Here is a 114,617-nt window from a genome sequence, read left to right as displayed (position 1 = left end):
ACCTGCATTACAAAGACCCCGCAGCTGAAGGTGTCCTGCTGCATGGTGTGAGTTATTTCCCCTCATTTCCACTTTATGTCCGCCCAGTCGTCTTTTCCATGGCAGGATCTTCTCATTTTGAAGTGTTCTCTTTTTTATGTAAACATAATGGAATTCTGATTAGTTATAGGCAAATGAATACACAAGCCAAATGTGTATTCTGTTTTCCTTATCACTATAATTTAGTAGTAATTTATTAGTAGAGGTTATTTCCTTTATGCCCCATTCTACACAAACAGCCTAAATTATAGACACTGAACCATTTACAGGACAATAATAAAAGTAGCATATAGGATCCAACCCTATCACAGAGTGAATAAATGTAGAGCGTTTGTCGACTTTAAGAAAAAAATAAGTGACAGTATCATCAGTACGTGCTTAAAGAAAGTCATATCACAGATGACAGTGTCCACCAAATCTATGACAATAGAGAATGAATTGTAAGCACCAAAGTGTGTTTGTCAAAATAATATCTGAAAATGTTAGTTGTTGAACATAATACTTCTATTTACAATAGCAATTTATGATATATGCAGTTGAGGAATATTCCATGTACCAACACTACATGTAGGACGGACATAAGACATTCCCACATACAGTATTTATTTATTTCTTTTATTTCACCTTTATTCAACCAGGTAAGCCAGTTGAGAACAAGTTCTCATTTACAACTGCGACCTGGCCAAGATAAACCAAAGCAGTGTGACACAAAGAACAACACAGAGTTACACATGGAATAAACAAACGTACAGCCAATAACAATAGAAAAGTCTATATACAGTGTGTGCAAATTAAGTAAGATTAGGGAGGTAAGGCAATAAATAGGCCGTAGTGGTGAAATAATTACAATTTCGCAAATAAACACTGGAGTGATAGATGTGCAGAAGATGAATGACTGGGGTGCAAAGGAGCAAACATTTGTAGAAAATAAATAATATGGGGATGAGGTAGTTGGATGGGCTATTTACAGATGGGCTATGTACAGGTGCAATGATCTGTAAGCTGCTCTGATAGCTGATGCTTAAAGATAGTGAGGGAGATATGAGTCTTCAGCTTCAGCGATTTTTGCAATTCGTTCCAGTCATTGGCAGCAAGGAACTGGAAGGAAAGGCGGCCAAAGGAGGAATTGGCTTTGGGGGTGACCAGTGAAATATACCTGCTGGAGCGCGTGCTACAGGTGGGTGCTGCTATGGTGACCAGTGAGCTGAGATAAGGTGGGGCTTTACTTAGCAAAGACTTATAGATGACCTGGAGCCAGTGGGTTTGGTGACGAATATGAAGCGAGAGCCAGCCAACGAGAGCATACAGGTCACAGTGGTGGGTAGTATATGGGGCTTTGGTGACAAAACGGATGGCACTGTGATAGACTGCATCCAATTTGCTGAGTAGAGTGTTGGAGGCTATTTTGTAAATGACATCGCCGAAGTCAAGGATCGGTAGGATAGTCCGTTTTACGAGGGTATGTTTGGCAGCATGAGTGAAGGAGACTTTGTTGTGAAATAGGAAGCCGATTCTATATTTAATTTTGGATTGGAGATGCTTAATATGAGTCTGGAAGGAGAGTTTACAGTCTAACCAGACACCTAGGTATTTGTAGTTGTCCACATATTCTAAGTCAGAACCGTCCAGAGTAGTGATGCTAGGCGGGCGGGCAGGGGCGGGCAGCGATCAGTTGAAGAGCATGCATTTAGTTTTACTTGCATTTAAGAGCAGTTGGAGGCCACGGAAGGAGAGTTGTATGGTTAGTTAACACAGTGTCCAAAGAAGGGGCAGAAGTATACAGAATGGTGTCGTCTGCATAGAAGTGGATCAGAGAATCACCAGCCACAAGAGTGACATCATCGATGTATACAGAGAAAAGAGTCAACCCAAGAATTTAACCCTGTGGCACCCCCATAGACTACCAGAGGTCCAAACCACAGGCCCTCCGATTTGACACACTGAACTCTATCTGAGAAATAGTTGGTTAACCAGGCGAGGCAGTCATTTGAGAAACCAAGGCTGTTGAGTCTGCCAATAACTTCCCTGAAAAGTTGCATATCGCGGGGGCTATTCGATGCTAATGCAGTACGCCACAGGATGTTTTTGTGCTGGTCAAGGGCAGTCAGGTCTGGAGTGTGTGAGTGAAAAATTATGTATTCACCTTATTTGTTGGATATGTAACAATTATTTACTTAATGAACAGTAAGATATTTCTGTCCCGCTAATGCTGTGTTTTATGGTCTCCACTCTAGCACCCTGCAGCTAGTCTGGGTGTTGAGGTCATGGGTTCTACTAGAGATAGCTTGAAGCTGACAATTGACTTGTGTTGGTGATAAAAAGCTAAAAGCTGGCATTCTATAGACAAGATGTGGTGTGTGTGACTCCAGATAGAGAGCTCCTGGAAGAGTTAAGAACAATGCCTCACTGTCTCATCTTCCTTGCATCTGGGAAACTAAGTAAAAGACCATCCTATGTAGATAACCATGGTGGCTTATGGGAAGGTTAGAAGTGACTGACTAAGCAATCTTGGTTTCAGCTATATAAAAACTGTGCATCGTCTGTAAAGGCTAGACTCTCAGCCTAACAGTCAGTCAAGACTGGTGGGCTGACGGTCTCATTATTGCAATAATTAATCGATATTAAATAAAGATGATTGTTTGAAGAAATGACCAAGACCAAGTCTCAGTACTGAATTTCCACGACAAGTGAACCAACTGCTATATCTGTTCCTGGTTCTACATTTTTTGAACAGGGCATGCTTATTTAAGATGGTGAGGAAAGCACTTTTAAAGAATAACCAGGCATCCTCTACTGACGAAATGAGGTCAATATCCTTCCAGGATACCAGGGTCCGGTCGATTAGAAAGGCCTGCTCGCTGAAGTGTTTTAGGGAGCGTTTGACTATGATGAGGGGTGGTCGTTTGACCGCAGACTCATTACGGATGCAGGCAATGAGGCAGTGATCGCTGAGATCCTGGTTGAAGACAGCAGAGGCGTATTTAGAGGGCAGGTTGGTCAGGATGATATCTATGAGGCTGCCCGAGTTTACGGATTTGGGGTTGTACCTGGTAGGTTCCATGATAATTTGTGTGAGATTGAGGGCATCTAGCTTAGATTGTAGGACAGCCGGGGTGTTAAGCATATCCCAGTTTAGGTCACCTAACAGTACAAACTGAAGATAAATGGGGGCAATTAATTCACATATGGTGTCCAGGGCGCAGCTGGGGGCTGAGGGGGGTCTGTAACAAGCGGCAACAGTGAGAGACTTATTTCTGGAAAGGTGGATTTTTAAAAGTAGAAGCTCTGTTTGGACAGACCTGGATAGCATGACAGAACTCTGCAGTAGATTGCAACTCCACCCTCTTTGGCAGTTCTGTCTTGGGGGAAAATGTATACACACACAGAGTAATTTTTCAGCTATGATTTTACCACTCAGAATCCAGAATGGATATGACAATGTGGCCAGCACAGGATGTAATACACCCTTACAACAATCTACTTTTTGATCTTCTTGACTTCTTATCTGGTAAACTGCTACTATGTGTCAAGAAAAGAGCCCCAATTAGGGGTTAGTGTACTCCAGTAAAAAAGGGCTGTTTTAGATTAAAAACTATTGCCCTGTGTCCCCGTTCATAGGGGCATGAGAGACTCTTCACTGGTAGAATTGAGTTGGCACTTTATTGGCCCAAACACCCACAGACCCACAAGGTTGAGGTTACTCATGGACAGTAATTAGTATATATATTTTTTTGCATTGATGCATTGTGTCTTCTAACTGTCCAAGAATAGGATCCAAAGTGTTAGGAAATATTTGTTCCCATAAATACAAAGGAGGATGTCTCTCCTCATACCTCTGGCACTTTAGTCAGACTGCCGGACTCTTGCTGGTGCACAGAGCCAATCAGGAGAGAATACATACAGGTCAACGGTGCCAATTGAAAGTCAAGGGGTGTGTCTGTGCCTTTTGGATTACTCTCTCTTTACAGAGAACCCCTGTGGTTCAAGTCAAAAGCTACCCTTCCTCTTTCAGTCTGCTCTGCACATGTCTGAAAGTGGCAGAGCCAGCAGCCAAGAGTTTTTCACAGTATGTCATAAAAAATTATTACACTTATGAATGTATGTAAAATGCTAATATGTATTAGATCCAGTACAATGGAATAACTAAGACCTGAATTTGGATGCAGCGTTTTCCAATTTCTCCTATTCTTTCTGTCCAGCAGGATCAACCGATTTTACTCACAAAAGACGTAGGAATTTATTTTCCCAGTTAGAAATAGTAGGCCATGCATCAAATAATTATTTTCATCAGAAAAACCAACCCTCAAATGCACTATTGCAGTTTGTAAGTTGTCTGCAGGTGGCTTGTTGTGAATGCACTCAAATATCAAGTCATTATCAGGTTATGTAAACTGCGTTCTAATACTCAACGTAGAAGGATTTGTCTTAATGTACAGTACATGAAAGTGATGCTATGAAAATGACTCACCTTATCAAGCTCACTCTGACTGACAAATCACTGCCTATTACTGTGATTAAAAAGAGCATATGAAACATTGTTTTTCATGAGGCCTACCTGTGCGCCTTCCTTTAGGCACCTCTGTTTGAACACCTCTCCTGTCCTTGATCCATACCACATACAGCCATTTGCAGATCTTTTCAGTGTCCATGTAAAATATAGTTATTGCGAGGCTGGAACATTTGTTAACTTAAAAAAATAAATAAGTTAACACCCATGTGAAATGAAGGCCTGCAAAGCTTACAGATTTAAGCCTAATAGCATGATATGAAAGTAGACAAACATCAGAGTGAGCGATATGAAGGTATAGTCAGTGGACATTCTGAACCTTGTTTGAGGTCAGTAGGTCACATGACCAAGGAGTTATTGAAATTTTACATTTTGATAAAATCATGTAAAATCATGTGAGATGAAAATGGACAAACTAAAGGGTGTGCAATGTGTAGGCCCACAGAGTGGACATTCTGAACCCTGTTTGAAGTCACTAGGTCACATGACCAAGGAGCTATTGAAATTCTACATTTTGAAAAATTCATGTAAAATCTTATGAGATGAAAATGGACAAACTAAAGGGTGTGCAATATAGAAAGGTAGTCAGTGGACATTCTGGACCTTGTTTGAGTCAAGTAGGTCACATGACCAATGAGCTACTGGAATTCGAATGTAAAAAAAGTTTGTACTTTGTTTACACTCCCTAACTAATTCAACTAGGAATACAGAATGCTGCTCACATTTCCAACATGTTTATTAGCTTTGGAAAGCGAATTAATGTCCAAAATGTGAAAATAAGCTCAATTTTTCCAACATAATGATACTTATTTGGAGTCTGTGGCTCAAGTGGTTTGAAAGCTATTGAGGTTTGAAAGCGCGAATATCCAACTTGAAACTGTCTTTACCTCGGTGACCAATACAAGTCTTTGTGGCGCTGGCTCAAAGCGTTGAACCTAAAGAAACCACCAAAACGTCAATTTGTGTGCTCCTACCACTTCTTTGACAAGAAGCCTACAGCGAAGCGTCCTCACCCAGAAAAATGGCTTGGCTACGAAGCTCCACTCGTGAAGTAGCGTCGGGCGTTGGTCAGGTAGTCGTCAGTGACAGGTTAGCCAAACGCTTGAGCTGTTTGCCTGCTGTCCTCGTGTCTCCCTCTTGCTCTTATCTATCCACAGTCTCATAATCGCACAATTTATTTCCTCTACAGCTCAATAAAAAAATCCCATTTTATATATACTTATTATTAGGAGCATTCATGCAGTATGGTGTTTTATTGTATGGTTTTGTCAATTGACTTGACAAGCCATACTGATTTCTTAACAGGTGACACAACAGGCTCAAGTGTTTAGCAAATTGAAAATGTGGATTGGCCAACACAGAAGGAATGGATATGCCTTCAGAGAAGGATGCCCAAACCCAATGGGAAGACCCATCTCTAAGTGATCACAACTACAGCTCAGGTGATCATGTAAAGCCTGTGAGGCAGGGACACAGTACCCAGCAGCACCTCTCTACAAAACCCTGCTGAGGAACGAAGCACTCTGTTGACTGCATACAGGCTTGTTTCTTGCTGCCAAAGGAAGCTTTCAGTTAGACCTGACAGACCAACTCCTGATGACACTGATGAAGCTGAAGCTCAGCTTGCTGCAGCAGTACCTAGCAGAAAGGTTTGGTGTTTCCCAGAGTATTGTCAGTCAAGTGATTAGTTATTGGATTGACATGATGGAAGAGAATCGGAGGTAGTACATTCCATGGTTGCCAAGGGAGACCCCATCCATGCTACTATGTGACAATGTTTTAAGGACCACTGCCCAGGAACAACCTGCATTATTGACTGCTCAGAAACTGCTTTACAGAAGTGCAAGAACCTGGATTCAAGAGGGGAGTCATTCAGCCATTACTATGCCCAGAACACTATCAAGTACCTGATGGCCATTGCACCTTGTGGTCTAGTGGTGTTCATCTCCTCAGCATATGGAGGTAGATTTAGTGACAAATATATAACATCGGATTCTGGGTTCCTGGAGTACCTTTGTCCAGGTGATAAGGTCGTGGCTGACCGGAGCTTCACAATCTGATCTGCTACACGAGAGGAAGGTCGAATTTACAATTCCAGCCTTCACAAAAAGAGGCACACAGCTGTCAGAGGACACCATATGTACAAGACGGATAGCTAATGTGAGGGTTCATGTGGAACGCGTACTTCAAAGGCTCAAGTCGTTTAGAATCATCTCACAAACAGTGCCAATCAACCTCTCATCTGAAATTGACAAACTACTTTGAATCTGTGCTGACCTGTGTAACCTGTGCTGACCTGTGTGGTGATATCATTCATAAAGATGCTGAATGAACTGATCAGTCAAATGCCATTCACAGGGTTGATTTCCAAATATGAATTAAAGTTGTCAAAAGTTACGTTAAATACATTTCAATTCATTCTATAACAACTTTACTTAATTATTTGTTTTACATACTCATTAATATTAATAAAAAACAAAGCCATAAAAACAATTTTCACAATACTGTGACTGTTGATGCATTAAGTCAGGCTTTTTAATTGAAAAACAATGTGTTAATAGTAACTGCAAACAGGAGAGACATCTAACTACATACGTGTACAGAGCTGCATATATTTGTCACTCAGTGACAAGCTGCCTGCCTGATGCTTCTTAACAATAAATGACAGCATGTGTTGAGTAGAATGCCTTCAACCTCAGGACAGCCTCTGCACAGACCTGTGCATCATAGGGAACGGGGATGACAACTTGCCGGGACAGAGTCCAAATGAGCACCTTACTTTGTCTCAGTCTTGTGCAAAACATACCAATTTGCAGCTGCATGTAGTAGCCACGTGGCCCATGTGGTTGCAGTTAGGGTGTGCCCCCCACCACCTTCACATCACAGGCTTTCCCATTGAAGACATCATCCAGAGAATCACAGCCCTTCCTAGGGCCCTATGAAATCCGTTTTATTTTTTCAAAATTCCATTATATTTTTTCTCAAATTCAATTTTTCTGTGAAAATGTTTCTGAATTCTATGTTTTACGATTTATGCTAATTTTATCATCAGAAAGCGTGTCTAGTAATATGAATGAATAAAACATCAAATAAGATAACAGTACCTTTGTAATGATGCAACACAACATTGCACTATTTAAAAAAAAAATAAAGGCAAGTGCTTCAGTACAGAGTTCTAAGTGTTTCATTAAAGAAAAGGTAATGCAAGAATCTAGGCAACAATGCAGCAATAAGAAAAACCTATGGAACTACCTTATGAGCTCCTATGTCTGTCCATTGTAAGTTTTCCATCTATCACTGACATCTCCATTGAAGTACATGATTGTCAGCCTCTGTTTTGAGCTCAGTGAGTGCTTCTCGCTTGTCTGTAAGTAGTCTTGTATTTGCTGAAACTCCTCTCACAGTCAACTGAGCTGAGTGGGAAGTAGATGTAGGCCACTGCCACTTCTGCAACTCTTGGGAATCTCACACTCAGGCCCCTCCAGTAATCAGCAAGCTCCAAAGCAGGTGAGGGCTCCCTGGACACATTTTTCACTGAGCTCTGATGATGGGCTTGCCATGGGTTTCAGTTGTGTGTAGCCTTCAATCTGCTTTTCCATGGCTGGAGCCTGCCTAGGATCGAACACCCTAGCCAGCCTGTAGACCTCCCTCGCTGGATGTGTGTCCCAGTGTTTTGACAACTTTGAAGGCCAAGTGGAATGCATCAGAGACGGTCAAGCACCTCCCTCCAATCCCCATCTTTCTCAATAGCTCATCTGTCTTGGCACCATACCCACATGTTTTTGCTGTTCCATTCACTAGGTAAGAGCCCAGATCCTCCATGTCATTGTATGCAGACACTGCTGTGGGATGGTGGGTTCTTTCCAGGAGTGACAGAGCTGTCATCACCCATCTTCTCTTTCTGCCAGGCTTCTTGAAGAAGACAGATCTCATCCATGTCACAAGTGATGCAACTACAGAGAAGTATTTGTAGTGCTGCCAGGTCTCACCCACCAGATTGATGACATGACAGAGACCGGTTACATGGACACTATTTTCCTAGGCATAATCGTCTATAATTATGAAATAATTTACGTTACTACAATAATTAGGCCTACTTTAGATTTTTTTTTAAATCAATTTCAGCCAAATTCTGCAAAATTCCACATTCTACAGTTGATTCCATTTTTATTACCAAATTCTGCGATTCTGTTCGTTTTCCACATCGCGGAAATCATAGGGCCCTAGAAGCCTTCCCCATGACAGGACACTTGATCTCCAACAGCTCCTTGGAGTTCAGCACTCTGTCAGGGCTTGATGATAGCCATGGCTCTTCAACACTGACAACAGTGCCTCTGTGGTCCACAGAGTATCCACAGTCTTCCAGCCACTGGGAGGCCATCAGCTCATTATCTTCAAATACATTAAAATGGTACAGCCACAAATAAATATTCCTTTCAGTCCAAATTTTAGCTGGGATGCTACTGGCTGTGATGTTATTGTTGGTTCAGCATTAACCCACTTATAGAGCAGACTCCCCACAGGCAGATTCAGGTGTCTCAGGCTCCTATTCAATTCCTCCTGTGAGTGGAATACAGGAGTGGGAGGCAGGGGACGCTTTTCTGCATATTGGTCACTGGCCTTATAGTGTGTGAAGTCAATGCTGTTTAACCGCTTTGGCTCAAGGTTCCTCCGAGTCCCTGCATTCCATTGTCGCTGCTCATCTGTGCAGGCTATGCCAGTTAGCCCACTGGACACTGCACCTGTGATAGAATGTTTGTTACAAAAAAAGTAAATCAGAGAAAATTCCATTATTAACAATTGGGTGACAGGACTGTGAGGACTATGTGATCAACGTAATCAAAACACATGCAAGTTTCATCAAACTTACCTTGCTATTGTTCCCAAAGAGATGAGACCACTTATACTTACCATACTTTAGGCATTAACCCCCAACCACCCTGATATTTTACAAACCTTTTTCACGCAGAAAAACAATAACGCTAAAGACACTAAAAAAATACATGACGCTGACATGTTTAAATACATTTCATACCCTACTAACCTGGACTCCATAAACCTACCTTGCTTCACCAACATGCGATTTGACAGAATACTAACAGATTCCCCACATTAATACAGCAGTTCTGTTGATCCACAAATACATGTTATTAACAACCAATAAATTATTCTCAATTCAGCTTTCATCCAACAAAACATTTGGTCTAACTGCTATGTTGTTTTTTGGGGGGGTGGGCTCCCGAGTGGCGCAGCGGTCTAAGGCACTGCATCTCAGTCCAAGAGGCGTTACTACAGTCCCTGGTTTGATTCCCGGCCGTATCACATCAGGCCGTGATTGGGAGTCCCATAGAGCGGCGCACAATTGGCCCAGCGTCGTCCGGGTTTGTCCGTCATTGTAAATAAGAATTTGTTCTTAACTGACTTGCCTAGTTAAATAAAGGTTAAATAAAAATGTTACGCCTGACTATTTTATCATTCTGTGTCTAGATATGGCAGTATTGCGAACTTTCATCTATAAAAGGAACGACGAAAATAGGCTAAGTGACCAAGTAATGCGAAGATTGATCATATCATCTAAGAACTCTATCATCAAGTTAGCCTATGGATTATAGTACCCGTCACCACAACACATGTAGGCGGCTTGTATGCTGTAATCGCTTATGTTAAGTAATGTTAGACATATAAATGCAAGTGACTTTGCTTATTAGCCTACCTTTCACAACAACATTGAGGCTGCTTGACTTTCCAACGCCAGCGACGAAAATCATCCAGCCAGCTCTACTTCTTCTAGGGTGGGGTTTATCGGCGGTTGGCATCCAACGTTATGGTGCATTACCGCCACCTACTGTACTAGAGTGTGGGCCAGAGACAGGGAGAAACTAAATCCTACCTGCTAGCCCCGTTGCTCTTAAAAAAATAACAAAATATTTGAGACTATATCTAATGACGTTCTACTCAATATACTATTTAAACTAATTCCTGTATCCCCTTCCCTCTTTCCCTCCAATGTCCACACTGTATCAATACATGTTCCACTGTCTGTTTCCTGGCAATACTCACATTGTCCTGTTGGATGCTTTCCTATCACATGTAAGGTCTTATTCAACTAGCTGTGTCCCACCATTAATCGTGTAAATAAAGCCTCCTCTCTTCTGTCCCTTCCTGCCGTTCTCCCCAACTTTCCTCTGTACTTGAAAATAAATGCCTGGCCTAAGTATCTCTATTCCACTGCTCTTGCCATTTCTCCACCATCGCTTTTTGCCTCTGCCTTGCTCATTGAAACTTCCACATCAACATCCCCACTACTTAGTGCTTGTTTAGCCAGTACATCAACTGCCTCGTTCCCCTGCACTCCCACATAAGCTGGGACCCATGTAAATATTAGCTGTATATCCATTTGTTTACTCCTGCCATGGGTTTGTAGCACCTCACAAAGCAGGACTTGTCTTGATATAAAAGGACTGGAGAATCAGAGCAAATAACTACTCTTTCTGGCTCAACTTCCTCCACCCACTGCAAGGACAACAGTATGGCCACCATCTCATCTGTATATACAACCAGATGATCTGACTTTCACCCCAGATTCCTGCACTACAAATGCTGACCCAGTATGTCCTGTCCTTGGATCTTTTGAACCATCTGTGTATATGGCCACAACATCCTGATACACAGTATCAAGACTTCCCTTAAACAAATCAGATGGATCAAGACCCTCCTTATCTTTCTGTAGTCTCTCCAATACTTCTAGATCTACTACTGGAGGTGGGAGTAGCCATGGTGGATTTACAGGAATAGCTACCGTTGGGCTAAACTCCCTTCCATACATTCCCATCTCCTTCACCTGGGTATTACCCACCCAAAGCTCATATTCCCAGCATGCCTGTAAAATCCCTCAGCCGTCTCTACTGATCCGTTGTAGGATACAAGTACCCAAGTAGAGTGGTAAGAGCTGCTTGATTGGCTGGGCTGAACATCCACCTTCAAAAATACCTGTAATGACCTGACTAGATCATGAAGGAACAATTGTCCAGACAGAGGATGGAGTTAACGAATGGACGGTTTAACTTAACTTAACACAGGCTACTGTTTGGCCGTAGCCCACGCCAAATAAATGAAAGGTACACTACAAACCAACCATGACCTTCTCTTGTGAAGCCCAGACGTAAGAGAGAGAACAATGGCTAAACCCGTTCTTAACTTCCAATGCTCCATCCCCCTGCCCAACCACCACGCCAACCACCAGGCTGCCCGGTATCAGAACATTCCAGGCATTCCCGTGATTGGCAGATAGCAGGTTGATTGGCATGACCCCGCGAACACTGGTAAGTACGACACAACCCACTAATAGCCTAACACATAACCCACAACTGTCTGTGCGGGTCGCTACATACCAATCCATTTCCCTCCTCCTGGTGATCCATGTTTCGTTTTTGTTTATTTGTTATGATGTGTTAGCCACCGCTCTGAGGTAATTCGCTAGCGTTGACGGAAGTTGTCAAACGGAAACAAACACGATCGCGTTCGAATGGAACTGTGTCTAGTGGGCGGGGCTACACAAGGCGATAGCGATGCTAACCAGAAACAGTATTTTTTTATTTTTTTTTTTAATTACCATCATTGTTTATTTTGTCCAGCTGTTCAAATGGAAATGGAAGATCAAAGATGACGAAAAATAGGCCTAGACATGTTATACACCACAGTAGGCATACTGTAAATAAAACCAAACTTACCCGATCCATCTTGGAAGCTATTTGTTCTTCAACATTTCTTCAAATAAAAAAAAAGTGACAGTAAATCTGTAGCTAGCCAAGACTACAGTTACTTTCTTTGTTACAGCGTTCAGATAAAGAACAGCTAGACCAGAGCAATCACACGTCCTACACAATATCAAAACTTAAGTGGTGATGAAGTATTGGTGAATTCAATTTTCATAACAGCATGCTAAGTCGGATGGTTTGGTTAGCTAAAAATATAGCATGTATGTTTGTTTGGTTACCACGACAACTACTGTAGCGATCTAGTAAACGTGTTATTCTTCCAGCAAATGAACACATTTCTAGTGGCAAATGTGTTCAGTTGTAGCCTTGGTATAAAAAGGATAATCAAGTAGGGGCTCTGTGTTCTCTGGAAAATAATGCAACTCTGTGGAAGATCAGATCAACTCCTCTAGCGCGGTGTGGAACACACCTTCCACACAATTCAATATTTTCCATATAATTATTTAACGCATAGCCCTTCTTTGATTATTCCTTACTTGTCAAACGGCAGCCAAGCCTCGATCAACCAGAATAAGACCCTCGATATTTATTGGAAAAGAACATCATGCTCATCACCTTGCACTTTCACCACCCTGTGAAGTTCATCATAGCTTAATCTCTAGCCTAATAAACTGCATGCTTTCCAGACAAGTCGTAGTAGTGCGAGGATAACGTCATCGCTTATATAAATATTTGTGAATTAAAGCGTTTCCACCGTAATTTCCCCCATAATTGACTTTACCAATAACAAAAAGATCACACCTTGTCTAGCAAAACTTGTTTTATTAACAAATGTGCTGTTTCCATTAGGCCTGTAATTACATTTTTTATCCAACATGTACTTTACTCGCATAAAAAGGTTGGATGGAAACCCGGTTAGTAACCATTATGATTAACTTTACAGGCTGGTGAAAGTACAAGTTGATGAGCAAACACACTGTAAGCAGCGTCTCTAGTTGCCAACTAGAGCCGACTGCTTGCTGGTTTCACGTCTCAAGCCCTCCGCCTGTGTGGCGAGAGGGCTGAGTTAGCAATTTGAGAGTGAACAAGCCACGGTTCATAATTACACTCGTACGCGAAGAGGCAGGCGCGATTAGAACTCAGTCAGATCAATAATATAAACGTTCTGAGCTTTGATCAATGCTGGGAGCAATATTTAGATATTGACCCGTAATTGATTGTCTTTATTGTGTACTACATATACTTTTCTATATATAGTGTATGTGGACACCCCTTCAAATGAGTGGATTCGGCTATTTCAGCCACATCCTTTTGCTGATAGGTCTATAAAATCGAGCAAACAGCCATGCTATCTCCATAGACAAACATTGGCAGTAGAATGGCCTTACTGGAGTGCTCAGTGACTTTCAACGTGGCATCTTGATAGGATGCCATATTTCCAACAAGTCAGTTAGTCAAATTTCTACCCTGCTAGAGCTTCATGGTCAACTGTAAGCGCTGTTATTGTGAAGTGGGAACATTTAGGAGAAACAACAGCTCAGCTGTGAAGTGGTAGGCCACACAAGCTCACAGAACAGGACTGCCTAGTGATGAAGCACACAGCATGTAAAAGTTGTCTGTCCTCAGTTGCAACACTCACAACCAAGTTCCAAACGGCCTCTGGAAGCAACGTCAGTACAAGAACTGTTTGTCGGGAACTCCATGAAATGGGTTTCCATGGCCGAGCAGCTGCACACAAGCCTAAGATCACCATGCACAATGCCAAGTGTCGGCTGGAGTGGTGTAAAACACCCCATCATTGGGCTCTGGAGCAGTGGAAACACATTCTCTGGAGTGATGAATCACGCTTCACCATCTGTCAGTCCGACGGACGAATCTGGGCTTGGCAGATGCCAGGAGAACTTTACCTCCCTCAATGCATAGTGCCAACTGTAAAGTCTGGTGGAGGAGTAATAATGGTCTGGGGCTGTTTTTCCATGGCTCAGGCTAGACCCCTTAGTTCCATTGAAGGGAAATATTAACGCTACAGTATACAATGACATTCTAGACGATTCTGTGCTTCCAACTTTGTGGCAACTATACTACATGACCAAAAGTATGTGGACACCTGCTTGTCGAATATCTCATTCCAAAATCATCATCAACATTAATATGGAGTTTGTCCCCCATTTGCTGCTATAACAGCATCCACTCTTCTGGCAAGGCTGTCCATTGGAACATTGCTGCGGGGACTTGCTTCTATTCAGCCACAAAGACATTAGTGATGTTGGGTGATTAGGCCTGGCTCGCAGTCGGTGTTCCAATTCATCCCAAAGGTGTTCGATGGGGTTGAGGCTCTGCAGGCCAGTCAAGTTCTTCCACACCGATCTCGACAAACCATTTCTGTATGGACCTCGCTTTGTGCACAGGGGCATTGTCATGCTGAAACAGGAAAGGGCCTTCCCAAACTGTTGCCACAAAGTTGAAAGCACAGAATCGTGTAGAATGTCATTGTATGCAATAGCATTAAGAACCATGAAAAACAGCCCAAGACCATTATACCTCCTTCATCAAACTTTACAGTTGGCACTATGCATTCGGGCAGGTAGCGTTCTCCTGGCATCCGCCAAACCCAGATTTGTCCATTGGACTGCCAGATTGTGAAGCGTGAATTGTCACTCCAGAGAACCAATTTCCACTGCTCCAGAGTCCAATGGTGACGAGCTTCCCACCACTCCAACCAAAGTTTGGCATTGCGCATGGTGATCTTAGACTTGTGTGCAGCTGCTCGGCCATGGAAACCCATTTCATTAAGCTCCCGACGAACAGTTCTTGTGCTGACGTTGCTTCCAGAGGCAGTTTGGAACTCGGTAGTGAGTGTTGCAACTGAGGACAGACGTTTTTTACACGCTATGCGCTTCAGCACTCGGCTGTCCCATTCTGTGAGCTTGTGTGGCTGAGCTATTGTTGATCCTTGAAGTTTCCACTTCACAATAACAGCACTTACAGTTGACTGGGTCAGCTCTAGCAGGGCAGAAATGATCGAACTGACTTGTTGGAATGGTGGCATCCTATGATGGTGCTACGTTGAAGGTCACTGAGCTCTTCAGTAAGGCCATTCTACTGCCAATGTTTGTTTATGGAGATTGCATTGCTGTGTTCGATCTTATACACCTGTCAGCAACGGATGTGGCTGAAATAGCCGAATCAACTAATTTGAAGGGGTGTCCACATACTTTCGTATATATAGTGTATATATATATTTTTTTCTTCACCAAATTATAAAAAATTACAGGTGTCCTCATATGTAGTTATGGCCATGACTACTCCCTGTATATAGCCATGTTATTTTAACTTTTATTGTTATTTGTTTTTTCACTGTGTATTTATTTATTCCTCGTGTCAGTATTTCTATCTTTTTTATTTTTTTAATCTTTAAAACTGCATTGTTGAAAAAGGACCCGTAAATAAGCATTTCACTGTCAGTCTCCATCTGTTGTTTACGAAGCATGTGACAAATAAAATGTGATTTAATATAAACAAGTTCAAACCACGCAACAGTCAGTAGCTGAAAGCACTTTGAACCATTAACGGTTAAATTACTAATTTCCTTTAGAGACATTCATGGATTACTATAAACTGATATCACATGACAGTCGCATAAGCAAAACTGCAATGACTGATGGAATAGTAGATGGGTTGACCAGAAAATAGGTTGTTCACAGTTCATTATCTTTTCAAAGTAAAGCAGGGATGGACTCTGTGCACTCATAGCTATTGGCCCAGAACAGCAGAATAACCAGGCTCAGGTAGGTTATATTTGGCATACCTCAAGCATTACTCTGAATAAAGTAATTGTGGAGATAAGCAGTCATTTATTGATACATATTAGTGCACAGGGCACTAAGGACAGATATATTCATGATATTTTTATTTTTACAATAAATGGGGACAAAAACGTCCACAAGTAAAACAACTCAGGTATACTAAAGTTTTCACTTATAGCTAAATTACATGGCAATTGTTGTTCTCTGAAAGTGTCTGTTCACAAGAAACCAAGTAAAACATGCTATGGCGTGTGCAAGGAACGTGTCATGTCAATCGATTAAATAGGTAATAGATGGCCGCTGCCTTGTTTCGTAATCACAACGCTGTAGTGGAAACCAAGACTGTTCTCAGGGCGGGTCTGCCGGTTTTGACTCGCAGAAGTTACTTTTCGTGGCAGGATATGATAATTCGATGAAGTTTAGGAAAATGGTTACGGTTAGATAAAATGCAAAAACACACAACATACTGTATCTAGCTACAACCAGGTCTGCCCTGAGAACACTCTTGGTTTCCACTAATGCGATCACAACAGTTGATCGAACTGTTGCGATCACGACTTGTCCTGTCTTGCTCAGGACCGCTTGAAATACATATCTCAAGATAGGGCGGCTACTCGACTTCACAGGAATTTACCTAATGTAATTTATTCACACAGGGATGTCCAAGGAGACCAACACACAGGTAATTTGTGTTATTTAGTGGAAATTCGATTATATGAGCGTTCACTTCACTCTTCCTTCATTTAGCTAACAACAGTGGGCCTGCTAACGTTAACTGCTAGCTAACGTTAGCTCACTGTCTCGCCGGGCACAGTAACGGACACAGAGTCTGCCACTGTAGTTAGTATTTGACAGCTATTCAGATCAATGATTTTTATCTGCATGATACTGCTTTGCAGTGGTTAGTTGGGTTAATTTATGTTTGTATTCTTGCACGGCTTGGCGGTGATAGCAAGCTAGCTGTGTTACCAAATATTTGTTATAATTAACCCTATATGTGTTGCTACTGCTGCTTTGATGCAAGGTAACATTAGTCAGTTTAGTATTATACACCAACAGTATGGCTATGTAGTTTACACACATTCACCTAGTTGCCTCTTTAGCTGAAGGTGAGGCCGTGGGCATTCAAGGCTGTTGATGCTGGTTAACTCAGCTGCCATCGTCAGGCCTATGGTCACATGACGGGGTGGAAATGATTGCTGGTGAGGTTGTCATTTTCCTCTGGTCCATCCCTCCACCGGTGGTAACTACTGCTGTCAAGAGCAACATTTTATCTTCGTTTGAAGAAAAACAGCAAGACTCAGTCCCATTTTGTTTTGATCAAACAGTGGCTTAAGTTTTATCTTGTTTACATTTTATAAACTTAGGCCATCATTAAACGTTCCTTAGTACAGTGACAGTGTATTCTCTCTAATTCTCTCTCTCTCTCTTGCTTTCTAATTCTCCATCTTTTTTTTCTCTCTCTGTAGTTGGTGGAAAACAAGATTGGCTACATTCTTTAAAAGGGACAGGATTTTCTTTCTTTTTGTTATTTTTTTCTGATATGTGTTTCGTGGTGACAGTTCTTTACACCTCTGAGTTCCTCTTTGCTCTATTATAAAATACGCTGACAGTGAGATTTATTTTGGTGTTGGTTCTCAAGAAATTACTAAATGGCTATTGTGGAAAGGTGAGTCGCTGAAATGAGCAGTAGAAGAACTCAGGCCAGAAGCTAAAATGTCTCACTTGCAGCTCAGTTAGACAGACTACTGAGGAATCATTGAAATTACTTATTTCAGACTAGAGGAACAAATCACAGGTCAACTGTTCCAAAGTAATAGTTTGAATGGCAATGAAAGTGGAACTTGTTTACCATGATCATTGAAATGATAAGGAGGCAATGCCTCTGTTTAGGGCTGCCTGTTTACACACGGTTAAGCAGAGGATCACCTTGTCACCACAATGTTCCGGTCTCATGTGATCATTTGTCTTTCCAACAGGAGCAGTGACATGGCTGCTGACGACAAGTCCTCCTCCTCGTCCTCTACGCTGGATTGGAGTGTGGCGCCTCCTATTTCCCCTGGCAGCCCATCTCACCTGACACACTTCAAACCCCTGACTCCAGAGCAGGACGAGCCCCCGCTCCGATCAGCATACAGCTCCTTTGTCAACCTGTTCCGCTTTAACAAAGGTCATTACTAAGATAACACACGTGATACGCATGGTGAAAGCAGACAAGATTTCAGGGATTGCAGACAGTCACACAAACTTACTTAAATTACACTCTATGTAATTGTTTTGTGATGGTTGACAGTCATCTAGTAGGCCTGTGCATTAAGATGAGGAGACAAGACAAAGCTGAATAATTGAGTCGTTGTTTTGTCACACTGTTATTTCTTATTCTGTGGAGTGCCCTATAGCAGTCTATACTATGCAGTACTGTACAGTCTAGACTACTGTACTGTACCCTAGGTTGCAGGGAAAGGTACTGTAGCCTTGACCACCAGCAGGGTTTACAGTCAGTTAGTTTAATGGTCTGGGGCTGTTTTTCATGGTTCGGGCTAGGCCCCTTAGTTCCATTGAAGGGAAATATTAACGCTACAGTATACAATGACATTCTAGACGATTCTGTGCTTCCAACTTTGTGGCAACTATACTACATGACCAAAAGTATGTGGAGAACTGCTTGTCGAATATCTCATTCCAAAATCATCATCAACATTAATATGGAGTTTGTCCCCCATTTGCTGCTATAACAGCCTCTAATCTTCTGGCAAGGCTGTCCATTGGAACATTGCTGCGGGGACTTGCTTCCATTCCATACACAAGAGCATTAGTGATGTTGGGCGATTAGGCCTGGCTCGCAGTCGGTGTTCCAATTCATCCCAAAGGTGTTCGATGGGGTTGAGGCTCTGTGCAGGCCAGTGAAGTTCTTCCACATCGATCTCAACAAACCATTTTTGTATGCACCTCGCTTTGTGCACAGGGGCATTGTCATGCTGAAACAGGAAAGGGCCTTCCCAAACTGTTGCCACAAAGCACAGAATCGTCTAGAATGTCATTGTATTCAATAGCATTAAGAACCATAAAAACTGCCCCAGACCATTATACCTCCTCCACTAAACTTTACAGTTGGCACTATGCATTCAGGCAGGTAGCGTTCTCCTGGCATCCACCAAACCAGATTTGTCTATTGCCCTATATCAGTCTATACTATGCAGTACTGTACAGTCTAGGCTACTGTACTGTACCCTAGGATGCAGGGAAAGGTACTGTAGCCTTGACCACCAGCTGGGTTTACAGTCAGTTTAAGATTAACAGGAAGCAGAATGGAACAGAATGCAACTCAGAGCAGAGCCCATGTCCCGTGAGGTCATGTGATGTGACACTGCCTGTTGGCTAGGTGCAAGGAAGGGGCCGGGCCAACCACATGGTCCATCACGTCTCCCTCTCTCAAGGCCCAGTCCTTACTGGCAGACCCCTCACCAAGGCAACAGGGCTCTGCTCATATACTGTAGCATGGAGCGTTAACATTCTATTTCACTTTTTTTTTAATTACTTTTTGATGGAATTATTAGAGGGATGGTGAATCACTTTACGCTGATAAGATTAGATCTAGAGAGAGCAAGGGAACATTTATGGACACCAGCAATGCATACACTCATAAGTACAATAATGTACACACGCTTAAAGCTGCAATATGTAACCTTTTGGGCGACCCAACCAAATTCACATAGAAATCTGATTTGTAAATCTGCCATTCTTATTGAAAGCAAGTCTAAGAAGCGGTATAGCTAAACTATGTGCACTATTTCTATGCTTCCTGTTCTTAAGTTTTGGTTTTGTACATCAGCTGAAAATACAATATTTTGGGGTATGGAAAAGATATTTCACAGCGGTTCAGATGGTACAAGGATTATACTGGCTTATATACACACACACACACACACACACACACACACACACACACACACACACACACACACACACACACACACACACACACACACACACACACACACACACACACACAAACATACACTACCGTTTAAAAGTTTGGGGTCACTTAGAAATGTCCTTGTTTTTTAAAGAAAATCAACATTTTTTGTCCCTTAAAATAACATCAAATTGATCAGAAATACAGTGTAGACATTGTTAATGTTGTAAATGACTATTGTAGCTGGAAACGGCAGATTTTTTTTATGGAATATCTACATAGGCGTACAGAGGCCCATTATCAGCAACCATCACTCCTGTGTTCCAATGGCACGTTGTGTTAGCTAATCCAAGTTTATCATTTTAAAAGGCTAATTGATCATTAGAAAAACATTTTTCAATTATGTTAGCACAGCTTAAAACTGTTGTGGTGATTAAAGAAGCAATAAAACTGGACTTCTTTAGACTCGTTAAGTTTCTGGAGCGTCAGCATTTATGGGTTCGATTACAGGCTCAAAATGGCCAGAAACAAAGAACTTTCTTCTGAAACTCGTCAGTCTAGTCCTGTTCTGAGAAATGAAGGCTATTACATGTGAGAAATTACCAAGAAACCGAAGATCTCGTACAATGCTGTGTATCACTCCCTTCCCTTCACAGAACAGCGCAAACTGGCTCTAACCAGAATAGAAAGAGGAGTAGGAGGCCCTGGTGCACAACTGAGCAAGAGGACAAGTCCTCAACTGGCAGCTTCATTAAATAGTACCCGCAAAAGACCAGTCTCGACGTCAACATTGAAGAGGCGACTCTGGCATGCTGGCCTTTTAGGCAGAGTTGCAAAGATAAAGCCATATCTCAGACTGGCCAATAAAAATAAAAGATTAAGATGGGCAAAAGAACACAGACACTGGACAGAGGAACTCTGCCTACAAGGCCAGCATCCCGGAGTCACCTCTTCACTGTTGACGTTGAGACTAGTGTACAATAGTCATTTACAACCTTAACATTGTCTACAATGTATTTCTGATCAATTTGATGTTATTTTAATGGGGGAAAAAAGTCAAATGTGCTTTTCTTTCAAAAACAAGGACATTTCTCAGTGACCCCAAACTTCTGAACAGTAGTGTATATTAGAACTATTCAAATTTCTGCATAGTGCACCTTTAAGGGGAAAGTAGTGTTTTTTTAGACACAAAGGCAAACTTCAAGGAGTTGGTCTGATGGTGCCCTTTGATGTTATCGACTTCCCCCTTTGCTTGTGGGAACAATAGAGCGTGTTGTCCTAAAAAAACGGAAATGAGTTGCCTCTGGTTTGTTCAGCTATTCATACAGGGAAAATGAATGGGGAAAGAATAGGGTTTTGGGATAAACGCTGAAAATAAGGTCCGAGGTTGACACAGGCTCAGAACATTTTGTTCTATGACATATCAGTCGGTTAACATGACCTTTTCTGAATTATGAAGCCTTTATGTGCTTTTTTAAAAATGACATAACCCCCCATGTCATGAGGATACCTGTGCCATCTAAAGATGTGCCTTGTTAAGTAAATCAGGTGTTAAATTAGGTAAAAAAGAGACTGGAGTGCCACTTTAAATGACCTGTTCTAATTGGTCTATGTGTACAGAGGAGGGGCGGCCACCCTCAGTGACCGAGAAACCGGATGTGGTTGTGGCATCACCCACTGGGGAGCGTAGGAACTGGACCATACCAGCACACTCCATCCACGGCCCTGGAGCGCATAGGAAACAACACCACGATCTTTTACGCAGGACTTCTACTGCTTCAGGTACCACACACACACACACACACACACACACACACATGTATTCTAATACGTCAGATGTACAGTATACTTATACAGTGGGGGGTTGAATACTGCACTGTTCGGTAGGGCTTGCAAGTTAAGCATTTCACTGTACTTATGCATGTGACAAATACAACTTGAGTGATTCTTTGTGCTTTCATTTACATTTGGAGTGGTTGCATTAACTGTCTCTCTGGCTTGACCTGATAATGGTGAGGAACGTTTCATGCTGATAGGATTAGTCATCAGTCAGAGATCCGAGTCGCTGGAGGCGTTATATTCCCTAGACAAGCTTAAAGGAGAGCTGCTGTGTTTCTACCATGGGCTAGAATACGTATTGAACTACTGCTCTTTTTGTGAGGGCTATCCATTTTGACATTTTATAGTTTTAAGTTAGCGACGTGCAGATAAGAATGGATGCACAGTGTGAGTAACATGACGTCTATTCAAAAAAGCTGATGTATGTCTTTTCTTTTTGCAGTGGACTGGCCATTATGGCCTGGTGAGGGTGAGGGCCTTCTATACTGTGTGTTTGCTAAGAGTTCTGAAATGTTTTTTGCGCTTGATTTTTTTAACAACCTGGTTTCATAGAGTGGGCGGCTAACACAAGCACCTGAGTGGTTTTGGTGTGAGTGTGGTTGATCTAGCTACTTTTGGCATGTATGGATAAAGTGCCTTCTGATGTTATTTTGTTGCCAACACTGATATTTGATCAGTTGTATGTGTTTGCATAATGATATAAGAACTAACATCATACTACCTTTTTTTGTTTCTTACTCAATGGCATTTGTCCAGTTTGCGTTATCTGTATAATTTTATTCATAACCATAATTGTTCACTAGAACCTAGTTTATGGCAACTGATATACTGGTAAGCTTCTGTTGTGTTATTGTGCAATCCTTTTTTAACTTATCCTGCCATTATCAAAAGCAAATCCTTGTAGAGATTGTCAATTTCCATGCCCGTTTTGGGCTATAACCTACCTAGGAGAAGTATAAAAGAAAATGTGCTCTCCCAGTCTCCCTCCTTTACCTTTCTGCATTTTATTTGCATGAAAAGGGAGCGTTTGCATGACGTGAATGGTAAGATGAAATCTGCTATGAAGTGTGTGTTGAATGGTTGCACCGTGTGTTTCTTTTTGTGTCCGTGTGTGTGTGTGCTCCTAGAGGGCCGTAGGAAATCGGAAACCCCCCTGGGTACTCACGATCCTCGTACGGCTGTTCAGCTCCGCACTGCTCTGAAGAGACTCAAGGAGATCATGGAGGGAAAGAGCCAGGTATCTACCATACCATTTCACAATCACACTGCTGCTGTTGTTTATTGTACTTCACATTACACACCGTTACTCTAGTGCTGCTTGTTTTTACTTGGAGTAATATAACCTAGCTAACTATCACATTCACGCACAGGCAACTGTTCCAAATATGGGACAACATGTGAAGACACCTCTTATTTTTTTTAAAGTAGGCTGTTATTGTTTCATCTAACTGTTTGATTTCAGTGAAATATAGTTTCCATATACTTTGAACAGATTGCTTCAGCATTACTTTATACCTGAGTGCGAATTGGTCCACTAAATAAAGAAGGCATATTGCAGGACAGTGACCTGAAACAGTACTGGATGCCAGACAGTCAGTGTAAGGAGTGCTACGACTGCAACGAGAAGTTCACCACCTTCCGCCGACGCCACCACTGCCGGCTCTGTGGACAGATCTTCTGTAGCCGCTGCTGCAACCAGGAAATCCCTGGCAAGTTCATGGGCTACACGGGTAAGTGCGTTGGGGACTTACAGGAGGGGGTGGGGGCATGACCCCTAGACCATGCCCACCCCTTGCCTGCATCATCATCATCATTATCCCTAGTGTCTTCTCGAGGATCCCAAAGTAGGGTCACAATGTGTTAGTGAGGTCGAATGAAAGAGATGGAGTAGAGCCACCGCTGAGATCATGTGTATGTACAGAGGTCTATGGGTGCTCAGCATGGTGTTTTTTTATGCTGTGGTTGTGTGTGTGTTACTGAAGTTGGACTTCGGGAAGTTGTCTGGTTGACCAGTGATTGAGCTAACGTTGCTGTGATGTGAGAATCTGAGACCAAGAGATCTAATCAATAGCATGTTTGTCCTTTGATGATGATGTGCTGTGACCTAACCATGCCATGCAGTGACAACACCACAGTAACCACAATACTGCCTCCATCCTAGATCATAGCAGGACAGGCAGGACCTGCTCTTCTTCTCACTGACTCCTACCCTTCTCACTGTCTCCCTCCCTCCCGCCACTCTCTGTCTCTCTCTGTCTGTTACTCTCTGTGTAGGAGACCTGCGGGCCTGCACCTACTGCCGTAAGATTGCTCTGAGCTACTCCCACTCTGCAGACTCTGGCTCCATAGGGGAGGACCTGTCTGCTCTGTCTGACTCCTCCCCCTGCTCCACCTGCGTCCTAGAGCCCAGCGAGCCTCGCACCCCGGTCGGTGGACGGAAGGCCAGCCGGAACATCTTCCTAGAGGAGGATCTGGCCTGGCAGAGGTAAAATAAGGCTGCATCCCAAATGGCACCCACCCTAAGAACACAGACCGAGAGGAGGAACCATAGAGAGAAATCATAGATTTAAGTCTGTGGGAGGAAGCATGCATGCACTCTCCAGTCTTTTGCATCCTTACTCTAGTCATTTTGTCCCCTTCCTGTCCTACGAATGATGCATGCACTTCTCCTTCGCATTGACCTATAGTCTTTTGTCTTCTCTTCACCTCTCTTGTCCTTAGTGTTTTTATTTCTGTGTGTGTATATCCTGCATGATTTTCTGTGTATCCCTACTCTCATATCTTTGTCTTTTCCTTCAAATGCAGAGTTGATGAGACAGAGGAGAGAGAAACATTCAGCGCTCTTCATTCCCTATATCCTCTCCCCACCATGTCCTCTCCTCTCCCTCCCTGTCCACTCCATCCTTCTCCTGTCTCCTCTGTCTGCCTTCCTTTTCTTCCCCTGTATACTGGGTGGGTTCCTTATCCCTGCTTGGTCCACTTTCATGGGGATGGTTTTATTGGCGCTCTACTTCTTCCTAACCAATCAATCAATCGTATTACCTTTGAGAGGGGTGGCTTTGAAAAACATACATTTCTAAGCAAAATGGATTTCAAATAAATGTTTGACTTTAAAAACAAAGAATACCAAGAGGTATTATTATTCAATTGAAAATACTTTTCCTATTTTGTTTTTCAAATACATCCCTTTGTTTGATTTTGACAGGGAACGCATGCTTTCATATTGTTGTTTAGCTCTAATAAAATGCCATCCCTTTTGAACTATCTAACCAGCTTTGATCTAATTATCAGTGTTCTGCTCTTGCGCAAATGAACTATTTTCCCCTTTCTCTCCTGGCATAGAAAAACTCCCATTGGGATGAGAAAGAAGTGAGTCCTGCTATTACTTTTGTCAACGTTCCAACTTCTCTGACAGCTTGTAACAGTTTAGTTTTTTTATTTTTGACTTGAGCTTTACCATTCTAGCCCTACCATATTGAGACTTTTGCATGCGTCTATCGTAGCAAGTTACGGTAGTGTTATATTGACATCAAAGATGGATGTGAAATGATTTAGTTCAAGAATGAATTTGCTTGTTTGTATGTCTGTGTGTGTCAGTTTGATTCACCAGGAGTCTCAGAACAGTGGCATGAATTCTAGACGGAGCACGCTACAAGAGGATGGAGGCAAGTCTCCAATAAGGAAGCGGTGAGTGTCTGCTTTTGGTCCAACATCTTTTTATAGAACTCTTTTACAGCTTCTTTTACATTCTTCCAGCTAGGTTTAGGGTTTGTATTTTGGTGCCCTATTTTCTGATGGTGCATCCCACAGAGAGAGATTTATATGAAGTTCAAGGTTGGTTTATTTTACAGAAACTAAGCATGTCTGACTTTAGTTAATAGGAAGGAAATTGTCCAAGCCATTTTTGTCTCTTTTAGATTATGGGGATATTATCTATATGCATGCAGCAGCATTTACACTTAAACCACTAGATTCTGTTTTCCATTGTGCCCTTAGGTTTATTACTGGTGATGGTTATAGAATTCACCATTGTGTTTTCTATCAAAAAGTGGGTTGGACCTCATTGTATGTAAGGAGAGAGCAGCATTTTCCTGTGTTTTATTTACAAAGCACTCATGCAGAATCTTCCTATCATTAATTACATTTAGACTTCCAAATGACCAAACCCGGTCTCAGGCTTGGATAACCCTGGAGGCCCCTTCGGTCTCCACATAGTTGGGTAAAGCTGATTTTAGTTGTTTTGGGCCCTTATGTGGAACAACTTCCAGAGCTCTCTGAAATGAGATGTTCTGGTCCCCATTGGTCAGTTCAGAGTCATGATCAGAGACTTCTATGTTGATAAATGTCTATCTGCCTTGTAATTTTGTATATTGTATATGTTTGATGGATTTATGCAGGGTTCGTCTGTGAAAGACAGCCTAGTGTCCCTGTCAAAATGAAGGTTAAATAAAATATAGAATAGGTATAATAGTGTGTTCATTCTATTCCTGTTGGAACCTTTTTGACATCTGTTAGCCACTTCCACTCTATGGGTTTGGCACAGTTATTGTAATATCCGACAGGACGTTAGTATTAGAGTACTTGGGAGAGTATTCATTTTTGAGAAACCCCCAAAATATAGGCCTATTTTAACAATGAAAAGGCTTTGTCTAGAATTAAATATAATTATCTATGTGACATTGCTACATAGCCTTTAAGGATAGACCATTACATTCCAATTTTCTTAAAACAATAGTTTTATGACATTTTTTACGAGTGCGTCCCATTAAAAAAATATTCACTGGTAGCTTCCACACGTTTCGCACGTGTAGCTTGTTATTGTCATCAAGGTCGGAGGTCATGTGTAGCAAGTGAAGTAGGAGAATTGTAATCAATGGCTGAGGGAGTAGGCTACAATGAACCACCAACATGTAGGCTGTTGTTTAATATAAATGGAGTTGTTGTAGACAAGGACGGGGAGCGCAGCAAAATAGTCTCCATTATCTAGCCTTGCTACTTTACAATGCTTTCACGCAGCTAAGACAGACACTACAAGATGATATGGTAGATAACCTATGGCAGCAACAAGTTTGTCGAACTAGCGCGAATCGGTTTGGCTACTTTATCTCTCTCTCTCTCCCACCGGCCCCTGCTTCTCTCTCGCACCTCCCCCACCCTTCTGCTGGAACAAGCAGAGCTCATTGTGCCGGGTCGCACAAGCAAGTCTCCATTGAAGTAAAAAGAAAAAAAGTATTTCAACTATCCAGAAAAAAGTCATACTATTAGTGAAATAATTTCTAATCCCTATTGCACGCACGCAAGTTAGAGAAATATAATATAGAATGAGAAGTAGGGTACAGAATGAAAATGTGTTGCTGCATCTATTGAGTGATGGCCCTGTAATGCCAGCCCCGTCTTATCCAGGTCAGCCAGTGTGACCAACCTGTCCCTGGACCGGTCTGGCTCCTCCATGGTGCCCTCCTATGACAGCTCAGTGAGCCCCCAGACCAGCAGGGCCATGCCAAAACCTGACCACAGCGAAGAGGAGAGGAAGATACTGTTGGTAATGATGCTCTCTTACTTTCACTCCCTCTTTCCCCGTATTCTTTCTGTTCATTTTTTCCCCAATTTCGTGATTATGATCTTGTCTCATCGCTGCAACTCCCCAACGGGCTCGGGAGAGGCGAAGGTCGATTCATGCATCCTCTGAAACATGACCCGCCAAACCGTGCTTCTTAACACCCGCTTGCTTAACCTGGAAGCCAGCCGCACCAATGTGTCAGAGGAAACACTGTTCAACTGACCACCGAAGTCAGTCGCTAGAGTGCGATGAGCCAAGTAAAGCCCCCCTCCCCGACCAAACCCTCCCCTAACCTGGAAGACGCTGGGACAATTGTGCTCCGCCCTATGGGACTCCCGGTTATGGCACAGCCTGGGATCGAACCCCAGGCTGTAGTGACGCCACAACACTTCAATGCAGTGCCTTAGACAGCTACGCCACTCGAGGGCCCCTTTCACCGTATTCTATCTCACTCTGTATCCCACTCTCTCACTCTGACTCTTTCTCGCTCACCCTCTCTCTCCATCTCGCAATTACTCTTTCGCTTTCTCTCTCTCTTGCTTCCCTCTATCACTGTCTGTATGATTTGTTCTGTCCAATTTACAATCCATTGTTGACAAAGCAAACATAAGTCATTTTTTACTGACTGACTGTCATGACATGTAGGACTCATCCCAGCTCAAAGACCTGTGGAAGAAGATTTGTCACAACACTACTGGTATGGAGTTCCAGGACCACCGCTACTGGCTCCGTACATACCCCAACTGCATTGTGGGGAAGGAGTTGGTCAACTGGCTGTTAAGGAATGGAACCATCTCCACCAGGTAAAGACGGACATCATGCTGAGTGAAAACCATTCTGGATGTCTGAGTAAGCATCCTGTTGTATTAAGCAGAGATTACATGAGTTACTAAATGTTCTTTCTCCCTCATCCATCCTCTCTGTCTCTGTCTCTATCGCTCATTCACACTCTTGCAGGGCACAGGCGATAGCTATTGGTCAGGCTCTGGTAGATGGTCGTTGGTTGGACTGTGTCACTCACCACGACCAGCTGTTCAGAGATGAGTATGCTCTCTATCGCCCCCTCCAGGTGAGATACTGTTTTGTGGGAATAAGGGGAAGAGGACACAGATATTTTTAACAATGCTGATGGGGGTGGTGTTGATGATCATGACGATAGTGGTGAAGATGGTGATGCTATTGCTGCTGAGGATGACGATGTGAAGATTATGATGATTGTGTAGTTGATTCTTTTGATGACGATAATAATGATGGTGCTTCTACACCTGCATTGCTTGCTATTTGGGGTTTTAGGCTGGGTTTCTGTACAGCACTTTGAGATATCAGCTGATGTAAGAAGGGCTATATAAATACATTTGATTTGATGGTGGTGACGCTGTTGCTCGTGACTGATGAAGGTGTCTTCTATCCTCACAGAGCACAGACTTCTCTGAGACCCCGTCTCCTGACAGTGACAGTGTCAACTCTCTTGAGGGACACTCAGAACCTTCCTGGTTCAAAGACATCAAGTTTGACGACAGTGACACAGACCAGGTGGCTGACGAGAATGACTATGTCATGCCCAGTAAGTATCCCAGCATGCCTTGTGACTCTGGCTACGCATTACAACTAGCCTCATGTCCATGTCTGTTGCTTTCCTAAATAATAGGTAGTTGAGTTCTTCTGTAATGTCTGAGATGTTTCTTTGTATAATAAGGGATTCTAAGAGCCCTTTTGTACTATCTCTGATGTCCCTTCATATTTATCCCCCTCCATGCTGTTATGCATCAAGAAGACCTTTTTTTTTTTTTTTACATGACAAATAAAGATCAATCAATTAATGCCCCCCCCCCCCCCCCCCCCCCCCCCCCCATCAGACTCGTCCAGTCCTAGTAAGAGGACGTCAGTCAGCAGTTTCCAGTCAGCGGTGGACAGTGACTCTGCTGCCTCCATCAATCTCAATATGGAGCAGGACAATGTCAACTTCCACATCAAGAAACAGTCCAAGTACCCCCATGTACCCCCGCACCCTACGGAGCAGAAAGGTACTGAGCCATACACACAAACACACAAAAATAATGATTAGTTGCTGTTGTCTTGCTGTAGGCAAACACATTTTTCTAAGGCTGTGTTTACACAATCACCCAAAATGTGATGTATTGGCATATCTGATACTTAGCTTTTCTCTAATTTGTTCTGTTGAGTTCACATTTGTATGGCTGCGTTAACACAGTCAGTCCAATTCTGTTCTTTTTGTGACTAATTGGTCTTTTGACCAATCAGATCAGCTCTTTTGCCAATAATTGGGCAAAAGATCAGAATTGGACCTGCCAGTTTGCGTAGCCAGTTTCCATAACGGGTATATGTTTTTGGAAGGTGGAGTTGTGCGTGTGTTGATGCATTTCTGCATTTCTCTGCTTTCTCCTATCAGAGTACCTGGTCTCAGAGGACGGAGGACAGAATATCTCCATTAGCGACGCCTTCATCAAAGGTAGGCGGGTCGTTCCACAAATTCGGTGCCTTTTGAGAAGTGTTACTCTCAACTGGGGAGTTGTCATACTGTCAACAAAGCAGCAGGACAGAATTATTAACACAAGTTTTCAAATTACCACTTGTTTCTTTGGGAAGATGTATAAAGTGATCTGTGCATTTCAACAACAGCATAAATACGCCAATTCTATTTTTGGATGTAAAAACTGAATCATCTCTGCTGCACATGCTGCCACTGTTTTGATTACCAAAGTTATTTTTAGAATGAGCAGCTTGCAGCCAGCTCACGAGTGCATCGAAGGGAAAACGCAACATGCACAAATGCGACAAGTGAAAACAAATAATCTAACTGGGGATAGCTAGATAGCATGATGAACTCACTAGTAACAATAGTTGGAGTTGATTGCCATGCAAGCTAGCTAGCAGCCGGTGTGCGAGCTTTCCGGTAGCTAGTATCCACTAGCTAGCATCTAACTGCAGGAAACACAAAACAGTGTTGCGAATTGGGCATAGAACCATGTTTTTTTTTGTCCTATCAGATCCATGAGAAGGTTTTAGCAAGTGTATCCCTTTGTCCTTCAACTGGTGATGGATGTGGATGTCCGGTTTAGGTCCCAGGCTCCCAATGACTGTCATGATTATTTATTTACAAGGTAATTTGCAGAGTGAGCAGACTCAATAGCAAGCAATGTAAGAGCTGGCAATGCAATCCGAGTGATGGGCGGCAGGCCGGATGCCCGGTGCTGCTGATGGCAGAGCAGTTCATAACTTTAGATTTTTTTCTATTTATTATTTTTCACTTGTTTAAACCAATCAAAAGTGCGGCACTGCCCCTAATGCCCTAATGGACGGGCCGCCACTGTTCACCATATTAAAATGACAGTTCAGTTCACATAACAGGGTTGACCTTAAAATGAGGGACAGACGTAAATTAATCACATATAAATAATCATCTTCAGAAATGACTTCGTCAAAGCAACAAAATAACTAGGGCTTTACAATGATGTTGAAACTTGGAGAATGTTGGGATTAATTGGGTTGAAATCTTCCTAGAAGTGATGACACGGGGTTGATGAAGGAGCCTTTAATCATATTTTTTTTTATATTATTGAATTCTCCATGTGATCTATATTAAAGGGCACTTCATTTAATTTAACAGGCATTTAAAATGCAATATTGGTGCACAATTCTACTTAAAATATCAATGGGATGCACGCAAAAGGCACTCTTTTCGTGGAATGACCCAGGAAATCCCCACTTCCTTGTTTAGTTCAAGTGTTGCTTCCCTTTCAACTCTTTTTCAGCTGTGTGTGTATTCTTTCTGTTGAACAAGCAGTTGGTACTGAACCTAATGTATTGTAGCTGTAAGCCAAGCTATCATTCTCTCTATATCTTGCTCTCTCACTCTTCTCTCTGTCTGTGCTGTAGAGTCCCTGTTTAACCGTCGTGTGGAGGAGAAGGCTAAAGAGATGCTGTTCACTCCTCTGGGCTGGCACCACAGCTCCCTGGACCAGCTCAGAGAGGAGAACGGAGAGAAGAAGGCCATGGAGAGGCTACTGTGAGTACAGTCAGATAACTTAGAGGTTTGAAAGTTGCTCAAATGTTTTTGTCAAACCTTTTTTTTTTATATATAGGTATGTTGGATGTTTGAAAACTAAAGACTAGTCTTTAGCTTACTGAAGTGAAGTAGAACTGGAACTGAAGTGGAACATATTTGAGTCATTCTTTTAGATGAAACATCTCAGTATGAATTGGAGCATACTATGGTGTTATTTTGGGCTCCAGAGTGACGCTGCGTCTCAGTGGTAGAGGCGTCACTTCAGACCCTGGTTCGATTCCAGGCTGTATCACAACCGGCCGTGATTGGGAGTCCCATAGGGCGGCGCACAATTGGCCCAGTGTCGTCCAGGTTAGGGTTTGGCCGGGGTAGGCCGTCACTGTAAATACGAATTTGTTCTTAACTGACTTGCCTAGTTAAATAAAGGTTAAATAATAATGTACAATATTTAGCTGGTGAATCAGCATGGTATACTGGCCTAAAACTGCTGTTTTCTTCCCTCCCTTCCCCAGCTCTGCCAACCACAGTCACATGATGGCGCTGCTGCAGCAGCTGCTGTACAGTGAGTCCCTGTCCCTCTCCTGGCGTGACATCATTGTTCCCGTGGTGAGGCAAGTGGTGCAGACGGTGCGGCCAGACGTTCGCAGCTGTGATGATGACATGGACATCAGACAACTGGTCCACATCAAGAAGGTAGCTCACTGACAGTAGCCTCGTACAACCATCCAGAAGTCTCGCAAGCTTACATTCTGTAGCGCAGCAGTAATTAGTCTGGTAATTAAGAGGCTACACTGACAGCGCTCTCAGGGAGGTATTCTGACTTGAGATTTGGGTGATTAACTTGACTTTCTGTGCAAGTCTCCATACTGAATTCAATGAAAGAGTTACGCTAAAGTCCGAGTTGCCTGTACTTATCTCAACTCTGAATCAGGTTATTTGTCATGTATCTATACTTACACTGCACACACTCTAGCGGTTGAATTTTGAGTAATTTAATGTGACCAAAATGGCTTTTTTATTATCATTTCTTTTTTTAGATTCCTGGAGGGAAGAAGTTTGACTCTGCCGTAGTGAATGGCTTTGTCTGTACCAAGAACATTGCCCACAAAAAGGTAGGTTCCCTCTCCTGTAATAATAACCACCATCTCTCCCTGTAAACTGAGCCAGAACGACACTGTTTATTGCTTGTCTATGTGCAGATGAACTCAATAAAGTAATATTTTGTCTTAGATGAACTCGTACATCAAGAACCCCAAGATCCTGTTGCTGAAGTGTTCCATAGAGTATCTCTATAGAGAGGAGACCAAATTCACCTGCATTGACCCCATCGTGCTTCAGGTCAGTCAGACGCTCAGTGGTTTGTGGGTTGGGCTGTCATATTGGTTTAAAGCATGAATGAAGCTAAATTAACAAGATGACAAGTATAATTTCAAATAACCTAATCAAGGGCAAGGCATTAAGACAAGCAAATTTAGAATACGTATTTCACTAATTTCTGGACTCCCGAGTGGCGCAGTGGTCTAAGGCTGTGCCACTGGAGATTCTGGGTTCGAGTCCAGGCTCTGTCGCTCCCGGCCGCGACCGGGAGACCCATGGGGCGGCGCACAATTGGCCCAGCGTCGTCCGGGTTAGGGGAGGGTTTGGCCGGCAGGGATGTCCTTGTCCTATCGAGCACTAGCGACTCCTGTGGCGAGCCGGGCGCAGTGCATGCTGACACGGTTGCCAGGTGTACGGTGTTTCCTCCGACACATTGGTGCGGCTGGCTTCCGGGTTAAGTGGGCATTGTGTCAAGAAGCAGTGTGGCTTGGTTGGGTTGTGTTTTGGAGGGGCTCTCGACCTTCGCCCCCGCCCGAGTCCGTATGCGAGTTACAGCAATGGGACAAGACTGTAACTACCAATTGGATACCATGAAATTGGGGAGAAAACGGGGTAAAAAAAATGTATATATTTCACAAATTTCTAATTTGCTGGCACCCATCTAGAAATTAAGAAAAATAAACAAATCTTTGTCTGTCTTTGTTCCCCAGGAGCGGGAGTTTCTGAAGAACTATGTTCAGCGTATAGCGGACGTGCGTCCCAACCTGGTGCTGGTAGAGAAGACTGTGTCTCGTATCGCTCAGGACATGCTGCTGGAGCACGGGATCACATTGGTCATCAACGTCAAACCAGTCAGTACCTCTCTAGCTCTCTGTACTGCTAGTTACCTTATTAGCTGTGGTTATCAATGTCAAACCAGTCATTACTGATATCTCACTAGCTTTCTCTAGCCCTCTGTTCTGCCCTCTCACTACTTACATTACTGCTAGTTATCAACATCAAACCAGTCAGGACTGCCCTGCCCTCTCTCTAGCTCTCTGTACTAGTTACCGTACTAGCATGGGTTATGTTTCCAAACCCACCTTTAGCTAGCTTTAGAACATATTACATACCGGTAACTGCCAAAATAAAGGAAACATCAACATAGTGTCTTTAATATGGCGTTGGGCCACCACGAGCCAAAACAGCTTCAATACACCTTGGCATAGATTATGTTTCTGGAACTCTATTGGAGGGATGCAACATCATTCATAAACAAGAAATTCCATAATTTGGTGTTTTGTTGATGGTGGAAAACACTGTCTCCAGCACCGCTCCAGAATCTCCCATAAGTGTTCAATTGGGTTGCGATCTGGTGACTGAGACGGCCATGACATATGGTTTACATCGTTTTCATGCTCCAAACCATTCAGTGACCACTCATGCCCTGTGAGCCTACCCAGCATTTTTGTACATGACCCTAAGCATGATGGGATGTTACGTGCTTGACTAACTCAGGAACCACACCTGTGTGGAAGCACCTGCTTTCAATATACTTTGTATCCCTCATTCACTCAAGTGTTCCCATTATTTTGGCAGTTAACTTTATGTAGCTGTTAGCTTTTTTTTTTTTTAACTCTTTTTGATGGTGTCTTTATCCATGTTAGTCTGCTTAACCCATTCGACTGTCTATTAGCTGTACCTGCCCTCAGTCTCTATTTCCCTCCTCTATGGTTCTCTGCAGCAAGTCTTAGACAGGGTGAGTCGTATGACCCAGGGGGACCTAGTCATGTCTATGGACCAGCTGCTCACCAAGCCTCGACTGGGAACCTGCCAAAAGTTCTACCTACACTCTTTCCAGCTGGCCAACAGTGAGTGGAAACTACTCTGTCCTCAACTTCCTGCCTTCAGCTACTTTTAGTCTCTACATCTTAGATATTGTAAGCTGTTCATAAAACTTACTTCACTTAAATAATCCAACACATGAAATCTACTGCAACCAGGTGCGTTCATTCACAAGTTCCTCCCGCCCAGTCTAGACTTATCTCCAGGCTCCTCCTTCTGACTCCCCTGAGTTCCACAGCACAACTGTAATGTGTTCTCCTCTCTTCTCTTCTCTCTCTGTGACAGATGAGTTGAAGACTCTCATGTTCTTTGAGGGCTGCTCTCCCCAGCTGGGCTGTACCATAAAGCTTCGCGGGGCGTCTGAGTACGAGCTGGCCAGGGTTAAAGAGATCATCGTCCTCATGGTGTGTGTGGCCTACCACTCCCAGCTAGAGATATCCTTTCTCATGGATGAGTTCGCCATGCCTCCCAGCCTGGCCAAGACCAACTCCTTCCCCTGTCTCCTGGAGAGGACTACTGTTGAGGAGGAGGAGAGCCAGGAAAATGGGACTGACCAGAGCACCCTCTCCCAGGGAGGAGAGACTGTGCTGGGGGAGGAGGAGGAGAAGCCTTCCCTTGGGAAATCTGTATCAGAGTCTTCCTCGCCTAAAGATGTCCATGGTGTAAAAGTCAACAAAAAACACTTCCTGTCCTCCTCTTCCTCCTTGGGGGCTGAGGGGGTGGAGTCATCAGAGGTCATGACCTCCACGCCGTTGTCCAATCGCCAGGTGCTGCCACCTCCAGTGTCCCCACCCTATCTTATTGATGACCTGGAGGAGTTGGCAGATGAGATTGGGTCGGGGAAGGGGGAGACTGAGGGGGGGAGCGGGTCGGGGGTTCTGGGGAGGGGTGAGTCGCGGGAGGAGAGCTCGGGTTCGGAGACGCCCCCCAGGCTGTTCAGAGACCCCCTGCAGGATGACACAGGGCTGTTTGTCACAGAGCAGGTGAGGGAGGAAAAAAAAAAAAGATTAAAGATGCAGACAGAAACACGTTGGTTTCCATTGTCCTACAATATCCTCTTCTGTTTTGCCACCGAGCAGGTGGCCTCAACGGACGACCGTCTCAAGACGCTTACGGCTGGCTTCAAACAGGAGCTGAAGGACATCATCCTTTGTATTTCCCCCTTTATCACCTTTAGAGAGCCCTTCCTCCTCACGCCCGCTGGCCTACGCTGCCCCAGCAGAGACTACTTTCCTGAAAAGGTCTGTTGGTTTACATTCACTGAAGATTTTTCAACCTGCTTTCTATCAATTCGCTTATTGTAGTTCAGTAATGTACAATTGAATATCAGTTCACGTGACCGTCAATTCCTCTGTACTCAGTTGTTAGTTATAGTGGGGATGTCAACCAAAATGGTCGTTGTCATGCGTATGCATTACGCACATCTCATAACACTTAAGTGCTAATGATCCAATATGCTTTTTTCGTATTTGAGATGTAACATACTAGTTCCTCGTGCAGGTGTACCTCTCACCGCTGCTCAACAAGGACTTCAAAGAACTAGACTGTCGACGTAAGCGACAACTTCTCAAAGACTCCGCCCCGTCAGGTGGAGGCATCGCCAACGGAGTCCCTCCCCCGCGCCCCATCCAGGTGTTACCCTCCCACCACCTTACCAGCGCCCGCATCGCAGAGCAGCTGGGCAGCAGCCAGGACCTGGCCAAGATGCTGGCAGACTACCGTGCCCAGGGGGGCCGCCTCCGGCAGGAGGCAGACCCCTTCACCCAGCCCCTACCTCAGCCACCAGTCCGGGAGGCTCCACCTCCCAAGCACCCCATCAAGGCTGATAGTGAGGAAGAGAAGCCAGCGGGACAGAACGACATGACCTGGGCCTCCAAGGTGAGACATGGCCAGCTAGTTAGCACATCCACACACCACAATAATAGGAGATGGATGGGACAGATCTCCAACAGTCTCACTGATGTATCTGTGGCGTTTAGATATTGTTCTGATGTGTGTGTATATTGAGGGTTTTTCCATTACAGACAACCTATGTTAACATCTCCCTTGGTCAGTGCTAGTTTACTGCTCAGTGTGTTCCATTGATGAGCACACCACCTCACTCACTCTCCAGAGAGATTAGGGGAGGTCTGAAGAGGCGAAGTGCGCTCTTGAATTGTAAAGCATATCTGCTTGTTGTTGTTGACCACCATTACTTCTCTGTGTTTTTAGCTGGACTGCCTGAACCCGGTGAACCACCAGAGACTGTGTGTTCTGTTCAGCAGCTCCTCAGCCCAGTCCAACAACTCCCCCAACCCCTGCGTCAGTCCCTGGTAAACCCCACTCAACCCTGGTGGTCTTCAATTCAGTACAGCTTTATTTATCCCCTTAGGAGCAATAGAAATCTTGTGTACCCGCTGTGAAAGACCAGCTGACTGAACTCTGAAAGGTCAGCTATTCACAAAGACTTATTTGTTCTCAACAGGATTGTCACAATGGAGTTCTACGGAAAGAATGACCTCACACTAGGAATATTCCTGGAGAGATACTGTTTCAGGTGAGGGACAAATATCAGAACCTGACAAATGATTTAATGAATATCCGATAAAATATTTCACCATAAAATGTCTCATTGATATGTAATAAAATGTCATTCAATGAAGTCCCTCTTCTTTGCCCTGACCTGTCTGTCTGTGTGCGTGTGTCTGTGAATGCATGATAAAGGCCATCCTATCAGTGCCCCAGTATGTTCTGTGAGACTCCCATGGTGCACCATGTGCGGCGGTTTGTCCATGGCAGTGGCTGTGTTCAGATCGTACTGAAGGAGCTGGACTCTCCTGTGCCTGGATACCAACACACCATCCTCAACTACTCCTGGTGCCGCATATGCAAACAGGTACAGTAACTTGTTAATCTGCGTTTCCTTATCGTTTCCATGACCAACCCCAGGACTTGTTCTATAGCTATCACACCTAACTGTTTTGCTTTAGTTAATAGCGAGCTCACCTAGTTCAACTAATCAGAATTGCCTGTTTTTGGCTAGAGCAAAAAGCTGCTGTCCAGGTCTGCTTAGCTTCTATCGCTCACAGAGCTTTGAACCTTGTATTCTGCTCTATCGCTCACAGAGCTTTGAACCTTGTATTCTGCTCTATCTCTGTAGGTGACTCCTGTGGTGCCCCTGTCCAATGACTCGTGGTCCATGTCCTTTGCTAAGTACCTGGAGCTGAGGTTCTATGGTCACCAGTATACCAGGAGGGCTAATGCTGAACCCTGTGGCCACTCCATCCACAAAGACTACCACCAATACTTCTCCTACAACCAGATGGTGGCCTCATTCAGGTGGGAAACACAGTCCAGGGCGTTTATTTTCATCTATCCAACCTGCCATCCATTCTTCCAGCCATCATTTATCATTCTTACAATTTTTTCTTAGCATTTTTGCATCAATTCAAAACGTCTTCAAACAGTATATGCCCATGCCATTCCACTTGTCTAACCCCCAGCTACATCTCAGTGAGACTGCTGGAGATCTGCCTCCCTCCTCCTAAGATCTTCATCAGGAACCAGGGGCCCTCCAAGGGAAGCATGCAGCAGGACCTCAAGGACTTCTCACAGAAGTAACTGTCTACCATGGCCTTAAGTAGCCTGGTCCCAGATCTGTTGTTGTTTTAACCTTTATTTAACTAGGCAAGTCAGTTAAGAACACATTCTTATAGGAACAGTGGGTTAACTACCTTGTTCAGGGGCAGAACGACAGGTTATTGTCCTCTGAGTTGGTAAGAAGGCACAAACCGATCTGGGACCAGGCTCCAACTGACGAATCTGAATAATCTAGTTTGACAAATTTTTACCTTCTTTATAGTTCTGACCAGTCCTTTTCCATTCTCTCCCTCTTGTCAGTGTGAATCAGGTGTACCTGGCCATAGAGGACCGCCTCACCTCCCTGAAGACGGACACCTTCAGCAAGACACGCGAGGAGAAGATGGAGGACTTGTTTGCACAGAAAGACGTAGGTTCCCCCTCGAAGGGTGGGAGCTACACTCCAAATATGTCTCGTGTATGTATAGTGCAGTGGAGGCTGACTGTAAATCGGAGGACGGGCTCATTGTAATGACTGGAATGGATTGAATGGAAAGGTATCAAACACATGGTTCCCATCAGTTTTCTTTGTGTGTGTGTTCAGATGGAGGAGGCAGAGCTGCGTAGCTGGATAGAAAAGCTGCAGGCTCGTCTCCAGGCTTGTGGTAGTGACTCTCCCCAGCAGCTCCAGACTGTACTGGAATCAGTGGTAGTGAAGAAACAGAGCCTGTGTGAAACACTGCAGTCCTGGAACAGCAGGTGAGAACACTGATATCGGAGCAGCTTTTAATGTTAGGGGCAGTTTCCTAGACACAGATAAATGAATCTCCAATAAACAAGCGTTTTTAGTCTAGTACTAGGCTTCATTTTTGATCTCATATAATGAATTTGTTGAACCATTTAACCTCCAGGCTGCAGGACCTGTTCCAGCAGGAGAAGGGCAGGAAGCGTCTGTCTGTCCCAGCCAGCCCTGGGAGACACAGACAGACAGACGACAGCAAGGTCAGTGCAATATATAACTGATAGAATTCAGATGATAGGGACTTAGTGTATCATAAAGGATGGAATGTTATGTATTTATTTTGTTTAACAGACCAGTGTTCTGGAGTCTTCTCCACGCAACCCCTCCCCTGTGGTACAAAATGGTGACAAAGGTGAGGGGATTTTTTTCCCAGCTTTCAGTCAGAATGCTATAGTACTTCTCTCATTGGTTGACAGTAGTTGATGGGCGTGTCTGTTTTTCGATTGACAGAGGACCGTCACCTCACTACCCTGCCCTCGAGCTCGGGGTCGTCATTGCTAACGTTACCGTCACCAGGGGAACCAGGCTCAGAACCCCTCTCGTCTGGACCATCCTTTCCTGACCAGGACTCTGTCAGCATCCCAGAGGGTGAACACACACACACCTATAGAATCACAAACACAACCCCCCACATACGCTTACCATTCACTTTCTCTAGATGTACAGTATGTATCTAAATACAGGCTTTCCGGTCTCTAACTCCATTCTCGTTGTCTCCTAGATGTGTTTGATGGACACCTGTTGGGCTCCAATGACAGCCAGGTGAAAGAGAAGTCCACCATGAAGGCCATTCTAGCCAACTTGCTGCCAGGCAACAGTTACAACCCCATCCCATTCCCATTGTGAGTACAGTATGCCCTTCACATCTGAATAAGCTTTTTTCCTGTAGTATAAATTGATTCATGATCAGCCATATAAGATAGCATTTGATATAATGCCAATGTTATATTGAGCTCTGTTCATTTTCTTACTTTGTTGTAATGTTTAGCTTGAATCCCAGTGTTGACGGGAAAAATCACCGCTATATCAGGTGCCACCTACTGCCGATGTGCCCTTGAGCAAAGCACTTAACCCCTAACCTGCTCCAGAGCACTGCGTTGCTCTGCCGCTGTGCTGTTGTGTTGTTTTGTGGTGGGGCTGGGCACTGTGAAAGCCAAAATAACAAATGTCCGTTGTATCCAGGGATCGGAACCAAAATGATTTTCCAATTGTCTTCATTCTGTACAGAACCGTCTTTTAAATGTTTTTCATTCCACAGTTCCGACCAGCAAAATAATTGTGAACCGGTTCGAACCCCCAAAAAGTAATGGTTTATATCGTTCCTTTCTGTTCCTTTTTAAACCTTTTTTTTCTTTGATCTTTTTTACATCTAGCTCAACATTACACTTCTTCACCAGTAGATGGCTTGCCTGCTCCATAGCAAGCTGCTCTATGTACATGCATTGGACAGACAAGTGTAGTGTAGGGTGTGACATGCGACAGAATTTTTGCAGGTGAGGAGAGCACTGGGCATGAATCGCTGGGCATCTTATTGTTATGACATGCATTATCTGAATTAAGCCACAGCATCATGCCTACGGAGGAGCGGCTTCTATGAAGGATCTCTGAAAGTCTTTGAACTTCAGAGAGTTGGCTTAACTAACGTTGGCCCAGAGCTAGCCCTATCATGACTCTCAGTTTCATTACATTACACATAATGCCGTCTAGAGTTTGAGAGCTAGACCAGAGCTAGCTAACAAGCTTGTGTGTTCAGAGCGGCACCAGAATTAAAATGGAAGGTCTTTTTGTAGTTAATAAATCCAATGTGAAACGTCATAACTATAATAGCCTTAACTAGCATTGGAAAAGTAAATCTGTTATCTAATTAAAAATCACATTTCTGAATAAAAAAAAATTGAATAAAATTTTATTTGTCACATGCGCCGAATACAACAGGTGTAGTAGACCTTACCAATACTGAGGCAATATACAGGTGGTACCGGTACAGAGTCAATGTGCGGGGGTACAGGTTAGTCGAGGTCATTTGTACATGTAGGTAGGGGTAAAGTGACTATGTATAGATAATAAACAGCGAGTAGCAGCAGTGTAAAAACCAAGGGGGGGGTCAATGTAAATAGTGTGGGTAGCCATTTTGTTAATTGTTCAGCAGTCTTATGGCTTGGGGTTAGAAGCTGTTAAGGAGGCTTTTGGACCTAGACTTGGCGCTCCGGTACCGCTTGCCGTAACGTCAGTAGGCTACATTAAACTATGCATGCTTCGGAGGGAGGGGCAGGTAGCCTAAAAACACTGGGAAGGATTTTCAGCAGGCAGGCAGACACCGGAATACGCTTCTGAGTGACAGTGAGGGCTATGCAGAGGTGCTTTGTTGTGTTTTTTGTGGGACTTGGAAAAAATGCCTGGAATGTAAAAGAACGCTATTAGCCAGTTCCCGTGCTTCTGAAATAACGGTTCTGTTTCAGGACAGTATAGATCCCTTTTGTTCTCGGTTCTGTTCTTGGAAAAACGGTGTTCTTTTACGGTTTTCGGGTTCTGTTCCCTGAATCGGTTCCAACCCCAGGTTGTATCCTCTGTATAATGGACAGATAAGTAGTGTGTTGTATTATTGAGCCCTATATGTTTTCTGACGTTGTTGTGATCTTTGTTTGTCAGTGACCCAGACAAGCATTACCTGATGTATGAGCATGAGAGAGTGCCCATTGCCGTGTGTGAGAGAGAACCCAGCTCCATCATTGCATTCGCTCTCAGGTAACCACTCCGCTCTATTTCTTCTCCATTCTCTGCACGTCTTACTCACTGATGTGTTATGTTGTCTTGTTGTTCTAAAGTTATAGTGGTTATGATGTTCTAATGTTATTTCAATGACCTCGGCCTGACCTCTAGCTGTAAGGAGTATAAGACCGCTCTGGATGAGCTGTCGAAGACAACTGTGAAGGCTGGAGGCGAGGACACCACCCAAACCATCAGGTACACACAAACTCTGCTGATGTTGACTGTGTGTATGTTACCTGATGTATAATGTCTCATCCTGTCGGTGTGTAGCTCCGGAGAGAGCCGGGCCAAGAACAGCCCAGCCAAGCCCAATGAGACGGCCTCCTCCCAGATGGGTGCGGGCCGCAGCAGCATGGACGCTGACCCTCTCAGTGAGTAGTGGATCATCTCAGGGTAAACGGGCAACATGGGAGGGGGGTGCTAGAAAGTATTTTTTTACCTCAGTTCATTTCTGTTCTAATGGCATTCCTATCATTCTTTTTCTTTGAACAGAAGATGCAGACATAGGAGACAAGCACAAGAAGTCAGCTGGAAACCCTCATATCGAATTACGTGAGTGTTTCTCATTGGATTTATGTGCCCATTTGGGATGGCGTTACCTGTGAAGTGCTTAGCCCGCAAACTTTCTCTCAATAACAAGCATAGGGCCTAGTCAGTAATCTCTCTCTCTCGTTCGTAGAGTTCTCTGACGCCAATGCTAAGTTCTACTGCAGGATCTACTATGCAGAGGAGTTCCACAAGATGAGAGAGGAGATCATGGACAGTACGGAGGATGACTTTGTCCGCTCGCTCTCCCACTGCGTCAACTGGCAGGCCCGCGGCGGCAAGTCTGGGGCCGTCTTCTACGCCACCGAAGGTGTGACCGTCAACACCAGAGTCATATTGTTTTATTTAACTTGTATTTACCAGGAAGTCCTATTTGGGGGCAAGATAACTCCTTTAAATATGTGCAGTCCATGTCACCCACCTGAAGTGCTGTTTATTTGTCTGTAGTGGTTGTACCTATCGCTGTCTTTGTCCCCCCCCCCTCTCTCTATGTCCCTCTCTCTCTCTTTCTCCCTCCCTCCCTCACTCAGATGACCGGTTCATCCTGAAGCAGATGCCCAGACTAGAGGTTCAGTCCTTCCTGGACTTTGCCCCTCACTACTTCACCTATATCACTGGAGCTGTGCAGCAGAAGGTAAACTACACTACCCATATAGTTACATTTGACTTAAATAGATAAATATGAACTATTTTGGTGATGAATCGGATTTCCTTAAATAAATGACTTTATTAAATGTTTTTCAAGGAGTTGCCCTATTGTCTGTGTGATGGCTGTTTCTTTTCTGAGATTAGAATACATTCCTATCCTAAAACCCCTGTCTGTCCCACAGCGACCCACTGCCCTGGCTAAGATCCTGGGTGTGTACCGGATCGGCTACAAGAACTCCCAGAACAACTCTGAGAAGAAGCTGGATCTGCTGGTCATGGAGAACCTGTTCTATGGCAGGAAGATGGCCCAGGTGTTCGACCTCAAGGGTTCTCTGAGGAACCGAAACGTTAAGACCGACTCTGGGAAGGAGAGCTGTGAGGTGAGCATGGCGTGAGACAAGCAACACCGGGTTGTGGGTTTGATTCCCGCTGAGGCCACATACAACATAAATGTATGCACTCACTATACAGTCAGTAGCTTTGTTTATTTATGCATGCATCTTTATTTGACCAGGTATGTCATTGAGAACATTCTCTTTTAAAATAACAACTTTTGGATAAATGCATCAGCTAAATGGCATACATTATTCTATATTAGGTGGTTCTGCTGGATGAGAACCTACTGAAGCTGGTCCATGACAACCCTCTGTACATCAGAGCCCACTGCAAGGCCATCTTGAGGGCGGCCATACACAGTGATGCCTACTTCCTGTCTAGTCACCTAATCATAGACTACTCTCTGCTGGTTGGACGAGATGACACCACAGACCAGCTGGTGGTGGGAATCATAGGTGAGAGAAAAGCTTTCAAACTTGAAAATGTCATTTCATTGGCTATAACATAGATGAACTGTTTGCTGGTGCTTATAGAAAAAATGCATGCATGCTGCTTATAAAAGAAACATACCTTCCATTGTATCAGATTACATTCGGACATTCACATGGGATAAGAAGCTGGAGATGGTGGTGAAATCCACAGGGATCCTGGGAGGGCAAGGTAATTCATCATCTGTCAGACACCCCTACATTAGTCCTTGAAGTCTATTTTAAGATTGTGCCCTTTCACATTTAGCTTTGAGATCTCTAGTAGTTTGTATTATAAATAAAATGTGGTGTTTTGTCACGCTCACAGGTAAGATGCCCACGGTGGTGTCTCCGGAGCTGTACCGATCCCGTTTCTGTGAGGCCATGGACAAGTACTTCCTCATGGTGCCTGACCACTGGACAGGTCTGGGGGTCAACTGCTAACTGACACCAGGGAGCTAGCCTGAGTCCCAGATCTTTTTGTGTCGTTTAGCCAATTCCTATGTCATTGTCACGGCATGTTTGGCAAGACAGCATGAAAGGATCTGGGACTCCGCTGCTAGCTGCAAAACACAACATGGGCATCAGTTACGGGGGGGGACAGGAGACCACAATGCAGAAAAACCCTTTGCCCAATGAGGAGCCATAAAAGCATACTGGATGGTAATGCAAGGCCAGTATACAACGACTCAATCATTCCATAATAATACTATCTACTAGACTGTAAACGAGTGACTCTTCAGTATTATTGGAAGTCATGGCTGGGCCCTAATAATAGGCCGGAGTTTATCCTGGCATGGAAAGAACTTAATTCCCTAATCATGACTATCTCCCTGAGGGGATTAATGATCTTGAAGTGTCAAACTGTTTCACGCGGGCACAGTGAGATGGCACTGAAAAACAAATTCTTACTTTGTGGTCCTAGTTTGGTGAACAAATGAGATGTAAATGTACAGAGAGTATGTAATTAAAGATTAACACTGATTTAAACCTCCGTGTCAATGAGATGTTTTGTTTGTCCCATCTTGTAAAACTACATATTGTTCATCAGCTCAGATGTCCCGAATAGACTTCACCATCAAACGCTTACATGTAGTGGGTATTGTTTTACCGGTAGATAGATTGACTCCTTACAATGTAGAGGCATTTGAGGGTTCATTCATGTTTTTGGCATTAATGCTTACCTAAGTAATGTTTTAACTTGGTATCAAATAGGAAAGTACAGACAAATGACACACAGCACTAAATTAAAACAGATTTTTATATTATTGTACAATTGATTCATAAAAAGACAAACAGCCTTGAGCATTTCATACTGCATCAGGAACTGGTATGAAAATCTGATCCGATTGTCACGACTCACTGGTGGTGTGATGCTCCTTCTGACATAATACTGACCCATGGCAGCATCCTAAATGGCTATATTCCCTTTAGTGCACTACATAGGGTTCTGGTCAAAAGTATTACACTATGTAGGGAATAGGGGGCCATTTGGGACACAGACCCAATCTCTTCGTTATCAACAACAAGCTTTGAGGCGTTCAACTAACACTGTGCTTTTTAAAAAGTGTGTGCTCTGGGGTCCTCTTTGTGGTAGTTATTACAGACAAGGCTGTGCTTTACAATAACGTACAAAAGCAGAACTTCATCTTGTTGCAGACATGCACACGTCTGATCATAGGAGTGTAAAAACATTGGTGTTTTTTGTCAGGGTTAGAAGTGACATGACGACCCCCCCCCCCCCCCCCCCCAAAAAAAGAGTTAATCCACTCATCTGTCACATACATCCATAATACACAATCTAAGGCTCTATTCAATCTGTACAGTTGAAGCGTGACAGATCCCGCTATAGAAATGTTAAGGTCATCTCCGCTCAAGCAGGAACATTACCTTTAAATGTAAAGCTGAACTTCTGCGATACGGATTGAATAGACACCACACGCACCAGAAAAATGTGTACGCTTTTTTTGGAAAATTGAAATAAAAAAATGAATACAAAGGTTTAACAAGGCACTGGACAAGTTAGACTGGCACATTGCTGGTCAAGGTCCTGCTCTCCTTTACATTTTAAGTGCAAGCAGTATTCTGTACCATAATGTGTTAATAAATACCGTACAGGTGTCAACCTCTTCACTGGAGACCTGATCTAACTGAGCATGTAAACTACTGAAGCACGGTGGTCCTGTAACACTAGGGACAGGAGGTTCCTGACTGACCATGTGACAGGATTAGGAACAATTCTAGGTCCTAGTCACCTATAGCCAATAACTACAGCCCAGAGCTTTTCCAGGTCAGTTGACGTGGGTGATTTCTATTGGTGTGGAAACAAGATGTTGAAATGGTACCACTTCTATGCACCAAGGCTAGACTCTGCCCCATACACTGTATGCATTATAATAGACTTAAGTGAATTCTAGAATTGTGCTTTAGTTGGTTTGTGCTATACTCACATCACTGGGCAGATCAGTATGAACCCTGACACAAAAATATACATATACTTGTGTTAGCAATGTCAATATTTGGTACATCAATCAACCAAAATAAACTTAAAAAAAGTTCCTCTTCATACGAACAAAAAATGGCTTTAAATGAGAAGTCTCAGCTGCTGTCATAGATCGCTGAGACGGAGTACCTAGGTTGATCTGGATAAGAAGCACCAGCCGGTAGGATCACATGAGGTTGAGCTCCAGCCATTCGAGGGGGGGGGGGGGGGGGCAAAGTCCTGTACAAGCCCCCACAAAGGTTCTACTCTTGGGACACAAGCGAGGGTTTCAGGGTGGTCGGTGGTGGGAAACTGCATCTCTGCAGACATCTGATAAGAGTCGGGGTCAAAAGGTTTCTGAGTCTGAGTCGTTTTCAGTGGTGCCCTGACTGGCACTTCCCTCGCTGGAGGGGCCAGAGGGGGCCTTAGGGCTACGAGGGTCCCGCGAACCCTTCTGCCTGGATAGGGCCCTCAGGAGGGAACCTGGGGAGGGGACTCCGGAGCTACAAGGGGAGCAGAAAGGCATCATGGTAGCCAGAATGAGAGCCAGACAGTCAGCCACCTCCCTGCTAGGAGCGCAAGCTAGAGCAGGCGTCAGACCTGGGGGAGAGAGAGGAGGGCAGAGAAATAGTGGGAGAGAGAGAGGAGGGCAGAGAAATAGAGTGGGAGAGAGAGAGGGAGATGGTGGGGAGAAAGAAGTATGGAAGAGGAAGGGAAGATAGAAAGAAGGGGGAGGAAACATGGAAGAAGCGGGGAGAGCGAAGCGAAAAACAGAGAGAGGTGGGGGGACAAGGGAAGGGAGGACAATGGGAGAAAGCAGCATTCCATTAGTACACAGCCAGCGCAGACAGTACACAGACAAGCAGACAGGGAATGCGTACAACCTAAACCTCATTCATTTTATAGATAGATAAGGAAAAACTCCTGGCCCTAATAACAATAGTTGACAGGTGGAACTGGGACAGAGAGCTACAGACCAGTTAGCTGCGTGCGCACACACACACTCTCTCTCTCTCAAGCCTACCAGAGCACAGACAGACACAGACCGCTGTAGCTAGCTAATGTACATAGACATGCCAACACCACAGGCAGCTGATATAAAAGCAGCATGCAGTTAGATCCCTTTAACACACTGGTACTGATTCATGCCCAGACCAGACCTTAAGACCTACCATTCTCATCCAACATCTGAACACTGGCCCCCCTGGACAGCAGGTCCTGGACAGCCTGTTTCAGACCACTACGAGCTGCTAGGTGGAGAGGCCTGGGAGGGACAAACCAATCAGAAGGTTTGTAGTGTTTCTGTAGTGGGGAGGGGCTAGACATTTCCACCCCAGAATAAATTCAGGTAGCTAGCGGACATAATATTTGGTTCTCGGTTCCAAGACTAACCCTGGGCTATCTGACCAACACTTACGTCTGCAGTGCTGCGTTTGTGGCACCTATGAGAACAGTGTCCTTTAGCCTCTCCAGGATGAACAGAACACAATCCTCCTTTCCCTGAGAGAAGGGGTGAAGCCAAATTAATATATTATGCACTATGATTGTAAATATAAACAGCAAAAAAATAAACGTCCCTTTTTCAGGGCCCTGTCTTTCAAAGATCATTCGAAAAACTCAAAATAACTTCACAGATCTTCACTGTAAAGGGTTTAAACACTGTTTCCCATGCTTGTTCAATGAACCATGAACATGCACCTGTGGAACGGTCGTTAAGACACTAACAGCTTACAGACGGTAGGCAATTAAGGTCACAGTTATGAAAACGTAGGACACTAAAGAGGTCTTTCTACTGACTCTGAAAAACATCAAAAGATACCCAGGGTCCCTGCTCATCTGCGTGAACGTGCCTGAGGCATGAAGACTGCAGATGTGGCCAGGGCAATAAATTGCAATGTCCGTACTGGGAGACACCTAAGACAGCATGGACAGCTAATCGTCCTCGCAGTGGCAGACCACGTCTAACAACATCTGCACAGGATCGGTACATCCGAACGTCACACCTGCAGGACCGGTACAGGATGGCAACAACAACTGCCCGAGTTACATCAGGAACGCACAATCCCTCCATCAGTGCTCAGACTGTCCGCAATAGGCTGAGAGAGGCTGGACTGAGGGCTTGTAGGCCTGTTGTAAGGCAGGTCCTCACCAGACCACCGGCAACAACGTCGCCTATGGGCACAAACCCAACATCGCTGGACCAGACAGGACTGGCAAAAAGTGCTCTTCACTGACGAGTCGCGGTTTTGTCTCACCAAGGGTGATGGTCGGATTCGCGTTTATCGTCGAAGGAATGAGCATTACACCGAGGCCTGTACTCCGGAGCAGGATTGATTTGGAGGTGGAGGGTCCGTCATGTTCTGGGGCGGTGTGTCGCAGCATCATCGGACTGAGCTTGTTGTCATTGCAGGCAATCTCAACGCTGTGCGTTACAGGGAAGACATCCTCCTCCCTCATGTGGTACCCTTCATGCAGGCTCATCCTGACATGACCCTCCAGCATGACAATGCCACCAGCCATACTGCTCGTTCTGTGAGTGATTTCCTGCAAGACATGAATGTCAGTGTTCTGCCATGGCCAGCAATGAGCCCGGATCTCAATCCCATTGAGCACGTCTGGGACCTGTTGGATCGGAGGGTGAGGGCTTGGGCCATTCCCCCCAGAAATGTCCGGGAACTTGCAGATGCCTTGGTGGAAGAGTGGGGTAACATCTCACAGCAAAAACTGGCAAATTCTGATGCAGTCCATGAGGAGGAGATGCACTGCAGTATTTAATGCAGCTGGTGGCCACATCAGATACTGACTGTTACTTTTGATTTTGACCCCCCCCCCCCCCCCCCCCGTTCAGGGACACATTATTCAATTTCTGTTAGTCACATGTCTGTGGAACTTGTTCAGTTTATGTCTCAGTTGTTTAATCTTGTTATGTTCATACAAATATTTACACATGTTAAGTTTGCTGAAAATAAACGCAGTTAACAGTGAGTGGACGTTTCTTTTTTTGCCGAGTTTAGTATTTGTATGTGGTATGTACAAATGTTATGTCAAAGAAATGGGGAGAGAAATCTCCCTAGTGGACACTCACACTACTGCAGGCCAGGTGGAGGGCTGTGTTGCCAATCTGGTCGACCAAACCCAGGCTGGCGTTAGCACTGGTCAACAGCACCTCTACAGCCCCCACTCCTCCCTTCTCTGCAGCCATCATCAGCGCACTGCGCCCTGATTGGTCCACAGCATCCACAGGTGCATCATGGGCCAGAAGCAGTTGGACACAGTCCACATGACCAGAGAATGCCGCAGCATGGAGAGGAGTCCTGAGAGAGAGAAAGGGGAGGAGAGGCAAAGAAAGCAGGAGGAGGAAGAAAACACAGAAGTTAGAGATTGAGGCTGTGTTCGATACAGCTCCATCTGATCCAGGGCAACTCCAATATGTATCTGAATCGGGTGTGTGACGACCAGTAGTGTAAAGTACTTAAGTAAAAATACTTTAAAGTATTACTTTAGTTTTTGATGCATCTGTACTTTACTATTTATATTTTTTTACACCTTTTACTTCACTACATTCCTAAAGAAAATAATGTACTTTTTCCCTAACACTCAAAAGTACTCGTTACATTTTGAATGCTTAGCAGGACAGGAAAATGGTCCAATTCACACACTTATCAAGAGAACATCCCTGGTCATCCCTACTGCCTCTGACCTGGCGGACTCACTAAACACAAACGTTTCATTTGTAAATTATGTCTGAGTGTTGGAGCGTGCCCCTGGCAATCTGTGAATAAAGAAATTAAACAAGAAAATGATGTGGCCTGGTTTGCTTAATATAAGGAATTTGAAATTATTTATACTTTTACTTTTGATACTTAAGTATATTTAAAACCAAATACTTTTAGACTTTTCCTCAAGTAGAATTTTAATGAGTGACTCACTTTTCTATTAAGGTATCTATACTTTTACTCAAGTATGACATTTGGGTACTTTTTCCACCACTGGTGACGACCTACCTATCCTTAGCATCCTTACAGCTGGCGATGTCTGATCCCATGGCCTCCAGCAGTAGTGCGGCACAGGATTCATGATCATTCACCCTGGGAAGCGAAACACAGAATGTAAACACTGTTGTCCATGAGGCAAAACACAGTCAACACTGACATCTATGGGGAATACTGTGCAATTTGTACATGTATGTGAAGACTTACACAGCACAGTGCAGGGGAGTGAAGGGGTTCCCATCGATACAGCGACAACCTTTCTGCTCCAGCAGTACCTCCACACAGCCCTCGTGACCTGGACACACACAAGATTATTACAACATGCCAACATAAAAGGTATTTCACATAAAATATATACGTAGAGACAAAATCCTCAGGCACACTGATTGGAGATTCAAACTAAAAATTCATGGTTTGAGGCAGGCCTGCAGTTGGTAGGTCTAGTGACTGACCATAGTAGCAGGCCCAGTGCAGTAGGTAGGTCTAGTGACTGACCATAGTAGCAGGCCCAGGGCAGTAGGTAGGTCTAGTGACTGACCATAGTAGCAGGCCCAGTGCAGTAGGTAGGTCTAGTGACTGACCATAGTAGCAGGCCTGCAGTAGGTAGGTCTAGTGACTGACCATAGTAGCAGGCCTGCAGTAGGTAGGTCTAGTGACTGACCATAGTAGCAGGCCTGCAGTAGGTAGGTCTAGTGACTGACCATAGTAGCAGGCCTGCAGTTGGTAGGTCTAGTGACTGACCATAGTAGCAGGCCTGCAGTAGGTAGGTCTAGTGACTGACCATAGTAGCAGGCCTGCAGTTGGTAGGTCTAGTGACTGACCATAGTAGCAGGCCCAGTGCAGTAGGTAGGTCTAGTGACTGACCATAGTAGCAGGCCCAGTGCAGTAGGTAGGTCTAGTGACTGACCATAGTAGCAGGCCCAGTGCAGTAGGTAGGTCTAGTGACTGACCATAGTAGCAGGCCCAGTGCAGTAGGTAGGTCTAGTGACTGACCATAGTAGCAGGCCCAGTGCAGTAGGTAGGTCTAGTGACTGACCATAGTAGCAGGCCCAGTGCAGTAGGTAGGTCTAGTGACTGACCATAGTAGCAGGCCCAGTGCAGTAGGTAGGTCTAGTGACTGACCATAGTAGCAGGCCCAGTGCAGTAGGTAGGTCTAGTGACTGACCATAGTAGCAGGCCCAGTGCAGTAGGTAGGTCTAGTGACTGACCATAGTAGCAGGCCCAGTGCAGTAGGTAGGTCTAGTGACTGACCATAGTAGCAGGCCCAGTGCAGTAGGTAGGTCTAGTGACTGACCATAGTAGCAGGCCCAGTGCAGTAGGTAGGTCTAGTGACTGACCATAGTAGCAGGCCCAGTGCAGTAGGTAGGTCTAGTGACTGACCATAGTAGCAGGCCCAGTGTAGTAGGTAGGTCTAGTGACTGACCATAGTAGCAGGCCCAGTGTAGTAGGTAGGTCTAGTGACTGACCATAGTAGCAGGCCCAGTGTAGTAGGTAGGTCTAGTGACTGACCATAGTAGCAGGCCCAGTGCAGGGGGGTGTACCCCTGGTGGTCTCGGAGGCGGGGCGTGGGCGGTTCAGAAAAAGCGATACTCAGCAGCTCAGCAAGCCAGGATGCGTGGCCCCTCGCTGCAGCCAGATGGAGGGCTGTTCGGCCCCTGGAGTCCCCCAGCAACACAGAGGCCTCCTGCTCCAACAGACACTGGACACACTCCTCCTGACCACACAGCAACTGGGTGAGGAGGAGGAGGAGGAGGAGGAAGAGGAGAAAATGGGAACGCGACAGAGAGCACCTTTAAACTTTTAGACTGGACAAAGAGATCATGTTGTTAAAAGCTACCCAGAATTCAGTACAATCACACACACAAACACTCACCCCAAGGTGCAAGGCGGTCAGGCCATGGCTGTCTGCTGTGTCTACAGCAGCCTCTCTCTCCAGCAGCAGAGACACAGCGTCCACATGTCCCCCTGCCACCGCCAGCATCAGAGGAGTCCTGACAGGGACAGAGAGGGGACAGTCAGAGTAGGAAAAACGGATCGGTAGACACAATCCCAAATCAGAGCCAACACACTAGTATTATCATATTACCTCCATCCATCCAATCAGATCTGACAGGATTCGATGAGTGTATGCAATACAGCGCAAATTTGACCTCGCTTATCAGAGAGGAAGCTGAGCGCAAGATATTACCATATAACGTATACCTATCCAGTCCCTTTCTAACTATACTAAATTAATAAAGAAAAACGCAACATGCAACAATTTCATAGATTTTACTGAGTTAGGGCATAAGGAAATCAGTCAATTGAAATAAATTCATTAGGCCCAAATCTATGGATTTCACGAGTGAGAATACAGATATGCATCTGTTGGTCACAGATACCATAAAAAAAAGGTAGGGGTGTGGATCAGAAAACCAGTCAGTATCTGGTGTGACCACCATTTGCCTCATGCAGCACGACATCTTCACAGAGTTGATCAGGCTGTTGATTGTGGCCTGTGGAATGTTGTCCCACTCCTCTTTAATGGCTGTGCGAAGTTGCTAGATATTGTCAGGAACTGGAACACGCTGTTGTACACGTCGACCCAGGGCATCCCAAACATGCTCAATGGGTGACATGAACGATGAGTATATTGTTCATTCAAGAACTGGGACATTTTCAGCTTCCAGGAATTGTGTACAGATCCTTGCGACATGGGGCCGTGCATTATCATGCTGAAACATGAGGTGATGGCGGCGGATGAATGGCACGACAATGGGCCTCAGGATCTCATCACGGTTTCTCTGTGTCCATTGAAATTGCCATCGATAAAATGCAATTGTATTCGTTGTCCATAGCTTATTCCTGCCCATACCATAACCCCACTTCCACCATGGGGCACTCTGTTCACAACGTTGACATCAGCAAGCCGCTCGCCCGCACGACGCCGTACACGGTGTCTGCCATCTGCCCGGTACAGTTGAAACCGGGATTCATCAGTGAAGAGCACACTTCTCCAGTGTGCCAGTGGACATCGAAGACCCTGGTGAGGACAACGAGCACGCAGATGAGCTTCCCTGAGACGTTTCTGACAGTTTGTGCAGAAATCCTTTGGTTGTGCAAACCCAGTCTCATCAGCTGTCCCAGTGGCTGGTCTCAAACAATCCCGCAGGTGAAGAAGCCGGATCTGGCAGTCCTGGGCTGGCGTGGTTACACATGGTTGGATGTTCTGCCAAATTCTCTAAAACTAAGTTGGATGCAGCTTATGACAGATAAATTAACATTCAATTCTCTGGCAATAGTTCTGGTGGACATTCCTGCAGTCAGCATGCCAATTACACACTCCCTCAAAACTTGAGACATCTGTGGCATTGTGTTGTGTATTTTAGAATGTCCTTTTATTGTCCCCAGCACAAGGTGCACCTGTGTAATAATCATGCTGTATAATCAGCTTCTTGATATGCCCCACCTGTGAATGACAGGTGTGGCAAAGGAGAAATGCTCACTAACAATGATGTAAACAAATTTGTGCACAAACTTTGAGAGAAATAAGCTTTGTGTGTATGGAACATTTCTGGGATGTTTAATTTCAGCTGATGAAACATGGGACCAACACTTCAGAAGTAGTGTTTATATTTTTGTTCAGTGTACATGAATGGTCAACATATTTCTAAAACCAATCCAATAGATGTACAATAGATAGATATATGAATGGATTGGTCAACTCACTGTCCCCGAGAGTCTGCAGCATCCACCAGGTCTGCACTGTCTTGGTCATCCAGCAGGAGGCGTACACACGAAGTATGGCCATTCATCACTCAGGACAGAGAGGAGGGAGAGAGAGAAAGAGAGAAAGTCAGACAGAGGAAACTGAGTACAGATCTAGTGCACACAGACCTGTGGAGGCTGCTGAGGGGAGAACGGCTCATAATAATGTCCAGAATGGAGCAGCAAATGGAATGGCATCAAACACATGGAAACCATGTGTCTGATGTATTTGATACCATTCCACTCCAGCTCCAGTCATTACCACATGCCCATCCTCCAAAATGTAGGTGCCACCAACCTCCTGTGACAGGGACCACAACAACAAAAAAGAGTATTTCAAATTCTCACAAACACGCTGGTCTCCATTACCTGCTAGGTGTACAGGGGTGCGCCCCCTGTTGGTGTCTGTGGTGCGTGGCGAGGCCCCCTGGCTGAGGAGGGTGTGGACACAGTCAGTGTGGCCCCTGAGGGCCGCTAGGGCCAGTGGAGTACGACCAGCCTCGTCCCCCTGGTCCACTTCCCTCTCCCCCTGCAGCAACACCTCCAGAGCCTGGGCATGGCCGTGGTACGCCTGGAGACGGGGAGACAGACAGATTACACACATGACAGCTGTTGGCTTTCAAAGACACAGTCTTTGCGATGTATACTCTGTGGTAATGTATGTATGGCTGTATGTAAGTGATAACGCCCGTTATCCATTTTTTCCTGACCACGTGCCCTGACCAAATAACTAGTCTTTCTCCTGCTCAGGTCAAAAGATCAGGAAGAAAACCCTCTTCACCCCCCATTTTAATGCATGGCTAGAGTGGATATGTGATAATGTATGCCTGCGTATGATAATGACTCACAGCGAGGTGCAGGGGGCTCCTGGCACTCAGAGATTCTGGGTCCTCCTGGTGACTCTCGTCTCGGTCCAACAGCTGAAACCACAACCACAGACTACACAGTTCACATCAAATCATTTGAATTCGGTAAGTGGTATTTGTGAGCTGTGTGTATTGGCGATATCTTGTGAAACTGTAGTTGAAGCTCTACACACAGATTCCATTAACTAGCAGATGGGGCCAATGACAAGAGCCATCTCTGGATTATATAACCCCCCAAAAAAATAGATTTTCTTCATGTGTGGCTGTACTTGCGCAGATGATTTTTCAGAAGTGCGTGTGTGTACTCACCAGCTCCAGACAGTGTCTGTGGCCATAGGCTGCAGCATAGTGGACAGGACTGTAACCCTGCTTATCTTTCAGAGACGCAGTAGCACCACTTTGCAACAGGAACTCCAGACATCTAGTACAAAAAGACACGATATCGTCAGACGCAAACACTACAATGAAAGGTTACTTCAAAAGTTAACAAAGCCTCAGACTGGGAGGTGATATGCGGGAGAGAGAGAGAGAGAGAGAGAGTCAGACGTTCAACAGACATATGCAAAAGCTATTCAAACAAGCTGAGAGACAATGACAGAAGGTATTGTCTGTCTGAACTGGTCTGTGTACACAGAGTGAGTGAGTGAGTGAGTGAGTGAGTGAGTGAGTGAGTGAGTGAGTGAGTGAGTGAGTGAGTGAGTGAGTGAGTGAGTGAGTGAAGTGAGTGAGTGAGTGAGTGAGTGAGTGAGTGAGTGAGTGAGTGAGTGAGTGAGTGAGTGAGTGAGTGAGTGAGTGAGAGTGAGAGTCGTTCTCAAACATTTAGAACCATAGGCATGGTTTTCACTGAGCCATAGTCTGTGCTGACTGACTACCTGAGTAATACTCCTAGAAATAAAATAGCATACTCACAGTGCAGCCTCCTTCTCCTTCTCTGCCTGGACCCCTTCGCTCTCTGGCTCCAGAGCCTGACGTCGCCTTCACAAGACACACACAGCAGAAAAATATTAAGACATTCTCAATATTTAAACAATTCTGACAATAGCTTATGCAAAAATAAAACCTCTGGGAAGAGTGGGGTTTAGAGGGACCCTCCATCTGTTATTCAGGGATGGTATTCAGGGTCATCTAGCGTTTACAGCTGTGCTAGTCTGAATGTCCTGGTATTAGACTACTCAGGGGTGGTATTCAGGATCATCTAGCGTTTACAGCTGTGCTAGTCTGAATGTCCTGGTATTAGACTACTCAGGGATGGTATTCAGGATCATCTAGCGTTTACAGCTGTGCTAGTCTGAATGTCCTGGTATTAGACTACTCAGGGATGGTATTCAGGGTCATCTAGCGTTTACAGCTGTGCTAGTCTGAATGTCCTGGTATTAGACTACTCAGGGGTGGTATTCAGGGTCATCTAGCGTTTACAGCTGTGCTAGTCTGAATGTCCTGGTATTAGACCACTCAGGGATGGTATTCAGGATCATCTAGCGTTTACAGCTGTGCTAGTCTGAATGTCCTGGTATTAGACTACTCAGGGATGGTATTCAGGATCATCTAGCGTTTACAGCTGTGCTAGTCTGAATGTCCTGGTATTAGACTACTCAGGGATGGTATTCAGGATCATCTAGCGTTTACAGCTGTGCTAGTCTGAATGTCCTGGTATTAGACTACTCAGGGGTGGTATTCAGGATCATCTAGCGTTTACAGCTGTGCTAGTCTGAATGTCCTGGTATTAGACTACTCAGGGATGGTATTCAGGATCATCTAGCGTTTACAGCTGTGCTAGTCTGAATGTCCTGGTATTAGACTACTCAGGGATGGTATTCAGGGTCATCTAGCGTTTACAGCTGTGCTAGTCTGAATGTCCTGGTATTAGACTACTCAGGGGTGGTATTCAGGGTCATCTAGCGTTTACAGCTGTGCTAGTCTGAATGTCCTGGTATTAGACCACTCAGGGATGGTATTCAGGATCATCTAGCGTTTACAGCTGTGCTAGTCTGAATGTCCTGGTATTAGACTACTCAGGGATGGTATTCAGGATCATCTAGCGTTTACAGCTGTGCTAGTCTGAATGTCCTGGTATTAGACTACTCAGGGATGGTATTCAGGGTCATCTAGCGTTTACAGCTGTGCTAGTCTGAATGTCCTGGTATTAGACTACTCAGGGATGGTATTCAGGATCATCTAGCGTTTACAGCTGTGCTAGTCTGAATGTCCTGGTATTAGACTACTCAGGGGTGGTATTCAGGATCATCTAGCGTTTACAGCTGTGCTAGTCTGAATGTCCTGGTATTAGACTACTCAGGGATGGTATTCAGGATCATCTAGCGTTTACAGCTGTGCTAGTCTGAATGTCCTGGTATTAGACTACTCAGGGATGGTATTCAGGATCATCTAGCGTTTACAGCTGTGCTAGTCTGAATGTCCTGGTATTAGACTACTCAGGGATGGTATTCAGGGTCATCTAGCATTTACAGCTGTGCTAGTCTGAATGTCCTGGTATTAGACTACTCAGGGGTGTGAACACTGGACAGACGATGCTGCAGACTTGGGATGGACATTTGAAATGACTTCACTATTCGAATAATATCATGACATTTCTTTGGATATCCAGATAGTTGTTGGACTGGTATTCTCTGGTATTCTCTGGTAGTTTTTAGCTAACAGTCAGCAACAGTGACAGAGATGTCTGATGTTCACCGTGATAGCGTCCGTTTGAAAACCGTTCTGCATTGATCTGTGTCAGGTATTGTGGAATCTCCGTTAGATGCGTGCCTGTTATCACTAGGCTATTTGAAGTGGGAGAAATACAATAGGCTACCGTTGTCAGGGCTGACTGGAGGGTGAAACGCACGGGATGCCTTTTCATGTAAAGCGCAACACGAGAGAAAATGTACTTGAAAATAAAACAATTACTTTGTGCGTCCTCAGAACTGTAGGCTGTTTAGAGCGCTAACTATAAAAATTAAAATGTATAATCACACGTGATCGAATACTAACGTTCGTTAGGATATTCGAATAACTGTGCCCATCCCTAGTACGTACAGACACCTAGTTCGTTTTTAGTTAGTCATCTTTAATGAATCTCTCCTCGTTGGTCTTTCAAGCATCCACGTGGGTTTGTATCTTCCTGATAACCAATGAGGGGACTTTCAGCGCATCGAGCGTCTCAATTAGAACCATGTTCTATTTAGCACTTGGCTACGCAGACGCTCGTTCACATGAGCGAGCGGTGTGGGTGAAATTATTGAGTAACAAGTAAGTGTACATTTATTTTGCAACGCTCGTGCGCGCATCGTGGCAGGTGAGGTGTGCATGTAAGGCAAATGTTCATTTAGTCATGCATTGCTGTAAATGGGAATTTAACTCTAATGCGGAAGTTAGGATTGGTCACTAAGTCTGGTCAGTGAGCGTCACCTCCTGTCCAGGTCAGAGGCAGCTGCGTAGTGCAGGGCAGAGCGCCCCCACTGGTCAGTGGCATTAATGCAGGTCCCACACGACACCAGCGTCTCCAGGCACTGATAGTGACGACTGGCAGCCGCATAGTGGAGAGGGGTCCTGTAGAGAGAGACACACACACAGAGAGATGGCCAGACACACACAGAAGGACAGTGTTATATGCCTGCACATTGATTTGAGTCACACTTTAAAGATCTAAAAAGGTTGAAGAGAGTTAACTAAAGTGTTGAGTCAGAGGACTGAGGGGAAATGGCTGTGACCACACAAACACACCTGCACAGGAACTGGAGAGAGGAACTGACAGAAAAAGACCACAAACGAATGCAGCCCCCACTCTAAGCTCTGTTCTCCATGATCTCCTTTCAGCAGGGTCCTCACCTCAGTAAGAACCAGCTTTCAACAACTGTCATCCATACACACCAATTCACTGTCCCCACTAAAGCCCTGTTCACCTGCCCCTACTTCATCGGATGGGGCCACAGTGTCTCCTGACCCCTCCTGTCTCAGTCTCCAGTATTTATGCTGCAGTAGTTTGTGTCGGGGGGCTAGGGTCAGTCTGTTATATCTGGAGTATTTCTCCTGTCTTATCCGGTGTGCTGTGTGAATTGCTCTCTCTTTCTCTCTTTCTTTCTCGGAGGACCTGAGCCCTAGGACCATGCCTCAGGACTACCTGGCATGATGACCGCTTGCTGTCCCCCAGTTCACCTGGCCGTGCTGCTGCTCCAGTTTCAACTGTTCTGCCTGCGGCTATGGAACCCTGACCAGTTCACCGGACGTGCTACCTGTCCCAGACCTGCTGTTTTCAACTCTCTAGAGACAGCAGGAGCGGTAGAGATACTCTCATTGACCAACTGACATTTACTCCTGAGGTGCTGACCTGTTGCACCCTCGACAACTACTGTGATTATTATTATTTGACCATGCTGGTCATCTATGAACATTTGAACATCTTGGCCATGTTCTGTTATAATCTCCACCCGGCACAGCCAGAAGAGGACTGGCCACCCCTCATAGCCTGGTTCCTCTCTAGGTTTCTTCCTAGGTTTTGGCCTTTCTAGGGAGTTTTTCCTAGCCACCGTGCTTCTACACCTGCATTGCTTGCTGTTTGGGGTTTTAGGCTGGGTTTCTGTACAGCACTTTGAGATATCAGCTGATGTAAGAAGGGCTATATAAATACATTTGATTCAGACCTTCCCCACCCTTCTACCTGCCCTCTAAGAGAACTCACCTGCCACACTTGTCCCTCCGGTTATGGTCCCCACCGCTGCTCAGAAGCAATTTCACACACTCCACATTACTGCAGAACGAGACAGAGGAAGAGGAGAAGACATTTTACAATCATGACAAATTCTGTTTTGAAGAGTACAGTGACATGAAGCAAAATGTACAGACACACAAACAGACACCTGATGAAGCCCTTCTGACAGAAATGTTAAAATAATGTACAGGAGCTTACACTATAGTGTGCAGGTATTTCTCTTAGACACACACACACACACACACACACACACACACACACACACACACACACACACACACACACACACACAGAGAGACTCACCCTCCGGCGGCGGCAGCGTGTAGACAGGTCCTCCCCAGTGCATCTGGGGTGTGGATCTGGAAGCCTGCAGACAGGGCCGAGGATGAGGGGTCGTTACTGAGGGGACACATTATGCTATACCTCCTTCCTACAGGGGGTGATGTAGGCAGAGAGAGAGGCAACATACAGCCACATAGCAGGGAAGACAGACAGAGGAAGAAAGTGGGAGAGACACAAGGGACAGGGAGGTGGAGAAAGAGACGGCTGTTAACGCAGGAAAACACACAGAATTACAAGGTGAGGTAAGGTGAGAGACAGGCAGGCTAGAAAACACACATGCTAAGATATAGTCTAATACTCTTACTTCTACACGTACTTATAGTCTGAAAGCACACAAAACAGAGAAAGAGAGAAAGACTGTAGGCAGGGGAAGCATGCTATAAGTTAAGGAGTGTTCGTGCAGAGTTCTATTTGCATCCCCATCACGCTGTCACACTTTGGTCCTGCCTAGAATCTGAGTATGCTGGGTCAAACCATTCTAGTCAATTAAGGGGGAGGAGGGTTAACAGCTATGGATACTGAAGGCTATGAATATTGCCCTTAAACCACCCTCTAACCCTGCGGTTCAAGCCGGCTGTCTCCTCAGCCCAAATAAAACTGTGCAGCTGCACAGAGTGCTCCAGCTCATGTAAATCACTCAACATCAAAGGCCTTCCTTTGTTGTTTTCCTACAGTAGAGGCCTCAGAGCCCGTATGAGTCTGACCCCACAGTCAAGTGAAACTGCACAGCTCCTTTCAAACAGAGCCTGAGACTTCCAGACTGGAGCCAAAATTGTCTCTAGATAGAAGTTTGCCAGTATCTATCAAACAATCAGGTCTCTTATTTCAAGAGGAGCACTGGCTTAGCCAAATTCTTGTCTGCAAGGAGAGAAACCGCTAGAAATGCCTGATCAGACCATCTCTGCATGCTGGCCCAATGCCTGATCAGACCATCTCTGTATGCTGGCCCAATGTCTGATCAGACCATCTCTGCATGCTGGCCCAATGCCTAATCAGACCATCTCTGCATGCTGGCCCAATGCCTGATCAGACCATCTCTGTATGCTGGCCCAATGCCTGATCAGACCATCTCTGTATGCTGGCCCAATGCCTGATCAGACCATCTCTGTATGCTGGCCCAATGCCTGATCAAACCATCTCTGTATGCTGGCCCAATGCCTGATCAGACCATCTCTGTATGCTGGCCCAATGCCTGATCAAACCATCTCTGCATGCTGGCCCAATGCCTGATCAAACCATCTCTGTATGCTGGCCCAATGCCTGATCAAACCATCTCTGTATGCTGGCCCAATGCCTAATCAAACCATCTCTGTATGCTGGCCCAATGCCTGATCAAACCATCTCTGTATGCTGGCCCAATGCCTGATCAAACCATCTCTGTATGCTGGCCCAATGCCTGATCAAACCATCTCTGTATGCTGGCCCAATGCCTGATCAGACCATCTCTGTATGCTGGCCCAATGCCTGCCTGTGTTTGTATGCCCATTGCCTTGTATTGCTGTTAGAGGAACAATGTGACTCCAATCTGACCCAGGCTGAATAGTTCCCCCTGTAGAGGAATTCAGGACTGGAAAGCAGCAGTAAGACATTCCTGTTCTTCGTCCAAGGAAGAGGGTAAAACAGGGTACACACAGCCAATGGCTTTGTGCCGGTGCTGGTAGGTTACCTGAGGAGAGCAGCTTCCGGCAGCAGTCTGAGTGGGCGTTCATAGCAGCCAGGTGCAGAGGAAACATACCATGGACTCCTCGTCTGCAGAAAGAGAGAGAGAGACAGAGAAAGAGAGACAGAGAAAGAGAGAGAGCGCGAAACAGAGAGCGCGAGACAGAGAGAAAGTCTTTACTATAAATACACGCTGTACCTCTATATATTACACCAAAACAAGTGAAAGAAAAGGGATCCAAGCATCCATTCCACACACACACACACACACACACACACACACACACACACACACACACACACACACACACACACACACACACACACACACACACACACACACACACACACACACACCTTGTGCAGTCGGCTCCGCTGGTGATGAGTGTGTTAATGAGGAGCTCGTGACCATAGCGAGCAGCGATGTGAAGAGGAGTGTTTCCATCCTTGTCCACACTGTCAATCTCCCCACCTACAGTATAGACAGCACAGTTTGGTTAATAAGGATACTTACAATAATACTACTGAACTCAAACACACACACTCAGGTCTTACCATTCTGGATGAGTGTCTGGGAGCGAGTGAAGCGGCCGTGGACCGCTGTCATGTGGAGGGGGCTCTTCCCATCCCGACTCTGAGAGAAAAAATATGAGAGTGATACCAGCAGTGGAATAGACTGAAATAAAGACTAACAGGAGAGTCAGTCACAGAAAGACAGATCCAGAGACAGTCAGTAACCATCACCCGACAAATGGCAGTTGATAGAATAACCATGACGCAGTAAATTTGCCGACACAATGCTATATTGTCTGGTCCTCCTGCTACGACTTGGAAAAGCATGCACACTTTATTAAGCTACACATTAAATTTGTTATGATGAACTTCACAGGGTGGTGAAAGTACACAGTGATGAGCTTGATGCTGCTTTCCAATAAATATTGAGGGTCTTATTTTGGTGACATGATGATCGGTGCTTGGCTGCCGTTTGACAAATAAAAATGATCCTGCTCTTCTACATAATCTCATCATGTACACTCTGCACTGTATCTACCAGCTGTTGGCTGGAGCGCATGTGACAAGACCTGTGGCCACATTTGCTGTTTATCGCAGACTTTTTGTGCCAAAACCATTGATAAGAGTACTAACCATTGATAAGAGTACTAACCATTGATAAGAGTACTAACCATTGATAAGAGTACTAACCATTGATAAGAGTTATAACCATTGATAAGAGTTATAACCATTGATAAGAGTACTAACCATTGATAAGAGTACTAACCATTGATAAGAGTACTAACCATTGATAAGAGTACTAACCATTGATAAGAGTTATAACCATTGATAAGAGTACTAACCATTGATAAGAGTTATAACCATTGATAAGAGTTATAACCATTGATAAGAGTTAAAAAGTCTGATAAAAAGCAGAAGTTTTATGTGTTTCTATTTGGTCAATGAACAGTTACACGACAAAGTGCTTTTTATGTGCACTACAAGAAGCCAGTTTGATGGAAACACACCGCTGCTGGTAAAATCCCCATATTTTTGGGGATCTTTCCACAAATTGACAGAAACCGAGCTAGTCAGACCATCCATTCTCCAAGATAGAAACAGCGTCTATCCTCACCTGGACGTTGACGTCAGCCCCGTTGTTGACCAGGAACTCTAGACAGAGAGCTCCGTGGGTGGAGGCTGCAGCGAAGTGTAGGGGGGTGAAACCCTTGTTGTTGGGCTGGCTGACGTTAGCTCCGTAGTCTATCAGTTCACTGACCACAGCATCCTGACCGTTGAAACAGGCCAAGTGCAGAGCAGTGTTACCAAACGCATTGGCCTCATCTATCTGCAGTCACAGAGGAGCGGAGAGCAAGTCAACATCCACATTATGTATGTATGTATGTATGTATGTATGTATGTATGTATGTATGTATGTATGTATGTATGTATGTATGTATGTATGTATGTATGTATGTATGTATGTATGTATGTATGCATGCATGCATGTGTCCATTTCCCCATACCTCCACGGCCAGGTTGAGCAGGTGTTTGACCACAGCGATCTGACCGTTAGAAGCGGCCGTGTGTAGAGAGGTGTAACCACGTTTATCCTTACAGCTGACCTCTGCCCCCTGGCTGACCAGCAGACACACTACACCCAAATGACCTGCAGGGGGCACACCACACACCGTTTCAAAAACTAATATTACCATCATACGTTCAGCAACATGAGTAATCTTACAAGAAAGTAACCATTCAAAATCATGTTTCCATCAAATGTTCAGGGATATGAGTAATCCCACAAGAAAGCAACCAATGTTGTTTGGCTCTGTTTTCTGACTATTAGGTGACTCATACATATCATTTCCGTTTCACGATTGAAGATATGAATGCCTGAGGCTGAGTTGGTACAGAGAGGTACACTCTATAATGTCTATATGTCTCACCCATATATGCTGCCCAGTGCAGGGCGCGGCCATCTTTCTTATCGAAGGCATTAATGTTGGCACCCTTAGCCAGTAGCAGGTTAACCATCTGAAATGGAGAGGGGAAAAGATAGTGAGAGACAGAAAGAGAGTGGAAAGGAGGGAGAGGGGAGTGTGTGAGCGGTGTGTTTTTCAGTGGTGAGTCAGGACTGTGTGTGTGTACCTCAGAGGGCCAAGAGTGGACGAGGCTCTTTATGTAAGCATTCTAAATACGTCAATCTGACTAGTGTTTAAGCAAAAACAGCAATTGAAATATGTGCCTGTGTGACTTTACCTTTACTACCTACTATGATGCTTGTGTGGGACTGTTTTTTTTTCTGAACACAAAAATATTTTAATACAGTTGTTGTCACTCACTAGCCATTCCGAGGGCAAGATGGCACCATTGCCACATTGCCTACACCTCTATCCAAGTCTTTCAGATCTACAATTAACAGAAATATAAACGCAACATGTAAAGAGTTGGTCCCATGTTTCATGAGCTGAAATAAAAGATCCCAAAAATTTCCATAAGCACAAAAAACGTATTTCTCTCAAATTTTGGGCTAAAATTTGTTTACATCCCTGTTAGTAAGCATTTCTCCTTTGGAAAGATAATCCATCCACCAGAACAGGTGTGGCATATCAAGAAGCTGATTAAACAGCATGATCATTACACAGGTGCACCTTGTACTGGGGACAATAAAAGGCCACTCTAAAATGTGCAGTTTTATCATACAACACAATGCCACAGATGTCTCATGTTTTGAGGGAGTGTGGAATTGGCATGCCGACTGCAGGAATGTCCACCAAGGCTGTGGCCAAAGAATTAAATGTTAATTTCTCTGCCATAAGCCGCATCCAACGTCGTTTTAGAGAATTTGGCAGTGCGTCCAACCGCAGACAGCTTGTATGGCGTCGTGTGGGCGAGGGGTTTAAGTCAACGTTGTGAACAGAGTGCCCCATGGTGGTGGTGGGGTTATGATATGGTGCAGGCATAAGCTACGGACAACGAACACAATTGCATTTTATCATCAATTTGAAGGGACAGAGATACCATGTTACGTTTATATTTCTGTTCAGTATACATGGAGTGCCTAGGCCCTAGGTGATAGTCTCACTAAGGGTTGATTTCAGGAAGTGAAATGCGTTGGGCCTGAGCCTAACTGAGCATTTTATGGCTGTACATAAGGGATGTAAAGAAAATTGAATCCCCCAGCCTGTAGTACCTCAGTGTGCCCGTTGAGGGCAGCGTGGTGCAGGGCGGTGCGCCCCCCGCGGTCCGACACATTGACGCTGCTCAGCAGGGGGATGATGACCTCAGCGCAGCGCAGGGCATTGTTGGCCGCGGCAACGTGAAGCGGCGTCTGCCAGTTCTTATCCCGCGCGTTCACATCAGCAGAGTGACGGATCAGCACGCGAACTGCCTCCTGTAGACCGGCGTGATAGAACAACATGACATGTCAGGAGAGTAGAGACGGTACAATGTGTGTGTTCTGTAAGCAGCATAGAGAGATGAACATGTATACAGGAAATCCCTTTAAAACACGCAAACATTCAACAACTAGACATTTAATAAACCTATGCATTAATCTATAGACATAAACCAAGATGCACATATTCATAGTTCATACACAGGCACACACATTAGTGAGTCAGTGGATCATAAGCTATCCTAGCCATGTTGAATTACCACTTTCACTCCAGGGGACTGACACAGAGCATTGTGTGGGCTGTGTTGATAAACTGGCTCTGCTATCGGTCTGGTTCTGGTTTCTATGCTGAATGTGCAGAGAGAGGTGGACGATGGTCAGACTGGTGACGGTAGTCGAGTGTCCTCTCCACCACAGATCCTGCTGGGCAGCTTAGGCTTGGTTTAGTATCTTACCACCTGAGTCTCAGCACGGGGCCCTGAGAATGTGTCATCATGCTGTTTTGCCTGTCACTGTATGTCATGAGAAATGTGTGTGTGTCAGTGCCACAGTACACTGAGTAAACCCCATGCGGTGTGGGTGTGTGTATCCACCGACCCACCTCACTACGGGATGCCACCGCGCGGTGGAGAGGGGTGAGCCACATGTTGTCTTTGGCGTTGACCCGCGCCCCTAGAGATGGAGACAGACAGAAATATAAAGAGGCCATCTAGCATTAGCAGGGAGGGAAAATACACTGTAACCATATAAATTCTTATTTTTTTTGTTGCTAAGGCTGTAAAACACACACACAGAGACAGAGAGACAGAGAGACAGAGAGAAACGACGTTGGTTTACCGGAGAGGATGAGAAGCTCAGTGATCTCAGCATCACCCAGGAAGGCTGCAGCATGGAGCGGGGTGCGCTTGTCTGGATCCTGATGAGAGTGGTAGAGAGGGAGATTTATTAAGATATATACACTGCTCAAAAAAATTAAAGGGAACACTTAAACAACACATCCTAGATCTGAATGAAAGAAATAATCTTATTAAATACTTTTTTCTTTACATAGTTGAATGTGCTGACAACAAAATCACACAAAAATAATCAATGGAAATCCAATTTATCAACCCATGGAGGTCTGGATTTGGAGTCACACTCAAAATTAAAGTGGAAAACCACACTACAGGCTGATCCAACTTTGATGTAATGTCCTTAAAACAAGTCAAAATGAGGCTCAGTAGTGTGTGTGGCCTCCACGTGCCTGTATGACCTCCCTACAACGCCTGGGCATGCTCCTGATGAGGTGGCGGATGGTCTCCTGAGGGATCTCCTCCCAGACCTGGACTAAAGCATCCGCCAACTCCTGGACAGTCTGTGGTGCAACGTGGCGTTGGTGGATGGAGCGAGACATGATGTCCCAGATGTGCTCAATTGGATTCAGGTCTGGGGAACGGGCGGGCCAGTCCATAGCATCAATGCCTTCCTCTTGCAGGAACTGCTGACACACTCCAGCCACATGAGGTCTAGCATTGTCTTGCATTAGGAGGAACCCAGGGCCAACCGCACCAGCATATGGCCTCACAAGGGGTCTGAGGATCTCATCTCGGTACCTAATGGCAGTCAGGCTACCTCTGGCGAGCACATGGAGGGCTGTGCGGCCCCCCAAAGAAATGCCACCCCACACCATGACTGACCTACCGCCAAACCGGTCATGCTGGAGGATGTTGCAGGCAGCAGAACGTTTTCCACGGCGTCTCCAGACTCTGTCACGTCTGTCACGTGCTCAGTGTGAACCTGCTTTTATCTGTGAAGAGCACAGGGCGCCAGTGGCGAATTTGCCAATCTTGGTGTTCTCTGGCAAATGCCAAACGTCCTGCACGGTGTTGGCCTGTAAGCACAACCCCCACCTGTGGACGTCGGGCCCTCATACCACCCTCATGGAGTCTGTTTCTGACCGTTTGTGGCCTGCTGGAGGTCATTTTGCAGGGCTCTGGGTTGTTGCCCTCCTACGGCCTCCTCCACGTCTCCTGATGTACTGGCCTGTCTCCTGGTAGCACCTCTATGCTCTGGACACTACGCTGACAGACACAGCAAACCTTCTTGCCACACCTCGCATTGATGTGCCATCCTGGATGAGCTGCACTACCTGAGCCACTTGTGTGGGTTGTAGACTCCGTCTCATGCTACCACTAGCGTGAAAGCACCGCCAGCATTCAAAAGTGACCAAAACATCAGCCAGGAAGCATAGGAACTGAGAAGTGGTCTGTGGTCCCCACCTGCAGAACCACTCCTTTATTGGGGGTGTCTTACTAATTGCCTATAATTTCCACCTGTTGTCTATTCCATTTGCACAACAGCATGTGAAATGTATTGTCAATCAGTGTTGCTTCCTAAGTGGACAGTTTGATTTCACAGAAGTGTGATTGACTTGGAGTTACATTGTGTTGTTTAAGTGTTCCCTTTATTTTTTTGAGCAGTGTATATATATATATATATATATATATATACATACATACATACATACATACATACATACATACATACATACATACATACATACATACATACATACATACATACATACATATATATATATAATCTCTGTGTGTACAACATCCAGGAGCACTGGTACAATTTTTTGTCCAGTTTAAACCAACTGAAGGCAGACATTTTGGGCAGAGTTAGGCCAAAGAGCCCAACTCCATCTACAATGTCAAGGGAAACATTTCCAGAGCCCATGGGTATGACAGTTAGCTTGGAGTGGAGTTAGAATTAGCCTAGCACAGAAGGGGCTCTAACAGTTAATATATGTGATGAGCTAAGCTAATGGTTACCGCGCTGTGTCAAAATATCCATTGTCCTGGTGGCCACTGGCCATTTAGCACACAAAACAACCCCTCAAATCCAGCTGGCCTGGCACTCCACTGCCTCTCAAACAAAAAACACATCTAAAAACTGGACACTGGCTAGGTTTCCATCAAATTGGCAACATATTTTCATGCAAATATTCTAAAATACACATAAAAACAATATGTGCATTTTCCCACCAGAGATGTGTTTTCATCAAATTGACTTGTTGCAGATAAAAGGCTGTGTGTGGTGACGGACTGCACATAAAATAACTTGTGCGGTTAAATTCCCATGTACCGGATAAAACATAAGAGGTAAATGGGTTTACATCGCATTTTCAACTCCACTGATGGTTTTATCATAAAACATGTTGCGTTACAGGCTGACTACACCGCTCGCGTCGCAAAATAAATTTAGAAATCTATATTATTCAATTATTGCACCCACTGCTCGCGCACGCCAACGAGCATCTGCGTTGTCAAGGGCTAAAATAGAAGTCAGTTAAAATAGAAGTCAGTTCAATTTGTGACGCAGATCCTGCTGCAAGTCCTGCCTCTCCCATCTCCTCATTGGTTTATAGAAGCAGGTACCCACGTGCCATCTCCTCATTGGTTATACCCACATGGGTGACTGAAAGACAAACAAGGTCAGTGGCGGTAATGCACCTAATTTATGAAAGTTGCCAATCGCAATATAAAGTCAAGAGAAGAAAAAGCCTGGAAGGAGGAGAGATGACTAGAAACGATTCGGTTGGCCGTTTTATGTGTGGATGAATTGTCGGAGTAGAGGACCTTGTGCATTTCAGGTAAAATAACAACTCAATGTTTATATCCCAGGACAAATTAGCTAGCAACAGCAAGCTAGCTAGCTAAATAGGACAAATTAGCTAGCAAGTGCAAGCTAGCTAGCTAAATTGCCATAAATGTTTAATGCTTTTCGACCTGTCCCCAAATTAATATAATTGGTTCAGAGTCTGTTTTGATATTTTAACTTGCGTGTCGTGATCATGTTTGGTGTGGGGGGACAAAATACATTTATGCACGATGGCGCACACGCACAGCCGGTTTGGGTTCAGTGTTATACTGAATAGCGAATTTGCCCACTCTGGTCTTGGCACGTGCACTCCAGCCAACAGCTCGCAGATACAGTATAGCCTACATGATGATATTAATAACGACAAAAGAGCGAGATTCATTTTATTTGTCAAACGGCAGCCAAGAATCGATCATCATGTCACCAGAATAAGACCCTCAATATTTATTGGAAAGAAGTATCAAGCTCATCACTGTGTACTTTCACCACCCTGTGAAGTTCATCATAACTTATTTCATTTGTAGCCTAATAAACTGCATGCTTTCCTGAGTCGTAGTAGGAGGACCAGACAACATATTATCGCGTGACTCCAAGTTTACTTCAATATTATGATTATTACATCAATATTTGCGAATAAAAGCATTTCCACCGCCATTTCTCAACATAATTAATTTTACAGAAACAAAAAGATCACACCTTATCTAGCGTATTTAGTTTTTTCGACATTTGGAAAGTTTACCATCAAATTTGCTGTTTCCATCAGGCCGGTCTTGACATTTTTTATCCGACATGTATTTTAAATCGCAAAAAAAGATTTGCAACCTGGTTACTGACAGCGTTCTTATTGTAGAGCCTCTGATAGCAGCCAACCGCCCACAGGAGACTAAATAACCGGACAGTATCCGTGCTCCGGAGCATGGAAGTACGGTGAATGTCTAGTGGTCTTACCAGAGCGTTGATGTCTTCCGATTTGTAGATAAGCATACGTATCTCCTCAGGGTCTCCATTGAAGATGGCCTGAACCAGCGGAGGCTGAGTTGAAGAGAGAAAGGAGAAGGGGTCAGACTGAAGTCATTCACTAATCCTCCTCTATAGATCCAAGGTCGTTCACCGATCCTACTTAGCCTAATAATAGAACAGTAGAGGAAACCTGTATTGCCCTTGTATGACATTCAAACATCAACACACATGGATACATGTCCAAAACACAAGCGGGGCCAATGCAAGTCTCCCCAAATACTGACCAGGTCTTTCTCCAATATGTGTCTAAACAGTGACCCTACAATCTCAAGATATCAGATTTATCAGCTGTGAGTGTAAACAAGGGAAGAGGGGGAGTGGTCCTTCCCATGGTATAGAATTAGAGCACTGCCAACATCAAATCAAATTGTATTGGCACATACACAAACAGCAAAAAAAGAAATGTCCTCTCACTGTCAACTGTGTTTATTTACAGCAAACTTAACATGTGTAAATATTTGTATGAACATAACAAGATTCAACAACTGAGACCTGAACAAGTTCCACAGACATGTGACTAACAGAAATGGAATAATGTGTCCCTGAACAAAGGGGTGGGTCAAAATCAAAAGTAACAGTCAGTATCTGGTGTGGCCACCAGCTGCATTAAGTAATGCAGTGCATCTCCTCCTCATGGACTGCACCAGATTTGCCAGTTCTTGCTGTGAGATGTTACCCCACTCTTCCACCAAGGCATCTGCAAGTTCCCGGACATTTCTGGGGGGAATGGCCCAAGCCCTCACCCACCGATCCAACAGGTCCCAGATGTGCTCAATGGGATTGAGATCCGGGCTCATTGCTGGCCATGGCAGAACACTGACATTCCTGTCTTGCAGGAAATCACTCACAGAACGAGCAGTATGGCAGGTGGCATTGTCATACTGGAGGGTCATGTCAGGATGAGCCTGCAGGAAGGGTACCACACGAGGGAGGAGGATGTCTTCCCTGTAACACACAGCGTTGAGATTGCCTGCAATGACAACAAGCTCAGTCCGATGATGCTGTGACACACCACCCCAGACCATGACGGACCCTCCACCTCCAAGTTTATTTAGCAGATGTTACTTCGGATGTAGCGAAATGCTTGTAAATGAGCAGCAGTGTGACGCTTCAATCTGTTTTTAAAAAAGCTGGAGAAGTGAGTGACTGAATGAGACTCACTGTAGGCCCACATTTGGTATAGGCCTAGTGCTGTAGTTAAGACTGTGGTGGGTTTTATAAGACAACTGAATGAAGTTATTTACAAAGAGGGATATAAAAGGCCTCAAACTCAACAAGAGAACAGCACAGCAGCATGTAGAGGCCATTATCTTAGTCTAGTGAATGAGGTCACAGTGCCCAAGTACACAGTCTCTCTCTCCCCAACCTAGATTAAGGTCCCAGACATCGCCGGCATGCAGGCACAAATTATCAGTGTCAATCAATACTTGGCCTTAGATCAGCACGCTCAGTCAACTTTCTGAGAGACACAGTGGAAAGGGCTAACTGACTGGCCACGGCATGATGGGGACTGGCCACGGCATGATGGGGACTGGCCACGGCATGATGGGGACTGGCCACGGCATGATGGGGACTGGCCACGGCATGATGGGGACTGGCCACGGCATGATGGGGACTGGCCACGGCATGATGGGGACTGGCCACGGCATGATGGGGACTGGCGATGTTCTAATACTTGTAGGCTGTAGAATAGATTCATTCCTTACACATCCTTCCTTCAATAGGCAAGCAGGAAGGCCCCAAAATGTTGAGATACCCCTACCTACCCCTCCCCTTTGAAAGTCACTAGTCACTGATCTGACCAGGTTTGATTGGTGAAAGCAATGTAATAGAAACTCTGCCTTTCTTTTATCCAAGAACAAACAGATATGTGATTACCCTCAAGGAAGGGAGGAAATAAGGGCGCCCAGTTCTTAAAGTATCCCAACAGGACCTTCCTAGCTCTAAGTCTTTGTGACAGACAAGGGGAGACATGGTTCAGAGGGCGAGACAGACTGGTTCCATATCGATGCTGTTCCTGGGTGCTGCAGAGCAGGCCCTCGTCACGTGATGATGACTGAGCGGGAAATTGTTTCCACAGCTTGTTAGTTAGATACAACATAAAAGTTCATGAAAAGAGACAGGAAGAGGATCGAGTTGGAGCCCTGACTGACTAAGCCCTATGTACTACAGTCAGACCAGACCATGTTGCTGCATCTTGACTTGCTGTCCCTCCACCTCACCGCCTGACTTCCTGTTAAACTCTGTCATCTTCTCAGAATCGACACGCAGAGAGGAAGCCTAGCTAACTCTGCATTTTCAGTTCCGCTTCTAGACCACACACACCCACACTAGCCTACTGATCCTATAATCTGCAAGGACCTGCACAGAAAATGTGTAGGCCTATATGAAACAGCAGGTAGAGAGACAGAGGCGGGCAGGCCACAGCGTAATACCCTACAGCCTCCCCACATCCCAGCTTTCCCATGGTGATCTAAACAACCACAGTGGCCACTGCCAGAGGAGTGTTTTATAGGAATGGGGCTCTCTTCCTTAAGGATTGATTTGGAACGTTTTCCTGCCTTTTCTCACACCCCCACACCCATAATTCATTTCACTCTACTAAGACAGGAAATGCAACTAATAGCAGGATCTGTGTGGCCATGTGGGCGACACAAGTCCCTAAAGAGAATAGTTAGGCTAGATATGGTTCACAATCACACAAGAAGTTGAGGCAAAGAAGAGCTATGCCTTTAAAACAGAGATGAGAGAGCACTTGGCAGCATGTTGCCTTATGTTTTGCTGTCTCTTTCAAGTACTCACACACTCACACACAAACAGCTGGCATCACCTACTGGTCACAAAGCTGGTGTCTGTCACTTTTTGTAATTGCACTGGGGATTTGGGGGACAGTGCTACCAAGTGCTGGGGAGAGGGTAGGTCCTGGCTGAAAGCAAGCAGCCGTCCTGAATGAGGACATTCCCCAAACCCCACACCACCACCACTCCAGGCAAACCAAAGCCTCTAACACTGAGCCCATTGTTGCCACGGCACAGCACACTACCCTCATCCTCCTCCCTCCTCCTGACTCCAAGGGCCAACGAATGTTCTCAAAACTACCCCTTTGTCCAATAGGAGAGTGGCATCTTCCTCGTCTACATTTAGAACAGCCGTAGGGCCAGCCTCTTAAATCAACTAGTCCTGTCTCAAAGAGTCCCAATGGAATCAAGAGCGGTCCCTGGCATTTGACAAAACAAATGGATGTTTCCCCTTCAATCTCTCTATGTTGACCTCATCCTACACAAACTTCCTGCATCTGATAAAAACTCTGTTTTTAATTCTTTAATCTGCAAACAACACACATGCAATCTGGTTCGTCCATGCATGCGCACACTGACACACACACAAAAGCACTTTCTGGACTTTTCTGCGATTGTTCTTCCATAACATAAGGATGGTGAATAATCAGAGCCGCATTGTAATTGGTGCCCGAGGGTACAGAACAAATCTGAATCTCCACTCCCACAGCACAGCTCCAAAATGAAAAGCTGCTGATGCCGATGATGTCCCACTAAAAATGAATTGCAGAATTAAAACCATACTGCGCATGACCGTGTTTCCCTCTCCTTCCCTCACTGTTGGCAGCGCCTCACAGAAAGAGAGAGGGAAAAGATAAGTCTGTCTGAGTGTGCGCGTCCGTCTATGACAGTAAACACACATATATGGGTCGTGTAGGCGTTTCTCCTGTTAAGGAGATATTTCTATCTCAACACGGGAAGCCCAGCAGCATTCAAAACAAGAAGAGGAAAAAAAACAAAGACAATATCTCATGAGCACCCACACACAGATCCCACACACAGATCCCACACACAGATCCCACACACAGATCCCACACACAGAACCCACACACAGAACCCACACACAGAACCCACACACAGAACCCACACACAGAACCCACACACAGATCCCACACACAGATCCCACACACAGATCCCACACACACAGATGCTCACACAGACGTACATGCACACACACGTACACACACATATGAACAACCCATGGGATCAAGTAAGAAGAAAAATGAAGGAAAGGGGAGGGGGATGATAAGACCCAATAACGTCCTGTCCCTTTCCTTTAACACAGAAGAAGGATTACACTGGACACAACCCTCACTGGACAGTACACACACACAGCCGACAGAGCCATACACTTATATAATCTCTCTGAAAACATACACATCCGTCAGGAGGTTCCATATGATTTCAATCACTTTCTGACCGCACCCCTTTTCCTTTTGATTTGAACAGAACCTTCCATACATGTTTGTCCATGGTAGAAGTGGTCAGAAAGTGTATTTTGGACCTGAATACCAGAACAATCAGGAGATAGAGGTGCTCAAAGTTGACTCATTATGCATACGGGCAATTCCATGTTTACGGAACTACACAGACTTTTTCACTTTAAAAACGTATACCAAACAAAAAAACATTGATTTCAAAGTTTCACAAACCATAGAACTCTATGCAAAATTACAACTTTTAAACATTTCAAAAATTTTACAGAAACACATTTATAGGAAGAACTATGCAGATAAAGTTCGATAACAGAATACAACTGAGGGAGACTTTACTGTAATTCTGTTACCAAATGTTGCAGCTGCACAGTTTAAGTTTTAAAAAAAAGTGGTCATTAAGCATAGAGTTCTATGAAGGCCCATTACAGTCAAGCACATGATTTCCTGTGTTGTATATATATTTCCACACTTATAAATTATTATAACACCCTTTTAGCTGGTTGAAAAGTTTTGGTGGGATGGAGTTATGGCCTTCCATGGTGACATCACCATGCAGTAAATTAGTTAAAAGACCAATAAGAAAGAGAATTCCAAACCTCTGTCAATATCAGCTAGTGTTCTGTTTTCCCCTCCCCAATCAGACCACATCCTAACTAAATTCTTGCTTGAAAAATTGCCCGTTGCTAAGAAGCTATTTTTTTTTTAACCATTTTAATTTAAAACAATCACAGTAAGGTACTTAATTGTTACCCCAAAATGATTTGATTTGAGATAAAAACGGCTGCATTAAACCTTTCAATTTTGAAATCAGTGTTTTTTGTTTGACCTCTGTAGATGTCGTCATTATTATCCCCTTGACCCTGTCACTCAGCACCTCTATAACCAAACCAATCAGATATGCCAGTGGTGCCAGAAACATTGCATTGTGGCCAATGGCTGTAAAAAATATTCTATATGCTCCCAGGCGCTGATGGTGAAGTTTAAAGTGACACAAGTAGGCAATTTCTCTCAAAAGCCTACTCTTCTTGCTGTATATAATTTAGGAGGAAGAAAGAAATGGGGAACTTGATAACGCAAGCCCAAAATGCAGAACACAGTCTTTTGAAAAAAAAATGGAGCGAGTTAAAAGTAGCCATAAAGAGAGTAGCAAGTATCAACTTGAAATAACTTGAAATATCATAAACTGGCGCAGACAGCAACATTATCATTAGAGACGATTAAGGAATTCACAGCTGAATTCCGATGGCGGTGATACAGACAGGGTACAGATTCTTAAGCAGAAGAGCAAGCAGGAAGTCACCCCGAATCCGTTGTCCTAATTTTAAAAAGGTGACCGGAACAAAGAACTAAAGAAATGCTACAAATGCATCTATAAAATGCGAGATGCCAAGCACACCTCGCTCGCGTAGCGGACCACATCTGTTCCTTATAGGCACCAGAAAATCAATTTCCTCTCGCTTGCATGCGATGCATAAGAATAATTTCTCAAATACAACGTTTCCAAACATTCTGCTTGCCCGGGACTTACTTGGGCATTTCTTTATCAATAGAGTAACCACAATGGTAAAGCCTATAGACCATCTATGAAAAACTAAATATAAATTATTAGTCGAATTGGCATAGCTACCTGCTCGACGAGTTTTAGAACAGCCATAATAATCTCGGTCAGCTTGGTCCGCACATCAACACACTCCCTCAAACATCAGATCATGCAATTGTCTTGGAACAATATTTCAGTTCGAAAAAAGCCGTTTTTTCCTTTATCGCCCTTGTTTGGATGCAGCAGTCAGGGAAGTAAATAATGTTCGTTTTCTCATGCAACGCAGATCCTCGGTCAGGGCCCGGGCTGTATCACGGCCCCATGGCCAGCTCCACTGACGCTATCTGCGGCGAAGGTGAGTCGAGGCAACCGCCGCCACAGTGCGCAGAAGAAGGAAAAGCTTATCCGACTAATGTAAACAATCTGCATTTACTGCTTCTGCACTGAGGACTTTTTCTCTAAATCGCCACACACTCCCTCTCTCTCACTTTGCAGCTCCGGAAATATTCCTATGTACTGTATGTAAAACGGGTGAACAGAGATTGCACACAGGAAGTTCCAGCCTCTCGCTCTCTCCTCCACTCAGATGCAGAATTTGAGGAGAGTCATCGCCGATTGTCAGCAGCAACTCTCGGTAGATCTCTCCCTCTTCTCCCCTCCAGTGGCTAGAATAGGAAAAACAACTATTCTGAGTTATGGGAGAGAGAGTTTTTATTTTTATATTGAACCTTTATTTCACTAGGCAAGTCAGTTAAGAACAAATTCTTATTTTACAATGACAACCTACACCGGCCAAACCCTCCAGTAACCCGGAAAACGCTGGGCCAGTTGTGCACTGGGACTCCCGATCACGGCCGGTTGTGATTCAGCCCACGATCGAACCAAGGATCGAACCAGGGTCTGTAGTGACGCCTCTAGTACAGAGGCAGTGCCTTAAACCGCTGCGCCACTAGGGAGCCTAAAATTGTAAATTGCTTTGGTAATGTTCAGTGGCCTACAGCTAGCTACACTACAGGTGAACTACCAAGAAAGAGTTACTTGGATCATCACGCTATAGCGACTCCTTGTGCCTGCAGGGATTAATTGAAAAACCCTTTAAAAGGGTTATTCTAAGAACTTATAGGGGTTCCCCCACAGTTTAAATTTGAAGATACTCCAGGAACCTTTTCTTTTTAAAGTGTAAGACCTCTATTCCAGGCGGTGTCAGAGGAAGAGCCAACAAATGTTCAAAGACTCCAGCCACCCAAGCCACAGACTGTTCTCTCTGCTACCGCACGGCAAGCAGTACCAATGCACCAAGTCTGGAGCCAACACGACCCTGAATAGCTTCAACCCCCAAGCCATAAGACTTCTAAACAAGACTGCTAAATACTGTAATCAAATGGCTACCCGGACTACCTGCATTGACCCTATGCACACTCACTGGACTCTATACAGACACACACACACACACACACACACACACACACACACACACACACACACACACACACACTTGCAAAAGTATTCACCCCCTTGGCATTTTTCCTATTTTGTTGTCTTACAACCTGTAATTAAAATAGTTTTGGGGGGAGTTTGTATCATTCGATTTAACAACATGCCTACCACTTTGAAGATGCAACATATGTTTTAAACAAACAATAAGACAAAAAAGCTGAAAACTTGAGCGTGCATAACTATTCACCCCCCAAAGTCAATACTTTGTAGAGCCACCTTTTGTAGCAATTACAGCTTCAAGTCTCTTGGGGTATGTCTCTATAAGCTTGGCACATTTAGCCACTGGAATGTTTGCCCATTCTTCAAGGAAAAACTTCTCCAGCTCCTTCAAGTTGGATGGGTTCCGCTGGTGTACAGCAATCTTTAAGTCATACCACAGATTCTCAATTGGATTTAGGTCTGGGCTTTGACTAGGCCATCCCAAGACATTTAAATGTTTTCCCCTTAATCCACTCGAGTGTATGCTTAGGGCCATTGTCCTGCTGGACGGTGAACCTCCGTCCCAGTCTCAAATCTCTTGAAGACTGAAACAGGTTTCCCTCAAGAATTTCCCTGTATTTAGCACCATCCAGCATTCCTTCAATTCTGACCAGTTTCCCAGTCCCTGCCGATGAAAAACATCCCCACAGCATGATGCTGCCACCACGTTTCACTGTGGGGATGATGTTCTCGGGGTGATGAGAGGTGTTGGATTTGCGCCAGACATAGCGTTTTCCTTGATGGCCAAAAAGTAAAATTTTAGTCTCATCTGACCAGAGTACCTTCTTCCATATGTTTGGGGAGTCTCCCACATGCCTTTTGGCGAACACCAAACATGTTTGCTTTTTTTCTGGCCACTCTTCCATAAAGCCCAGCTCTGTAGAGTGTACGGCTTAAAGTGGTCCTATGGACAGATACTCCAATCTCCACTGTGGAGCTTTGCAGCTCCTTCAGGGTTATCTTTGGTGTCTTTGTTGCCTCTCTGATTAATGCCCTCCTTGCCTGGTCTGTGAGTTTTGGTGGGCGGCCCTCTCTTGGCAGATTTGTTGTGGTGCCATATTCTTTCCATTTTTTAATAATGGATTTAATGGTGCTCCGTGGGATGTTGAAAGTTTATGATATTTTTTTATAACCCAACCCTGATCTGTACTTCTCCACAACTTTGTCCCTGACCTGTTTGGAGAGCTCCTTGGTACCACTTGCTTGGTGGTGCCTCTTGCTTAATGGTGTTGCAGACTCTGGGGCCTTTCAGAACAGGTGTATATATATACTGAGATCATGTGACAGATCATATGACACTTAGATTGCACACCGGTGGACTTTATTTAGCTAATTATGTGACTTCTGAAGGTAATTGCACCAGATCTTATTTAGGGGCTTCATAGCAAAGGGGGTGAATACATATGCACTCACCACTTTTCCGTTTGTAATTTTTTCAAATTTTTTGAAACAAGTAATTTTTTTCACTTCACCAATTTGAACTATTTTGTGTATGTCCATTACATGAAATCCAAATAAAAATCCATTTAAATTACAGGTTGTAATGCAACAAAACAGGAAAAACGCCAAGGGGGATGAATACGTACTTTTGCAAGGCACTGTACATGCCTACTGACGCCACACACACAAACACTTTCACACTTACCACATATGCTGCGGCTACTGTCTATTATCTATCCTGTTGCCTAGTCACTGTATCTCAACCTATATGTACACTGAACAAAAATATAAATGAGCTGAAATAAAAAAGGCCAGAAATTTTCCATACGCACAAAAAGCTTATTGTCAACATCCCTGTTAGTGAGCATTTCTCCTTTGCCAAGATAATCCATCCACCTGACAGGTGTGGCATATCAAGAAGCTGATTAAACTGCATGGTCATTACACAGGTGCACCTTGTACTGGGGACAAATACAACACAATGCCACAGATGTCTCATGTTTTGAGGGAGCGTGGAATTGGCATGCCGACTGCAGGAATGTCCACCAAGCCTGTTGCCAAAGAATTAAATGTTAATTTCTCTGCCATAAGCCGCATCCAACGTCGTTTTAGAGAATTTGGCAGTGCGTCCAACCGCAGACAGCTTGTATGGCGTCGTGTGGGTGAGGGGTTTAAGTCAACGTTGTGAACAGAGTGCCCCATGGTGGTGGTGGGGTTATGGTATGGTGCAGGCATAAGCTACGGACAACGAACACAATTGCATTTTATCAACAATTTCAATGGACACAGAGAAAACGTGATGAGATCCTGAGGCCCATTGTCGTGCCATTCATCCGCCGCCATCACCTCATGTTTCAGCATGATAATGCGTGACCCCATGTCACAAGGCTCTGTACACAATTCCTGGAAGCTGAAAATGTCCCAGTTCTTCCATGGCATGCATACTCACAGATGTGTCACTGATTGAGCATGTTTGGGATGCTCTGGATTGACGTGTATGACAGCGTGTTCCAGGTCCCGCCAATATCGAGAAACTTTGCACAGCCATTGAAGAGGACAACATTCCACAGGCCACAATCAACAGCCTGATCAACTCTATGCAAAGGTGTTGCGCTGCATGAGGCAAATGGTGGTCACACCAGATACTGGCTGGTTTTCTGATCTACAGCCCTACATTTTTTAAAGGTATTTGTGACCAACAGATGCATATCTGTATTCCCAGTCTTTTGAAATCCATAGATTAGGGCCTAATGCATTTATTTCAATTGACTAATTTCCTTATGAACTGTAACTCAGTAAAATCTTTGAAATTGTTGCATGTTGCATCCATATTTTTGTTCAGTATACAATACATAGCTACCTCAATTACCTCGTACACCTGCACATTGACTCGGTACTGGTACTCCCTTTATATAGCCATGTTATTTTTACTAGTTATTTTGATTTGTTTTTCACTATATTTATTCCTCATGTCAATATTTCTATTTGTTTTTATCTTTAACTCTGCATTGTTGAAAATGGATCCATAAGTAAGCATTTCACTGTTAGTCTACACCTGTTTTCTACAAAGCATGTCACAAATACAATTTGATTTAATGATTTTTTTAACAAACAGGTTTGTTTCTTATCATCAATCTGAAATGCTCTTGTCCTTATGCCTTAATCTCTGTGTACAGTATCAAGAGATGTTTACTGTTGCCTATCTCTCTCTCTCAACACACACACACCACCTTTTGTGCAGTCAGCAGGTAGGATACTGCATGTGTTCAGGAAGATGCATTCCTGAGTCTATTGTGTTTTGGAGACCAAACAGGAAATGTCTCAGTCATTACCATACCTAATTCTGGATTGTTAGAGAGAATCAAATAACTCTTTATATGGATACACGAGAATGAACATTTGGCACAGAACTATGGAGCACAAATGTAGCTTGTCCACTACAGTCTATTATTGTTGGGGTTACTGTTCTCTCCTGCATCTCTGATCTATTTCCTGTTGACAAAATCATAAAACCCACCTCCATCCCTAAACTAGTAGCCAGCCAGCCACACCACACCAGTCACACCAACCAACGACTACACTAAACCCTTCAGGGGACATCTGACCTGGCAAAGGCCCCACTAGTACAAAGTCGTGACTAAATGTCCCCACCCCCTGCCATGGTCGCCAGAATGGCTGACTTTTGCCTTGAGGGAGAGAATCAAACTCTTCCTTCGTACATCTTCCTAATTTATGGTGCCATATCAAGTCGAATTCTCGAAAGCGAGCATGATTCACATTACTGATACACACTATTACTACTCGCTCCAGGGCCTCTTTCTCATCTCCCTCATCCCCCCTACTACCTCCCTACAATGGAAACCCTCCCCCGCCACTTATATCTTTACACTTCAGCAGTATCCCCCCCTTTCACCACTCTGCATAGAGACCCATGCATGCGCTGCCTTTGACCCAGTTTCCAGGCAGACTCAGACTCCACCAAGCTCATTGCTCACTCAGCTCTATGATATAGTCTGAGTCTCTTGAGGACAGTGTGTGTGTTGAGAGAGCTGAGCTCTGAGTTCCTCTTATCAGGGCTGAATAGGAGACTGCCTGGGTGTCTGTCTGGGCGCTGGTTGCCCAGTTCAAGGACCACACTATGAAAGATTTGGAGCTCTTCCTTGGTGATAGGTTGACTATAGCCATGTTATGACATGGGGACAGGACTATGTCCACTGCCTCGCTTCACTGGCCTTAACCCACACGATGAGCAGCAGATGTACCACTGATCTATTATGAAGGATGGTGCCTTTGCACCTTCTTGCATGACATCATCAGACCTTTAGAGCTGTTCTGTTAATAATATCCTGTTAGGGATAGGGGGCAGTATTTTCACGTTCGGATGAAAAGCGTGCCCAGAGTAAACTGCCTGCTACTCGTGCCCAGAGTCAAATATTTTCATTTTATTAGTAGATTTGGATAGAAAACACTGAAGTTTCTAAAACTGTTTGAATTATGTCTGTGAGTATAACAGAACTCATATGGCTGGCAAAAACCTGAGAAAAATCCAACCAGGAAGTGGGAAGTGGGCTTGTAGTTTTTCTTTCTAATCCCTATCGAAACTACAGTGTCTGTGGGGTCACATTGTACTTCCTAAGGCTTCCATTGGCTGTCAACAGCCTTTAGAAACTTGTTTCATCCGTCTACTGTTACTGGACAGAGAATAGGAGCTCAGTCAATCAGTGGACTGCCTGGGAGCAGTGAGTTGTTTACTGCGCGGGCACGTTGGTACGCCGCTCCTTTTTCTTCTGTAATGAATACGCTATTGTCTGTTTGGAATATTATCAATGTTTTATGTTAAAAAGACCCTAAGGTTTGATTGTAAACATTGTTTGACATGTTTCTAAGAACGGTAATGGAACTTTTTGACTTTTTGTCTCTGGTTTTACGCTCGTGCATTTTGCCTTTGGATAGTGATCTGAACGCGCGAACAAAAGGAGGTATTTGGACATAAATATGGAGTATTTCAAACAAAAATAACATTTCTTGTGGGAGTCCTGGGAGTGCATTCCGACGAAGATCAGCAAAGGTAAGGGAAGATTTATAATATTAATTCTGATTTTAGTTGACTCCAGAACTTGGCGGGTAACTGTATAGCTTGCTTTGATGGCTGAGCTCTGTACTCAGAATATTGAACAATGTGCTTTCGCCGTAAAGCTATTTTGAAATCTGACACAGCGGTTGCATTAAGGAGAAGTGTATCTATAATTCTTTCAATAACTGTTGTAAATTTTATCAACGTTTATGATGAGTATTTTTGTAAATTGATGTGCTCATTCACCGGATGTTTTGGTGGCAATACATTTTCTGAACATCACGTGCCAATGTAAAATGGGGTTTTTGGATATAAATACAGTGGGGGAAAAAAGTATTTGATCCCCTGCTGATTCTGTACGTTTGCCCACTGACAAAGAAAGGATCAGTCTATAATTTTAATGGTAGGTTTATTTGAACAGTGAGAGACAGAATAACAACAAAAATATCCAGAAGAACGCATGTCAGAAATGTTATAAATTGATTTGCATTTTAATGAGGGAAATAAGTATTTGACCCCCTCTCAATCAGAAAGATTTCTGGCTCCCAGGTGTCTTTTATACAGGTAACGAGCTGAGATTAGGAGCACACTCTTAAAGGAAGTGCTCCTAACCACAGCTTGTTACCTGTAAAAAAGACACCTGTCCACAGAAGCAATCAATCAATCAGATTCCAAACTCTCCACCATGGCCAAGACCAAAGAGCTCTCCAAGGATGTCAGGGACAAGATTGTAGACCTACACAAGGCTGGAATGGGCTACAAGACCATCGCCAAGCAGCTTGGTGAGAAGGTGACAACATTTGGTGCGATTATTCGCAAATGGAAGAAACACAAAAGAACTGTCAATATCCCTCGGCCTGGGGCTCCATGCAAGATCTCACCTCGTGGAGTTGCAATGATCATGAGAACGGTGAGGAATCAGCCCAGAACTACACGGGAGGATCTTGTCAATGATCTCAAGGCAGCTGGGACCATAGTCACCAAGAAAACAATTGTTAACACACTACGCCGTGAAGGACTGAAATCCTGCAGCGCCCGCAAGGTCCCCCTGCTCAAGAATACATATACATGCCCGTCTGAAGTTTGCCAATGAACATCTGAATGACTCAGAGGACAACTGGTGAAAGTGTTGTGGTCAGATGAGACCAAAATGGAGCTCTTTGACATCAACTCAACTCGCCGTGTTTGGAGGAGGAGGAATGCTGCCTATGACCCCAAGAACACCATCCCCACCGTCAAACATGGAGGTGGAAACATTATGCTTTGGGGGTGTTTTTCTGCTAAGGGGACAGGACAACTTCACCGCATCAAAGGGATGATGGACGGGGTCATGTACCGTCAAATCTTGGGTGAGAACCTCCTTCCCTCAGCCAGGGCATTGAAAATGGGTCGTGGATGGGTATTCCAGCTTGACAATGACCCAAAACACACTGCCAAGGCAACAAAGGAGTGGCTCAAGAAGAAGCACATTAAGGTCCTGGAGTGGCCTAGCCAGTCTCCAGACCTTAATCCCATAGAAAATCTGTTGATGGAGCTGAAGGTTCGAGTTGCCAAACGTCAGCCTCGAAACCTTAATGACTTGGAGAAGATCTGCAAAGAGGAGTGGGACAAAATCCCTCCTGAGATGTGTGCAAACCTGGTGGCCAACTACAAGAAACATCTGACCTCTGTGATTGCCAACAAGGGTTTTGCCACCAAGTACTAAGCCATGTTTTGCAGAGGGGTCAAATACTTATTTCCCTCATTAAAATGCAAATCATTTTATAACATTTTTGACATGCGTTTTTCTGGATTTTTTTGTTGTTATTCTGTCTCTCACTGTTCAAATAAACCTACCATTAAAATGATACTGATCATTTCTTTGTAAGTGGGCAAATGTACAAAATCAGCAGGGGATCAAATACTTTTCCCTCCACTGTATGAACTTTATCTAACAAAACATACATGTATTGTCTAACATTGAGTCCTGGGAGTGTCATCTGATGAAGATCGTCAAAGGTTAGTGATTAATGTTAGCTGTATTTCTGGTTTTTGTGACGCCTCTCCTTGCTTGGAAAATGGCTGTGGTTTTTCTTGTGAAGTTGATGTCCTAACATAATCTAATGTTTTGCTTTCGCCGTAAAGCCTTTTTGAAATCGGACACTGTGGTTGGATTAGGGAGTATCTTAAATCTTTAAAATGGTGTATAATAGTTGTATGTTTGAGAAAATTGAATTATGAGATTTTTGCTGTTTTGTATTTCGCGCCCTGCTATTACATTGGCTGTTGGCTAGGGGTTCCACTAGCGGAACTCCTGTCCATAACAGGTTTTAACAGATACATGAGTAAGTGTTGCTTCTGGCATAAACCTGAGGGTGTCCCACAAACATGTAGGGCCTGTTTCCTGGACAGATTAAGTAGTCCTGAACTAAAAAGCATGGTTAATAGAAATTCTCAATTGAAAGTGCTTTTTAGTACAAATATGGTGTCAGCAGTCTTTACCTATAGGCCAATAGGGGCCTTGCCCTTGATTCTCTCCCACCCACTGACAGTAGCCCAAACACACATCCTTTCCCAGAATCCCCATATAGCCTTAGAGGCACACAAGCATTCGTTTCCACGTCAAAACCACAGGGCTAGCTACACGGAGCACTCCTTCTCCTTGGTCTGTTATGTCTCAGCAGGATGACAGGGCCTGATAAGGGAACAAAAGGCATTATAGAGGGTTGATGTTTCCCTTTATAAACATTTCTGAACAAACTGTAGCCTTTGTAATGTAATCTTGTGGCATTTCTGGGTGAAATATAGCTAATTTGGTATGGTCGATGATCTACGCCAGCTTGTGTACATTTAACTGCAATAAAAAAAACAATCATTACTCTAAGACTAGTAGTGCCTGTGGAACATGAGGTTCTGACATGACACAAGGTGGCAAAGGTGATCTGCGTGGAATCTGAATCTGGAGAATGCTGGTATGTTCTCACATATTCAACCAAGGAGTTCTTCTCCCTCCAAGGTTATGACCATAGGCATAGGGAAATTACCATAGGGAAAGGAAGATTGTACTTTTCATAGACCGCTTTCCATATACCACTTTCCATATTATTACTCCTATGAGTAGTCATGTCTCATGCTTTACTTTGACCAACTCAAAATAAAGCAGAGGTTTTATTTTATACACAAACGTTTATTCAGTCAAATAAAGCAACATTCTGATAAGAACAGGGGGGGGGGGGGGGGGGTGATCACGGATAGGCGAGCAAAGCATTGAGAAGGAACGGTCAAGGCCGGTAAAAAGAAACCATGACAATATTTTAAAGAGTTTCTGAGTTGCTTTTCCATTCCTTAACAAGGCAAACTTAGAGCCTGCACTTCACTGTACTGTCTGTCATTCCTTATGGAAATGATTATAAAAGGAGAAATAAAACAAAACAATACATACAGGTTTTAAGAAGTTGTTCCGTTTTATACTCTATTTCCCTATCATACACAGCTTTTATTGTATTAAAAATGAATCTCAGGCCACAGCCACTGTGGCTGTGCTGGATACACCCACTACAAAGACAGAGGAGATAAATAATATAAAAAAATGGACCAAGTCCTATACACCAAGAGAGATAGGACAAAGGGTGAACAGAGAGAAAGAGAAGAGGGAGAGAAATCGTCAGAGAGAGAGAGCAGATCAGTATCACAGGAAGTACTCCAGCTCATAGCGGAGGTAAGGGTTCTTCTCATCGTTGTAGACGTGGGGGTAATGAGCAATGAGAGCATCCTGGGAGCCGATGTAGATAGAGTTGTAGATCTTCCAGTAGACGTCTCGCACCTTCCTGGCAGGGTGGAACAGACCCTGGGGAGAGGAGACAGGGTTACAGAGCATCATCAACTCAATGGCTGTACTTACAGTGCTACTATATTTTCATTAGGCTTATTCTTTTTACGGTAGTTCTTTCATGGACGTCATAAAGGGTAGGTTTCGGTTGATAGTAATATAAGTTATCACATTTACATCCCTTTCTGGACATTTGATGTTGATTCAACACTGGGTTATTCTGGAACTAGCTTAGACATACATATATAGTAGTCTGCTACCTGTGTCAAAGCAAGGAGAACATTGATGTAGGTCAGGGGTGGGCAAACCTTTTGGCTTGCAGGCCACATCTGGATTTCGAAAGTCGGAGGTCGACAGATTTTTTAGGGACCGGCCATTTAAATCAGGCCGTAGTTTGCCCACCCTTGATGTAGGCAGTAGTGGTAGTAGTTACCTGTAGGCAATACTGCAGCATGCGGCAGGGGCCGATGGCCACCCTGAGGCCTTCCAAGGCCCCCATCACAGCCTGGATGACGTGGGGCGACGTCTCAAACACGTTGGGCCACACATAGTTGAGCAGGTGGTTGAGAGAGTCTTCACAGCCGAAGCCGTAGACGCCCAGGGACATGTGCTGCACCACGGCACTGGCTGTCTGTCTGTGGACCAGGTCTCTGTAAGGAGGAGAGGAAGTGGGGAAACAGGGTTAACATGGGTCCAATCAAAAGGTGTAAAGGGCCTCCGGAAAGTATTCAGACCCCTTCACTTTTTCTACATTTTGTTACATTACAGCCTTAATATAAATTGGATTAAATAAATGTTTTGTCAGCAATCGACACACAATACCCCATAATGACGAAGCAAAAATGGTTTTCGAAACTTTAGCAAATGTATTAAAAATAAAAAACAAATACCTTTACATATGTATTCAGACCCTTTGCTATGAAATTCAAAATTGAGCTCAGGTGCATCCTGTTTCCATTGATCATCCTTGAGATGTTTCTACAACTTGTCCACCTGTGGTAAATTCAATTGATTGGACATTATTTGGAATGGGACCCACCTGTCTATATAAGGTCCCACAGTTGACAGTGCATGTCAGAGCAAAAACCAAGCCATGAGGTCGAAGGAATTGTCCATGGAGCTCAGAGACAGGATTTTGTCAAGGCACAGATCTGGGGAAGGGTACCAAAAAAAGTCTGCAGCATTGAAGGTCCAAGAACACAGTGGCCTCCATCATTCTTAAAAGGAAGAAGTTTGGAACCACCAAGACTCTTCCTAGAGCCTTCCGCTCGGCCAAACTGAGCAATTGGGGGTGAAGGGCCTTGGTCAGGGAGGTGACCAAGAACCCGATGGTCACTCTGACAGAGCTCTAGAGTTCCTCTGTGGAGATGGGAGAACCTTCCAGAAGGACAACCATCTCTGGTGCACTCCCACTAATCAGGCCTTTATGGTAGTGTGACCAGATGGAAGCCACTCCTCAGTAAAAGCCCACTTGGAGTTTGCCAAAAGGCACCTAAAGGACTCTCAGACCATGAGAAACAAGATTCTCTGGTCTGATGAAACCAAGTTTGAACTCTTTGGCCTGACTGCAAAGCATCACGTCCGGAAGAAATTGCTCCATCCCTACGGTGAAGCATGGTGGTAGCAGCATCATGCTGTGGGATGTTTTTCAGCAGCAGGGACTGGGAGACAAGTCAGGATTGAGGGAAAGATGAATGGAGCAAAGTACAGAGATCCTTGATGAAAACTTGCTCCAGAGCACTCAGGACCTCAGACTGGGACAATGGTTCACCTTCCAACAGGACAACGACGCTAAGCACACAGCCAAGACAATGAAGGAGTGGCTTCGGGACAAGTCTCTAATTGTCCTTGAGTGGCCCAGCCAGAACCCAGACTTGAACATCTCTGGAGAGACCTGAAAATAGCTGCGCAGCAACATTCCCCATCCAACCTGAGGGCTTGAGAGGATCTGCAGGGAGGAATGGGAGAAACTCACCAAATACAGGTGTGCCAAGCTTGTAGCGTCACACCCAAGAATACTTGAGGCTGTAATCACTGCCAAAGGTGCTTCAACAAAGTACTGAGTAAAGGGTCTGAATACTTATGTAAATGTCATATTTCCGTTTTTTTGTTTCGTTTTTTTATTAGTTAGCAAAAATATCTAAACTTGTTTTTGCTTTGTCATTATGGGGTATTGTGTGTAGATTGAGGGGGAAAAAGCGATTTAATCAATTTTAGAATAAGGCTGTAACATGTGGAAAGTCAATGGGTCTGAATGCTTTCCAAATGCACTGTATATACTAAGTCTGAGGGTGAAATCCTCATTGACAATGAATTACACTTTACTTTGTAACCAACAGGTGCAGGGTGAGAACAGAAGTGAAATGATGTCACATCTGCCAGTTCTCATGTTGGTGTCCATCTAGCGAAGTACTAGCCCTGATCTGACCACGGGGATAGGTCCAACAGGCGAGAATGATTCGCAGGCGTAATACCACCCATTAAACTGAGTCAACTGCCTGCCAACACTGTTGACATACAGGGCTGAAGCTCACCATGGCTAGTTGTTAAATGTACTGCTTGTAGATATAATGAATACTTATTTGGAGTGAAATGTTATGTTTATCTGGGTAGTGAAGGAGTTCATTGAGTTACTAGAACTTAAGCCAAAACATCACAATGCAGTCCTTTCACCTGTCCATCAGTGCATCCTCCAGCAGGGGCGTGACAGCGTAAATGTAGTCCTTGCCCATCTCCCCAATGTACTCAAACAGGAAGGACAGGGACTTGAGCACCCCGTTCTGCACGTTGAGCTCTGGCACGCGGTACTCATTCATGAGCGCGGGGAGCACGGTGAAGGGAGAACAGGTCTCAGCCACGATGGCGATGGCCACGGTGGTACACACTCTGTTCTGACGCTCCTGAACCTTCAGGTTGTTGAGTAGTGTGGCCAGCACGTCATGGGGTCTGGATGGGGAGAGAGGGGTCAGGAGGTCACCCACATGCTAAATCAGTGCACATTAAAAACCACAACAGCAAAAGGAATATGACCAAGCACAATTGAAAATGCTCACATTTGGGAGGGGAAAACATTCAATTGAACACAACATCCTTGAGCAGACATTTCATTTCCAAACAGAATCCCTAATAGATGACAAACCGTGAGGATGGTATGGGCATGAATTAGCCAGAGACTGGAGCACTCACCCGATAGCCTTGGCGATGTATCCAAAGGTGTTGACAGTGGCTCTGCGGATGGCCTTCTTGTGGGCCTTCAGGAGCTCCAGCAGCTCAAAGCAGATCCGCATCCACTCCCTGGCCGACACGTACTCAGCACCCCTACACAGACAGAGCAGGAGTTATAACATGGTTGACGAAACATCTACTAGTTTATCAACTTCTGCACATACGAGTAGGCGTCAGAGGCTTTCTCAATTCATCTTTCCTCCTCTCCCAGAGGGAACTCGGACCCTCTCCAATACGGTTGAGAAGGAAGAGACAGGATGTCGAGGAAAGTCGAATTGAGAGTCAAAGATTGAAATATACAAGGCCATCATCACACACATACCTGTCAGCAATCCTGCCCACCAGGTCAATACAGTTCTCCTGCACCTTCTCATGTCTGTTCTTCAAGATTGGCGTCAGGCGCGGCAGCAGGTCTTTGATTGGTGGAGTCATCTTATGCATGCCTATGAATGACAGGACGGACAACCAATCAGATGTCTGGATGCATATCAACCAGTCTTACTCTTACCACCACTACTACTACTACTACCATAACCACTCTTCTAATGTTAATGCTGTTGAACCCTCTGAACAGACCAATCCAAGTTCTTCACTGAACTCAACTAACCCAATTCATTCTTAGGCATTTCTCTTCCAACTTGAGTGCTATCTCATAAATAATTGCAGCGTATGTTTCAGGAAGCGAGAGGAATGGTGTCCTGAGCTATATAAAACAGAGAATAAGTTGTGTTTTGGAAGACACTAAATGCCAATTGACTTTTCATTTGTAACCAACGGGTGCAGGGTGAGAACAGAAGTGAAATGATGTCACATCTGCCAGTTCTCATGTTGGTGTCCATCTAGCGAAGTACTAGCCCTGATCTGACCACGGATAGGTCCAACAGGCGAGAATGATTCGCAGAGAGAAGACCGGTGTAGCAGTGAGAGGGTGATGTTTACATACCAATGACGTTGACGATGGCCTTGAGAGCACCGAGGATGCTTCCCAGTACTTCAGGGTACTCCTCTCCTAGGTACTCATACAACACCACTCCCAGATGACCCATCAGCTTCTCCTGTTGAGGGGAGAAAGAAAGGTTTAGAAAGGAAGAGAAACCCTGCTCATCTTTTGTGACGTTCGTAGCAAAGTTTGTGAGTGAGAGAGTACGAGTGTGTGTCTGAGTCAGTCTAACCTCCTGGCAGGTCTTCATGACCACGGCGGTACGAGAGATGAGGTCAGCAGCCTGCTGGCGGACCTTAGCAGACTTGTTGTTGAGACGCCACAGTACCGTACCACAGATCTGAGGCAGGTAGGGCTTCACCCTCTTCCCCAGGGCATTCACCACCGTGCCAAACCCGTTCAGCATTACAGAGTCCTACACAGGGTCAGAGGCCAACTAGAGTTAGTCATAGTCTACACAGGTAGGCTAATGGATAGAGTGTGTGTTCAAAATGGCATCCTATTCCCTATATAGTGCACTACATTTGACCAAAGCCCATAGGGCTCTGGTTTAAATGGAATAGTATGCCATTTCAGACACAGATGCTTACCCATTCCAATCAATATGAATCTCCCATCAAACCTCAGACTACCAGAAGTCCACACTGCTGTTCAGACAGGGATAACTTGTTTCATCACAGGCGTTTACAAAATGTCTATCTGAACATTCCCCAATGTCCCTAACATTATACCCTGAGCCAGGTTCAGTCGGCAAACATTCTGGAACGTTGCACATAGAAATGTCATGAATAGAGCGGACATGATTCCTTATTCTACAGGTCATAAAGGCATATTTGTTCTACATAAACTATTTCTATCTGAACGTTCCACAACACTGTTCCTCCCTGAAGGTGCCCCTGGTCTCACCTCAGTGGTCTGTTCCTGGAAGGCGTACAGGATGCCGTCGATCAGCTGCTCCTCCAGCTTGTGGTCGATGTCAGCAGCTCCCAGGTTCCCCATGATCTTCTCTATGGTCTCCATCACCATCTTCCTGTACTGCTCTGCCTCGTCCTTCAGGTCATCTACGATACGAGAGATGATCTCTGCTGCTCCCACCTTGTTGGCCAGCTCTACTGTGGTGTCCACCAGCTAGAGAGAGATGGGGGGAGGGATTGGGTCAGTTCACACCTCGGGGGGAAACACGGCAGTGATTAATTAACGTTGAACTAAACATTGAAATCCAGTCATAAAATCTTCTGCTTATCGTTGCTTGGTATAGTTCAACTTAATGTTGAACTTTACTTAGTAAATCTAACGCTTAAATCACCAGTCATCTTCTGCTACAAGCCTCGGCACAGACCTTAATTTTTGCTTTTCTATTTATACTTGGACACAACTGCCTACTTGACCAAACAAATTCAACATGTTGTTAGTGTATGGAGTCATGTGTACCTACCTGTCTGTAGTTGCGTCTGTCCAGGGCCATCCTGTGCTGCCAGAAGTGCTTGAAGAAGGGGGGCAGGATCTCTGTCTTGATGTAGTTGGCCTCCACACCGTCAGTACCACAGCACTGTTTCACCACCTGGAAGAGAGGGGGAACAATGGGGGTTAGAAACAGGCCACACATACACCAATTCTGTTTTAAGTGTACTAGCTAGCATCTGCAACTTCTTTCCATTTTGGAAATGTAACCAACGGGTGCAGGGTGAGAACAGAAGTGAAATGATGTCACATCTGCCAGTTCTCATGTTGGTGTCCATCTAGCGAAGTACTAGCCCTGATCTGACCACGGATAGGTCGAACAGGCGAGAATGATTCGCACGCACACACACACACACACACACACACACACACACACACACACACACACACACACACCACACACACACACACACACACACACACACACACACACACACACACACACACAGAGTTAGGCTCCCTCACCTTGAGCACGATCTTCTTCATCTCCTCGTCAGGGGACTGGAACTCTCTGATGAGGATCAGCATGACCTCTCTGGTGTAGTAGTTAGCATACTCAGCATCCATCAGAGGGATCAGGTAGCCAATGGCCTTCAGGAACGCAGCCAGACCCTGGAACCCAGAGGGGAAAGAGAGGGAGGTTTAACCTCTTCGCTATAAGGGCAGTATTTTCACGGCCGGATGAAAAACGTACCCAAATTAAACGGCCTACTTCTCGGGCCCAGAGTCAAATATTTGCATATTATTAGTAGATTTGGATAGAAACACTCTGAAGTTTCTAAAACTTTTTGAATGGTGTCTGTGAGTATAACAGAACTCATATGGCAGGCAAAAACCTAAGAAAATTCCAAGCAGGAAGCGGCCTGTCTGAGAATTTGTAGTTCTTTTGATTCTCTATCGAAACTACAGTATCTGTGGGGTTACGTCGCACTTTTTAAGGCTTCCATTGGCTCTAAAGCCTTCAGAAAGCGGATTGAGGCGTCTCCTGTCTCTGGGCAGAGTATAGTAGCTCAGTTTCTCAGTGGTCTGCCTGGTGACAAAGAGATTGGATATGCGCATTCACGCTGTTTTTTTCTTTACCTCTTTGAACGAATACACTATTGCCCGGTTGGAATATTATCGCTATCTTACGAGAAAATACCATAAAAATTGATTTTAAACAGCGTTTGACATGCTTCCAAGTATGGTAATGGAACATTTGGAATTTTTTTGTCTCGAATTGCGCTCGCGCGTTACCCTTTGGATAGTGACCTGAACGCACGAACAAAACGGAGGTATTTGGACATAACTATGGATTATTTGGAACAAAAACAACATTTCTTGTGGAAGTAGCAGTCCTGGAAGTGCATTCTGACAAAGATCAGCAAAGGTAATACCATTTTTCTAATACTAATTCTGAGTTTAGTGTGCCCCGAACTTGGCGGGTGTCAAAATAGCTAGCCGTGATGGCTGAGCTATGTACTCAGAATATTGCAAAATGTGCTTTCGCCGAAAAGCTATTTTAAAATCTAACATAGCGATTGCATAAAGGAGTTCTGTATCTATAATTCTTTAAAAAATTGTTATGTATTTTGTCAACGTTTATGATGAGTAATTTAGTGGGAATACAATTTCTGAACATCACACGCCAATGTAAAAAGCTGTTTTTTGATATAAATATGAACTTGATTGAACAAAACATGCATGTATTGTATAACATAATGTCCTAGGAGTGTCATCTGGTGAAGATCATCAAAGGTTAGTGCTTCATTTAGCTGTGTTTTGTGTTTTTGTGACATATATTCTTGCTTGGAAACTGGCTGTGTGATTATTTTTGGCTATGTACTCTCCTAACATAATCTAATGTTTTGCTTTCGCTGTAAAGCCTTTTTTGAAATTGGACAATGTGGTTACATTAACGAGTCTTATCTTTAAAATGGTGTAAAATAGTCGTATGTTTGAAAAATTGAAATTATTGCATTTGAGGTTTTTGTATTTCGCGCCACTGGATATTGGCAAGCCTAGATGTAAGAAGTTAACTCAGTTACCAGGTCTACACAGTCAAGTAACTCTGATAAAGTTGAATGTGATTTCAGGTAAACTTGTATTAACTACTTGTTTTAAGAATGTAACCAACGGGTGCAGGGTGAGAACAGAAGTGAAATGATGTCACATCTGCCAGTTCTCATGTTGGTGTCCATCTAGCGAAGTACTAGCCCTGATCTGACCACGGATAGGTCGAACAGGCGAGAATGATTCGCAGGCATGAAACCGAAGGCAATGGGTCCTCAACAGTTTGGTCCTCCAGTGTTGTGTCCTCACCTTTCCTCTGTGCTGTCGGATACCCTTCCACAGGGGTTTGAGTACGGAGTCAAAGGACTCGATACCGTAGGGAGTGGCAGCCTCAGCCAGGGCAGCGATGGCCAGGGCACTGATGGTCCGCACCTTCTGCTGCTCATCCACTAGACCTGAGGGGGGCGCAGACAGTAAAGGTCAGTAAAGATCATATTTTATCCTTCCTGGTAGTGTGTTTAGTGTTTAGTGACCATGTGTGAAATGCACTTAAAAAGCCAATGAACTTGAAAACGCACAAAAAAAATGTAAAATAAAAAAGCTCAACTACGAATCACATTTACTAGACAGTAACTCCCAAATATAACAAAATGACTATTACTAGATAGTAGAAAACTAAACTACCCCATCAAGTCACATACTATCTGTCGCTCCCTCGGCTCACCATGCTCGATGATCTCCACCAGACTCCTCAGATGGGGCAGGATGGCACAACCCATGAGGATGGCGATCTGCTGGACAATCTTGATGCCCGTGTGGCGGGCCTGCCATGACTTCTTGCTCTTACACACAGCCTTGAGGAAGGGCAGCAGGGAGGGGATACCCAGAGCGGACGCTACGACAGCGAAAGCTCTGGCTGTTGTATTTCTGACATACTCATCCATGTTGTCAATATCAGGCCTCATGGTGGAGATCATAGTGGCCAGGCCGGCAGCCTAGAGGGGGAGGGAAGGAGAGAGACATGGAAAGAGATCAACAGATTAATTAGTGTTCATGACACTGCTTGCATAGACAGCATAAGTGTCATTTTCTAATGTGATTTCAGGAGAGAGAAAAAAATATCCTCTACTCGCTGTAGGAATGTAACCAACGGGTGCAGGGTGAGAACAGAAATGAAATGGATGTCAAATCGGTGCTGGTTTTTCAGCTAGCCCTGATCTGACCACGGACAGGTCCAACAGGCATATTACCTAACCGTGGTGGATGTGGGAGTACATTATAGGTCTGGGAGTGGGGCTCACCTTGGCCAAATTGGAGATGATCTCTCTGCCCTCCACTCTGGCGTAGTAATCTTCATCAATCAGCAGGGGCTCAATCACCACCAGGATCTGGGGAACAGAGAGTCAGTTAGTGAACCACACACAGTGCCAATCTCAGCACAGGAGACATATTGAAACAGAGTCAGAGTACTGCCACTCTCACACACACACTGACCCACCTTGTGTACGTATGGGCGGACGAGATCGTCCAGCTTGTAGAGGATGCGGTCAATGACCTTGACCAGTAGGTGGCGCTCCTGGTCCTCCAGAGTAGGAGACATGAGCAGGGGTAGGATCTGGTTGAACAGGGGCCCTGCTCCAAACTCCCTCGCCTTGTCTGTGATCTGACGCAGGGCAGCCTGAGAAGAGACGCAAAGGGGTTAGACTGGGTGGTTGACATTTCAGTGGTGAGAGTTACACACCAAAATGAAGATGGAGTAAAGACCATAGAGATACAATATATATAGCCTATGTCATAAACCTTCATAGCTCGTAGAACGTGCGGATAATGGCAGCCATCTTGGTCAGGGAAAGTTCCATTTTTTATTCTGTGGTCAAGACTGAGGACAGTTGGCAGCTGGTCTCACCTTTCTCATGGGAGGTGTTCCGTTCTTGATCTTCAGCAGCAGTTTCATGATCTTACGCTCCTTCTGTTCCTCTGGGCTCAGAGTGGACTCATCTACCTCAACCAGCAGTTTATCAAAGTACTGGATGTCGTCTGGTTTGAGGAAGGGCAGGTTCCCACTAGGCTGGTCGTTGATCTGCTTCATGGAGCGGTCCTCCTGCTGCATGTGGAAGCCTGTCATACCCCCCATGGGGGTGGGGGTGGCAGACAGCTTCCGGGCCGGGGTACGAATGGGCACATAGCCTGCTGGTGGGGGAAGGACCTGTGGAGGGAGGTGGAAGATGAAACATCCGTACTGTTCACTTACTATACCGTTAACTTATTTTACAGTACGGTTTACTCTTTTTTTGTGTACAGGACTGAGGTCTTCAGTAAGAGACACGCCGTTGTGGGGAACTGAACCCAGAGAGACAGAACGTGACACAGACCCAGTGACCAGAGACAGACTGTCCTGTTCCAACTCGTTATCTTATCATCACTGAAGACTATTCACTCAATTAATATAGGTATATGATGGGATTTCTCCATTGTGCTGGTGAGTGTCTACCCTACCTTGTATCCCTCTGGGAACATGGCGTCCAGCTCATCGTCTGTGAGTGGTCGGTTTCTCTCATCGATCTCCCTCTCCCAACGCCACGCCTGCAGCTGCTCTGGGGTCATGCTCATCAGGTGACCTGACAGGATAGGAAACGCATACATAATGTAAAACACGCCTCAACCTAGTATCACGACTTAGTGGGACATTCTACTACTTCTATCACTAGTAATTTATACTACGAACAAATTAACAACAAGTACGTAATAGCAAACGTGATTCGCCAACCGTTGTCAGTTTTAAATGATATTCTACCTCTAAAAGAATTGAAAATGGGTTGAGATGTAGGTTAGGTGATTGACAGTACCTGGAGAGGGAGTGGCCATATTCATGGCAGGGGTTCCAATGGGAGTCTTCCCAGGGGTCATCAGTGGAGTGGAAGAGCCCATCTGGCTGGCAGGGGTCTCGTCCCAACGGGACTTCCTCTTACTGGCCCCGGGGGTGGGGGTCTCTCCCACCGACTCGTCTCCTCTGTCTGTACGGGGAGTCTCGGCCCAACCACTACCATGACCAGGGGTCTCCCTCTCAGTCTTGGGGGTCTCGTCCCAACGGTTTTTGCGCACGCTGCCTGTGGCTCCCCCATGCCCGGGGGTGGTGTGTCCCGGTGTGTCCCCTCTGCCTGGGGTGGCTGCTCCGGCTGGGGTGTGGCTGGGGGTTGGGTCCCACATCCGGGAGCTAGGAGTGGCCCCTGGGGTCTCGCTACCCTTATTCCTGCCAGGGGTCTCGTCCCAGCGGCTGTTGGAGGGGGTGTGGCCAGGGGTGTGTCCTGGGGTCTGCTGTGGAGAGAGCGAGAAAAAGAGTCAGGAGATAAAGGCATCAATGAGTTCTTACAGACCAGAAATGAAGCCAGGTTGATGTCCTTAGTTCCACTAGGAGCATAAAAAAGAATATTTAAGTCATGGCAAGACAGAAATAAACTGCCCCAAAAACACTTGGTCCTATATAATTTGCTGATCAAACACTAGCTCGCACCAAGTCACAGTAAGGATACAAACTTGATTGATCTGATCAGCTAAGATAACACGTTTTACCTCAGCAGCCTGGTCAGCCTGGTCCCAGCTAGACATCTTCTTGGGTGTGCCGGCGTTGCTGGGTGTTCCTGATTGGTCCTGTTTCTCGGCCGTCTGGTCCCAGCGGCGTTTGCGCTTGGCGGCGGCAGCGGCAGCCTGGGAGGCAGCAGAGCCGTTGACAGCCTTCAGGTCTCCCGTTTTGGCCTTTTCTGCCATCTGCTGACGGATCTCTTTCTGCATAAAGGGAGAGAAGAGAGAGTGAGAACACGAACCAGATACTAACCACAACACAGGAAAGTTTCCCTTGAGCTTTGTAGGACGGAAGTCTATTGAAGGCAACAAAACCCCACACTGAACAGACCCACATAATGAAATATTCTTATATATTATAACCCTCTATGGATACACCACTAATAAGACACATTACCTGAAGACAAAGTTATGCCCTTGAGCTAAACCACAAAGGGGGTATATCTGGTCTGTCTTACCTCCTCTTTGGTCAGGTGCTGCTCCTTCATGACATCCATGTACGACCTGGACTGCAGCTTTGGATCCGGCGTTTTGCCCCCTGCGCGAGAGAGCACCAACAAGACACAGGGCAGCCGATTAGAACACGCCCCAGGACCCGGATCCATAACATACACAGCAAGTAAAACACAGCCAGCTCAGCTAGGCCCTCACTTCTTTAGAAACTTTTACTGTTTTAGTTCCTTAAGCTGAATCACAACAAGACAAATCTAGATACACAACATACAGGCAGTCCTCTCTTGCTTGCCTTACATACAAACATAGCTGAATAAAAAAACAACAGGCAGATACATAGAGAAAGAGCTGAGGTGGGGTTTTTTTCTTTCTTTTAAGGAGATAACAGGCGAGGATAAAGCCATCACTGATGCAGGGGTCCTGGGCTGTGCTCTCCAGAATACGTACACTTTCAGTGCCAAGGGTCCTTCTGCAGTCAGACTTCAACCGGCAGAAAAGAAGCCTAGAAAATGTCTCTTTACCATTAGTAACACTTTGGAAAAGGGTTGGAACTCACACACATAAGCATACCACCTGTGATTTGTTTTTAAGTCACTCAAAAGAAAAATCCTCCTGGGGCTCAAACCTTAAATAAATGAAAAAATGTAAAATACCCTCTAGATTGTGAAGTATTGATTAATAAAATTAAAATCTAAAAATTGTTCCCAAATCTAGGAATCTTCTTGTGAGATAAACGTGTAGCTACTTTATGTAACCCAGGGTAGGGAGAGCATCTATACGTAGTTACACGTTTACATCAGGGGCTGTGGAGGCTACGATTAGTTCCGGGGGGGGGGACAGGCAGCCTGCTACTGAGCAGTTGGTAGTTTGACATCAGAGACGATTGCCATTTCAACTTCGTAAATGTAGATCTTGACTTCCTTTTTAGAAAAATATATTTTTTTTAATTCATTATTAATTACAAAATCAATCTAAAGCAAAAGACTACCATGAAATTGCTATGGTTTAAAGGTAATGATATAAAGTCTAGGGTAGAAGATAAAATTAAAAAGGTTCTCAGGGTAGAGGTTTATTGAGTAAGAGCTGCCCCCCCCACCCAGACAGACAACCAGCGGACCCTGACAAAAGTGACAAGCGCACGCTTCTGTCTGTTCACCATAACCTACACAAGATGAGTTGCTGCACCCTTAAGAGACTGCAGTACAGGACTGGCAAAGCAGTACTGCTGTAGGAGAGAAATTAAGGACAGTTAGTATGGGCCTGTGGAATTGCGGCACACAGATTTCTTTGATATGTTTCTATTTTACAAAGATGTAAAATAGAAATATATTTACACAACATCTTTGTATATGACAGAGCTGTCTATATGCAGGCCTACCCAGACTACATAGAGGCACTGAGGCCACTTCATCTCAGAAAAGAGACATGGGTGCTTCAGCCAATACAAACAAATTGTTGCATTGTGTAGATAAATACCTTAAATCTATTCTAGGCGGTATGTGTTTAGTTAATCAAATACTCAATGGCTAGTCAAGCCGTATTCTCAGAGATAGTTAAACAAAAGAGGGCCTGATGGACTATTCAGTTCATTTAGGCTTTGAGGAATGTGAATATAGCTAGTTGACAGCTCCTTGCCCCTGTGAGGGGTAAGGGGCAAGACAAGCCCGTTGCCAAAGATTAAGCCGCAATTGTAATTCACTCTATTAAATCACACACTTGGGAGTCCAAGTCACGACGCCTGAACCGACTTGGACCAAAAGCCATTTAAATGTGCGATGAAATCTGAGACCATAACTCAGTAATGTGGATGACACACACACAAACTGTAGTGCCGTTGTGTCATAATTTGTGACGTCCTGTTCTTTTCTAATGGAAGTTCCCCAACCCCTAGAAGTCTGACAAGCCAACAGTGGTGGTAACTGACCATAAGCCTGCACAATGGTACTGTACTGGAGTGAAGGAAGGGCCACTTGGAAGAAAAGGAGTGGTCTGATTACATTGCTCATTTTATGTGTTCTTGTTCTACACAGAAATACTTCATATCTGTACCCAGGTGGTGTGCCATCTAGGGGCTTTCAGTGACTTGGAGCCAAGCTTCATACGGCCAGCACGTTTCTGGGGTGGTGTATGTATGTGTGTGTGGGGGGGTCATTGTGTTCCCGTCTACTGGGCACAGCAGGTTGTGGCATATTGCATGAGCAGGTGAATTACCCCAAAGTTGACCATCAAACCCATATAGAAGTTTATTTTCTTTGCAAATCACATTACTTAATACCTTTCTTAAGAGTAAGACAGTTCTTTCCACCATCAGTACATGAGATAGCCACATGGGTATGTTAACCCTTCGAGACACACACAAGCTACCTGCCACCCATGTAGTGTTAGGTACGAAAGTCTAACCAAGACAACGGCAAACCACCTCTCCCTAAAACAAAATGGAACCCCTCACTGGCAGACATTTATTTTATACTACTTAAATCCTGTTTACAATTATTGTCATTTTCCAAGAAGAAAAAAAAAACATTGTATCTGCATTGCAGACCGTTTGCCTCAAAGCAAAGAGATTTTATTGAGAGAAAATGATGAGTGATAAAAGGCGCAGTGACAAGAGAACCAACCGCCCTCGGGCCAGGAAAGATTACCAAGGGAAGGTCTTAGTCTGGGGAGCAAGCCGTTGCAGTGCTCGAAGGGCTAAGCAACAAGAGGTGGGTTGAAACCCTTGAAAGGCAGCCATGGGATAAGGGAGAGAGGGTATAACATGAACAGGGGAGGACACTATGGAGGGAGGACGGAGGGGTGAAATTTACCATCTGCAAAGGGGTCGAGTCGCTCCGGAGAGATGATCATCTGTCGTCGTCTGGCCTTGTACTCGTCCTCACGCTCTGCAATCTTGGCGGGCCTGTGCTCGGCGAACGGGTCGTACTGAGAGGAAAGAGAACACAGCATGTTACAATACATGTCATCATGGTAAACAGACATTTAATGTGAGAACTAGCCATAATAAAATGTATATGACAAGATAGTAGCAGGATAATTAAGCAAATCCCAAACTTTTGCAATAAGGTTCAGTAATAGGTTCTCTGTCAGGTTTGAACTCAAAAGTAGAATTCTACACTTATTGCAAAAGCTGGAGAGGAGAGGGAGATGGTGTTACTGGGGCTAACCTGTTCGTCTGACTGTGGTATTGCATTGAGTATAGCCACCGGAGCATGATACCCCGGTTTCTTCTGTCCAAGTAGACTTGTTGAAGAGTCCTCCTCGTCATCCTGAAAATAAGAGAGAGAAGAGTCTGGTCAAGCCTAGCCACTTAAGGCAGACTCTCCCAGCTCGCAGACAAGACATAATGGAGTAGTGAACGCCATTAAAAATATGACACTGGAATAGCTGACGCCTGACCCCTAGGAAGAGAAGGAGGATGTCAGTGTTGCAGACAACATAAAACACTTTTATGTGACAATTTTCAAAGTTAAAAAGAAAACAAGCATACATACACATACATCAAAACACAGGATTTGACATGCAACACTTACATCCTCCTGTTCATTGGCAGCAATGGAGGTGACATATCCAGCGAAGCGGCTGTCACTGCCACCATAGATCTCCTGGTCGTAATATCCAGTTGAGTCCAGGCCCACACCCTGATCTGCTCCCTCCTCCACCAGGGCAGCCTTCATGCCCTGGATCTCCAGGATCTGGGCCTCAATGTCTGGGGACAGGGGGAAGAATAACACAACAGTCATTGACTTTCAGGGTGTTGAAAAATATGTACAAACGCATCACCAAAGATATCAAGCATATTACCATATGAGAATTAACAAAAACGTAAATAGCATCAGCAGTAGTGAAAAGCTACATATTTCCTTTAAAAAAAATCTACTATTGTATTGTAATGAATTAGTATGCTTGTATAGCACGCATTAGCTCTCATCTGTGGTCAAATCGATCGCTGTGTTGACAAAGTAACTAGGGCATCATTTCCCAAATTCAGTTCTGGGGACCACAAGGGGGGCACGTTTTTGTCCTAGGACTACACAGCCGATTCAAATCATCAAATCTGGATGATTAGTTGATTTTGTTGATCAGATTTGTAGCGCTAGATATAAAACCTTAACCTGCAGCCCTTGGGATCCCCAGGACCGAGTTTGGGAAACGCTGAGTTAGGGCCTGCTAAATTAGTTTCAATTTGAGCGCAATCAGATCGTGCTGGCTGGACAAAGATTAGATCATCCAAATAACGTTGGCTATCATAGCTAGTTAGCTACAAAATGTATTCGTGATATGTGTAATCTGGAACACGTCAAACGTTACGATACTAGGATCAGTGCGGTGTCCGTCCGACATCATGCCATACTTCCAACGCCATTTTAGTTTCTACAACAACACTGACGCTGTTAAATAAATATAGCCATGTCTGTACCATAGCAAGTTTATTATAGCAACATCTACACAATTAGTATAATTGAAGAGCATACTGATAAAGGAAATCATGGTTGTAGAAATGTTGTATTGTCTAGCTAGCCTAGCAGTTGAAGGGGGGGGGGGGGGGGCATTAGCTATCCGTCCTCGTTGCGTTTATCGTTAGGTTGTCACGAATGAAAATAGAGCTAAAACATGTAGCTACCTTATAAACAATGGATGCATATTAATCCTCTTTTTAATAGGAACCCGACGTACGTCAAGTTAAATTATAATACACATTTACAACATTTTCTAAATAAATAGTCTTACCTTCGTGTGTTTTGGCGACTTTCGCCATTTTGGTGGTTCCGTAAGACTGAAACCGGAAGTCCGAATTAATTCATATCCGTTCAGCAAAAATAGATAAATCCTGGACAGTTTAGTCACAGATAGAACAATGAAAGTTGTAAAAGTCTTTGGCTCAGTGGTCCTGGATGAGAAAGGTATTGTTAATGACGGCCAGGAAACCAGGATTGACCCAGTAATAAACTGGAAATGAATATGCTCTGAATATTACTCTGATCTCGAGTTCAAATGTGGTGTGTAAAGTAAACATACTTTAAAGTACTACTTACGTCGTTTTTTTTGGGGGGGGGGGGGGGGGGTATCTGCACTTTAATCTTTATATTTTTGACAACATTTACTTAAATACATTCCTAAAGAAAATAATGTACTTTTTACCCCGTACGTTTTCCCTGACACCCAAAAGTAGTTGTTACATTTTTGAATGCTTAGTAGGACAGGAAAATGGTCAAATTCACTCACTTTTCAAGAGAACATCCCTGGTCACTCCAACTGCCTCTGATCTGGCTGACTCACTAAACACATGGTTCGTTTGTAAATTATGTCTTGAGTGTTGGACTGTGCCCCTGGCTATCCATAAATAAATAAAAAACAACAAAATGGTGCCATCTGGTTTGCTTAATATAAGGATTTTGAAAAAATTATTTTTACTTTTGATACTTAAGTATATTTTCTCAATTACATTTACTTTTGATACTTAAATATATTTAAAACTAAATACTTTTAGATTTTTACTCAAGTAGTATTTTACTAGGTGACTTTCACTTAATTTTCTATTAAGGTACAGTATCTTCACTTTTACTCAAGTATGACAATAGGGTACTTTTTCCACCTCTGGAGTTCAATGGCAGGCATATGTAGTTACAAAGTTTGGAAGGAATCTACAGGGGTAGTGTCACCGCCGTCCTACAACCCCAAAATCTGAGGGGGCACAAAGTAAGTAAAGATGGCTGGTGGGTGGTCCGGAGGGGGGCTAGAGCCCCATCGATATGTTGGAGAATGTTTGCATTTTTCAAACACCTGAAACAGCTTTATCCCGCAATCTAGAGCCATAATCATTATGCTTAATTCTATATTAAAAATATGTTTTATTTCTGGTTCTATTTTTAAAGAAACTCAGGGGTGAAAGTAAGGTGGTAAGGTCCGGTAAGGCGTACAGGCAAAGGCAATATTGGGGTACGCCATACCAGTAAAACATGATGAGCCTATCACAATAATTAAAACAAAACCATGGAAACCATGTGTTTGATGTTGTTGATACCTTTCCAATTATTCTGCTCTAACTACTACCACATCCTCCCCAATTAAGGTGCCACCAACCTCTTTACATTTGAGTCATTTAGCAGAATCTATTATCCAGAGTGACTTACAGGTGCAATTATAGGTTAAGTGCCTTACACAAGGGCACATCAGCAGATGTTTCACCTGGTCTTTCGGTTACTAGCCCAACGCGCTTAACCGCTTGGCTACCTGCAGCCTCTTGTGTTCAACTGACAGATTAGTCTTCTCTTTTCAGCAGTAGGCATTTGCTTTCCAAACTACGTTTTTCCCACGATTGTATTTTGAAATCTGCAAAAGGTATACTGACAGCCGCAATCAACCATATAAATATAATCCATAGATGGCGGTACCCATTCAAGTCAGGACTGGCATCCATTGCTAGTGTACCCATGAGTTTAATAGTAAAATTGCCAGGGTAAGAGGTTACAAACCTTTCTATGTCATTGACCACAACGCAACAAGCTTTATATTTGGTGCACATGCTGCCCAAACTGCAGTTTCCCACTGTAGGCATACTGGTAACTGCCAAAATAAAGGAAACACCTGAGTAAACGAGAGATACAAAGTATATGTTACATGTGGGGTGCATTTTTCTGGCATGGTTTAGGTCCACTCATATAATGTTTTATAAACTATTGATCCTCTGTGGCTAAATTATGATTTTTGGTGTATTTTGAACATTGAGAGCAGAGCGGATGTTTAGCAGAGTGACAGGCTGACTACTGACTACACTCATTGAGAGTGGGCTCCTGAGTCCTCCTGTGGTTGGTGGTTGCAGTAAAAAATACAAAATATATACTACATACATAATATACACAGTATACACTGAGTGTACAAAACATTAAGAACACCTTCCTAATATTGAGTTACACCCCCCTTTTGCCCTCAACACAGCCTCAATTCATCGGGGCATAGACTCTACAAGGTGTTGAAAGCGTTCTACAGGGATGCTGGCCCATGTTGACTCCAATGCTTCCCACAGTTGTGTGAAGTTGGCTAGATGCCCTTTGGGTGGTGGACCATTCTTGATACACACAGGAAAGTGTTGACTGTGGAAAACCCAGCAGCGTTGCAGTTCTTGACACAAACTGGTGCACCTGGCACCTCTACCATACCCCGCTCAAAGGCACTTCAATCTTTTATCTTGCCCATTCACCCTCTGAATGGCACACATACACAATCAATGTCTCAATTGTCTCAAGGCTTAAAAAGCCTTCTTTAACCTGTCTCCTCCCCTTCATCTACACTGATTGAAGTGGATTTAACAAGTGACATCAGTAAGGGATCATAACTTTCATCTGGATTCACCTGGTCAGTCTATGTTATGGAAAGAGCAGGTGTTCATAATGAATTGTACACTCAGTGTATATTTCCTTTATTAAAAAATATAGGAAAAAATCTGTTGTTATTTTTGGTTTTGTTTTGCTTCCTTTTGGGCCCCCCATGGGCCAGGGTACCGGGGCTTCAGCCCCGTTAAACCTCTGCATTAATCCGGCCCTGGATGTAGTATTTCATTATGTATTTTGTTTTCTTAGGGAAATTAGCACAATGGGTAGGATTTAAACCTTCCCTGTCTCTGATCTACACTCCAGTCCAGTTGGTGTCGGTAATGCACCTTAAAGTTGGTTGCTAACTCCCATAGAAAATGCACAGAAGAAGCAAAATAAATAAATGCACATGTGTAAACATTACAGTCCCTAATTGCTTTTTTAAAATAATGTTTGCCTGTTTTGCATGTTATTTTGGCATTAATACATGTCACATATCAGTTTGCAAACAATGTAAAAAATAAATAATCTTTGAGTTAATAAAGCCACATACAAACATGGTCTCTTTTTTTGCTTTCTTGAGTAAGGGAGTTCCAAAATGCAGGTGTTTCAGACTAGCTCAGTGCTTTCTGTGGTGGTGGGGCAGCCAACGGAAAATAAGGAACACAGGGGTTGGTAATGTTCTCTAGTTGCGCAGTGATTGGCTCAGTGTTTTGTCACTCATAGGGACACTATGTCGCCGCAAAATCTACGGGGAGAGATAAAAAATTCAAGCCCCTTGGGTGCTGCCATAGATTTACATTAGAAGTAACCATCCAAGAAGGCTCAAGGTCATTGGCCATAGATAAAATGACATCAAATCATGTTATATCTACTGTAGCAAGCAGTCATCATCATGAATCAAATCAACAATCTACTGGCAAATCCTTTTCAATCCTTGTCATATGAAGAGAAATTATGAAGAGAAATTATAGATAAAACATATCGGTGCTCATCGGCCATTGGACATAAACATTACACAACAAGTTTGAAATTGCAAATTCAACAGTGAGTGGTTTGCAAAGCAACCACTAGCCTGCTATTCAGTGGAGTTGTTGTGTGGTCCAAATCTGGGTTTAAGGGTCTCTTTTCCAAGCTTAAAAGGATAAACATTCAAAATTGGCCATGCTGTCAATCCAGCATGACTTCTGCCGCGTTAAAAAAAACTGGAAACTAGGAACTAGGAAATCTTAGACTTCATTGAGTTCAAGACAACTGGGAGGTCGTTAAAAATTAGCTCAGACTGGGAAAATACGTTTTGAACGGTCATCCAACTCGGAATTCCAAGTAAGGAACTCGGGCCTCTTTCTAGAGCTCCAAACTGAAGATCACTGACGTCATGATTAATCCTTGTTTTTTTTCAGAGTTCCCAGATTTCTTGAAAGCACCATAAATCCAGAGAATGCCCGACTTTGATTACAATGTTTGATGACAAAATTTGTCCACGAAGGAATGCCGCACCACCTTCCATTTCAAGTGAGCACAGCACAAGGTGAGTACAAAAATGTCTTGTAGGCTGCTGCATAAATTATGTAATATGCCAGGGAGATATGTATAGTGCAGTTAAGAAAGTAATACTAAGTGTATGTTGAACAGTAAGCTGTTAGCTATTGGTGGTGCACATGTAGCCTATAGCCTGTTTAAGAGAAATGTCATCATCTAATATTTTAGAGCTTTCATTTTCTACTTATATGCCCCCTTTATTTACCCAACGGTACTGACTTGGTGTACAGGGATAATACTGTAAGAATGGCCCATGTTCTGAATTCTGTCGCTGTACATTTCATAAGTGCTGAACAAATAGTTTAAGTCCTGTCTGTCCTAGCTCGCTCACTAACGTTTTCAACAAAATTACGGATTGCCCCCGTCATCTCAATTGTCAGTAGAAACCACATTTGTTTAAGCAAGTCAGCCATATCAGCTTAATTTTTTTTAAAGCATGTAAATGAGGCAGGAAATGAGGCTGAATGAACTGTTTCGCTGCCAGACAAGGCTCTGCTGATAGCCAGGTGTAGCAGTAGTAAGGATTCACTCCATAGTGTGAGTGACTTTGCTGGTATGCATCTAAAACATTTTTAGTTTTTGTTTGTCCCACCAAGATTTACATGCTAAAATCAACACTGCATTTGTTTATTGGACAAAATGCTCACTTTAAATCCATTTATGATTATCGTGAATCATCAATCTTCATATTACTTTGGCTTTGGACTTCCAACAACATGCGGGAGCCGGGAGGAAATAGCGTACAATAGCCCGGCTCCCTAAAAGCCAACATATGCTTGATCCGAAATGTGGTCTGGGGTGCCTAATGGATGGTGTGGTGCAATTGCGGTGCCTCTGGAGGCATGCAGAGGCCAAATTGAGCTCCATACCGCATTCCTGTGCGCCTCTCAAATTGTTTAACAATGAGGAGGGCTCTGTATAACTCTGCATTGACATGATTGGTTGACGGTAGGAGAGGGCGGGAGGTCCTGTATAAATGCAAACTCACTTCCTTCACAACAGCTTCACGAAGTGCAAGAAGTATGAATGCCCTGACTTCTGCAGAGGCCATATCGCCGTAAATGCTGCATGGCAAATGCGGAAGTCGGATTGACCATACAAGACCTTTGCATTGGATGCACTCATAAATGTGCTGCAACTCACAATATTTCCGAGATATCAAGTTATGATGGTGCTTGCATTTCATCAAGTACTCGCAGTCAAAACAATAATAATGTGCGACTCTGGTTCTTTTCCTGAGTTTGGTCTGGACTGTGTTCTCACCAGCAGCAAACACACCACTACAAATTTTAATCTGACCGAGACCACCATTTTTGAGCAAACCGCTGTGCGTTTAGTGAGCTCCTGAGTGCGGATAGAATGTTCACACTAGTCCAAACTGAACTAAGGGGTTAAAAGCACCAGTTTGGAAAGATCGCACCAAACCATTTCGTTGTGAAAGCTCCCTTATAAGTAGTTTTCACAAAGCCTACAAAATGTATGTCCAAACTCTGAATCAAAAATGCTCCCCCAAAATAACATGCAGTGGAAGAACATTTATTTTGATTGGTGATTTTCAGATTTTATCTGAGTGCCATTAGGTAGCCTGATTTCAGATGTGTCCATGTAAACAGGATTACACAGAAATTGTTCATCTTGCAAAACATGTAAACGTTTTAATCAAAATATTATATTAATTTGACTACCCACAATATTCGCATTGTGTGCATGTAATCATACTCATGACGCTCTCCTCCAACATTTATCAGTATCTGGGTCACAGAGGATAGGGGACTGTCTTTTGCCGAAATGAGAATCTCCCCACGTGTTCAGTGTTTGTGATGGCATGTAGCGGCCTAAGTTCCTTCTCTTTTCCATGTTGTGCATACCTGAGTACACTCTAAAAAATGAGGGGTTCAACAAGGGTTCTTCTAAGATCCTCAAAGTTCTTTGAAGAACCTTAGGGTTATTGGCACTGAAACTGGCCCTTCCAAGAACCACTTAGGAGGTGGGGTTCATCAAGGAATGGTGTGGGTTCTTGCAGGAACCTGACTGCTCAACTGAAACATTTGGATTTGAATTTGAAAGGACAGCAGGTGCAGGCACTTAACTGAAAAATGTTAAGATCTCCTCAATTTAAGGTAAGGTTTGTCCCTTGTATGATCTATATTCATCTTGTTTTGCGATGATACCATCTATCTTTTCATATTTGTGAAAATCTTTATAAAACAGAAAATGGACACAATTCAATGGATATCAATCAATCCAACAAAGAGGTAATAATATGTAGGCTATAAGAATATGTTGAAAGCTAGCTGTATTGGGTGCAGATGACAGTGTAGTCCTAGGGCAAAAACCAAAATGTGCACCTCTTGGGGTCCCGAGGACAAGAGTTTGGGAAACCCTGGCCAACACAAAAAGAAAAGGTTCCTGGAGTATCCTTTAGGGGTTCTTCAAATTGAAACTGTGGGGGAACCCCTATAAGTTCTTCAAAGAACCCATTTTAACAGATCCTCAAAGAACCTTTTGAATAACTTTTTGGGGTACATTTTTGAACTACCCCCCTATTATTATTATTATTAATAATAATAATAATACGCATAACAATAACACAACATTTTAGATGTCAGTGTTTATTATGATTTTCGTGGCAAAGAAAAATGTAAATATGAGGTAATCTCGCAGCAGAGCCCAAAGTCCAATTGATATATCCTCTGGTGTGTTGATGTTAATGCGTTGATGTTCTCCGTTATCCATAGCCAGATTTTTTTTCACCTTTATTTAACCAGGTAGGCTAGTTGAGAACAAGTTCTCATTTGCAACTGCGACCTGGCCAAGATAAAGCATAGCAATTTGACACATACAACAACACAGAGTTACACATGGAATAAACAAAACATACAGTCAATAATACAGTAGAACAAAAGAAAAAAAAAATACAGTATGGGGATGAGGTAGGTAGATAGATGGGCTGTTTACAGATGGGCTATGTACAGGTGCAGTGATCTGTGAGCTGCTCTGACAGCTGGTGCTTAAAGCTAGTGAGGGAGATATGAGTCTCCAGCTTCAGAGATTTTTGCAGTTCATTCCCGTCATTGGCAGCAGAGAACTGGAAGGAAAGATGACCAAAGTAGGAATTGGCTTTGGGGGTGACCAGTGAGATATACCTGCTGGAGCGCGTGCTACGAGTGGGTGCTGCTATGGTGACCAGTGAGCTGAGATAAGGCAGGGCTTTACCTAGCAGAGACTTGTAGATAACCTGTAGCCAGTGGGTTTGGCGACGAGTATGAAGCGAGGGCCAACCAACGAGAGCGTACAGGTCGCAATGGTGGGTAGTGTATGGGGCTTTGGTGACAATACGGATGGCACTGTGATAGTCTGCATCCAGTTTGTTGAGTAGAGTGTTGGAGGCTACTTTATAGATGACATCACCAAAGTCGAGGATCGGTAGGATGGTCAGTTTTACGAGGGTATGTTTGGCAGCATGAGTGAAGGATGCTTTGTTGCGATATAGGAAGCCGATTCTAGATTTAATTTTGGATTGGAGATGCTTAATGTGAGTCTGGAAGGAGAGTTTACAGTCTAACCAGACACCCAGGTATTTGTAGTAGTCCACGTATTCTAAGTCAGAGCCGTCCAGAGTAGTGATGCTGGACGGGCGAGCAGGTGCAGGCAGTGATCGATTGAATAGCATGCATTTAGTTTTACTTGCGTTAAAGAACAATTGGAGGCCACTGCAGGAGACTTGTATGGCATTGAAGCTCGTCTGGAGGTTAGTTAACACAATGTCCAAAAAGGGGCCAGAAGTATACAGAATGGTGTCATCTGCGTAGAGGTGGATCAGAGAATCACCAGCAGCAAGAGCAACATCATTGATGTATACAGAGAAGAGAGTCGGCCCGAGAATTGAACCCTGTGGCACACCCATAGAGACTGCCAGAGGTCCGGACAACAGGCCCTCCGATTTGACACACTGAACTCTATCAGAGAAGTAGTTGGTAAACCAGGCGAGGCAATCATTTGAGAAACCAAGGCTGTCGAGTCTGCCAATAAGAATGTGGTGATTGACAGAGTCGAAAGCCTTGGCCAGGTCGATGAATACGGCTGCACAGTAATGTCTCTTATTGATGCGGTTATGATGTCGTTTAGGACCTTGAGCGTGGCTGAGGTGCACCCATGACCAGCTCTGAAACCAGATTGCATAGCGGAGAAGGTACAGTGGGATTTCAAATGGTCGGTAATCTGTTTGTTAACTTGGCTTTAGAAGACCTTAGAAAGACAGGCTAGGATAGATATAGGTCTGTAGCAGTTTGGGTCTAGAGTGTCACCCCCTTTGAAGAGATGACTGCGGCAGCTTTCCAATCTTTGGGAATCTCAGACGATATGAAAGAGAGGTTGAACAGTCTAGTAATATGGGGTTGCAACAATTTCGGCAGATCATTTAGAAAGAGAGGGTCCAGATTGTCTAGCCCAGCTGATTTGTATGGGTTCAGATTTTGCAGCTCTTTCAGAACATCAGCTATCTGGATTTTGGTGAAGGAGAAATGGTGGGGGCTTTGGCGGGTTGCTGTGGAGGGTGCCGGGCAGTTGACCGGGGTAGGGGTAGCCAGGTGGAAAGCATGGCCAGCCGTAGAGAAATGCTTATTGAAATTCTCAATTATTGTGGATTTATCGGTGGCAACAGTGTTTCCTAGCCTCAGAGCAGTGGGCAGCTGGGAGGAGGTGCTCTTATTCTCCATGGACTTTACAGTGTCCCAGAACTGTTTTGAGTTAGTACTACAGGATGCAAATTTCTGTTTGAAAAAGCTAGCCTTAGCTTTTCTAATTGCCTATGTATATTTGTTCCTAACTTCCCTGAAAAGTTGCATATCACGAGGGCTATTCGATGCTAATGCAGAACGCCACAGGATGTTTTTGTGCTGGTCAAGGGCAGACAGGTCTGGAGTGAACCAAGGACTATATCTATTCCTAGTTTTAAAAATTTTTAGTGGGGAATGCTTATTTAAGATGGTGAGGAAGGCACTTTTAAAGAATAGCCAGGCATCATCTACTAACAGGATGAGGTCAATGTCATTCCAGGATACCCCAGCCAGGTCGATTAGAAAGGCCTGCTCACAGAAATGTTTCAGGGAGCGTTTGACAGTGATGAGGGGTGGTCGTTTGGTCGCAGACCCATTACGGATGCAGGCAATGAGGCAGTGAATGATTTTGCAGTACATGGTGATCGAACAGGTTTCCTGTTATATTCATCAGAGGTGTAGGGAGGGTGAAGTCTGTGAATCCAAAAAATAGTAATTATACAGATTTTTAACAAAACATGCACATGACAGTATTCCTACCTAGATTTTTGTGGTAAATGTTAATGAAAAAAAAAACTGTTTCGATAATGGTTTTCATACACATACCTTGTCCATAATGTAGAGGCCTATGGGATATTCATTGAAGATTTCAGGGAGGAGGATGGTACATGTGATCTGAAATCATCTGCACCCACAGTCATCTGCGCCCAACTGCGCCCAATACAGCTAGCCTTCAACATATTCTTATAGCCTACATACTCTTACCTCTTTGTTGATTGATATCCATTGAATTGTGTCCATTTTCTGTTTTATAAAGAATTGCACAAATAAAGATAGATTGTATCATCATCAAACACTATTAATTTAGATTATACAAGGGACAAACCTTACCTTAAATTGAGGAGATCTTACCATTTTTCAGTTAAGTGCCTGCACCTGCTGTCCTTTCAAATTCAAATCCAAATGTTTCAGTTGGGCAGTTAGGTTTCTGCAAGAACCCACACCAACTAAGGAGGTTGGTTCCTCGATAAACCCCACCTCCTAAGTGGTTCTTAGTAGAACCTTTTGGGGGCCATTTTCAGTTTCGAAGAACTTTGAGGATCTTTGAAGAACCCTTGTTGAACCCCTCATTTTTAGAGTGTAGGCTAACTACACAGAGCGCGCTCAGGAAGCACAGATCACCCGAATAGCGTTGTCGAATCATACAAACTTTGTAATGGCAGTCAAACAAGTAAAATAACCAAAGTTGCTAAGCTTACTAGATAACCTCCTACGAATGACAGAATATCTCCTATTTGGCAAAGTCGAGTTGATGATTATACAGACAGCAGATCAGCTCATGAATAACAGGGAGATGATGAGAGGGAACTGTTTAAATATCAAGGTATCTTAATGGGGACCAACTCTATTTATACAAAAAATTATCCATATCTACTCTCATACTGTTTGTTGGTCACACATTCTCTACCGAAGCTCTCATACGGGCAGCATTACGAGATAGTGCAGAGAAGCGAGGGAAATCTTATTGCGGTATTTGGACATGCACAGGTGAGAAGTGCTTTAATAATGCAACCTGTGGATTACAGAATAAAATTGGGAATTTTCATCTGAGACAAGATTTGGGGTTTCAGTGGGATTTGGAAGATGTGAAAATAGCCTAGGCTCTATATAAGGCTACTAAGTGAGTCAATAGATAAATAATACACTTGATTTAGGCTACATTGTTGCATGCTAAATGTTTCTGATCAGTGATAGATGAGCATACGAATAAAGTATCTTCCACTTGAGAGATCAATTAACCAAATATACAGACAGAGATTCAGTGAAACAAAATCACATTAACTGATTATCAGACAAGTATTTTTGGTCGGAGTAGGACAGGCTACTACGTGAGTGAAGAGCAAAATCCACTAGTATAACATGCTAGAAAAATGTTCATATATGAGCAAACTAGAATTATGATGATCCTTAGCACCTACCTCAATTTAGCTAACATTTTCCCAGCCTTATTGTTACCAAATATCCATACGGAGATTCATTGAAATCAAAGATCTGACATTGTTTTTATCTAGATGAGTCCCCCATTATCCCGACCCCTCCTGTCTTAGTCTCCAGTATTTATGCTGCAATAGTTTATGTGTTGAGGGGCTGTGGTCAGTCGGTTATATCTGGAGTATTTCACCTGTCTTATCTGGTGTCCTGTGTGAATTTAAGTATGCTCTCTCTAATTCTCTCTCTTTGTCTCTCTCTCTCTTTCTCTGGAGGACCTGAGCCGTAGAACCATGCCTCAGGACTACCTGGCCTGATAACTCCTTGCTGTCCCCAGTCCACCTGGTCATGCTGCTGCTCCAGTTTCAACTGTTCTGTCTGCGGCTATGGAATCCTGTCCTGTTCACCGGACATGCTACCTTGTCCCAGACCTGCTGTTTTCAACTCTCTAGAGACAGCAGGTGCAGTAGAGATACTCTGAATGATCGGCTGTGAAAAGCCAACAGACATTTACTCCTGAAGGTGCTGACCTGTTGCGCCCTCTACAACCACTGTGATTATTATTATCTGACCCTAATGGTCATCTTTGAACATTTGAACATCTTGGCCATGTTCTGTTATAATCTCCACCCGGGACAGCCAGAAGAGGACTGGCCACCCCTCATAGCCTGGTTCCTCTCTAGGTTTCTTCCTAGGTTCTTGCCTTTCTAGGGAGTTTTTCCTAGCCACCGTGCTTCTACACCTGCATTGCTTGCTGTTTGGGGTTTTTGGCTGGGTTTCTGTACAGAACTTTGTGACATCAGCTGATGTAAGAAGGGCTTTATAAATACATTTGATTGATTGATCGGTCACTTAAATAACCAAACTGACCTCAAAAAACACTAATCACTCAGCACTAATAACTAAACACATGCCAGGCTGGGAGTAGCACAGGGTCAAGGGCACATTAGTAGGTGGCACCTGAGATATTGATGCCAACTACACTGGCATACTTTGGGTAGCTAAAGTTGCTGTGTCCCATTCAGTTGTAAAGTAATCCTCTGCCATAGCCTGTGTCTGCATATCACTACTCAGTCATAGTATACAATTTTAAGAACCATGGGAAAGAAATGGCAGTTGGGTTGATATCATAAGGTGAATGCACCAATTTGTAAGTCGCCCAGAGCGTCTGCTAAATGACGTACATGTTGATAATATATCAGGCA

The 114,617-nt window shown here is 44.3% G+C and overlaps 3 protein-coding genes and 1 long non-coding RNA gene across 14 annotated transcripts; 1 reads left to right on the top strand and 3 right to left on the bottom strand.

The window, feature by feature from the left end:
* Window positions 1–7,053: 7,053 nt before the first annotated feature.
* LOC106586377 (uncharacterized) lies at window positions 7,054–11,679 on the bottom strand. Its single transcript, XR_001324176.3, has 2 exons — window positions 10,260–11,679; window positions 7,054–9,288 (listed from the first exon to the last, which is right to left on the bottom strand). It is a non-coding gene; the product is annotated as an uncharacterized LOC106586377 (long non-coding RNA).
* Window positions 11,680–11,736: 57 nt separating this feature from the next.
* Window positions 11,737–44,669, top strand: LOC106586374 (1-phosphatidylinositol 3-phosphate 5-kinase). 7 transcript variants are annotated; one of them, XM_082968989.1, is made up of 44 exons: window positions 11,737–11,868; window positions 18,050–18,240; window positions 21,607–21,768; window positions 22,953–23,062; window positions 23,384–23,555; window positions 24,100–24,310; window positions 25,168–25,194; window positions 25,423–25,512; window positions 27,214–27,367; window positions 28,031–28,188; window positions 28,343–28,454; window positions 28,802–28,949; window positions 29,242–29,409; window positions 29,796–29,855; window positions 31,283–31,412; window positions 31,925–32,105; window positions 32,450–32,524; window positions 32,643–32,750; window positions 33,440–33,580; window positions 34,453–34,579; window positions 34,839–35,536; window positions 35,633–35,794; window positions 36,054–36,431; window positions 36,765–36,865; window positions 37,018–37,089; window positions 37,257–37,428; window positions 37,693–37,871; window positions 38,036–38,149; window positions 38,433–38,541; window positions 38,716–38,870; window positions 39,023–39,113; window positions 39,205–39,265; window positions 39,364–39,501; window positions 39,635–39,755; window positions 41,563–41,658; window positions 41,794–41,877; window positions 41,953–42,053; window positions 42,175–42,234; window positions 42,362–42,538; window positions 42,759–42,862; window positions 43,059–43,256; window positions 43,475–43,667; window positions 43,798–43,872; window positions 44,008–44,669. In XM_082968989.1, exons 2-44 carry the CDS (start codon window positions 18,060–18,062, stop codon window positions 44,121–44,123), a joined length of 6,270 nt encoding a protein of 2,089 aa, XP_082825115.1. In that variant the 5' UTR covers window positions 11,737–11,868; window positions 18,050–18,059; the 3' UTR covers window positions 44,124–44,669. The 7 variants fall into 7 exon arrangements, with proteins under 7 accessions (XP_082825115.1, XP_082825119.1, XP_082825116.1 ...); XM_082968990.1 differs by lacking the exon at window positions 11,737–11,868 and adding an exon at window positions 16,388–16,752 and having other exon boundaries at window positions 27,229–27,367; XM_082968988.1 differs by lacking the exon at window positions 11,737–11,868 and adding an exon at window positions 16,388–16,752.
* Window positions 44,670–44,922: 253 nt separating this feature from the next.
* Window positions 44,923–76,403, bottom strand: LOC106586375 (serine/threonine-protein phosphatase 6 regulatory ankyrin repeat subunit C). 3 transcript variants are annotated; one of them, XM_014173586.3, is made up of 27 exons: window positions 75,933–76,403; window positions 69,961–70,044; window positions 66,205–66,283; window positions 65,969–66,039; window positions 65,164–65,364; window positions 63,917–64,004; window positions 63,494–63,636; window positions 63,103–63,315; window positions 62,031–62,109; window positions 61,833–61,947; window positions 61,483–61,565; window positions 59,778–59,904; window positions 59,445–59,513; window positions 58,175–58,315; window positions 55,676–55,741; window positions 55,076–55,187; window positions 54,749–54,820; window positions 54,270–54,471; window positions 53,862–53,949; window positions 52,027–52,144; window positions 51,663–51,882; window positions 50,361–50,448; window positions 50,166–50,249; window positions 49,247–49,475; window positions 47,579–47,661; window positions 47,334–47,425; window positions 44,923–46,761 (listed from the first exon to the last, which is right to left on the bottom strand). In XM_014173586.3, exons 1-27 carry the CDS (start codon window positions 75,957–75,959, stop codon window positions 46,508–46,510), a joined length of 3,228 nt encoding a protein of 1,075 aa, XP_014029061.1. In that variant the 5' UTR covers window positions 75,960–76,403; the 3' UTR covers window positions 44,923–46,507. The 3 variants fall into 3 exon arrangements, with proteins under 3 accessions (XP_014029061.1, XP_014029063.1, XP_014029062.1); XM_014173588.3 differs by having other exon boundaries at window positions 44,923–46,664; window positions 75,933–76,401; XM_014173587.3 differs by having other exon boundaries at window positions 59,778–59,841; window positions 75,933–76,401.
* A 9,077-nt stretch (window positions 76,404–85,480) lies between these two features.
* On the bottom strand, window positions 85,481–102,675 carry LOC106586372 (splicing factor 3B subunit 1). 3 transcript variants are annotated; one of them, XM_014173571.3, is made up of 23 exons: window positions 102,522–102,675; window positions 101,324–101,499; window positions 100,958–101,059; window positions 100,601–100,715; window positions 97,799–97,878; window positions 97,332–97,544; window positions 96,608–97,076; window positions 96,258–96,379; window positions 95,668–95,967; window positions 95,260–95,439; window positions 95,063–95,149; window positions 94,486–94,756; window positions 94,071–94,216; window positions 92,235–92,381; window positions 91,744–91,869; window positions 91,215–91,436; window positions 90,541–90,723; window positions 90,312–90,423; window positions 89,691–89,811; window positions 89,330–89,461; window positions 88,817–89,089; window positions 86,577–86,793; window positions 85,481–86,161 (listed from the first exon to the last, which is right to left on the bottom strand). In XM_014173571.3, the coding sequence occupies exons 1-23, from the start codon at window positions 102,547–102,549 to the stop codon at window positions 86,003–86,005; spliced, it is 3,981 nt and encodes a 1,326-aa protein (XP_014029046.1). In that variant the 5' UTR covers window positions 102,550–102,675; the 3' UTR covers window positions 85,481–86,002. The 3 variants fall into 3 exon arrangements, with proteins under 3 accessions (XP_014029046.1, XP_014029047.1, XP_014029048.1); XM_014173572.3 differs by having other exon boundaries at window positions 96,608–97,073; XM_014173573.3 differs by lacking the exons at window positions 100,601–100,715; window positions 100,958–101,059; window positions 101,324–101,499; window positions 102,522–102,675 and adding an exon at window positions 98,241–100,562.
* Window positions 102,676–114,617: the final 11,942 nt, after the last annotated feature.

The sequence above is a fragment of the Salmo salar genome, chromosome 25 (assembly GCF_965601325.2).
Source record: "Salmo salar chromosome 25, fSalSal1, whole genome shotgun sequence".
Taxonomy (NCBI): domain Eukaryota; kingdom Metazoa; phylum Chordata; class Actinopteri; order Salmoniformes; family Salmonidae; genus Salmo; species Salmo salar.
This window is presented reverse-complemented; position numbering and strand designations above follow the sequence as displayed.

Coding starts and splice junctions, on each gene's coding strand:
- LOC106586372 (XM_014173571.3), bottom strand. CDS start 102,549: ATGGCGAAAGTCGCCAAAACACACGAAG. Junction 91,870..92,234: donor TGAAGAAGATCGTGCTCAAG/GTGAGGGAGCCT, acceptor CCTCTCTTCCAG/GTGGTGAAACAGTGCTGTGG. Junction 89,462..89,690: donor GTGGGCAGGATTGCTGACAG/GTATGTGTGTGA, acceptor CTGTCTGTGTAG/GGGTGCTGAGTACGTGTCGG.
- LOC106586375 (XM_014173586.3), bottom strand. CDS start 75,959: ATGGCTGTTCTAAAACTCGTCGAGCAG. Junction 50,449..51,662: donor GCACTGGGCCTGCTACTATG/GTCAGTCACTAG, acceptor GTGTGTGTCCAG/GTCACGAGGGCTGTGTGGAG. Junction 47,662..49,246: donor TCCACCTGGCCTGCAGTAGT/GTGAGTGTCCAC, acceptor CCCTTCTCTCAG/GGAAAGGAGGATTGTGTTCT.
- LOC106586374 (XM_082968989.1), top strand. CDS start 18,060: ATGGCTGCTGACGACAAGTCCTCCTCCTCGTCCTCTACGCTGGATTGG. Junction 39,114..39,204: donor GACAGACAGACGACAGCAAG/GTCAGTGCAATA, acceptor TTTGTTTAACAG/ACCAGTGTTCTGGAGTCTTC. Junction 39,266..39,363: donor GGTACAAAATGGTGACAAAG/GTGAGGGGATTT, acceptor TTCGATTGACAG/AGGACCGTCACCTCACTACC.